At 38.3% G+C, this 120,269-nt stretch overlaps 1 pseudogene; it reads left to right on the top strand.

The window, feature by feature from the left end:
* Positions 1-46,819: 46,819 nt before the first annotated feature.
* Positions 46,820-97,897, top strand: LOC102599537 (hypersensitive-induced response protein 1-like; annotated as a pseudogene).
* Positions 97,898-120,269: the final 22,372 nt, after the last annotated feature.

Here is a 120,269-nt window from a genome sequence, read left to right as displayed (position 1 = left end):
TCATTCATTAGAGTACAATTGAGAATAGCCTTTCAATATGTACTTCATCATTAATATAATCATAAAACTTCATTCATTATTCATTCATGAGTGTGTGTGAGCATGTGAGAATAGCCTTTCACATAAACATCATCATTCATAAGGTTAATTGAGAATATACTTTCAATTACCACATACTACATTCTAAACATGATCATTATACATTCATTGAAATTTCACACACATACTTTACATCACGATCACACATAGATCCTTCATATATAGAGGTACAAGGAAGATATCCATAAATTCAATACCACAATATACATAGTAAGTAAACACCTCCACCTTTCAAGTGGATCAATAGCTCAAGCACAATTCTACTTCAACAAGTAATTAGGTCATAGCTTGCCTTTCAAGGCCATGAACCAACATCAACCCATAAATCCGAACTACTACAATAGAATAGGAAATTGACATGATTCAATCACTTAATTCAACATAAACATCAATAATTCAACAATCTAAATCAATCTAGGAAATTCCATCAACATTCATTCATGATCAACAAACCCGCTTCATAAAGGCACAATTTAGGAATTGAGAGAAATCATGGGTTCATAGAGTATTTTCATCATAAATAATCAATTAAACACTAATACAATCATAATTTGTCATTAGAAACTATTTGAAAACGTTTGATGAAAGAACCCTTGAGATTGAGTAAAACCCTATATTTTTCATACTTTGAAATCACCTTTGAATGAAAAGTTAGACAAGGATCAAGACTATCATACCTTGCTATTGATTCCCAATGAAAATCCTTTGAAAACCTTGAAGATTTGACCTTGAGAGCTTGAAGTCTTCACCTCCAATGGAGGTTTCTAGAGAGAGAGCTTTTGGAGGGAAGCGGAGGTTTTGATTTTGGATTTTGAAGTAATGAGGTCTAAATATGTTTTAATACTTTTAAAATATCTTAATAAAACTAAAATAACCATCCATACACTTAAACTAATTAATTAGACAATTACCAATTAGGCCTTACTTTGGCCGAGTTCTTACATCAAAGTAGGCAGTGACTCACCCCCTAGACCTACGGACCGTTAGTCCACTAACGGACCGTGCTGTTGGTCCGTGGTCTGGGGCTGCAGCTTGAAATATGGGCCCTTGACCTACAGAGGCCATCCACGGGGCGTGGATGGATCTACGGGGAGTGGACCCCTTCCGTAGGTCACCACATTTTGGCAACAAAACTCATTTTGGGGCAGCCTTGGGGTTAGGCTAAGGGTCCTCCTCAAGGACCCCTAGGGTGGTCCTTGGGGAGTCGTACCTTGAAGTTTAACCCCTAAACCCCTCAACCATAGCTCAGAACAACATCAAACCACCTCAAACCTCATGAAAAACTCACACACTAACTAGTTAGGCTCTAGTTTCATGTATTCGTTTTACGGGTCGTTACAATCTTTGTCCATAACAAGTCTGTGTATTAATCTATAAATGCCCTCACAATCCCATCTAACTCAGTTTGTTGTTACCCTATCTTGTCTGTGATTTGAAATATTCTAGTCATATTCCTCCTTGCCCTAAGGAAACTATGGCAGAACTTTGTATTTGTGTCTCCCTCTTTTAGCCATTGGATCTTACATTTTTGCTTTCAGAATTAATCCCTTGCTTCCTTGCATAATTTTTATTTATTAGTTTCTATCACCTCCTCCACTTGTAGTCTAGGGTCCCTAGGGTCTGTGTGGAGTTTTTCTTGACTCTATAATAGTGCTTCATACGCTTGATCATCCTATTTCTCAACTTCGTTAAATCTATCCTTGTTTAGCATATTGAGAACTCTTTGCAACCTATTTAATTTACAACCCAGTTGGTACATCTTCCTTCTACGTATGTCAATCCTCCAACTCTCAGCTATTCTGGATTGGAATTCCGGTACTAAACTCCACATATTAAAGTATCTGAGTAATGTTTTACTTGGTTGCCATTTTCCAAATGAATGATTGTCGTACAATGATCTAATAATCCTTCTGCCATGTAGTGAGATTTTACAACAGGCATTTGCATTTATCATTCACCATTAATGAGAATTCGATCTATCTTTCTAAAGACTCTATCAGCCTCTGTTCTTTGTTGTTCCATGTATAGAAGGACCCACTTGATCTCATATCTTGTAGGCCACAATGGTCAACACAACTCTTGAAGTCTCTTGTCTCAACTATCATCACTTTACTTCCCACCCTTTCTCCATTATTCAATACACAATTGAAATCACCCATCACTGTCCATTCCCCTTGTATCTTATTATAGATATTTTCAATGTGTCACCATAGATTTGCCCGCATGGCTTGGTTATTAACTCCTTAAACCAGTGTTGCATTAAATTTCTTCCCAGTTCCTCTTTGTATTACCTCACTGTGTATTAGTGTCACATTTACTATGTATATATTGGGCTTCCAGACAAGCGATATCCTCCCCCCTAGGTGAGCTGTTAAGTTTGTTGTAAATGACCATCTGTTTCAAAGGTTTAAGGCTAATTTAATACTTTTTCTCTCTTAACCTTTGTCTCCAAGAGTCCAAATAGACCGACCTTATTAGTATGCATAAATAAATGCACTTCTCTCTGTTTATCAGCCATATTTAGACCTCTTAGTTTCCAAAAACTAATTTTATCCATTGGGGATAGGGTTTCCCCTTTCCCCTGATTGTACAGAACATGTGCTGGTGCTTCCTTTCTTATGAATAATGACATGTTGCCCTTGTTTCCCATTTATTTCCTCTTCATCATCATCCTTCATATTTCCTACTTGTGGATCCTGCTTTAGTCTAGCAAATATATTTCTTGTATTGGTGGTATTCCTTCCCTACTAGGGAATTACACTCTCCTATTTGCCACTTCTTTTGCTCTGATAAACTCATTTGTTGGTGCCTGATTTATCTTGCCCATCTGTTACTCTTTGTTCATTTCAGTATTCCTTGTTTCCTCCTTCAGCTTCCTTCCGCATTCACTTAATTCACGCCTAAAATTCCTACATCTTGAGCATAGAACTGGTTCCATTCATATTCCACTTTTTGCTTCATAATCTTTCCATGCTCATTTTCAAACATCACCTCCGTTGGATACGTATTATTCAACATCATTTCAACCAGTACTTGGGCAAACATCAATCTGTCCCTTTACTTGGTAGCTTTATCATCCCATAGTGGTTGTCCGACGAATCTTGAAATTTTTGTTAGTGCAACTTTTCCCCAATACTTTGCTTCTAATCCTGACATTCTGATCCACTAAGGAACCTTGTCTACTATCTCCTTTGTCACCTCAATATCTAGTTTCCGCTGTTATATCATAATTGGTTTCATGCCGAACATAATGGCTCCCTTTTCTACAACTGCATCTCTTTCCTCACTTTCTAGGAATCTCACCATGAAAACCCCTTATTCACTTGGGTTATTTTTTCAATCCCTCGATTTTCCAGATTCTCTTAAATAACCCCTCCATGACCACTTGTGGTGGGTTTGATCCTAACACATAGCATATCACTGTTGTTCTCCAATACTCAATCTCCCATTGCACGTCTTCCATTGTGATTTTCACGTTTACATTCATTCCTTCTACATTAGACAAGTCAATCCCTATGATTTTGCTAGAGCCCCCACAACTTGACTCCAAGTATTAGGTGTCAAGTTAGGGTGTTTACCTTACATCATACTGCTTGCATCCATTGTTGCCTCCAAGTCCTCCTCCACCTGGTCGGACCATGACCTCCTTGATTTCATCTAAAATAATGGTGAAGTACCTAGGTTTCTCGCTTTTTGAGTTGCCATTGTTCCCTGACTAGGGCTCAGATCTAGTGGTACAATCCCTTGTATTACATTTACATTCTTCATCTTCTTTGCATCCCTTGTGTGGGGCCCATTTTGCTTTTGCGTCTGTACTTCTTGTATTCCACCTTGGTTCATCAGTCCCTTACCCTCATTTTTGAATTTCCTTGTCATTTCAACTATAGCTGAGAGGAGACCATTTTAGAGAGAGAGAGAGAAAGTGTTGATGTTTTTGAAGTGTTTTTTCGAAAAGATTACTCACCAACTCTTGATCTTAGAATTATCAATGAGATCAACTAGCCACGAACGCAGAGAGATGAATCGTCACGCCCTACATTAGTGAAAAAATATAAGCAAACGTATGCATTAGTACATGAAATATACTAAGTATGAGGGAAATGTAATAAAACATGAGACATGATCATATGGGGACATAACCGAAAACATGATATGCATGACCAAGCTAATCATAGTAAAATCATTTAAGAAGAAAAATCATAAATCGTGAATGTGGTCAATGCATAATAAAATCACAAGGAAATCTTTATAAAACATTTGTAAGTAACTTAGTTAATTTTGTGGGATATTAGCTTTAATCGACATTAAACCTGCGAGCTATAACATGGAATCCCATATAACTCACACACCTAGAAGAGAGAGTCTTACTTGCTAAGGTAGAAATCCATATCATATCAAATGCTATATGTGAATAAACTATCTAGGCCAATTAAGGCAAACCTACGGGGGCATGTAGTTAGGAACTAGAGGTTGCTACAAGAGACTACCCTATTTGAGCCTCAACCTCCAAGTTCTCTCGGTGCTAAGTGAAATCCCAACAGAATAGTAATTTCATAAAGTCATCATCATCCAAGGAAAAAGTATAATTCAATTACTAATCCAAGCTAAAATAGCATAGAGTGACTAATTAAATCTTGAATCAAGTCTAAGTTTGAAAACCTTTCAGCAAGACATGATACCTTAACATGTGAGAATAACATTCACAATTCATTGATGCTCATCTTAAATAAACCTAAATCATAAATATTTCCTTTTGATAAATCATGTAGAAGTTTATAAAACATCATTCATTGATTCATTGCTTTTCTTCAAATTCATGAAAATTAGGGTTCACAGTCAAAATCTTGATCAATGTATGAGTTCACATGGAATTGATTTGAAAACATGTAAAAGAATCTAAATAGTCTTAATATGATCAAAATCAAAATATTGAATCAAGACAAATAGAATCCATGAGGAATTGAATGAAAACCTAACCAATTGAATTGAATTTGAATTGGAGAATCTTTGGTGACTCAATGGATGAATGAAACCCATTGATGAACTCCCTACATACCTTTATTTAAGCCCTATAATCAATGGTTAACATACAAATTTGATCTTCAAGAACCATAGCTTCCTCTTCCTTGATCTAGAGAGAAGATATTTGGAGAAAACTTTAAGAAGAGTTAAGGAATTTGATTGAATGAGGGATTTGGGCGGATTTGTAAGGGTAAAGGGTAGTTATAAGGCTTAGATTTAGGGTAAAAATGACGTAGCAAAGGCATTATGTGCATAGAAAAAGACCCTAATACCCTTTGAAATAACTGCCAAATTGACCAAGGGGTCTGACCTACGGTCTGTAGAAATTCCTATGGTTCGTCATGGTTGATCATAAAACCAACTTTGGAAACTCGAATATTCAATAATTTCCCACAAGATTATTCTACGACCCATCGAATCTTCTACATTCCATAGATTCTATTCGTAGAACTGAACATTCACTTCAAAATTTCATCAAGTCTGGTACCTTTCTATGGGACCTTCCTAGGCTTGTAGAAAAAATGACGGCCTGTCAAACCCTTCTGTAGGATTGAGGTCCTGAATCAAATCTCTGAATCAATCACATGGTTTCCGTCTACAGCCCATCAACCATCCTACGATTCGTCTTGTCAAGTCATAGGTCAAAACTTCAAAAATTGAATATTCTAAAACTCGACACAACTTCTACAGTTGCCCTTTTACGACTAGTAGGACATCCTATGGTCAATAGATGAGGCTTGTAGTTCTCTGCTAACAATCAATTTCTGCATTTTTCTTTCCTTGTCGACTTCCAACTTCATGGGTATTACATAAAATCTGATGGAAATAAAATTGATTTGTCGAGAAAAGAAAAATTTGATCTTGTGGTATTTGTTTGAAAACAAACCACTCGGAGAAAAATTATTGGTAGAAGTCAAAGAGTTCTCAATTGACTGTAGATATTGTAAGAAGTATGGGCACACTGAAAAGTATTGTAGTAAAAAACAATATCAAAATGGTCAGTCTGTTGAACGAATGAATTTCACAGATGATAACAGAGTTGGAAAATCAAAAGAGGTGGTTTTAATTGCCTCACACACATTACATGTTAATCGATTTAATTGGTATGTTGATGTGCATGGACAAGTCACTTGGAGATTGATGAAAACTTATTTCTTTACCTTCGACATATCCGATAGAACTAATGTGAAACTCGGAAATGGTGCAAGATCATCTTAGAGTGCGGTAAAATTTCTACTGACGAAGGTATGAAAATTATTAAAGATGTTCATTATGTGCCAAATCTAATTCAAAGCTTGTTAAGTGTTGCTCATTTGCTTCATAAAAGAATATTTTCTTAATTTTTAGGACTAACAATGTGTCATTTATGAGCCTAAATGATGTGAAGTAGCTAATATTAGCATGATTGACGATTTCTTTTCAATTTCATGCTATATTTCTTGTAATTGCTCCTTCAATGTTAAATTGAATCATACTTGGCTTTGGCACAAAAGGTTCGATCATTACAACCTTAGCTCATTAGTGTATATGCAGTCAAAGGGTTTGTTGCTTGATGTACCCAATATTGTCATGTCTAAAGATATTTGTGAGTCATGTCAATTTGGTGAAGTTCATAGGCGATCCTTTCCTAAAGAAAGTCTTTGGAGGGATAAGAAAAAGCTAGAGTTGATTCATACATATTTATGTGGACCAATGAGGATGGATTTTTGAATGGAAAAAAACTTATTTTCTTTGTGGATGATCTAACTCGAATGACATGAGTCTACTTTCTTAGCAACAAATTTCAAGTACTTTTTGTTTCAAAAGAATTTAAGATTATGATAAAAAGGGAGAATGGTTGTCTATTAAAGTATATCAGATTAGATAATGGAACTGAGTATACTTCATATCAGTTCAACAAATATTGTAATGATTTAGTATCCATCAATAATTCACTATTAGCTACACTCGAGAACAAAACGAGTTTTCTAAGAGTAACAACAAAACAATGATTGAGGTGGAGAAACACATGTTCAGAGAATACAAAATGCCTAATATTTTTGGGCCAAAGAAGTCAATACCGCTATCAATTTGTTATATAGATTACCAACTAGAACAGTTCAAGGCATGGTACCATTTAAAGCTTGGAAGGGTATAAAGTCATCTGCAAGACACTTGTTGGTATTTGCTTCGGTGTGCTATGTACATGTTCTTGATGCTAAAAGTGGAAAATGAGATAGCAAGATAGACCTTTGTGTTCTGTTGGACTTTAGCACAATTGCAAAAGGGTACAATATTAGTAGCAAAATGGTGTTTGTGGGTAGAGATCTTGTAGTGGATGAGTCTAGCCACTATGATTGGGATGAATATATTATTGTAAAGATAGAATATGGGAGTACTTCTGTTGCAACTCCAAATTCACAAAAAAGTGATGCCTCCTCTAGTTCTATTGCTGAAAAAAAACCAATAATTCAAATGTTGAATTAACTACATATTCTCCTATTTTGAAGACCAAATCACTATCTGAAGCTTATGAGCAATGCAATTTTGCCCTTGTTGAACCATCCTCATTTGAAGAAGCAAAAAGTCACAAAGTTTGAATTTCACTACTAATTTTACCGAATTTACTGATAGAAATCTGGTTTTGAGAGAAATGTACCATTTTTGCCTTATAAGGCATATGTTGATAAGCTCAAGCAGCCCATAGATTGAATTCTAGGTTTTACTTTTATTGCATCTACTGATAAGCGGAGACGGGTTCCATAATTGTGTTAAAGGTCCACGGGACATCATTGAGACAATTCCGGAACTTTTTACATTAAACATGCTTTGGCAACATGTGCATTGCATCTAATTATGTGATTGGTTGTATGTGTTGTTTGGATTGTGTGGTAGAACTATTATTGCCTTCCTTGTTAGTAGTGTTTGTTTACTTTTAGCCTTATCAGAATCATTTTAGAACTATGTGCTGCTTATTTATATGTATGATCTTGCTGAACTCAGTCAACCATTGATGCCTATTGGGTACCCCATATTTTGGTATTCATACTACACTTCTTCATCTTTTTCTGATGTAGCTCCCAATACAAACCACCTTTAGTGAGCAGAGGATCTTTCTTGGCCATCACAAACTTGGATCATGGTGATCTCCTGGCATTCAGAGACTTCTACCTTCCCTCTTTTGTACTGACTTGTATTTTGTATTTTGATTAGTCAGTTCTCTTGCATATATAGCCTTTTTTTGTACTTATTAGTAACTGTTGTAAGTGTGGCACCAGGTCCTGGGTAAGGTCTTTTGTTAGTTTTCCTTCTCGGTCACCTTTGGGTGTCTTTTGTATATTTTGTATTGAACTACATTTTTATGATATGAGCCATTTTCTATATTTTATTCTTGTATTTCTCTTATTCTTATTATTATCAACTTGTTGTCATCCGCATGTTTTGTGTGGGTTTAGGCTTTCCAACTCGGGGGTTATAGTAGCTGCCATCATGGCCTAATTTTAGGGTGAGACAATGTGGTATTAGAGCTTTAGGTTTACCGATCTTACTAATATAGGAGCAAGTTTCTAGTAGAGTCACACGAATTGGTAGGATGACGTCTGTATCCTATATTTGAGAGGCTATAGGACATTCTTAAGAATACTTCAATATTTCTTGTTTCTTATCGTTTGTTGGTGATTGTAGTAATATCTAAACTTTATTGTTTCATTCTTCTGAAGATGCTTAGGATGAGATCATCCACGGGTGGGTGAGAGCCTCCTCCACCTCTAGATGGAGCCCTAACTTGGGGCAGAGGTTGAGGTCGACCTTGAGGTCGAGGTAGAGCATGGGTGAAACACTAACTCGACATCAGGAGCCGGCACAATCACCAGAGCCTGATATAGAGGTTGAGCATGTTCAATAACAATTGCATGGTGTGGGGCCAGCCCATCTCCATTAGAATTCATGGCCATGCCAATGCTATAGGATACATTAACCAAGATCCTCTAGTGTATGAAGGGTTTGTCACAAGCGAAAATTTTTCCTGGTACTTCAACTAGACCCTATGTTCGAGATTGGGTTTTGATTTCCGCCCAGACAGGGGTACATGCTGTTCAAACTTTAGGAGCACGTCATGCTTTTACAGTTCCTCATTTATTAGTTCAACTGGTTCAAACTTTTTCTCTATCTATGAAATCTAGGCCAACTATGTCTTCTGAAGAGAATAAAATGTTAGGGTTGTTCATCAGATTGGGTCCTCCCAGGTTCTCAGGTGTTGCAGGCAAGGAGGCCCATGCGCTTCTACTTAGTTATTAGGAGAGGTTGTGTATCCTTGGTCTAGTGGATTCTTATGGGGTTGATTATACACCATTTCAGCTCGATAGGTCAGCAAAGTAGTGGTGCAGTACCTATATTGAGTGCAGACATGTTGCATCACCTTTGATGATTTGGACTTAGTTCTCCAAAAATTTCTTTAAGAAGTATATACCTCGCAGCCTGAGGGAGTGCTTGAGGTATGAGTTCACATACATGACTCAGGGATCATTGTCAGTTACAGACTATGAGACGTGGTTCCATGAGTTAGCTAGACATGTGTCTATGCTTATGTCGACTGAGCACAAGAGGGTGAACAAATTTGTTAGAGGGCAGCTATTTCCGCTTTGGTTGGTTACAGAGTAGATGGTGGTACGGGTTGTTCATTTCTCTAGGTAGTTGATCATGCACACACCATTGAGGAAATCTATCATGAGGCATATGGAGGAAGCGACAATAGACCCCGTCTTTAGGGTGGTTTTAGAGGGTTTTTGTACCGTGACAGAGAGTTTCTGGGTAGAGGTTACCCACAATAGTTTCATCCCGCTAGGATGATTCAAGCAACTTTTCAGCTTATAAATGGTTGCACTACTGCAGGTTCTAGTGGTAAGTTGGTTCAGACTTATTGGGGTTCACATTCATAGTATTTAGGCCATAATATCTATACGGTTCCAGAAAAGTCATGTTAGTAGGTCACTTCTGGTTGGGTTTGTTAGGAGAATGATGAGATTGACCACATTCCTATAGAGTGCCATCGGGGTGGACCATTCAGACAACATGGTCAGCAGGTTTAGGCCCATAGGGATCTAGTACCATCGACTAGGGGATGTCCCAAGGGTACTCGAGGTGGTTCTTAGGCAGGCGGGTTGGGCACTCAAGGTGGACGCGGCCATATGTATGCTTTTTCAGGGAGGTTAGAGGAGAAATGTATAGATGATGTTATCACATGTGCGAAATATATCTCTTATCAGTCTGCATATGTTTTAGTTGATTTGGGGTCTACATTTTCATATGTATCTGCTTATTATGCTAGGCTTTTGGAGTCATCTTGTGAGGCGATGATTGTACCTATGCATGCAGTTACCCCCATAGGCGATTCTTTAGTAATGGATCGAATTTACAGTTCTTGTGTTGTGACCATCTTGGGGTATTATACTTAGGTAGACCTTATTGTAAGATAAGGTGAATTCTTACTTGACTCTAGCCATGGATTGGTTATCTCCCTACCATGCGGTCTTGGATTTATTCTCCAAGACTATTACTTTGTGAATGCCTGGTATTCCTATACTTGTAAGGACTGGTATGAAATTCATATGTCAAGAGATGTGGATTTTTTTTTTTTGATTTCATGATGGTTGGTGGGGAATGTCTGTCTAGCCTATCTAGTTTATGTCTGTGATACTAGTGTCGACACTCCTCGTCTTGAGTCAGTTCATGGGTTAGAGAGTTTGTTGATGTGTTTCGTACCGACATACCCACTGGTCCTTCTAACTATGATATTGATGTTGAGCCGGGCAAGTAGCTCCAGGACCTCTTGGGCAAGGGGTTCATTATGTAATGCCCCATAAGTTTGTAACATTTCAAATAACAAGTTTATGTTTGACAAGTCGAATTATCATATTTAACGTCAACCCTCGTTAAGATGAAGGGAGAATAATGGAAAAGTAGGTGGTTACACTAAAGAATAACTATAGTAAATCACTTGAATTCATATATGGAAGTTAGAGGCCAAGGGGAACCTAGAAATAATTTTTTTTAAGTGAGAGATTTATTATAAGAAAGTTTTAACAGGATCTTACTTATGTACAGACTTGAGAGGAGTATATCTCCCAATCTGTATAGAGTTACAAAGACTAGAACATATCAAATCAAAGGTCTACGAGTCTAGTTTCCAATTCACAAAACCGTTTATATATACGACATAAGAGTACAAAGTTATGAACATCTTATCGCAGACTGTCCGGATAAATTGGGTAACAGATTCGGGTTGGGTTTGGCTGACTTTAAAAAGTGCTTTTTGACTTTTAAAAAGATAGCCTTCACATTTTCTCAAAGGAAAAATTTCCAGCATCTATGGAAGAGTCCTCTAAGTTGAATTAATAAAACACCCCCTTATAGCTTGATTTTTCGTTGACTTATGTTCAGAGAAATATTTTCCATGTCGCAAGCTTTATTTTGTGATGTTTCTTATTGTTTTTTGTTGTGGTTGACTTTCGTGTTTAATCTGGGTTGTAAGTTAAGTATATGGTTGAGCTACTTTGAGGTAAGTTTCTACACCTATTTTGCTTAGAATATCATGGTTGAATGTTTGAAATTTACTCCTACGACCTGCTCTTCGATTTGGGGTTTTCTCTTAAGGTTGTGGATTTAGTAGGGTGTTTGACAATTGAGGCAGATTGTTATGCTTGAAAAACATAATCTTTTTGGTTAAGGTAAGTTTCCTCCAATCATCTCCCTCGTGTTTTTACATTTTTGTTGTTTTGTCAATTTTTGAGCCACGATGTTGTTTGAGTGCTATGGCTTCACACAACATTGTTGTTGTGTCATTTTGAGTAATTTAGATGTGTATAGGATGCTATTAAAAATATGGAGGGATGGAATATTTATGCGCCACTTTAGATGCACATACGACAAATTATCAATTGAACGGCGTGACGTGCACCTTGTTATATTTTCATGGGAGCTTGCCGTTCTTGTGAGGTGTTGATAGACATATGTTGTTGTTAGAAGCTGCTGGTTATTTTTGAGATTGTGACTTTGTTTGTTTGGTTGAAAGTGGTCTAGTCGTAATGATGACCTTAACACCTTATTGACTAGTTATGACTCATTTTTGTAGCCTGGTTGATTGTCGTATTATTGCATTACTTTTAGTTGGTCAAGCTTCGTAGATACATATCTTAGGCTTCGGTTGAAAAGTATGTTAAGGATATTATTTCTCTTATGGAATGATACTAATGACCTAACTTGTTATGGCCGATGTATTATCATTATCTGACTTATAGCCTTATCCTATTGAGTTGGCTAGCACCTTATGGTATAATGTCTATTGGCGACAGTCTACTCCTTGCTTAGTGGCCTAGAAAGTCATGTTATAATTATGTTTTGATTAATTATAACTAATTGTTATTGTTGTGATGTTTTATCGTTTTGTTTCTACCTATGCGCTTGTTTTGGCCTCAGCAAATACTAACACAACACGATTCTTGAGAATACATATTGATTTCTATACTAAGCTTATGGGTTGGGTAGACCGAGCCTACAATTTGGGTAGACCGAGCCTACGGGCCAGGTAGACCGAGCTTATAGGTCGGGTAGACCGTGTCTATGGGGTGAGTAAACTATGCCTATGGGTCAGGTAGGCTGTACTTATGGGGCTTCATATAAGTATTATACCACATAGCATCAGATTTGGATGATTCAGGGCACATGCAGGTTTAATTACTCCATATCAAATTATCATTGGACCCAGGTAAGTGGGAAAATATGGGTATTTAGCAGATGTTTGTGCTCATTAGGACCTATAGGGATCCATAATGTGAAAGAGGATGATGTGGGATGCTGAAGAGGACATGAAATCTAGATATCCCCACTCGTTCACTTCTTCAGATGTTCTGCAAGGTAGACGGAGAATAAACCCGCATTTGAGTGTTTGATGTATGTTACTTGATATTATACGAGTTTCTGTGTTGTTTTATATTATTCCATGTACATTATTATCATTCGAGCATGAATGTTCCTAAGGGGGCAGAATGTAATACCCCATAAGTTTGTAACATTTGAAATAACAAGTTTATGTTTAAAAATCCAATTTATCATAATTTACGTCAACCCTCATTGAGATGAAAGGATAATAATGAAAATTAGGTGGTTATACTAAGTAATAACTATATTAAGTCACTTGAATTCATAGATGGAAGTTAGAGGCCAAGGGTTACCTCGAAACCAAAATTTTAAGTGAGGGATCTATTATAAGCAAGTTTTGATATGATCTTAGTTATGTAATGACTTGAGAGGATTATATATCCCAATATGTTTATAGTTCCGAAGACTAAAACATATTAAATCTAAGGTCTATAAGTCTAGTTTCCAATGCACAAAACCGTTCATAAATACAACATAAGAGTAGATATATATGACCATTTTACCACAGACTATCCGAGCAAACCATGTCACCGATCTGGGTCAGGTTTGGTCCGCCTTTAAAAAGTGCTTTTTTTTTTACTTTTAAAAAGATAACCTTCACATTTTCTCAAAGGAAAACGTCCATCAGCCACGCAAGAATCCTCCAAGACTTTTCTAGCTTAATACTTCATTGGCTTATGTTGGGAGAAATGTTCTCTTTGTGGCAAGCTTTGTTTTATGCCATTTCTTATCATTTTTCATTGCGGTTGAAGGATTTTCATGTTTAGTCTGGGTTTTAAGTTAAGGATATGGTTGATCTACTTGAGGTAAGGTTCTACTCCTATTTTTCTTGGAAAATCATGGCTGAATGGTTGAAATTGACACTTACGACCTTGGCTGCAGTTTTGTATTTTTTTGTTGTGGATTTGGTATGGTGTTGGACCCTTGAGACAAATTTTAATGCTTAATGAATAGAATATTTTTTGTTATGGTAAGTTTCTTCCAATTACCTCCCTCGTGTTTTTACATTTTTTGTCGTTTTGTCAGTTTTTGATCCACAAGGGGTGTTTGAGTGCCATGGCTCCACGCAGCCTTGTTGTTGTATTATTTTGAGCTATTTAGATGTGTATATGATGCTACTAGAGTTATGAAGGACGGGATATTTGTGCTCTACTTTTAGATGTCACATACAAAGGATTATCAATTGAACAACATGACATGCACCTTGTTATATTTCCTCGGGTGCTTGTTGTTCTTGTGATATGTGTTGTTGTTAGCAGTTGCTGGTTATTTTTAAATTGTGACTTTGTTTGTTATGTTAAAAGTGGTCTGGTTGTAATGATTACCTTTAACACCTTATTGATTTTTTATGGTTCATTTTTGCATCCTGGATGATTCTTGCATTATTGCAGTACTTTTAGATGGTCAAGCTTCATAGAGACACCTTTTAGGATTTGGTTGAAAGGTATTTTAAGGCTATTATTTCTCTTCTGGAATGATCCTAATGGCCTAAGCTTTTTATTGTCGGTGTATTATATTTATTTGTCCAATAGTCTTGTCCTATTGAGTTGACTACCACATTATGATATAATGTCTATCGATGAAACTTTACTCCCTACATAGTGTCCTAGAGAGGCATGCTATGATTATGTTTTGATTAATTGTGATTACTTGTTATTATTGTGACGTTTAATCAGCTGACTGCCACCTTTGAGCTTGTTTTAGCCTCAATAGACATTGACATTGTAGGGTTCTTGAGCATACACATTGATTCTTATACCGAGCATATTGGCTGGGTAGACCGAACCTATGGGCCGGGTAGACTGAGCCTATGTGCCGGGTAGATCATGCGTACGAGCTAGGTAGACTATTTCTATCGGTCGAATAGGCTGTACCTATGGGAAAACATATATGTATGGCACTACAAATCATCAGATTGGATTGATTCATGGAACATGGACATTCAGACAGTTCAAATTAGATTATCATTAGGATCCAGGTAAGTGGGCTAATATGGGTATTTAACTGTTGTTTGTGCTTATCAGGACCTATTGGGATTGTGTGCTATTTGTACCTGTCGGGTTTATGGGGGCCAGGTTAGGTTATTGCTTGTTATGTGCTTATATTTTCTTGTTATAGGGAGATATGTTATTGTAATTCTATTTCACCCTTGCCCTTTTCGTTCAGTACTTTTACTTAAGTTTTAGCTTTCAGTTTACCTTACATGCTTGGTACATGATTTTTTACTGATGCCCCTTACCCGGGGACACTAGATCCATGCCTGCAGGTTACCTGCCAAGTAGCACAACCGTCTATCCAACAGATTGGTTCACTCCATTCTTTCAGGGGTTGCTAGAGTCCTAGAGGTTTGGTCATTTTGATTTTTAAAGATTTTGGGTAGGTGGGGGGTCTTGTCCCTTCTGAGTGTTATATTTATAGAGGCTTACAGACTAGTGTGTTGGATTGTATAGGAACGTTATTGGCCATGTTGGCCTTGCTTCGTAGTCGGCGGATGTTTGATAACTGCTTGACATATTGTTTAGATATGTACCTATTTTCAACTTCTGTATATAGATCATGGTATCTTCTGTATATAAACTATTGGGAGTAGTTTTTTTCATTATATAACTGTTGACGGAGGCCTTGCCAACCGAGTGCATATTTTGAAGCCGAGATATACTTGTATTTTTCTTGACTATGTGTGGCTGTCCTGTGCCATTAGCAAATAATTCAGCAGGGTCGTCTCAAGCCTAAGTTTTTCGTCACATGCTAGTAGCACCCCTCAAGTTTGGGGTGTGACCCATTAGACAGAGTGTATTTCCTTAGGGTGCTCCTATCTTGTTCATGATGAAAGAGGATGGGACCTTGCGTATGTGCTTTGTCGACATGCAGATAAATAAGGTCACCATAAAAAATATGTATCCCATGCCATAGATAGATGACTTATTTGACCAACTTCAGGGGGCAACAATGTTATCTAAGATATACTTGAGATCGGGCTACCACTTGTTGAGGATTATGGTGGCGGACATCCCTAAGACTGTCTTTAGGACTCGATACAACCACTATGAGGTCTCTTTAAGGTTGACTAATGCCCTATCAGAATTCATGGAGTTGATGAACCGTGTGTTCATGACCTATTTGGACTGATTTTTTATAGTGTTTATCAATGATATCTTGGTTTACTCTAGGAGTAGGAGGCAGCATGAGCAACATCTGGGGATTGTACTCCAGATAGTGCATTTAATGTCCTGGAAGTGGGAAAGTCAAAATTGTAAGAAAAAAGCTGATTTGGGCTGTCACTAGTGGACTACGAGTGCCATCTACGGACCATAGGATTTTCTACGGGTAGTAGAAGGGAAACTGTAGAAGTTGGGTTGAGTTCCTCTTTGGAAAACTAAGTTTCTGATGTTTGGTCTACACCTGAACATGACGAACCGTAGGAGTTATGATAGATCATATAGAGGTCTCGTAGAAAGGTCCCAAACTATGTGAAATTTTAAAGTTAAAGTTGAGTTCTACGATTGGGGTCTAAGGACCGTAGAACGTCCTATGGGATGTAGACATGTCTCATCCAAAGTTGGTCCAACTTTAATGTTTCTAAACTTTTCTAAGGTTGACCAGGGTGGTCTGTAAAAAGTTCCACGAACCGTAGAAATGGGTCAAAAATTATTTTAAGGGGTTTTTTGGTCATTTCCCCAGGTGTTTAATATAAAAACCACGTCATTTTAATCCCTATTTGAACACCTATATAAGTGAATTAAGTCCTAAAACTATCCATTCTAAATAATTCACCTAGTTCCTAAATTTCCCTCCAAGATCAGCCTCAAAATTCTATGCAAAACTAAGGAAGAAGAAGCTAGGGTTTAACTTCAAGATTCTCAAATCACCATAATTTTGGGAATTTATCACTAAGGTATGTTAGTATTAACCTATGGATTCCTTTCCTCCATAGGGTTCCTAAAATCCTCAAGTTTTACAAGTTGGATTTTCAATTCAACGTTAGGGTTTTCTTCAATCTTTGTGGGTTCTTTTCAATAATAATTCAATTGATTGTTTTCTATCTTTTTATGCATGAATTGAAGTAATCACATGATTTTAAGTTGAATTCATATGAACCCATTCATGATCCATGAAAGATGAATATATGAATATATGCATGTTTTTATGAAGTTGATGTAAATGATTTGAGGATGCTTTGAGAGTAAAATATCAATGTTGTTGTGAAAGGTTTTCTCACACATTACTAAGAACATTATTGTGAAAGGATTTCTCACATAAAAGATTCGGAAGGTTGAAAGGTTTTCTCACTTAAGTTGAAACATGTTACGGAGCTAATCTAAACGAACTCTATCTTGGATTGGTGTTTTAATTGGGCCTTTCCATGTATGATAATGTGAATACGATTAATAACTACTCAGTGGAATTTACTTAGCACTGAGTGGACTAGTGGAGATTACCCATGTCCCATATGCTATGGGCCACCATATGATAATTGTCTTAGATAAACATTAGCTAGTGGATCCACTTTAGCTTAGACTCATGGTTCTTACCTTGACAAGTAACGACTTCTCTTTTTGGTGTGGGATAGACACCGTATTCCATGATATAGCTCACATGGTCTATATTGGTTACATGGTAAACTTCCCACCATAATGACTAAGGTTACTTCTAAAGTATCTCACAAGTGCCTTAAAGATGTTTAGCTTGCATGGCCATGATTATGATTTATGTTTTCTAACCCTTTTATCTTATGATTTAGGTTGGTCATTGCCTGTCATGTAAAGTAGCATGATTTCACAACTCTTATGCGTTGCCATCATACTTGGTACATTTCATGTAGTAATGCATACTTGTGCCAACATTGTTTCACTAATGTAGGGTCCAAAGCTCCTACCTCTCACAATTTTGTCTAGTTGATCTTTTGGAACTCAAGCATTGGTGAGTCCTCATGTTCCTAGGACCAAGACACTTATATTGCTTTCTTTATTTCAGTTTTCAGACTTTGTACGTGATGCATGGGTTACAGTTAATGGACTCTACCAAGGGTGGTGTTATGGTCTACAATGGTTCAGAATCGTCTTTGGTCACGAATGTGAAAGCTAAACAATGTCTTGATCTGACCTTAGTAGAATTAAAAGAAACGATACTTAGAAAGTCCGTTGAGGCTTTCTCCCAAGGGTGAGATGGTGTACTCGGATATCAAGATCGTTTGTATGTCCCTAATGTTTGACTTGAGGGAACACATCTTGTCAGAAGCCCATAGTTCTTGGTATTCCATTCACCCGGAAGCCACTAAGATGTACCGTGACTTGTGGGAGATCTATTGGTGGAATGGGATGAAGAAGGATATTGCGGGATTTGTGGCAAAGTGTCCAAATTGACAACAAATGAATGTTGAGCATCAGAAGTCGGGATGTTTATCCCAAGAAATTAGTATTCCTACTTGGAACTGGGAAGATTTGAATATGGACTTCATAGTAGGGTTGCCTCGTACTCGGTGACAATATGATTCGATTTGGGTTATAATAGACCGAATAACGAAATAAGCTCATTTCATTCCCGTCAAAGTTTCTTATTCGGCGGAAGACTATGCTAAGTTGTATTTTAGGGAAATTATAAGGTTGCATGGAGTGCCCTTGTCCATTATCTCTGATAGAGGTACTCAGTTAACTTCTCAGTTTTGGAAGTCTTTCCAAAAGGGTCTTGGCCTTAAAGTTAAGCTTAACACGATTTTTTATCCACCAACCGATAGGCAAGCGAAGTGTACTATCCAAACTTTGGAAGATATGTTGAGAGCGTGTGTCATCAATTTCAAGGGAAATTGGGATGATCACTTACCATTGATTGAGTTTTCTTATAATAAAAGCTATCACTCTAGTATTGGTATGGCTCCATTTGAGGCTCTTTATGGTAGGGGCTGTAGATCTCCTACAGGTTGGTTTGAGGTGGGTGAAGTTGCCTTGATAGGACGCGAGTTAGTTCATGAGGCTATGGAAAAAGTCCAACTTATTAGAGAAAGGTTGAGAACAACCCAAAGACGACAAAAGTCCTATGCCGATGTTAGAAGAAGAGATCTTGAGTTTGATGTTCATGATTGGGTTTACTTGAAAATCTCACCCATGTAGGGTGTAATGAGATTTGGAAAGAAAGGAAAGCTTAGTCCCCGTTATGTAGGCCCATATCAACATTTGAGACGTGTTGGTAAGGTTGCTTATGAGCTTGAATTGTCTAATGATTTGGCATCCGTGCATCCGATTTTCCACGTCTCTATGTTGAAAAAGTGTGTTGGAGATCCGACATCTATAGTTCCCTTAGAAGGTTTGGGAGTTGATGAAAATCTTTCTTATTAGGAAGTTCCAATTGAGATATTAGACCGACAAGTCAAGAAGTTGAGAAACAAGGAAGTTGCTTCTGTGAAAGTATTGTGTAGGAATCAATTAGTTGAGGGTGCTACTTGGAAGGCCGAGGCCGATATGATGTCCCGATATCCTCATCTTTTACCTTCTGCTCCTACTCTAGCTTGAGGTAAAGAGTTCCTCATGGTTTACTCTTTGTTTGGTGTCATGTGTTTTAGATATTCCCATGATTTCCTTATTTTATGAATGTTCATGAAAAACTTATGTTTTGAAAGAAAATGAGTTTACATGATTGATTTTCCTCATGATATTGTTCATTGAGTATGAATTGCCTATAGACTTCATGAGATGATGATGAGCATGCCTTTAGCTTGGAGATGGTAGTTCCTCCTTGAATATGAGTAATCTTGAAATTTCATGCATATTAGGTTGCTAGGTCTAGTTCCTACCTTCCTTATGATGCATTGAGTATGTTTTTCTTAGATTCGATGTTTCCTCCTTGATATGTGCATTTATGAGATTGCATGTATGATGGGCTACTAGTTTTGAGTCTCTTCTTTCATGAGGTGTCTAGAATTCTATTCGAGGACGAATGTTCCTAAGGGAGAGATAATGTAACACCTTGGAATCTAGTAGTCTAAGCAAGGGACTAAGTGAGGGGTCACAAGCCAAGATTTGAGCCTGGGCACCCTTAACAAAGGCCCATACAGACCATGAAGGGTACCACAACTCATGGACCCTCACAACGAGTGGCCAAGAGAGGTTCACCTCCCACGAGCATCATGATGCCCCATGAAGGGAACCACGACCCGTGGTGGTGCCCGTGAAGGACTAGGCAGTAGCTACCAAAAGGCAGTCTCCTCCCACGAGCCACTTGATGGCTAGTGGAGGTGGGTATGTGGGGTGAAAGGTTTTAGGGGTTGTTTTCCAAGCCACTGGTCAAGGACCATGGCTGGCACCACGGCTTATGAGAGACACCACAGCTCGTGAATAGCCTCGTGAAGGTGGTTCGATAGTTTTTAATTCAGGGGATTATAGGTCTTTTCCATATTTAATTAAATGAGAGCTATGCTGTTTTAACTAAGCCTAGGACCCCTATATAAGTGATTATAACCCTAAAACTCACCCATTCAAGTCATTTTTCTAAAAACCCAAAAGAAAACGAAAGTTCTTCCTCTCCAAATATTTCTCTCTCTAGTACTTGAAGAAGAAGAAAGGTTGAAGCTAGGGCTCAAGGTCAAGTCTCCATTCTCCATTGTTGTGGGCTTTGATACCAATGTATGATAGCTTTATTCATCCATGGAATCCTTGATTCCATGGAGCCCTTAAGTTCTCTAATTAAAAAGTAGAAATTCTCCAATTTGAGTTCGGGTTTTCTTGTAAGTTGTGGGTATTTATGAAAGTTGATCCAATTAAGTGAATTATAATTGTTTATCCATGAATTGAGAGGATTACATGTTTTTAGGATGAATTTACATGTATCCATTCTTAACCCATGTTTCTAAGATGAAATTGATGTAAATGGGTTTTAATCCATGAAAGGAGAATTTATGGGTTTAGATGTATTCTTATATAGGATATATAAGGTACATTATGAATTGCTTTAAGATTGAAGCATATGTGATGATTATGATATGAGTTGCTTTGAGATTGAAGCATATATGATGACTATGATAGGTATTGCCTTGAGAGTGAAGCATATGTTATGAATTGTTGATTATTGATGAAATTGTTGTGCAAAGGATAGTTCCCACTTGAATTGCTTATGAATGAATGTGAAAGGCTTTCTCATATTGAATGATTCTAGGTTGAAAGGATTGCTTGCCTAAAATTAATCTAAGCTAAAGACTAGGAAATTGATGAGGCTGGAGGCGATTACCATGACCTCTAAATGAAAAGGATATGAGGCGATTACCCATATTCCTTAGAATAGAATAGGAGGTGATTACCCTTATTCCCTAAATTTGAACAAGAGGCGAATACCCATGTCACATGATGGTGTAATAGAGGAATGTAACCATGATCCTAAAGTATGTTGGACTAGAGTCGAGTACCCATGATCCTAAAGTATGTTGGACAAGAGACGACTACCCATGATCCCATTGCAAGAGGGACTAGAGGCGACTACCCATGATACCAAAGTTAAGAAGGGCTCGAGGCGATTATCCATGTTCCTTTATAGTAAGGCAATAGGCGATTCCCTATGTCTATAAAAGATAAGCTAGAATATGTTAAGATAGGTGATGAGCTTGGATTGTTGCTTGAGTTTGCCTTACATGATGAGTAAGACTATTGGAGGATTACCCATGTCTTGGCGATGTATGAATTAAGGTTACTTCAAGAAGTTTTCCCTATTTGTTGATATGATCTATTATGTGCATTGATTATGCTTTATGACTTGTGTTGTCTAACTCTTATGTTTATGTTATGTTTATGCAAGCTATCATATATAGTACATCTTTATACTAACACAAACTCTTGCCTACATTTCGTATCCAAATGTAGGGTCCAGCGGTGTCGACTCTCATCCTTGTGGCTAAGATCTATAGTAGAGGCAAGGTTGAAGATTGGTGAGTCCTTATAGCATTCGAGGATTTGGCCACCATTTCCTTATGTTCTTTTGATTTTAGTTTTGAACATTGTTGTATGGGCTGTGTCCCAAGATTCTATTGTATTAGATGGTTTTTGAGACAAGTGTATTAGACTTCCGCTTCATTTTATAAAACTTTGATTGTGTTGAAAATGTTTTAAATCTTATCAATTTTCTATTTATCTTGACTATGAATGCTAAGTGGCTTATATAAGGCTTCTCGAGGTATTGTATGCCATGTTACATCTAGGGGGTACCCCTGGGTCGTGACAGAGGTGTCACATTATCTCCCCCTTGGGAGCATTCGTCCTAGAATGGGGTTCTAGACATCAAATGGAGACAAGAATTCTATCCTATCAACCCATCATGCATAAAATCACATAAATGCACATATCCGAGGAGGAAACTTCAACTCCAAGCTAAACCATGTTCAAAACATCATCTCATGAAGTCTATATGAAACTCATACTTAATTCACATCAACGTGAGGAAAATTAATCATGTAAACTCATTTTTCTTTCAAAATTCAAGATTTTCATGAATATGCATAAAATTAGGAATCATGGGAATATCTAAGATACATGACACAAAAACAAAGAGTAAACCATGAGGAACTCATTATCTCAAGCTAAAGTAGGGGTAGAAGGAAAAAGAGGGGGATATTGGGACATCATATCGACCTCAGCTTCCCAAGTAGCACCCTAGCTAACTGATTCCTCCACAACACTTTCACGGAAGCAACTTCATTATTTATCAACTTCTTGTCTTGGCGGTCTAAAATCTCAACCGGAACTTCCTCATAAAAAAATTTATCATCAACTCTCAAACCTTCTAAGGGCACTATAGATGTCGGATCACCAATACACTTCTTCAACATAGAGATGTGGAAAACCAGATGCACCGATGCCAATTCATTAGGCAATTCAAGTTTATAAGCAACCTTACAAACACACCTCAAAATCTGATACGGGCCTACATAACGGGGACTAAGTTTCCCCTTCTTACAAAACCTCATTACACCCTTCATGGGTGAGATTTTCAAGTTGACCCAATCAGGAACATCAAACTCAAGATCTCTTCTTCTCACATCAGCATATGGCTTTTGCCGACTTTGATCCATTTTCAACCTTTCTCTAATAAGTCAAACTTTCTCCATAGCATCATTCACAAACTCGGGACCTATTAGTGCAACTTCACCCACCTCAAACCAGCCTATAGGAGATCTACACCTCCTACCATACAATGCCTCAAATGAAGCCATACCAATACTTGAGTGATAACTATTGTTATATTCAAACTCAATCAAAGGCAAGTGATCATCCCAATTCCTTTGAAATCATTCACTCAAGCTCTCAACGTATCTTCCAAAGTTTAGATAGTACGCTCCGCTTATCCATCAGTTTGGGGGTGAAAGGTCGTACTAAGCTTAACATGAGTACCAATACCATTTTGAAAAGATCTCCAAAATTAAGAAGTAAATCAGGTACCACGATCAGAGATAATAAATAAAGGCACTCCATGCAACTTTACCATTTCTTTCAAATATAACTTAGCATAGACCTCCGCTGAATAAAAAACCTTGACGGGAATAAAATGAGCCGATTTCTTCATTTGATCTACTATGACCCAAATCGAGTCATGTTGTCACCGGGTGCGAGGCAAACCAACAATAAAGTCCATATTCAAATCTTCCCACTTCCAAGTAGGAATGCCATTGTCTTGTGATAAACCTCCTGGTTTCTGATGCTCAACTGTTACTTGTTAACAATTAGGACACTTAACCACAAATTCTGCAATATCCTTCTTCATCTCATTCCACCAATAAGTCTCCCGCAAATCACGTTAGATCTTGGTGACCCCGAGTGAATGTAATATTGAGAACTGTGGGCTTCTGACAAGATTTGATCCCTTAATTCATCAACCTCGGGGACACACAAACGACCTTGCTATCTAAGTATACCATCTCCCCCTTGGGAAAAAGCCTCGACGGACTTTTTAAGCATCGCCTTTTTCAATTCAACCAAAGTCGGATCAAGACATTGCTTAGCTTTTACATCCGCCATAAAAGATGATTCTGAATCATTGTGGACCATAACACCAACCTTGGTGGAGTCCACTAAATGCACACCCAACCGAGCCAATCTATGGACATCTCTAACTAACTCCTTCTTCTCTTCTCTAATATGAGCAATACTACCCATAGATAACCGACTAAGAGCATCTACCACCACATTCTCTTTGCCGGGCTGGTAGAGAACACTCATAACTTAAGTTGATAAGCGTCCAATTCTACCTTTTCAACCGGCGTCACTCCCAGAATAGCCGATACCTTGTAAACCTTATCAATGAACTCTTTAGGATCTTCCTCAACCGTAGAACCATGAAACTCCGAAGGATTCATTCTAGTGAAGTCCCTTACTCCACACACCACCATACCCATATTTGGGTTAACAAGAACCTTAACCTCCCTATTGGTTTGAGCCGTCACGGTTTGGGACAACACTTGAAAAACAGCCATAAAATCCGCATTAGTCACTTGTTCGGCCAAAGGGTTGACCGGAGCTTGAAGAGCTTGAGGAGGAGATTCTTGTTCCACATTCTCCCTCACATTCCTTCTAGCATAATCTCTTTGAGTAGCCATATCCTGTAGAACATCGAATAAGGATTAGGAGAGAGACCTTATAGAGTCAAACTCTATCGCACGACTTTAGAGTAATGAAAAAGTGAAGTCTGTCATCATAAATGTGACGCGCTTCACACTCATGAACAAGACTCTACTTGTTGTGGTTTTGAGACATCCTAGAACATTACTAAACCTTGTGCTCTAATTACCAAGTTTTTCATGACCCAGGGGTACCCCCTAGATGTAACATGATGTACAAGAACTCGAGAGGCCTCATACATGACACTTAGCTTTCATAGTCAAGATAATAGAAATCGATAAGATTTAAAACATTATTTCAACATAACCAAATTTTTCAAAACAAAGCGGAAGTCTAAACACTTGTCTCAAAAACCATCTAATAAAATGAAATCTTAGGATGTAGCCCGTACATCATTGTTCAAAACTCATTATGAAAAGAACATAAGGAAAGTAGTGTCCAAATCCTTGGATGAATGAGGACTCGCCAATCTTCAACTGTTCTTCTACTATGGATCCTAGCCACGAAGGTGAGAATTGGGTCGGCCACTACCTTTGGATAAGAAATGTAGGCAAGAGTATACGTTAGTACAAAAATGTACTAAAGATGATAGCATTCATAAACATAACATAAAAGTTAGAGAACATAAGCATGAAACATAATCAATGAATATAATAGATGATCTCAACCTGTAAGGAGTACTTCTTGAAGTAACCTTGATTCATCCTTCGTCAAGACATGAGTAACTACCTCTAATCTTACTCATCATGAAAGGCAAACTGAAGCAATAATCCAAGCTCATCATCTATCATAGAATATCATAACTTATCTTTCAAGGACATGGGGAATCACATCTAGCCTCTTATAAAGGATCATGGGCAATCGTCTCTTGTCCTTTCACTTTGGGAGCATAGGTAATCGCCTCTAGTCCAACTTGCATTATAGGAACGTGGGTAACCACCTCTAGTCCTACTCCAAGGAATATGGGTAATCGCCTCTTATCTATCTCATTAAGAAGTCATGGGTAATCGCCTCTAGCCTCATCATTTTCATAGTTCCTTAGCTTAGATTCATTTTAGGTGAGAAATCCTTTCAATCTAGAATCATTCAATATGAGAAAACCTTTCACACTCATTCATAAGAACTCATGTGGGAAAAACCCTTCCACAACAATCACATCAATATTTGTCAATTGATAACACATATTTCAATCTCAAAGCAATTCTTATCATAAATCATCACATATGCTTCATTATCAAAGCAATTCATATCGTACCTTATTTATCTTATAAGAATACAGATAAATCATAAATTCCCCTTTCATAGAGTAAAACCCATTTTAAATCAATTTTTTCATAGAAACATGGGTTAAGCATGGGTACATGGAATTTCATCATAAAAGCATATAATCCTTTCAATTCATGCATAATAAATAATATTTCACTCAATTGAATCAACATTTATGAGATCCCATAAGTTGAAAGAAAACCCTAACTCAAATTGGGGAATTTCTACTTTTCAATTTGGACAACTTGGGGGCTCCATGGATGCAAGGGTTCCATGGATAAAAAGCTATCATACCTTGCTATCAAATCCCAAAAGCAATTGAAATATAGAGGCTTGACCTTGAACCCTAGCTTGAATCTTCTTCTTCAAACTTCTGGAGAGAGAAATATCCTTGGAGAGAAAGACCTAACTTCTTTTTGGCAACTTTGAAGAGAATAAAGTGAATGAATTAATTTGGGGTTTAAATCACATATATAGGGGTCCTAGGCATAGGCAAAACAACGTAGTATTGTTTTAAAGAAATCAGGAAAAGACCCAGAAAGCCCCTGAAATTACAGTTGACGAATCCCCTACACAATGCACCTTCACGAGCCGTCAAGGATCACACGGTCTATGGTGGAAGCCGTGGTCCTTGACCAGTGGCCTAGAAAACTTTACCCAAAACCCTACTTACCTCTCGATCTACTCCACGAGCCTTCTTTGCCCTCATGATACATCTAGTGGCTCATGTGAAGGGTCTTCCTTAAAGTGGCTACTGCCTCCCCCTTCACGGGCATCATTATGTGTCGTGGTGCTCATCACGAGCCATCTAGGTGATCATGAGAGGGGAGCCCTCTATGGCTTGATACTGTGAGCCTTCACGAGCAGTACTACGCCTCGTGGTGCCCTTCATGACCCATCTAGGACTTCGTGAAGGGTCTCCAGGCTCAGTCTTTAGCTTGTGACCTCTCACTTGGTCCCTTACTTAGCCTACTAGATTTTGAGGTGTTACACAAGCTGTCACGACCCAGGGGTACATCCTAGATGTAATATGGCGTACTTGACCCCGAAGAGGTCTCATACAAGCCCTTAACATATCACAACATAAGATAATAGAAAAGTATGGAAATTTTAAAACTTTATCCATACAATCAAAGTCTTTCATAAAAGCAAGCAAAAGTCTTTACTACACTTTTTGTATCCAACCATCTAAACTCAACTTGAATTAAAACCTTTGGGACACAGCCCATACAATAGTCTCAATATGAAAATAAAAGACATAAAATAAAATAATGGGTTTTATCGTCGAAGCTATGAGGACTCACCAAATCTTCACTCCGTTGCTCCTTAGAAAACCTAGCTTCTAGATTGGGACTCAAATCTCCGAACCCTACATTTGATGAGAATGTAGGCAAAGTATGCGTTAGTACAAAATGTAAAAAATCTGTTAGCTAGCATAACATCATAAGAGCGTGAGATGAGGGTTAGTCAACATAAGACATAATCCATAATCAAATGAAATACTTCATGAAGCATCAATTATAAGCATAAGAGACAATATCATAATCATAAGTAAAGTCTCCAATATAAGCATTATTAAACTCTTAGTCATTCATATCATAATAAAACCATTCTCAGGTAAACTCAAAGCATACTTGAGCAATGCATGAATAACATTCTATAATACCATCCAAGCTAAGTATCCCTTTTTGGTCATCTTTAACATAGTCAATCTCACTAGTCAAGCCTTAGACTCTCATAAGTAGCTTCAAGTCATACTTGTGCAATGTATGAGTAAGACCCCATAATCCTACTTACACTAAGTACCACCTTAGGCCATCACATTAATCACCTTAGGATCTCATCCTTTAGCTTAACTCTCAAAACTAAGGGAATCTCTCACCTTTAGTCAATACTAACAAGGAAGGCAACTCTAGCACAATCCTATCTAAACATACATCATATAAAAGAACACTTTCTTGAATAACCTTAAGTCATACTTGTGCAATGCATGAATGGCATCCCATACTACCATTCATACTAAGTACCACTTTTAGGTCCTCTTACTCACACTTCTTGATTTGGAAATTAGTTCCTCTCTTTAGACCTTAGAACACTATGAGGTACTCCTTTAAGCACATCTTAGTTCATTAATAGGTTGAACCCTATGAGATACTTCTTCAAGCATGTTTAAGTTCATTATTAACATGGATCACATGCGATACTTCTTTAAGCATGTCTAAGTCAATTTATGCTTTTGAACACTATGCGGTACTTCTTTAAGTAAGTCTTAGTTCATTGGATACGAAGATTGCTATAAGAAACCTTAACTCCACTATGTGAAGGCTTCCATCTCATAAGACCTAACTTTGGGAAAACCCACACTCTACAACGTAAGAATTCCCCCTTTAAATTAGATAGTCCTCACATCAACTAGGTGTGGTTTTCCTTTCAACTTGGAGCCCGGACCCTATCTTGTGTGACACTCCATCTGATTGTCAATATCCACTTGAGGCCTAGCATACACCCTAAGATTAACTATTAAGCCTTGCTTAACATTCATGTCTCATGGAAGGATGTCCTTGACAATCAAACCATGTTCAAGTGATTCCATCACTTTATACATTCAAGCATTTATAATGTAGGTTAAGTGAGTATAGGCCTTTCAACATTATTCTACCAATTAGACTTCTATTCATCACATTAACTTTACTCTCAAATCCCTAGTAATTCAACATTCATGACTACAGGCCTTACTCTCAAAGCTTTACTTCTTACCTTCTTCATTCATACCTAAATTTCAAGTATTCTAAACACATTCTTCACTACTAAGTGATTCTAGTCATAATTCACCATAAAGGTTCAACTTCAAGCTTAAGGACATTTGAAGCTTAGTGTTCTTTAATTTGCTTGGGTAATGCTAAATAGATCATATTGAACTGTGCCTATGAGTTAGATAGTTGAGTTTATGCTCATAATTTCTAAAATTGAATATGTTGGTAAAAATGTGAAATTGAATCCTTGTATATGTCGGGTGTTTGTTAAATTTCATGTGAATGAAGTTTGATTAATCCAATGTTGCTTCGATTGCATAATTTTGCGCCATGATAGATGGAGTGATGACTTTCTTAAGTGCAGATCGTCAATTTGAGTAATACTTTGTGATATTTGGGGGAAGTTGGAGCACCCATGCCATAAAAAATGCACATGGTAAGATTGTGCGGTTAATTGGGAATTGTGTATTATGGCGTATTGTGCTTGATTTAGTTAAAATTGGCACTAGAGTGAACACTACTTGTTCATCGGGCTTGTCTTAGTTTGCTAAGGCAATTAGGTGAATCACTTAATAAGTCCCAGCTCTCCTTTGTCGCTTGAATATGTGACCTAGCTACTGTCCCATTCTACGAGCTTTCTTAGTTTACCAAAACCCACTCAGCATATCACCAAGTGGGAGTGGACATAACCCTTTATGTCAGTTCTTTTTAATTTTGCACTTCACTTTCGGTAGACTTGTCTTATCCCACTGAAATCAACATAAAGAATCACCAAGTTGGAGATCACTCTTCCCATCATGCCTGAGTTCTTTGAAATTGTGCACTGTCAACTTTGTCAAATTCACTAAAGCTCACCTGACATGTTAGGTAGACCTCCTTCTAAGTAGGTGAGTGTAACACCCCAGAAACTAGTAGGCTAAACTAGAGCTTGACGTGAGGGTTAGAGTCATAGCTATAACTCCCTATACTTAAATTGAAGGGTTTCGGGTTAGAACGTCAAGGTTCAACTCCCCAAGGACCAACCAAGGGTCCTTGTGGAGGACCCTAGCAGGTTGCCTAAAACAATCCACATACGCAGGGATCCAAGCCCCGTGGGAGAGGGGTCGTGGGTTAGGGTCCCAAACATAAGAGTGGCAGACCACAACCCACGATTGACCAACACGCCCCGTGGGTTCGCTCACGGCTCATGGCGTGGTCTCGTGGTTAAGTGAGGGGCTTTATGGAACTGTAACAACTCAAAAAATGATAGGATGAACTAGAGCCTTGACGTTTGGGTTAGTATGACTTTGAGTTGGTGTCTAGGCTGCTTTAGAACTTAAATGGGGGTGAGGAAGGAGCCTAGGGTGCTTGCTAGGACCTAGACTAGCAAGATAGGGTGGTGGAAATGTTGTTACTTCATGGAGCCTTTTGGCGATGGGCTGCTTGATCGCCTAAAGGGTTGGGCGAGTCGCTCTTATGCCCTTTTGATCGCCTAAGGAACTGCCCTCTTAGCCTTAGTTCTGGAACAATGGGCTAGCTAACTTGAAGCTTGCCATGCTAGTTAGCGGATCACCCATTGATCCCCCTCTATCGCCTAGTTTAGTTCCCATTTGTCCAAGATGCTGGACCAAAGGGCGAACTAAATGGTTTCTCGCCAACCTGGTTGGTGTGTCGCCCTTTGGCACCTCTCCTTCGCCCAATGACCAGCCCTTTGAGTGAGCTCACTAGAACAAAGGGAGAGCCAAGGGTGCATTTGGTGAGCCCAAAGTTCCAAAGGGTGAGCTTAGATGGGCAAGGGGCAGATTTTTAAGTTACAACTTGTAGGGTCAACTTCAAATGATGATATCTCTTAGCTCAAAACGTAGGTGGGCCATTACCTATCCAATTAAAGGTCTTTGAGTCCTCTTTCCAATGCCACCGAGTTTGCTCAATTCTAATCTCAGAATAAAAAGTTAAGCCCGCAAATAGTGAAGCACTATAAAAATAGGCATGCCAAGGGCCATTAGGCGAGTCGCCTAGCCAAGGGGTGCAAAGGACGAGATTAGACAGGTTTAGTGCAAACTTTTAAGTTTAAACTTTGTGGGTCCTTAATTCTTTTCCTAAGTTGAGTCCCTATTATTCTATCCCTTTTCTAGCAACTATAAAACCCTTTTAGACCTAATTATTTCATTTAAGTCTCTCCAATTAAAATTAAAAAGAAACCCACCTCGTCTCAAATATTTCTCTCTTTAATCCTCCATTGAAGAATGTCAAGAACTTGGAGCTAGGGTTTTGATTCAAGGTGATTTCTTCATCAAATCTCTTGGGGAATCTTAGCAAAGGTATGGTGATCCTTCATCTAGGGATAGCTTCCATCCCTAGAGTCAATTCCAAATAGATTTCAAAGATTTCAAGTTCATGAAAAACTTAGGGTTTTACTCAATCTCATGGGTTCTTTCATCAAATGTTTTCAAAAGGTTTCTAATGACGAACTATGATTATATTGATGATTTAAGATGATTTTACTCTATGAACCCATGATTTCTCTCAACTCCTAAATTGTGTCATTATGAAGTCGGTTTGTTGTTTATGGAAGCTTGTGATTGGAATATGTCTAAATTGCTTTGGGTTATTGGATGGTATTCTTGTTTATGCTTAAGTATGGTAGATTGATGATGAATTGATGACTTGTGAGCATGGCCTTGAAGGGGTAAGTTATGATTTATTTCTTGAAAGGTGAATTAGATGTTAATCCACTTGAATGGTGGAGGTGTTTACTTACTATGTACATTGTGATCATGGCCTTGAAGGCATAATGTGAGGAATTGAAGTATTATCATGTTGTTGTATATATGAATGTGAAGTGAAGCATGTGTGTGATCTAAATGAGTGAATGATGATCATGATTAGAAGGTAATTTGTGTTGGGATTGAAAGTTATCTCTCTATTAACACTTGTAAATGATGGTGATTATGTGAAAGGCTATTCTCACATACACATACACACATGAATGAACGAACTAATGTAAATAATGTAATGTACTCCATGGGGAATAATTCCGAGCACTGAGTGGATATGGATTTGGATGGGTGTTCATCTGAGTTGAGGTGGGGCACCTAGTAGCAATCTCTTGAGATGGATGCTCATCTGAGTAGAGGCAGGGAATCTAGTAGAAATCTCCCTATCCCTTAAACTATGTTCCCAGATAGGTCTAGCTAGTGGATCCACTTAAAGCTAAACAAATGATGGTCAGGCAAGTAGGAATACCTTTATTTGGTGAGGGTGACACCGGGATTCCATGTCAAGCTCACATGGTCTATGTCGATTAAGGCTTACCCCCACAATAATGTTAATGCATTATGGTTTCTTAAGGATATACTACTTAGTGTGGGTGGTGGAATGGGACTCCATCTATGCATTGCACAAGTAGGCATTTGAGAGAGGTCATGGTGTGTTCCTTATAATGTTAATAAATGAATAAGCTCTTATAATTAAGCTAATGAAGAATGTTGTCTCTTATATGCTTTGATATAGATGATGCATTCTATACTTGGATTGTATTATGAGTACTTCGTTGTCTTCACTATTGTAAATGAATGTGCCTTGTCTATGGTGACTTCAAAGGAGTACTTAGTGTAAGTAGTAGTATGGGATGCTACTTGCACATTGCACAAGTATGACTAAGAGTTATTTTAGATGTTGGTCTTAAAGCGGTAATGTGATGTTTATGGTTCTTATATGCTTTATTGTGTAAAAGTGGAGAAGACGAATGGTAAGTTCACTTTTGGTGATCTTAATGTGGTACCTTGGTGTGGATAGTGGTATGGGACACTATCCATACATTACACAAGGTGTAGCATGAAAGTGGAGGCTAAAGGTAAAGGTAAAGGTAGATATGTATATGTGATATTGTTCAAATGTGAAAATGTGACTTGTATGTTGATTGTGACTTATAATATGCCTCTTATATCAATATTCATGGAGTTTTATCAAAATGGCATACTAGCATGACTTTCTAACAAAAATTTCCTTTTAAGCATGTTTTTGCATGGTCATCATACTTAGTACAGTTTCGTGTGCTAACCCATATTCCCTTATTTTTACTACAAGTGTCGGTTGTGGTAATTGAGTATCTCTCTAGTTGGAGCTTGGACTAGACTTCTTCGAAGACATCTTTTGGTATATCCTCATAGATCGAGGACAAAGACTTTTAGTGTTTCTAGTTCCTTTATGTTTTAAGACTATTGTTAAGACTTCGTTTGTAAAAGGGCCGTGACCCTATCTTGTTATGTTTTGTCTTAAGATGGCCATGTGAGACTTTAGTATTCCGCTTCTTTATAAATGTTTTTATTGTTGGTTTTATTAAGAAAAAATTTAATTCCGCACTGTTTTTATTACCTAAGCGATGAATTAATGCTATGAGGCCTATATAAGATGCCTTCGGAGTCGAGCACGCCGTGTTGCATCCGGGGCCTAGACTCGGGTCGTGACAAACATGGTATCAAAGCACAAGGTTTTGGGAATGGTTTTAGGGTTGATTTCTCACAAGCCACGCCTAGTAGAGTCTTGTTCATCGGTGTGAGGCACGATACATCTATGAGCGAGAGGCTATAGGACGATAATAAGTTACCCTTCTTTCATATTCTTGAAGTTGTGCCTTAGAGTGTGGTTCTATAAGTGCCCTTTTCCTAATCCTTCTCTTGTGTTTATAGGATATGAATACAAGAAGCGCTAATGCAAGGAGGGCATAAGAGGATAATATGAATGAGAAGGTTCCTTCTCCAGCTCCTCAAGGACCTTAAGCTCCTAATGAATAATGGGTCATGTCTAATGTGGAGATAAGGGCGGCCTTCCAAACTCTGATCCAACTCATGATGGTTCAAACTCAAGCCGTCACCACTCAAACTCAAGCCTTAACGGCCCAAGCCAACAGAGAAGTTAGGCCCTGGGTAGAGCCCAATGTGAGAACCATGGCCTCACGGTTGAGAGATTTCACTAGGATGAACCCTCTTATCTTCTTGGGTTCCAAAATGAATGAAGACCAACAAGAGTTTTTGGAGAAGGTCTATAAGATAGTGGAGGCTATGGGGTTCACTGCTATTGAAAAAGACGAGTTAGCTGGGTATCAATTGAAAGATTTGGCCCAAGTGTGGTACACGCAATGTAAAGACAATAGGCCTTTAAGGGCGGGTCCCATAAGTTGGGAAGTATTCAAGAAGGCCATCCTTGATAGGTTCTTTCCCCGTGAGAAGAGGGAAGCCAAAGTTGAGGAGTTCATCAACCTTCTCCAAGGAGGTATGAGTGTCCAAGAATACTCCTTGAAATTCACTAAGTTGTCCAAATATTCCCCCTCTTTGCTTTCTGACCTGAGGGATGAGATGAGTCGCTTTGTCACCGGTGTGTCGGATGCTATTGAAGAAGAGTGCTGAGCGGCAATGCTCCATGACAACATGTATATCTCAAGGTTGATGGTACATGCTCAACAAGTTGAGGAGTCAAGGCTTAAGAAGAAGAATAGAGAGGCAAAAAGGGCTACACCCAAGGAACAAAGTCAACCAAGGTCTAAAAAGAGGTTCTACAACCAAGAGTCCCCAATGGTCAACAATGATAGGGTGTCTAATCCTAATTCCCAAGGAGGAAATGGAAGTGGTTTTTATTTTGAGAGGCCTATATGTGACAAGTATGGAAAGCAACATTTGGGTAAGTGCCTTGCCGGCACGGATGGGTGCTTTAGGTGTGGAAAGAAGGGTCATAAGATGAGAGACTGCCCAACAATTTCAGCAAAAGGGAGAGAGGCCAAACAAGCTTCTCTCGAGGGCCTGGATTCTAATGCTCCAAGGAAGAATCGTTTCTATGTTCTTCAAGAAAACAAGGACAAAGGAGCTAATCCGGACGAAGGTACCGGTAAGTTATAGATCCTTGTTGTTGTGATGAGGTCCTTATGTTATTTTCGTGTTAGCCTTAGTTGGGTTTTCTCCTAAGTGGGGGATGGTATTTTGAATAGTAAGGTTGTTGAGAGTGTTGATATCCTTATCTCTTTCCTTCTATTCTTACTCGAGCTTGAAACCAAGAATTCCTTGTAGCTTGTTGCATGTTTTGGAGTCTTTTGTGAAATTGAGTTTCCATGGTCTCCTTATGTTATGCATGTTCTATTTCGAATTCTTGTTAGATGAGAAAATGAGTTTTCATAAATGTGTTCCTCATGTTGATATGCATCTATAATGAGTTGTTTAATTATTTCATGAGTTGACTCATTGAACATGCCTAAATGTGCTTTATTGAAAAGTTGCATAATGTGCATTTATGATAAAATTTCATATTGTGCTTAATGATATTGTGAGGAGCATGATGTGATTTGGAGAAGGAAGTTCCTCCAATGAAAATGAAAAATGTTAATGTTTTGATGGATAATGAGTTTGTAGATGTAGTTCCTACTTTCTTGTTGTGTATTGAGCTTGTAGATATGGAGTTGATATTTACACTTATGATTATGCATTTATATTGATGTTGCATGCATGATTGATGGGATGCTAGTCGTGAGTCATTTTTCCCTTTAAATGTTTTAAGTGTCATTCGAGGATGAATGTTCCTAAGTGGGGGATAATGTAACAACTCGGAAAATGATAGGATGAACTAGAGCCTTGATGTTTGAGTTATTATGACTTTGATTTGGTGTCTAGGCTGCTTTAGAACTTAAATGGGGTGAGGAAGGAGCCTAGGGTGCAAGCTAGGACCTAGACTAGCAAGATAGGGTGGTGGAAACCTTGTTACTTCATGGATCCCTTTGGCGATGGGCAGCTTGATCGCCCAAAGGGTTGGGCGAGTCACCCTTATGCCCTTTTGATCGCCTAAGGAATTGCCCTCTTAGCCTTAGTTATGAAACAATGGGCGAGCTAAGTTGAAACTCGCCAAGCTGGTTGGCGGATCGCCCATTGCTCCCCCTCCATCACCTAGTTTACTTCCCATTTGTCCAAGATGCTGGAACAAAGGGCGAGCTAAATGGTTGCTCGCCAACCTGGTTGGCGTGTCGCCCTTTGGCACCTCTACGTCGCCCAATGACCAACCATTTGAGTGAGCTCATTGGAACAAAGGGCGAGCCAAGGGTGCACTTTGTGAGTAGCCTAGTGCACTTGGCGGGCCCAAGGTTCCAAAGGGTGAGCTTAGACGGGCAAGGGGCAGATTTTTAAGTTACAACTTGTAGGTCAACTTCAAATGATGATATCTCTTAGCTCAAAACGAATTAGGTGGGTCATTACCTATCCAATTAAAGGTCTTTGAGTCCTCTTTCAAACGCCACCGAGTTTGCCCAATTCCCATATCGGAGTAAAAATTTAAGCCCGAAATAGTGAAGCACTGGAAAAATGGGCGAGCTAAGGGCCATTAGGCGAGTCGCGTAGTGCCCTTGGCGAGCCAAGGGGTGCAAAGGGCGAGCTTAGACGGGTTTAGTGCAAACTTTTAAGTTTAAACTTTGTGGGTCCTTAATTCTTTTCCTAAGTTGAGTCCCTATTATTCTATTCCTTTCCTAGCAACTATAAAACCCTTTTAGACCTAAATTATTTCATCTAAGTCTCTCGAATTAAAATTAAAAAGAAACCCACCTCCTCTCAAATATTTCTCTCTCTACAATCCTCCATTGAAGAAGGTCAAAAACTTGGAGCTAGGGTTTTGATTCAGGGTGGTTTCTTCATCAAATCTCTGGGGAATCTTAGCAAAGGTATGGTGATCCTTCATCTAGGGATAGCTTCCATCCCTAGAGTCAATTCCAAATAGATTTCAAAGATTTCTAGTTCATGAAAAACTTAGGGTTTTACTCAATCTCATGGGTTCTTTCATCAAATGTTTTCAAAAGGTTTCTAATGATGAACTATGATTATATTGATGATTTAAGATGATTTTTACTCTATGAACCCATGATTTCTCTCAACTCCTAAATTGTGTCATTATGAAGTCGGTTTATTGTTTATGGAAGCTTATTATTGGAATATGTCTAAATTGCTCTGGGTTATTGCATGGTATTCTTGTTTATGCTTAAGTATGGTAGATTGATGATGAATTGATGACTTGTGAGCATGGCCTTGAAGGGGCAAGTTATGATTTACTTCTTGAATGGTGAATTAGATGTTGATCCACTTGAATGGTGGAGGTGTTTACTTACTATGTACATTCTGATCATGGCCTTGAAGGCATAATGTGAGGAATTGAAGTATTATCATGTTGTTGTATATATGAATGTGAAGTAAAGCATGTGTGTGATGTAAATGAGTGAATGATGATCATGATTAGAAGGTAATTTGTGTTGGGATTGAATGTTATCTCTCTATTAACACTTGTAAATGATGGTGATTATGTGAAAGGCTATTCTCACATACACATACACATATGAATGAACGAACGAAAGAACGAATGAGTTTAATGAAAATATTATGAATGTGGAATCTGTTGAAAGGCTATTTCTCAATTGTACTCTAATGAATGAAAAGACTTGTTGTGAAAGGACTTTCTCACAATAAGGGGATTCATAGGTGAAACGTTATTCTCATCTTTGAATCTATGAGCTTTCCAATGAATGAATGAATGTTGGGTTCGGGATGGATGCTCATTTGAGTTGAGGTGGGGTATCTAGTAGCAATTCCTTATCCCATAACAAACTAATGTAAATAATGTAATGTACTCCATGGGGAATAATTCCGAGCACTGAGTGGATATGGATTGGGATGGGTGTTCATCTGAGTTGAGGTGGGGCACCTAGTAGCAATCTCTTGAGATGGATGCTCATCTGAGTAGAGGCAGGGAATCTAGTAGAAATCTCCCTATCCCTTAAACTATGTTCCCAGATAGGTCTAGCTAGTGGATCCACTTAAAGCTAAACAAATGATGGTCAGGCAAGTAGGAATACCTTTATTTGGTGAGGGTGACACCGGGATTCCATGTCAAGCTCACATGGTCTATGTCGATTAAGGCTTACCCCCACAATAATGTTAATGCATTATGGTTTCTTAAGGATATACTACTTAGTGTGGGTGGTGGAATGGGACTCCATCTATGCATTGCACAAGTAGGCATTTGAGAGAGGTCATGGTGTGTTCCTTTGTGACACTAGGTTTCCATGTCAAGCTCACATGGTGTATGCCGGTTAAGGCTTACCCCCACAATAATGTTAATGAACTATGGTTTCTTAAGGATATACTACTTAGTGTGGGTAGTGGAATGGGACACCATATATGCATTGCACAAGTAGGCATTTGTGAGAGGCCATGGTGTGTTCTTATAATGTTAATAAATGAATGGGCTCTTGTAATGAAGCTACTGAAGAATGTTGTCTCTTATATGCTTTGATGTAGATGATGCATGCTATACTTGGATTGTATTATGAGTTACTTCCTTGTCTTGACTATGGTAAATGAATGTGCCTTATCTATGGTGACTTCAAAGGAGTACTTAGTGTATCTAGTAGTATGGGATGCTACTTGCATATTGCACAAGTATGCCTTAGAGTTGTTTTAGATGTTGGTCTTAAAGCAATAATGTGATGTTTATGGTTCTTATATGCTTTATTGTGAAAAGGTGGATAAGGCGAATGGTAAGTTCACTTTTGGCGATCTTAATGTGGCACCTTGGTGTGGGACGCTATCCATACATTTCACAAGGTGTAGCTTGAAGGTTACTTGAGGTGGAGGCTAAAGGTAAAGGTCAAGGTAGATATGTATATGTGATATTGTTCAAATGTGAAAGTGTGACTTGTATGTTTGTTGTGCCTTATATTATGCCTCTTATATCAATATTTATGAGGTTTTATCAAAATGGCATACTAGCATGACTTTCCAACAAAAATGTCCTTTTAAGCATGTTTTTGCATAGTCATCATACTTAGTACATTTTTGTGTGCTAATCCATATTCTCTTATTTTTACTTCAAGTGTAGGTTGCGGTAATTGAGTATCTCTCTAGTTGGAGCTTGGACTAGACTTCTTTCAAGACATCTTTTGGTATGTCCTCATAGATCGAGAAAAAGGACTTTTAATGTTTCTAGTTCCTTTATGTTTTAAGACTATTTTTAAAATTTCGTTTGTAAAAGGGCCGTGATCCTATCTTGTTAAGTTTTGTCTTAAGATGGCCATGTGAGACTTTAGTATTCTGCTGCTTTATAAATGAATTTTTGATTGTTGGTTTTATTAAGAAAAGTTTTAATTCCGCACTGTTTTTATTACCTAAGCGATGAATGAATGCTATGAGGCTTGTATAAGACCCCTTCGGGGTCAAGTACGCTGTGTTGCATTCGGGGACTAGACTCGGGTCGTGACAGTAACTTTTCGGAATTAATTAGTTATTAAGTGACGTCCTTTTACCCTAGTTTAGACCAACTATTTCAAGACTTTAGACACTTAATTTAGTCATTCCAAATAATTATTTCTAAACCCACCAAAACGAACCCAATTCCCTCTAATAAATCCTCTCTCTAGATATAAGAAGAAGAAGAGGGTAAAGCGAGGTCAAGACTCCATTGTTTCAAGATTGCTAGGCTTTGTAATCAAGGTACTATGGCTTATTAATTCATGGACTCCTTTCATCCACGAAGACCCCATATTTCCCCCAATTGTGAAGATGAACCCCAATTCTTGTTAGGGTTTCTTCCTATATTGTGGGTATTGTTGTATGTTGATCCAATTGAGTGGATAATGGTTTTTTATGATTGTTTATGATGTAATTACATGTTTTTAATATGATTATACATATATATTCTTGATTAACCTAAGATTCTAAGGTGAAATTGATATAGTTTGGTTTTATGTCATGAAAAGGGAAATTGAGGGTTTATATGTGATCTTCTAAGATTGATGAATTACTTTATGAATTGCTTGAGATTAGAGCACCTAGATATGAATTTCTTAAAAGTAAAGCTTGTTGACATGAATTGATTATATTAGGGCTTATATGATGAATCATGGTTAGTAGTGTTGAGATTGAATTTATATGATGATATATGATTAAAATTGCTTAAGAATGAAGCATGTGGTTAGATTGTCTTGAGAATCAGGCATATATGGTGACCATGGGAAGTATTGCTTGAGATTAAGGCTTGTAGTATGAATGTGATTTCTAGGGCCTTGAGAGTAAAAGCTAATATGAATGAACTAGAAATGTTAAGGCCTAGAGAGTGAAGCTATTATGTATGTTGATTTGTATATGGTATCATTTTGGAAGGACTCTACCCACATGTCCTATATTATGAGTATATGAGATTATGCATGTAGTGATTTGATTGCTTGAATTGTGATTATATCCATGTCTAATGTAGTCATTCTAGATGTGTTGGTTTGATATGAGCTTTGACCCTTGAAAGGGAAATATATGATATTATGCATGTTTTATGAAGGTTATGTATATGTTTTAAGACCACTTTGAGGGTAAAGTGATTATGACTATGATGTAATTGTGGTGTTAATTAAAAGGATATTCTCATTTACACACCTCTGTATGAATATGATATGATGTGAAAGGTTTTCTCACAATATGATGATTCTAAGGTTGAAAGTCTATTCTCACCTATTGAATCTATATGATGACATGGGCGGTGAAAGGTTATTCTCGCGCATGATCTATGAGCTATCCTATGAATTATGTTGGATTGAGTCCAAATACATCCTTCCATGAATACGTAAGTCAAGACTTAATATGTATTCCGTGGGAATGAATGCTTAGCACCGAGTGGATATTGAATATGAGATGGAAGCTCTTCCATTAGAAAGGCCGGGTTTCTAGAATCAATCTCTTGAAATGGAAGCTCTTCCGTTAGAAATGTTGGGTTTCTAGTAGCAATCTCCTTATCCCATAAACTACGTTCCCCCCATAGGCTACTTAGCTATTGGATCCACCTAAGCTAAGAGTATGGTTGTACCTTAGGCAGGTAGGACAACACTTTTTGGTGTGGGTAACACCGAATTCCATGTAAGCTCACATGATTTATGTTGGTTAAGGCTAATTCCCACAAGGTCAAGTCTGGTATGAACTATGGTTACTCAAGAAGCTTTACTTAGCATGAGTGAGATTTATGGGGCCTTAATCATGCATTGCACAAGTATGCTTTGAGGGTGTCTATGGTATGTTCCTCTTTTGTTATGATGATCTATGTAATGAATATGCTTAAGGCTATGTATTTGTATGATGTATGCTTAACTTGGATTATTGCCATAAGTTGCTTTCCTTGATATGATTGACTAAAGGTGAATGTTCCCTTGTTTATGAAAAATAAGCTAAGGATGAGATCAAAAGATGATAAAGATGAATGAGGACCTAAAGTGACTTACTTAGCATGAGTGAGATTATGGGATCTTATCCATGTCTTGCACAAGCTTTCCTTGAGGTGGCTTATGAAGTGTTTCTCTTATGTTATGTTGTTCTAAATGCATTGATTATGCCTATTTCTATGATGTTATCTCTTATGCTAACAAGTTATGATTTTTGTCTATCATGTTATAGCCTATGTCTTATGATGATGTCTCTTATACTTATGACTTATGTTATTGTCACTTATGATTATGGTATAGGTCTTGCATTGACTAATGCCTCTTATATGCTTATTTTGATGATTTATGCTAGCCATCATATTTAGTACATTATTGTACTAAGACATACTTTTGCCTACATTCTTATCAAATGTAGGGTTCGACGATATTGACATCCATCCTTGTGGCAAGGTTCATAGTAGATCAAGAAGATAAGTTTTGGTGAGTCCTCATAGAATTGAGGATTTGATCACCCTTTTCTTTTATGTCCTTCTTTTATGATTAGACCTTTGTATGGGATATGTCTCTAACTCTTTTCAAGTATTAGATGGTTTGAGACAAGTGTAATAGACTTCCGCTTCGTTTTATGAGGCTTTCATTGTATTGAAAAAATGTTTTAAATTTCTGTACTTTTCTATTATCTTATGTTATGATATGCTAAGTGGCTTTCATTGAATCGTTCGGGGTTCCATGTGCCATGTTACATCTAGGGGGTACCCCTGGGTCATGACAATGAGGCTCATGACAAAATTTTGAAATGCATTTCCTTTGGGTTTGATTTCAACTAACCTTCACCACATCTATGATTCTATGATTGTGCCTTGCAGGAAAATGGTTAAAGCGAAAGGCAAGCAAGTTATCTCCTCTCATATGGAATCTAACAGAGAATCCTTTCCTCCTCCATCTAAAAGGTATAGGGGGATCTCTATTAATGAGCTGTCTGGGCTTTAAGACAACAAAAAACCAATCCACGCTCGGTGTGAGTGAGAAACCTGAAGGTTGTTGCTAGAAAAATAACACACATCCAGTCCAAGATGTTCCTACCCACTCAAGCTCAGGCACCCGCATCTCATGCTCTTATGATCATTTCTACAAAGGCACTCTACAAGCTCAATGCTGCTGGGGAATGCACAATCCTAGAGGAGAGACAACTCTATATTGATGGTCCCATGAGTGAGTACCTAGCTATCTGGGACATGATTCAATTTCACAAGTTTGAGGGGTTTATAAAGCCTCAAAATCCATATGTTTCTTCTTGGGTGTGAGAGTTTTATATGACCAATGCACAGGCCTTGCCAAAGAAGAGGAAGGACACAATTTGGAAGCTGCGCATTTGAATGATGTTGAGGTGCATTGTATGATGGTACAATTCCATGCAGTTGCATTCAACACTGCCCTAGGCATGCTAGAAAATTAGGCTGGCATGTTTACAATACAGATGCATTATGATCTTGAGAAGCTCAAAGATTGGTTGGCACGACTTATCTCCGATACTTCTCCTCCCTGGAAGGCTGATGATGCAAGAATAAATAAGAAGGATATAAATATTAGGGCTTAATATTGGTTTACTTTTATAAGTAGCGGTATCATGCCTTCACAAAACAAGTCCATCCTTAGGCACCCAAATGTTGTTTTAGCTGGTACAATCATAGATAGAGAAAAGATTAATTTGGGGTCGATCATTGTAGATGAGATGTTGATGAGGGAAAAACATGAATAAACCTCACTCCCATTTTTTGTCTTGATCACACTACTGTGTGGATATGCATGAGTTCCATTTTGGGGGAAAATTGATTTTAGGAGAACTATAGCCTTTTCCATGGTTTCTGGGACCTTGACCCACGACCCCTGACCTACAGGGTGTGGGTCCCTGTCGTGGATGGACTGTATTGGGCAGTCTACTAGGGTCCTCCTCAAGGACCCTTGGTTAGTCCTTGGGGAGTCGTACCTTGACGTTCTAATATGAAACCCTTCATTCTAAGTACGGGAAGCTAAATTCATGACTCTAACCCTAACATCAAGCTCTAGTTTAGCCTACTAGTTTATGGTGTGTTACACTAGGCAATAAGTGCCTTTAGCCCACAAGCCTAAGGCATCTTCACTAGAGGTTCCACGAGCCGTGGTTCTTGCTGCGAGCCATGGTCTTTACCATGAGTCTTGAGGCATTGGCTTGCCACTTCCTTCCACCCTCACACAAACAACTCCCCTCCACGAGCCTTCCCACGAGCCGTGAAGTGGCTTGTGAAGAGGGGCTGATTTTTGGCAGATATGGGGAGGCTATTTCCTAGCCCACCACGAGCCGTTGTGGTGGGTGTGGTAGGTTGTAGGTGGGGCAGTGCCTACACCAATATAGGTTGCCTTAGCCCGCTCCCTTGGCCCTTGTTCTTCTTCCTTGACTTTAACTGTCACGTTTATCTCTAGTTTAGCCTACTAGTTTCCAGCGTGTTACAATTGTGCTCAATGTAGATGTCTTGAATAGTAATCATGATGAGTATTGTGTTAGTGTTTGTATTGAAAGAATAAATCAACGTGGTTGCACTTTTGAATGTTCTTTCTGATTCTTGTGTTGACTAGATGCGTTTTGATATGAGCCTTGCAATGACCATCACATGCAAGCCTTTTATTTTATCAGGTTGTGCTAAATAATTATGTTTGAAGTGCCATGCATGGTAAGGTTGTACTTGGAAGCATGCTTGTAAAATCCTAGAATTTGCCTTGTTAGTCAAATTGTCTAGATTTGGTGAATGTTAGAAATGTTCTTGGGCAGAAATTTTGAGAGGGAACCCAAATGCCATATCCTTTTTGTGACTACCTTGTGAGGGTGTGCAACCATTTTGGCACCATTTGAGCCTAATCTATTTACTGACAACCGTATTGAAACCTCTTGAGAAAAATTACCCTTAACTTCTAACCCAAAATCCTTTACGAAGCATTGATTTGTTTGAATAGCCATCTTAAAAGAAAGGAAAGCCAAGTGAAAGACAAAAAAAGACTCAACTTTGAAGTATGTTACAAAAAGAACAAACCTCTCCATTAAACAAAAGAGATTGTAATGAATAAACTTTTGAAAATTGAAATGAAAAAGATAGTTTAGTGAAATAAAAAGGGGTTTCCAATACAATGATTGACAAGTCAAAGTTTGAGTTCTCAAATGAAAAGAACTTGAGAAGAGGTGAACATGATCGCAACAATGCTTTGAAAAGGTGGAGTCTTTAGGACAAATTGACCATACCTTAACCCTCAACTCCATTACAAGCCTAAAGGCCCTTGAGATCTTGCACTAACTGGGCTGTGTGATGATTGGATGATCTGGGCAAAACCTATGGGATGAAGCTTTGCATGTATTTCTCTTTAGGGGGAGTGAGAGTTGTATTGATTCCTAAATTCTTTATTGATTTGGTTGTGAGAGCATGTAATTGTCCTTCATGTGAAAACACTTGAATGCATTTGTTGAAACTTGCTTTTGCATTAGTAAAGAAGCTATAGTGAGCTTGAGGTTGGTTTGATACCGGCTAGTCAACCTTTAAAGTTATTTGATCATAAATGAGTGTCACATATTATTGAGAGTACTCCTGTAATGGAACTTTCATTCTAGCTCTCACTGAGATCTATTATAGACACCCTTCTTGAACTCATTGTGTTCTTTATTTACTTGACGACAAACAATAGTTTAAGTTAGGGGTGTTGATAAGTGGTAAATTTACACTCATTTGAGACCTATTTAGTTCAACAATTAGTGTCCTCAATGCCTAATTATGTCATATTCTAATGATATTTTGTTGATTTGCATCTTTGAAGGTTAAGGGACAAGACAATGAAGAATGTTTGGAAGAATGGTCGTGTAAACTCCACATTGTTGATCGCCTAACAAGAAGGGTGGATTGACCAACTGAAGTATAGCTAGAATTGATAGAGTTCAACACTTCAATTAACTGAGACCGGTTGACGAACTCAAAGAGGAACGGTGACTCGCCGAACTTGCTGACAATCGTTGATGGCAATAGGACTTGTAGAAAATATTAAAGGATTAAAAGTCAAACAAAGATGGTACTCGATGATTCACAAAATATGAAGGAAGACTAGAACGAGCTTGTTGAATGAGGTTCAATCACCTGAAGCATAAAGCAAGAGAAAGGCGAGCTAATGAATAAATGCCGATCCACCAAATCTGCTTGGTGAATCCGACCAACGTCCCTAAAATGGTCCCACATTGAATTTTTGCATAGATTTTGGGAAACTAAAAATAGCCCAAATAAGAGAGAAAATAGGATACTGAAATCTTTTCTAGGATGTTCTTAACACTTTTCTCTAGAGTTTTTAGACTGAGAAACACTTTACCTTGTGAAGAACATTTTTTAGTTTTGGGGCTTTCAACTTTGCTCTTAATTTGTACAATGTGTAGTTGAATTCAAAGTGGGTGTTTCTTATAATTTCTTAATTTCATATGATCACTTATGGCTTGTTTCATGAAAGTATAATTTATTTACACTTTGTGATGGGTGGCTAAAACCCCAAAGTCTAGGGGTGCAATTCTACGGTTGGGTGTTGATTTAATGTAGTGGGTATGTGTTATGTTTTGTTGTGTTGTTTTTCATCTATGGATTTGTGTTAATTAGTATGGTTTAACTTTTGTGATAGGGTTGCACACTTAATCCTACTTCTGATCATCGATTGATGCTCAAAAGAGATTTATTACAGGGGGTAATTAGTTCGATACTTGCAATTTAGGTTTGATGTCTGTAATTTGCTTGAAAAAAGAGATTATGGGTCAGATCTAATTGAACTATTTATACATCGAAAGAGAGATAATGTTAGGTGTTGGGTTGTTTAGTTATGCACATAGGTGAGACTGAAAGGAGATTCTATGGACTGATGCTATGAGATCGAAAGAAGATTAGTATCATTGAAGATGACCAAGCCTATCCATGATTCGCACTTCCGCTTGGGTCGAGGCTTCCACTCCGTCCTAAGACAGATCAAAGAAGAGTGGGGAACCTCTCGCAGGTTTTTGGAATTCGACATCAGGAAATGTTTTCACACCATCGACCGACATCGACTCATCCCAATCTTTAAGGAAGTGTTCAGCTCTATAGAGCAAGACCACTACCCCTATGTGATATCAATTTTCAGTCCCCGCATCCCTATTACTTGTTACTTATTAGAATTTCTGAAATATTAGTTTAATTGTGAATCTTGATATCAAAATTCTTTTTGTAAATTTTATGGAATCATCCACTTGTTGTTCTAATTGCTACAAATGAATTGATTTACATTCTAACTTTCTTGATAGAATTCTCTGCACTATATAGTCTTTGTGGGATTCAACCCCGACTCTTAGTTGGGTCTTTAAATTGATGACGATCGCTTAATAATTGGATTTGTTTTAGAGAGTATTTTGAGTGTTATGATACAACAAGATGGATATGCCTAAGTCTTTTCAAACTATTCATGTTTGTTACTTTTATTTATTTATTTTCTCTTAACTAATGATAATCAGAAAAAAAGGTCAGAAGTTGAAGTCATCAAGTTATCAAAGATGGAAAAGGCCATTGTTGTCTCTTGGACAGGTAGTAGTAAGCGTATGATTTACCATAACAAAACAAAAAGGTAACATATAATTAAAACTATTTGTGCAAAGATGATGTTATGTTATAAATTTGTCTTGTCTTGACCACTCCCATGTCTTTTCATCTCTGTGTCTTGCATTATGTTTACTGTGCGAAGAAGTGGACAAGAGCACAAACAACTAATTTAGTGAACTTATTTTTGAGCACATTAAGTCAAATAATTGATATAGCCATATAATTGAAAGTGGTTCTTACCGGACTGCTAGTTCACATTTTGTGGCACATGTTTGTTTGTCCTTGTTCACCTTTGTAAACATCTACGTCATGGTTTTAATTAAATAAAAATCATGCAAACTACCATAATAAACTGTTGTTGCTTCCATTCAGTGTCATGCTCTAGCTGATAAAGCAACTGATGCTTTTTACAAGCTTAGTAATACTCAATCTAATATCAAAGCCTATGTATTTGATGGTATGAGAGTTTTAGATATCTTAGATTTTTCTTTCTCATGACACAAAATAAAAAGTGATTATATTTAAAGTTTCTGTATTTGATGCTCTCTTTTTTGAACTTATTATTTCCTCCCAAATAATGAGGGCCTCTCTCGTGATTGTACATTATCTGAGCCATTGTTCCAAAGCTTAATCTGGATGATGTCTTTGAGAAAAAGAATCAAATTGCTAAAGAAGTGGAGGATGGACTTAAAAAGTTAATTCATTCCTATCATATACGGTTGCAATAGAAATGAAAAACAATGATAAGTATTGTGCTTTTTTTTCCTTTATATGATATGTATGCAATGTTTGTTGATGGGTATGAGATTGTTCAGACACTCATAGTGTGCATACAACTAGATGAACACGTTAAGAGATTGTTCAGACACTCATAGTGTGTATAGAGCTAGATGTACATGTTAAGTGAGGTATGAATGAAATCAATATAGGTATCATGCATAACCTTTTTCCTTTTTATGTATGAATGAAATCAATGTCAGTATCATCTAGGTATTGAATGTTGATGGTATTACTGGTGGCTTCAATTTTCAGGTAATGTGAGCTTGATCTGAATCTAGTTTCCCAGTTTTCCCATGATATTTGTGATAACTTTAGTCCTAGTAGACATAAAGCATGATAGAGATTTTTGTTGGGCTCTTTACACCTACAGGTGTGATTCTGCTCCCTTTGTATATGTACCTTTACAATACTTTCTTGTTGCTGGTTATTCAATGAAGTAACATTTAACTATAAATAAAGACATGACATAGAATTTTAAGTTAGTCCTTTAGGAACATAACATACCATATATATTGTATCAGAAGGACATAAATACAGGTAAGTCCAGGATGCCATGTGCTAACCCTCGTCTCTGAACTAAAGCCTCTACTGGCTTGAATCTGAGCGATGGTAACTGGTGCTCGGACTTGCATCACATAACAGATGCAGAATGCAGAAAGACTACCAAAACAATAGGTACTCAATAGACATGATAGGCTGACTGAGCAAGAAATTTAAAGGCAATAAGAAATGCTAGAATCTAAATACAACAGGGGTCAAGGAACGGAAAGCTATCAGCAATTCAAACAAGTGTAATGAGAACTTAAAATAAATAAGTAAAAATAACTAAACCTAACCCGACTCCCATAAACCTAGAAGGTACACTTATGTGCAAAATTAAGTAAAACTTGAACAGACCTCCATAAGCCTGACAGGTGCACAAAGAGCTAAGAACTAAATCGGGAACTTGAAAATAGTACCAAAACTTTCACAGTTTTCCATGGACTACCACCACGGTATAGGCATCCATGAATCTAATAAATTCACCCAGTCGGACATTTAATCAAATCAAATGGGACATAAGGCAGAATCTCCCTAGTTAGAACTCTAATTAGATCAAGGAAAGTATTAAATAGGATCTCCTAGTCAGAACTCTAATTGAATAAGAGGGAAGTACAAATAATGATGCCCCTAGTCAAAACTCTCGCCAGATCAATAGGAAATGCGATTGTAAACTAAACCTTATTGAAAATAGGTGCATATGAGAGCTTCAAATCATGAGTAATAATAGGGTTTACGGGCTCAAACCATAGAAAATGAACTCTAATGAGTCCAAATGCCATTACCAACAAAATATTTGTCCACTCGCAGCACGAGACCACCTCAAACTCATCAGGTAGCCACTCAATCTCCTACTCCACAACTCTATGCCGCATCAATGATATGCCCTAACTACCCACGTACACCACTAGTTGAACGCAAAGACAAGACCAAAGAAGATAAAGGCAAGTTGAGTTGAGTTGTCACCTAACTAAGGAATATGCTACAAGACTCAATTCTGCTACATAAGTCTAGGAGCTAAGTCGTTCGAGACAATGTCAGAGGAAGGATCTAAGGCCTAACGACTCCAACACGTGCAAGTCTATGGCAATCTCTAGTGTAAGCCTAGACTAAGACTGCACATGTTTCCAAAATAATAAATAACAATAATCGAAGCACACCACAAGGTAAAAGTGATTAAAAGTAACACAACTAACATGCTCTTAGTCCTTAAAAGCCCGATAAACAACCTAAAACACGAATTCTGAGTAACTTAACATGAACAACTAGGTACCGACTCCAAATTCACACAAATCAAAATGTTTTTACGTATTCAAGATCAATATAAGGAACGACAAGCCATAGCTTACCTTAAGGCTTATATGACACGCTCCAAATAACTATGCCAAAAATTTTCCCTTTCGAATGCTCTTAGATGTTGTCAAGATATCAAATATAGAATTACAGTATTTATACAATCATTTAGATACCAAAATCACACAAAATGGAGATGGACCTAAATTGAAGTCAAAACGGGAAATTTGAGATCTGCATTGGAAATTTCAAAATAGACCCCATCAAACGGTCCTAATTACCTCCCGGAACTTATGTCCCCAAATGGGACACATTACAGGGATTAAAAATAGCCGAAACAAGCAACATGCACAATTTCACAAATTTAAGATAGAGAAAAAGAGGTTGGGACACCTCTTCAGAGCCAAAATTACCCTAAACAAAGGTTCCCCCATGATTCCTAGTTATACATAGCCCCACACTTTCCGAATAACCTAGGCTTTGAATCACTCAATTTAGAGCTTAAATGGAGGAGAAATTGCTAAAACTCTATTTAGAAAGGTTGTTTATCGCGTCTAGTCTTTATTTAAAGACCACACAAAATACCTCATCAAGATCGCGGAGGTCTCAAATTTTGGCCATCATAAATGTGGCAAAGGCCATGCAAACATTATGACCAGTTATGCAGGGGTCCACTATTGTGGTGAGTGGAGCCTTCAGACTCAAAGGGTTAACAAGCTAACACATCACAAATGCGGTGAGTCCGTGGGATCGTGGAATGTTAGCATTTTGGCCTTCATGAATGATTCCCATGGACCTACGAATGCGAAGGGTTGAATGGGCTGCACTAATTGATACACATCACCTAGTTTTGGCCGTTGCCAAATTCTCCTACGGGGTGCTCGAAATTCGTTTGGAACCTTGTGCGCGAAAATGAGATATGATAACCCATAAAATATGACATTCTAGAGTCAAAGAAATAGTTGAAATTTCTAACCGAGGTCGTCTCGACCAAATGCAGGGCTACACTCATATTAAATTTTAGCCAAAATCCACAGGTGGCTCGGAATCAACTCGGAAGCCTTGAAATCAACAGGAACTTTTGTTATAGACAAAAATCGACGTTTCGAAACTAGAAAAACTGTCAGAACTGCATTGTGAGGCCTTCTTCTTGAACTTTTGACCGAAGTCAACCGTTCATTTTTAAAAGCTTCAAAACACAGGAACTTACGTAAAAACAAAAATGAACGATTGGGTGATCGAGCTGTCAGTCCAAGAAAGTCATAAATGACTTGGGGTTACTATAGGAATGCTCTACATGACAAAAAGTAGGTATTTTAACATAAATGACCTGAAAAAGAAGGTATTTTAACAAAAATGATCTGAAGGGTCAGTAAGACATCTACTACTAAAGAGAACTTTAGTCCATTAAAGTAAGGGTCAAACGTGAAGGCTCGAACAAGCTGGGAAACTGCTCTTGCATCACATGCTCGGTCTTCCACCCCCTCAATAAGACGATCCCTCCAATGGACCTTCACTATAGGAATTTCTCTCTAATGCAACCACATCACATGTCTATCAAAAATAGCAACTAATTCCTCTACAAAAGTCAAATGGTCATTCAACTCAATCGAGTGATACTGGAGCACATGAGACTCATCAAGAACATATCAGTGCAACATGAAAATACAAAAACCTAGGTAAATAGTTGAAAATGCATGAGGTAGGGCCAACTCATAAGCAACATCACCAACTGTCTGAAGGAACTGAAAAGGCATAGTATTACTAGAGGTCATCTTGTGCTGCCTCTCAGATCTCATCACACCCTTCATGGGCAACATATGGAGGCATACCCTATAACAACCTACAAAACTCAACGATTGACACCTATGATTGGCATAACTCTAGTTTTTATTCTAAGTTGTCTAGAGCTTATCCTAATCACTAGAACCTAATGTATGGCCTTCTAAAGAAAATCAATAACATGCGGCCTAAGCTCTGTAGATTCAAACCCACTAACCAGAGAGCGACAATACTTCCTATATAAGGCATCTATCGACACCATCTGAATACTAGAGTTGTAGTTGTTATTGTATGCAAACTCCCCCAAAGAAAAAACTTGTCACAATAACCTACAAACTCCAAAACATATGCCCACAACATATCTCCAAGAACCTGAATAGTATGATCTAACTACTCGTTGGTCTATGGGTGGAAAGTTGTGCTAAGGTTGACATGAGTAAACAAATCCTTCTAAAAGGTCCTCCAAAACCTATAAGTAAACTAGAACCCCGATATGATATAATAGACAGAGGCACACCATGAAGATGGACTACCACTTGAATATAGATATGAGCCGACCTCTCGGCGTTGAACGGGAAATAAGTGTGCTGACTTGGTCAATAAATCAAAGATGACACATATACTGTCAACACCTCTAAAAGTCTAAGGTAGACCCATAACAAAGTCCATTGTGATGCAATCCCACTTCCACTTTGGAATGAGTAATCTGTGAAACTCACCATTAGGCCTCAAATGTCTGGTCTTCACCTTCAGGTAGTACATGCAATGTGACACATAGTCAGCTATATCTCTCCTTATACCACTCCATAATTAGTGTTGCCTTAAATCATGATACATTTTCACAGTGCCCGAATGGATAGAATATCTAGAATAATAGGCATTACCAAGGATCAACTAGACCAAGTCCTCAACTCTCAGAAAAAAGACACAACCATCAATTCTCAACACCATGTCCAAATAAATGGTAGCCTGATCGAAATCACTCTCTATCACTTGATCCTGAAGAGGATCCAAGGTCTCATCCTAGAATTGCCGACCATAAATCTGCTCCAATAACGAAGATTGAACTCCCACATAGGCTAGCACACGCCTAGAATTTGAAATATTCATTTGAATCATCATATTGGCTAAGGATTGGATGTCCAAAGCCAAAGGTCACTCCAATATAGACAAGAATGATAGACTACCCATACTCACTGCCTTTCAGCTTAAGGCGTTCGTCAATATATTCGTCTTGCCGAGATGGTACAGAATAGAGAGGTCATAGTCATTTATGAGGTCAATCTATTGTTGCCACTTCCTTGAATTAAGGTCCTTCTAGCTCATGATGTCCTAAAGGTTCTGTGATCATTGTAAATCTAACAATGAACTCCATATAGGAGTGCCTCCAGATCTTAAGCACAAACAGTACCGTTGCCAACTCCAAGTTATGAGTGGGGTAGTTGCACTTATGCAACATAAGTATCCTCAATGCATAAGTTATAACCCAACCCTGATGCATAAATACACCACCCAAACCCATGATGGATGTGTCACCATACACCATGAATCCCTCGCCCACAACTTGAAGAGACAATACTTGAGTGGTAGTTAACATCTCTTTGATCTCTAAAAGCTCAACTCACAATCCTCAAACCACTTTAATAGAACATCAAGGTGAGTCAACTAGGTCAAAGGTGTTGCAAGGGTGGAGAAACCCTCTACTAAACATCTATAGCAGCCTGCTAATCCGATGATGCTCTGAATCTTAGTAACCGAGATAGGCCTAGCCTAATCATGAATAACCTCAATCTTTACCAAATCTATAATAATGGTATTCTTGGACACCACGTGCCCCAACAATACTATTGACTCAAGCCAAAACTCTCACTTTTTGAACTTGGCATAAAGTCGTTGATCTCTGAAAGTCTGGAGCACAATTCTCAAATATAGCTTATTTTCTCTCTGAATCCATGATTATATCAATATATCATTAGTGAACACTATAATGAAAGAACTAAGAAAAGACTTGAACACATGCGTCATCAAGTCTATAAAGGGGCAGGGGAATTATGCAACGCAAAGGAAATCACAAGGAACTCATATTGACCATAATGAGTCCTAAATATGGTCTTAGGGATGTCTATTGACCTAATCCTCAACTAATGGTAACTGGATCTGAAATTAATCTTAGAATACGTAGAGGCACCCTAAAATTGGTAAGATAAATCATCAATATAAGGCATAGGGTAACAGTTCTTCAGTGCCACCTTATTCAAGTGCTTGGAATCAATGCACATCTTCATGGTTCAATCCTTCTTCTTAACAAACATGATGGTGGCACCCCAAGAGGCACTAGACCAAATGAATCCTTTACCCGATAGATCATGAAGTTGAACAGTGATCACTTTGAGCTCTGTGAGAGCCATCTGATATGATAGAATTAAAATAAGATAAGTCCCCAACTCAAGGTCAATAGCAAAATCAATATAAAGCCTAGAGGTAGGCCAAGTAGGTCAATAGGAAACACATCCACAAACACACAGACAATAGGAACAAACTCAACTGAAGGAACCGCCCTACTCACATCCCATACATAAGTCAAGAAAGAGAGGAAACCTCTAGTGACTAACCTCCGAGCCTGAATAAAAACGATAACCCCAACCAGCGTGCAACTACAACTGTCATGCTTCAAACCAGGAGGCACCCGATGCCTCACATGATTGAGTAAACTGACTAAAAAATAAAGGAAATGATATAATAAGGTATAATAAGGCCGCTACAAGAACTTGATGATATAAGATAACAAGCCCGGTGAGGTCACAACAAAATCTAAGATATATTAATGAAAGGGACGACATGGCAAACTTAAAAGTGATAAAGAACTAGCAAGTAGACAATTTTGCAACCGAAACCATATATATAGCTAGTTGACAAGGCTGCAAACAGAAAGCTGAAAAATACCCAATAGAGTATGTCCACTAGTCTTTACGAATACTACAACTCAAATGGTTGGAAAAAGACCCTAACGATACCAAAAATCATAATCAAAACTCAAGTATGTAAAGCCTATAGACCACCAGCTCAAGCTCTATGAATAATGAAGCTTCCCAATCCTTAGTTGCGACAACACCGATATTGCAAAGGTCAATTAGGACCTCTTTCTGAATTTGTAGCACGAAATGTAGCGTCCCAGGCAATAGGACATCAGTACGAATGAAAATGTACTGGTATGTGATAATGCTCAACTACACTTCATCTAATTTGAAGTGCAGGCGATCACAATCTAGTATAAACCCAACGAAAAGTTGGGGTCGATTCCACAGGGAGTGATACGGTAGAGAAATCAATTACAAAGTGAAAGACGTGTTCTAATCGGTTGTAGGAATATAATTTAGCGAAACAATTAAAGTAAGTTGCAGGGGTTGACAACTAATTTCAAATGCGGGCATTAGATTTGTCAATTAACAACTACAAAAGCAGATGAGTAATCAAGTAGAGAGAGATCCTTGGGGATGTGATCGATTAAAAGCTAATTTCTCTATAGAAGTGATTACTATTTACTAAAATTGTTGAATATTAGTAGGTAGGCTAGACTATAGATGTAATAGACATCTCTCGATCAACTATCATGATTCAACTGAGTTCTCTCGAACCTCGACAAACATAACAATTATGAACAACCCAAAACCTCAATTAATCTACTCTCTCGAGCTAGATTGGTAGGATCGAATTAAGACTCACTTTCTCAAGTTGATTCCACAATAACCCAATCACTATAATAATCAATTGATAACTTTAAGTCTAAAATATCTTTCTCAAGCAAGCATAGAATACTAGACTAGAAATGTGTTGCAACTATAATTCATGAATTAAAACTCAGTTATCAATCGAATCCACTTCAAATAAACAATTAAATCAGTAATTACTAACACTCATAAGCTAATTGAGACTATTAATCACATAATCACACCCTCAAGAATGGGGTTTTTTCCACACATTATAAAAAGTAGGAAAATATTACCAATTATGTTATCCATCAGCTGGGTAACAGATTGCAAGTCTTCACAATGCTTGACATCAACTAAAAATCTAAACCCAACTTAAAATTCTACTCAAAACCTCTAAGAACAGTGTTTGGGATAAAAAACTCAATATAAGAAATCTCAAACACTAAGAACATTCGCTCAAAATCTCCGAACTCCTAGAACTCTATTAAAAATTTGCATTTATACTCTTCTAGCTTTTCAGATTTTGGACCGATCGGCGGAATTAGTTGAGCATCGCCGACCAGGTTGACGATGCGCTAAGTTTCTCTCTTCATCGCCTTCTTGACTTGCCTCTTCGCCATTCAACTTCTGTAACTTTAGGAGATCAGGATCCTTATCGGTGATCCATTCGGTGGTTCGCCAAAGTACCATTTCCATCACTGAGTTGGCTTTTCCCTAGGGCTGGCACACTGTAACTTTTGGCGAGATAAAGGATCACTCGGTGAGTTGCTGAGAGGTCTTGGCAATTGTCAGCTTTTCTTATCTTCAACATTTTTTTGCTTTTTCGCCCCTTTTTTCTCTGTAATGTCCTTGCCTTTCTCTTTTACCTTCATAGCTGCAAATTAGCGCATAAACATCAGTTTAGAGCATAAGATAGGCATTGAGGACAATACAACTATGAATATTAAGCCCTAAATGAGTCGAAATCCCAGACTCATAACCCCTAACTTAAACTTTTGCTTGTCCTCAAGTAAAACACAAGATCAATCAGCTCAACAAGGGTGTCTACAAATATTGCTACTCAAGACTCAACATGAATGCACATAAGATGTTAAAACTACCCATGCAATGTTCAATTGTGCACTCAAAGTTTCAAACTGTGACTAGCCATCATCAAATTGAACTCAACAAAAGTATTCAAATGCCCTCACACCAAGAATGATTCCATACTCACACAAAACTTATCAAATTTCAAGAATTTCAAAATCAAAAGGAACTCTCACACTCTCAAACATAGACATATGCACGACTCTACCCATTGGCTTCTCCATATTTCCAACTAACATGACTTTCAACTCACTCAAGATCACAAAGGTCTTTCAAGGCTTATAATGACGCTTAGGTTAAATGTATGATCATTTTGGCGTAGTACTTCTACCTTCATGAAGTATGGCCTGCATTTCACTTTTTCTCCTTATATTTCACACTTTATTATTTTCTCAATCCACCCTATTCTCTTTTAAGTAGGATCCATTGGGCACCCATGTCTTTTATTCATTGCACAAACTTTGTTTCAACATTCTCTTTCTTTTTCAATCTTTTTCTTCTTTTTTTTTTATATGGAGGGGGTCCATCTTTTTCCACACAATCCATCAAAGGCAGATTTTTACAAACTTCTTGACTTTTCTCCTTTTTCAGCACAACCCCAATTTAGGCTTTTAGTTAGCTATCCAAATGAACCAATGCTTCATGAAGGTTATAGGTGATCGGACAAAGAGGTCAAAGTTGTTCATGTTTCATCCCAAGAAAAAGGTAGGCTCAAAATGGCGCCAAGCTAGGTTCACACTCTCACAAGGTGGTCACAAAGAGGTATAATAACAATTTTGGTTCACTCTTCATAAATTGTGCCTAAGATCATCTCTATTATTCACCTACATTCGTCAATTGGACTAACGGGGAAATTTCTAGGTATTATCAAGCATATATTTCAAGGAAATCTCACCACACATGGCATTCAACACAATTATCAAACAAGACTCTAAGATTTTTAACTTGCGTGCAATGATCATCACAAGAGGTCAACTTAACAACTGGCTAGTCACAATGAGATGCTAAGAGTTCACATATGACTTATGCAACTCCATTTTCCTCCTTGGAGCCACACACACATATTGTTCAATAAAGAGCATTATTCAAGTCATCGGTATTAATCGCAACTGACACTAAAAATTGCAAGAGAACAACCACATTCACAAACATCAAGAGGTAGCAATTTTTAATTTGAGTCAAAAGCCAATACAATTATATTAAACCAATGGATTCAAAACCAACAGTCACAAATAAATTCAAGCATTCATAACAAGCAACAAAATTCATAACAACAACCCAAAAGAGGTAGGTATGCATATACCTCACCCCGCCAAACCAAACAAACAATTATCCTCAAATGAAAACTAAATAAAAAGTCTAAATATAAAACTAAAAATGAGTCAAACCCCCTATTAGGCTATGCAGCTGTGAACTCTACAGATCAGTGACTCCCTCAGTCTAGGCATCAGTGCCCGGCTCAACTCCCTCTTTTGCTCCACTAGATCCCACCATAGATGTATCTCGAAGTGATGCCTCCACAACTATCTGCACCATAGCGCCCTCCAAGTCATCATAAATAGCAGCATCTGATGCACCAAGCTCATCTTCGTCAGTTTCTGGAGCCTCAGACTCAGCATCCTCATCAGCCACAACAGCATCTCCGATCGTAGTAGCCGGAGGGATCTCAGAAATGGCTGACAAATCTATACTTGGGACCTTGGGAAGGGTCATCGTGCCGAAGAACATAAAAAGATCTGTGGATTTCATGTCATCCACATCACGCCTCAACCCAACAATATCAACTTTCAAGGACGTCACATCCTCAAATTAGATCCTACCCTACTCACAGGCCTCCACCCGCACCGTGAGGGAATCCAAATCTAAACTATGTGCATCAATAATCTCTCGGTTCTCTCTCAAATCAGACCGTATAAGAGCAAGGCAACTGCAATGTCCCTCTCAATCATCATGGGGACAACAACCTCAATCCGAGAAGCACAGAAATCAGCAGAATAGGCCAGATGACCCATCTTGAACATCATGTCCTGAGTCAATGGTATCTAATAAGCAACAGCAGTAGAAGGGGGAGTAGTAGCAGAAGTAAATGGGACAAAAGTAGAAGTGCTAGGGTACATGTAGGCTCATCGTCCTGAGTAGGAGAGGCTGTGTCTGGCTCAAGCATCTCAACATCTACAGTCGGGGAAGTGTCCACTGGTACGTCTATCCTCCTCTCGGCCTCATCTCTAGTGTACTCGGCCTCTATCCTCCGGATATAAGTAGAGAAAGTGGGAGTCACTTCCACATCCCTATGCTTAATCAATGGGACCCAAGCACGTCTACACAACGTCGTGATCAACACTGAAAATGAGAGAGAAGTATGACTCTATATAGCCCTCATAGCCATCTACTATTTAATAATCAGATCGAGATTTAGTCTCTCCCGATCCATGATGCAGCCCAATAATGCATCCTTCGGATGCCTAAGAATAAACTCGTTCTGTTATTGCATCAAAATGCTGCTGATGAACCTGAACCAGTATCTGGCAACCACATTCAGATCCTTCTTCTCTATGGGGACACTTGCCTCAATCCACGACGATGTGATATCTGAAATCAATGGTGCTAACTAACCCTTCAAGTCATCGAGGGTCTTCTTCTGTATCTGATCCACCAAGAAGTGGATTACATTCATTGTGAACCCTAGCACCTCATTGATGTCGATATTGATACATTTAACCTTCTTGACCCGCACCACTACATGGTCTACTGGTGTGAATGAGCTAGCCTTCTTCTTCCCCTTAGGCACTAGCTTGCCATACTCCGCATAAAATTCCCGGACCTAGGAAGGAATGTGGAAGCCTCAAGGCTTAGTTAAGATCTCAAATTGGTGGAACTTGATAGTGTTCCACACCTCCATATATATATCTACTACTCCGTCTATAGACAACCTCTTCTACTTAAGAATGTTTGTCAAACTCGCGGCCTTCGGTCTATTTAACGACCTAGGTAGGGGTGCCTGAACTGATGGCACTGGAGGTACCTACTCTACGGCCTGTGTTGGAAGCGGAGGAGGTGTATGAGGCACCAGGATCCTAGCTGGGTCATGGAGTGCTTTAGAGGGCAACTCCCCTCTCCTCCTCTGCAAGGTCTTATCGTCCTCTAGCCTAGAAACAGAAATTGGTAATCTATCTTCCAAGTTGCCCTTACCGTCTGACTCTGAGGTGGTCAGGTGAGTGTCATAGGCACCCCTATTGTCAGAGCTCTCCTCAACCAGACTTGGTTGTACGAGTCCCTTTCCTTTGTCTTTCCCCCTATTGGAGGAAGTTTAGCATGTTTATTCAGGGAGGGTGCAGCACCATCGTTGATTATGATGCCCCTTGCACTCTTTTAGGGTGGTTGATTCCTTCCTGGTACCTTAGGTCTAGCCATACCTGAAACACAACATCGAATAACTCAATACATTAGAACTAGTTCAAAAAATTATCAAAGTTGAAAAATATGTAGGAAAACTCAATAAGTCATTCGGCGAGTCGCCGAACCTATTTAGCAAGCCAAGTCGGGATCGCCGAATAATCCAGACTAAAAATTCTAAGAATTCACCACAAGTGGATGACCTCTAGGGCCTTTTGGCGATTCACCAACACCACTCGATGAACTAAAATTAGCTCACCGAAAGTTACAGAACAATTTGTAAAAATTGAGGAGCAGAAATGTGCTTTAAATGACATTCAGCGAGTCACCGAGTTTGCTTTGTGAGCTCAGACATATCGTTGAATGTTACAGAATCATTCTAGCAAAATTGGAGAATAAAAAGGTGATCTAAGAATCATTGGACGAACCATTCGGTGAGCTCGACTAAGCTCGCCAAAAGGTCATTCATGCAAGATTTTGACCCCGACCTCAAATTTTTAACCCATAGCTCACAGAATTAAATTAAACACCTATTCTGTGCAATTAAACCTAGACCCATAGTATTAATGACTTTAGGGTACTCAAACTTCCCCCTGATTTGTCCAAAATTTCCCAATCGACATATTTGCCCTTAAGAATGATGTCACTCTCTCTATCATTGGGCAAAATTAGTCAATCGGTGCACTTGGGGTTACTAAAAGTTCACCCATACAAGACCCAACACACAATTAACACACACCCACAATATCACTCATTCAACTATTCGACAATTAAAGGCTGCAATATGCATAAACAGAGTATGACAGGGCACAAACAAATGACGATCAATCAAACAATTAATATTACGCAAAAAATTCAACAGGGATACGATTATGCATTCGAAACTACAAAAATTTAAAAGGCGGGGTTCGAATAACCAACCTCAAGAGTAGATAAACAAGTGCTAGGCTAGAGAATCGACAAGCAAAAGTGTACGAAATCCCCCTCGAGCAATTGATCTCCACTCAAAAATAACAAGAACAAACAGCGAAAGTATGGTTGTGAAATTGCAAAATTCAGAAAATATGAAATGGGGAAGTTTTTGAATTTAAAAACGGTTCAGCCTTTATGATCCTTCAGTTCGCACGTTAGTGTGCGACACCCACTTATGGCACCGACCATTCGGCAATGCGCCGAATGGCTCATTTGTCTGCCGAGTTTCACAGAACCTCTAGCTAATTAGTTGGTCTTAACAACGATCCAGATTAGGCTCACCAACCTATTCGGTGAGTCACCGACTAGGCACCTGGGATCGCCTAATTGCTCATCTTCCCAAAACTTCAAATTTTCAACCTGCACATCTAACACCTGTTATTCAAACAATAATAATAAAGGCTAAAAACTTGGTTTGCCTCCCAAGAAGCGCCTTATTTAACATCGTGGCACGACGAATATACATTTTCATGATTTATTCTTTTAGTTGGCCATGCTATCACTCAGTAATTCTCCTTTTGGCCTTGGGTTCAAATGAGTCAAGATTTGACCCATATGTGTTTCCAGCTATTTAATGGACACCGAGTGAAAAATAACCATCTGGTTCAGAGTTGAAACATCCTCTTTCATTCCTTTTAGCACGTTGTCCGACCCTTACACTTTATTGAGAATGAGTGCAAGCATATCTTCAGTGCGGAAATTTTCTGGGTTAACCCTTTGCTGTTTTGGCTTTTGACGCTCATAGGGAGGTACATATCTCTCTTTCTCACCATCTCGCTCCCTCCAGTTTGTACCATAGTCACGCCACTCTCTATCATGATCCTTCCAACCTTCATCACGCTCTCTATTCCAACCTTGGTTCCCGCCTGGCCTTGGATAAGTTTTTCGGAAACCTCCTCCCTGATTTGCTAGAGTGTACTTTTTCATTGTACAAAGCTTCAAAGTGTGCATCATCGGGATTTACTCCGCTAACTCCAACTCCATTCACAACCTTAGAACCACTACCCATGACATGTTTTGACAAAAGATCCATTTGGGTCATCATTTTAGCCATTTTTTCATCCCACTCTTGGTCCTTTTCTATTTGTTCCTTTGTCATCTTGAAGGTCAAAGGAGACAGTTGATCTTCCCTAGTGTACCAAACACGGTTGATCTTCGCCATCCCATCAAGAATGGTAGATGCTATTTTAAAAGGTTGATGCATAATTCCTCCTTGGACAAGCTAGTCAACCATACACATGTTAACTCAATCTAGACTCCGATAGAAATGTTGTAACAACACGTTGTTCAGGAGTCCATGAGTTGGACAATGGAGCAACAACTTTTGAAACCTCAACCATGTCTTGTGGATTGGTTCACCATCCAATCCTTTGAAGACCTGAATATTATCTCTCAATGACATCATCTTAAAAGGAGGGAAAATCTTATATAGAACGCCTCAGTAAGCTTTTCCCAAGACATTATCGAGTCCATTGGTAGTTCAGCTAACCACTTTGTTGCCTCCCCCATCCAATAAAAAGGGAACAACCGAAGTCAGACCGAATCCTATGAGATGTTTTTGAACTAAAATGGACCACACACGTCTAGAAAGTTCTGGATATGGTCATGGGGATCCTCATGAGCCATCCATCCGAATAAACCCTTCATTTGCAATAGCTGCAGCATCATGCTAGTCACATGGAATACCACATTGCCCACAACCGGAGGTAAACGAATAACACCCACACTACCAAAGTGAGCTTCATTGACATAGTTCAAGTTACTGATGTCATCATGATGTCCAAGTTGGATAGTGTTTCTCAAGTTCACACTCACCTCGTCACCTGTTCAAGAGCAGCCAACAAAACACCAAAACAAAGTAAGTCGATTCAACTACAAACAAGATAAGATCACAACTAAACTTCACTAAAAGAATTCTAAACACCACTCTCCGACAGTGGCGCCATTATTGATAACGCTCAACTACATTTCATCCAATTCTAAGTGTAGGCGATCACAATCTAGTATTAACCCAATGAAGAGTTGGGTTAGATCCCACAGGTGGGACACGGTAGAGAATTCAATTGCAAAGTGAAAAACGTGTTCTAGTCAGCTGTAGGAACAAAATTTATTGAAACAATTAAAGTAAGTTGTAGGGGTTGAAAACTAGTGTCAAAGGAGGGGATTAGATTTGTCAACTAACAACTACAAAAATAGGGGAGTAATCAAGCAGAGCGGGATCCTTGGGGATGTGATTGATTAAAAGTCAATTTTGTTGTACGGGTGATTACAATGTACTAAAAACTGTTGAATCTTAGCGGGTAGGCTAGACTATAAATGTAATAGCCATCTCTCGATCAACTATCATGATTCTAACGAGTTCTCTCGAACCTCGACAAACATAACAATTATGAACAGCCCAAAACCTCAATTAATCTACTCTCTCAAGCTAGATTAGTAGGATCGAATTAAGACTCACTTTCTCAAGCTGAATCCACAATAACCTAATCACTACAATAATCAGTTGATAACTTTAATTCTAAAACATCTTTCTCAAGCAAGCATAGAATACAAGACTAGAACTGTATTTGCAACTTCAATTAATAAATTAAAACTCAGTTATCAGTCGAACCCACTTCAAATAAAGAATTAAATAAGTAATTACTAACACCCATAAGCTAATTGAGACTATAGATCACATAATCACACCCCCAAGATCGGGGGTGTAATGACTCAAAAAATGATATGTTGAACTAGAGCCTCATTGTGTGGGTTAGTGTACCGTTAAGTTAATGTCTAGGCTCATTTAGACCTTAATTGAGCAAGGAAGAAGTCTAGGGTGCAAGTAAGGACCTATGCTAGCAAGAAGGAATGAAAGAAACCTTGTTCTTTGAGGGGCCTTTTGGCGATGGGAATTCAGGATCGCCCAAAGGGTTGGGCAAGTCTCCCTTGTGCCTTAGGATCACCTAGTGGGCTGTCCCATTTGTCCTAGATTCTGGAGCAAAGGGCGAGCTAAGTCGCAGCTCGGCAACTAGGTTGGTGGATTGCCCTTTAGCTCCCTAGATCGCCTAGTGGACTGCCCAAATTCCAAGCTCACTGGAATATTGGGCTAGCCAATGGTGCATTTGGCGAGTAACATAGTGCAAAGGGCTAGTCCAAGGGTCCAAAGGGCGAGCTCAAGCGGGCAAGGGGAAAATTTTTAAGTTAAAACGTTTTAGGTCCTTAGTTCTTTGCCAAAGTTGACCCTACATTATTCTATTCCTTTCCTAGGAACTATATAAGCTCATTAGACCTAATTTTACCTCATTTAAATCATTCTCCCTAGAATCAAAAGAAAACACAACTTCATCCTCTCTATAGAAGTTAAAGCTTGAAGTTTGGGTCAAGAACAAGGTCCATTGTAGAGAGCTTGTGCTAGGGCTTTGATTAAAGGTATGTGAATCTTAGTAATCCATGGGTTCTTCCACCCATGGAGACCCCACCTAGTTTCCCCCAAATTGAGAAGAAAACCCCAATCTAAGCTGGGGTTTCTTCCAAAGTGTGGGTAGAGTTTGAGTATGATTCCAAAAGGTTGGATAGTACTCAATTATGATTGATTTATAATTTTTTTTTATGATATTATGATGATTTCTTGTGATTTCTATGGTAACCCTAGTCTAAATTGATGAATGCAATAGTTGTGGGTTTATGCCATTAGAGGCCAAATTGAAGGTTCATGAGTAATCTTCCTAAACCAATGTCTTGAGTAGTAAGTGATCAAAGTTAGGGAATATAATCATGAATTGAAGTAGAACTAATTGAATAGGATTGATCTTGGCTTTTAATGTTGAAATTGAACCTTTAGGATGAATTGTGGCTAGAATCACCTAGTAATGAAGAATGTGGTTGAGTGCCTTGAAATCTAGGTTCATAAGGTGCTTCCATGTTATAGAGTTGTTAAGAGTGAAGACTCCTAGTTATGAATGTTGAAGGCTAGTATGATTGGCTATAGATGTTAAGGCTTTGAGAGTAAAGTCTAAGTGAAAATAGAGTCTAATGGGTACAATTATGGTGAAAGGCCTATACTCACCTAACATACATTATGAATGCTTGATAGATGAAAGTGATAGAATCACTTCAACATGGATGGATTGTCAAGGACATCCTTCCATGAGAGATGAGTGTTGAGCAAGGCTTAAACAAGTAAACCTTGGGTGTATGCTTGGCTCAAGTTGATATTGACAATGAGATGGAGTGTCACACAAGATAGGGTCTGGACTCCAAGAATAAAGGAGAGAAACACCTAGTTGATGTGAGGGCTATCCAAGAAAAGGGGGGAACTCTTACGTAGTAGAGTGTGGGTTTTCCAAAGTTAGGTTTCATGAGATGGGAACCTTCACATAGTTTAGTTAAGGTTCTTAGTAGCAATCTCCATATCATCTGAATTAATACATGCTTGAGAAGTATCTCATAGTGTTGTAAAGTATATATATGCACTAAGATGTGCTTAATGAAGTACCTCATAGTGTTCTAAAGTTAAGAGAGGAACTAGCTTCCAAACCGAGAAGTGTTAGTATGAGAACCTAAAGGTAGTACTTAGCATGTATAGTATTATGGGGTGCTCTGCATGCATTGCACAAGTATGACTTAGGGTCACTAAAGATGAGTCTTGAGATAGGATTGGGCTAGAGTTGCCTTTCCTAGTTATAGTTGACTAAAGGTGAGAGATCTCCTTAGTTATGAGAGTAAGGCTAATAATGAGGCCAAAGTAGGGTGAATATGACTAGGATGACTTCAAGGCTATGCTTAGTGTGAATGGTAGTATGGGATGCCTTTCATACATTGCACAAGTGTGTCTTGGGGTTACTTAGAAGTATGGTACCCTTTATGGCATATAGAAGCTTAATAGTTGACCATGTACATAGATTATAATTAAGATGACATGAAGACCTAAGTCTTGAATGTGAAGGTGGACTATGCCCAAGAATGACCAATGAGAGGTACTTAGCTTGGATGGTAGTATGGGATGCTATCCTTGCATTGCACAAGTATACTTGGAGGTGGCTTGTAAAGTAGTTCTCTTGTAATGTGAAGGACTTAAGGTCGAAGTATGTAACCATGAAAGTCTAAGTAAAGACTATGCCATGAACATGATGTATCTCCTATGCTCATTAAATATATCTTATGTTGAATTATGTTTATATGATGCTTGTGTTGATAAGTATTCTATGGCTATGTTGATTGTGTTATGATCATGTTATTATATCTTATGTTTATGTATTATGTTGACTAACCATTTGAGATGCTCTTATGATGTTGTGTTAGCTTTCATACTTTGGTACATTTTGTACTAACGCATATTGCCTACATTCTAATCAAATGTAGGGTGTTGGAGATTGAGTTGCTTTGGAAGCTAGGTTTCTAAGGCGTTTGAAGACATGAAGAATTGGTGAGTCCTCATAGTTTCGAGGACAAACCCACTATGTTCCTTTATACCATTTCCTATGTTTAAGACTTATTATGGGATGCATCCCAAGACTTTTATTCCCGTTATTCATAGATGGATTGAGACATAGACTTAGTAAAGACTTTCGCTTTTATGAAATGCTTTTCGATTGTTTGTTTAAAGAAAGTTTTTGAATTTCTCAAATTTTCTATGATTTTATGTTATGACTATGCTAAGGTCTTGTATGCGACCCCTTCGGGGTCAAGTACGCCATGTTACATCTAGGGGGTACCCTTGGGTCGTGACAAACTTGGTATCAGAGCCAGGTTTTTGGGATGGTTTTAGGATGTCTCAAATCACGTCTAAGTAGAGTCTTATTCATCGGTGTGAGTTGCGACACATTTATGAATAGGAGGCTATTGGATGGTTAGGAAAAGTCTCACTTCTTCATTCTCTTAGTGGTGCCATAGAGTTTGGCTTTATTAGGCCCTCCTTCTAATCTGTGCCATTGTTTTTCAGGGTATGACCAATACAAGGAGTAATGCTAGGAAAGTTGAGGAAGGTGATGAGGAGCAAGAGGTTCCTATTCAAGTTCCATACCAAGATTCTCCTCAAGTTCCTAATGAAGCAGGTACTATATCTAATGTGGAGATAAGGGCGGCTCTCCAAATATTGACTCAAGCCATGATGGCCCAAGTCATAGGGAAGTAGTTGCTCCGGCTAATAATGTGAATATGACTTCTTTGAGAGTGAGGGAGTTTTTGAGGATGAACCCCCTGGAGTTTTATGGCTCCAAGATGGAGGAAGATCCTCAAGGATTCATAGATGAGGTGTATAAGGTGCTTGCTACCATGGGGTTGACTATGGTAGAAAAAGCGGGACTAGCCGCTTATCAATTGAGGGATATAACTCAAATTTGGTATTGATGTTTGCATAATCAAGACACAACTTCCGATGCAAGTGTCTACGATCGTACAATAGTTTAGTAACCCAACCAAGGGTTGGGATCGTTCCCAAGAGAGTGGTTTTGAGAATTAATAGAAAAATAAAATTTAGTTCTAACTAGTCGTAGCTAAAAGACATTAACGATTAAAAACATTGTAAATTAAAGGGGGGACACAAGAGTGTCAATTAACAATGGGGGGCTTTATGTCACTAGTAAGTAAAAATAGCAAAATAAACAAGGGTTTCTAAGTAATGAGAGGGGATCCTTGGGATGTGACGGGAATACGGGTTAAGCTAGATTATTGGGTACATGCTTTCGATAGAAAATTCATAGAATAATTATGACTAGGCTAAACTTTAAGGGGGATAAGCTCTCTCTCGAGCAACTTACCCCGTTTCAAATGCGTTCCTCTCGGACAACCACTTGCCGCATGAAGACCAGCCTACGCCTTAACCCACTTACTCTCTCGAGCTGAACCTCAAGTCGACCCACTCACACTGGCCATCAATTTAGAGTTCTTAGTTTTACGACCTCTCTCCCGAGCAAGCCGAAAACACATAAATAAACTTGTATTTGCAACTACAAATTCATTAAATTCATCCACAACCACTAAATGAAATCACATTTAAACTACGAATAGACTATCAGCATGCAAGACCCAACAATTATCTTAACCCATATTTGCTAAACCACACCCCAAGAATTGGGGCCACACATGTATAAGAGATAGAAATTTATACCAAATTGAGCTTGCATTCAACTGGGTATGAAGATTTAAGTCTTGATACAGGCCAAAATTGAAGAATCCAAGAGACCCAAATCCAAATCTTGAAGATGAAACCCTTGGAACTTTAAATCTTCAAAACCCTCTCAAACGTAGAGCATAAATATCAAAAAGTACTATTCTATATGAAAATTATAATAATTGTTCGACCCTTAAAACTACAACTCTAACTAACATTTATAGTTTTCACAGATTTATGCTGCAGCGGATCATTCGGCGTCGTTAGTCAGAATTGCCGATCAACTCGGTGAGTCGTCCTTTGGTGTAGTTCATCGCCGTCTTGCACCAGCCTTCAACATCATCGTGCTCTGGGTCATTGGGCGACATGGTACTGCTTCGTGGAACTTCTCGGTGATGCGCTGACTGCTCCTTTTTTTCGCCGACTTGATCCTTTCCTTCAGGGCTCAGCACACTGGAACAAGAGGTGAAGTAAGACCCTTCGTCGACTCACCAAGTGGACTCGGCGATCCTCAGGCCTTCATTTCTTCGTTCTTTTCAGCCTTTTCGTTCCTTTTTGCGACGTAGTGTCCATGCTTTCCTTCTAACTTCAAATACCTAAAATTTAAGGGTTTTCATCACATATTGAGATAAAATAAGCATTTGATGACACAATTTCTATTAAAATAGAGCCCGAAATGAGTCCAATTTGTGGACTCATGACCTTACTCCACTCGATATTAAGCCTACTCCCAACTGATTATGTAAGTAACACAATATAACTGAATTTTGTAATACTGAATAGCTCAAAATACTGACATGCTAAATGAAAATGCAACATTTATAAACTGATGATGAGACATTCTTAACTGAGGATGTATAGCTGAATAAACTGACCTAGAAAGTGTAATTCATGAACTACACAAATCTACACAACTAGGGTTCTGAGTTTCATGCAAGAATATGAGAAAAAATTTCTCAAAAACGTGATAATATGATTAGGATTGATCTAACAGCTAAATCACAACAAAAATCTGACGTTCTAGAAACCCTAGGTCTAAACATGATACAGGGAATCAAGAATCTGACTGAATTCTAAGGACCTAATGGGTGAAAGGAACCCACTAGTGAAATCCCACCTACCTGGTGACGAATTACACGGAGAAATCCTTCAATTTCGGGGCTGGAACTGGAGGAAACCTTGTTGGATTCTTGGAGAGGGCTTTGGTCAACTCTTTCTCCTTTTTGCTCTAAGTTTTTTTGAGTTTTTTGGTGAAGGAAACCCTTAGGGAAAAGTCTGATTAAGTTACTAGGCTAAACCTGGCCAAAACGATGTAGTTTAGGGGTTAAATGACATAGTTTAGATGTCCAACGCATAAGGAAAAGACCAAAACGACCCTAACTTAAAATCTGTCGAGACCAATCGATGGACCTGGTCCACGAACTGTGGTCCCACCTATGGTCCGTCCTGGTTTGCCGTCGTTCGACTTCTGAGGATAGGTTCTGGGGAGTCTGAACCACGGATCGGGGTCCCACCTACGGTCCGTAGGTGGCCTCCGTCGGTGGCACGTGCACTTCTGGAAATCTGCATTTTAGTCCTTTTAGGAAGGAAATAAATATGTATATATACGATGTTATCAAATAATGTGTAGTGTGATAATAGAACTACCAAAGTAAGGCTTGTAACCCTTTATACGAGACAAAGGATAATTATAAACACCCGAGGTGTTACATCTTTCTCCCCTTAGGAACATTCGTCCTCGAATGAAATCAAAGGCATGCAGGTGTAAAGCTAGGAACACTATTGAAATTTCTGTAGGATTTCATCTATATATGAGACTATCCAAACCTAAAAGTCATAGTAAAAATTTTTAAAAAATAAAATAAATATAGGGTGGTATGCACCAAATAAATAAAATAATGTCTGAGAAAAAAACCTTTTCAAATTACCACATAATGCAAAATGTTCCTCAACAAAGGAAACCTTTCGTTATTTATCCATTCCAAGTAGGCACATAGCACGTATATGAACACATATGTCATTTAGAATTGAGATATAAAACACGAAAGGGAACATAACAATATAAAAGATGAACATATGAGTTTAATAAGAAAATTATAGTGTATTTGGCAAGTTACTCCAGCATTCATGTATTACTGCCTTATTATGAGTATAACATTTCACCATATATTATTATGAAGTTATACAAAGAAATGGCAGATATGTCAATAAAGTATAAGCAATTTTTTGTGCTAGGAAAATTAGCATGCATACTGGTGACCACGGGGACAAGTACAAAAATTTCTTAGTTTCTCAAGCTCCATAGCTATAAAATCTTAAGTTATGACCTATAGAATGATATTTAATAAGAAAAACATAAAACCTGCATTTCACTTAAACATTGACCTATTACGAAGTGGTACCTAGATATATGCACATATATTCTATGTCCTTCACACACGTAAGTCACAGATCATATTGTAAGTGAATACATAATTCATAAAGGGTTTAACATCTGGACTAAAGGTCTTTGATACATAACATATAAACAACATGAATCTCATATTGATAACTTAAGACATGCACAATAGTTATATAGAAATAATTTTTGAGGGACCACAACATGTAACTCATAAACAACAAATAAAGTCACTACATGAACAGACTTTCAAACACAAATATTTAAATCTTACAATCCATCAGTTATATATTATATAAGTAATTTAAAATTAACGTTTTAATCTTATAAGTTTTGAAAAGAATATACTATTTAAATACATGAACTATGAGATCTGTATCATATAAATAAATACTTTGTAAGGTGGGTAATATGCAAGCAATTAGCCTACGAAAAGTTGTCATGGTAAAATGTAGTCATGTATTTTGTGAAGTGGGTAACATTTAGGCAAGAAATATGTTGGTCATGCATCGTGTGATATTATTCTTTAAGGTGCATATCATATCGTAGTGTATAAATACATTTATTATAAAACACATAACATTTTAACCAAGACTCACATAGTGTATACCTTTAGCATGGGAGAATTTAATTTCTTATACGTAGGCGTATGATATATAATTGAATATTTTGTGAGATTAATAACATAAGCGCAAATGAACATTGAACTGTATAGCATATGTGCTAACATTTTTCGAGGCATATAGTATATAAACACATCTTCTGTGAAATACATAGATTATAAGCAATTGATCTTGATAAAATAGATTATACGAACATATCATTTGTGAATAACATTTCAATAGATAATTCTGAAGGAACACCTATTATATAACTACAATGTTTTATGAAACAACTAACATATTAGCACATAAATTGTTACTTTGAAACAAATATATTTACGTCTTATAAACGATAAATTATGCATCAATAGAGTGGTTAAACTCTGACATACTAGTTATACATACTTTGGAAATGTATCATACTCAAATAAGGGATCTATAGGGTATGTGGAATATAAACATTTAGTTTATATATATATATAATAATAATGCAAATACATGACATGTCTAGCCAAATGCTAGCAATAGGGGAGCCTCTCGGTAGCTAAACGACATTATATTCGCCAACTTATGGTCATATGTGTCTCTTACGTATAAACATAGGCAATAGTCCCCATACCTCCAAATTATGGCTCAAGAGTAGAATACATAGCATGCCATGTAATAGATTTGTAATGCATATTTTTTACCATAATCATGTTGCCAATCTTGGGCTGTTTGTATTCTTATTCTCATAATCCTGTAATCACTTTTGTATAATATGTCAATGTCTCATGGAACCTCAAAGGATCGTAGAATAAACTTGAACACTTAAATTGACTAAAGAAAGATAACTTAAACCTGAGAATGTCCATAAAGATCTAAAGGTACTTAAAGAGTCACCAGTGTAACTTTATGGAACTTCTATACGACCAATTAGGCTTGCAAAACTCATAATAGATTAGAAGCAGTTTACTCGACTTAAACTTAGACATGTAATCATTTAGGAACCCAGAAAGAGACTGGCAAGCTTGAATCTATTTACGAATGACTCAAATATTTTTAATAATATGATCCTTTCTTAGGAAAAAGGTTACTTCACAAGTATACAATCAAAAGAATAGAGTACAAGATTTAGTATTAATATCCATTTCTCCTGCAGAGAAAGGATGGCTTAGCCACTTCCTTAGATATAACATAATAATTTTCAAATATTTCAGTCTCACTTTACCTTATTAGTGGACATAATGAATAAGAAACTAGACGGAAAATGATTGTTAACAATCAAACACATTTTCCAGCATTACAAGTGCAATAACTGATAACACTCAAATCACTCTTCAAAACTAATTTAAAGAGTGAGTGATAGTAGTCGATTAAAACCCAACAAAGGGTCAGGGTCGAATCTCACAGAGAATGGTATATCGTTGAGAAGTCCTATTAAGAAATATGGACTTTAAAAGAACAATTGGGTGAATGACTTCACTAATTTAATATAAAGTTTTGGTTGTCAATTATTGCAATTAAACAAAAATATCAAAGAAACTAAGACTTAACAAACAATCTAGGGGAGCGGGGATTGAAAATATATATCACATAGGGTTAAATGTGCATCTCTATAGTGATGAACATCCATGAGTTGGCTAAGTCATCTTCATTGACGCTAGTCATCTTTTGATCTCAAATCATCTATGCATAGAATCTCCTTTCGGTCTCATCTAAATGCCAATCTAAACAACCCAATTACCTTAATATATTCTCTCTTTCAAGAATATGGAAAATAGATCTGACCCATAACCTCTATTTTCTAGCAAGTTAGAGATATCAAACTTAAATTGCTAGTATCAGAGTAATTACCTACTCCAATCAATCTATTTCGAGCATCAACCGAAGATTGGAAGTAGGAATTAACTTTGCAACCTTAACCCACAAATTAACCCCATGCTAATTAGACCAAATTCATGTATGAACAACAACATAGCAGAGAATAGCACAATACCCACTACATTAAATTAAAATCCACCCACATATTTGCACCCCTAGATCTTGGAGTTTTAGCCACCCATCACAAAAAGTAAAGAAATTATGCCTTCCAGGAAAGAAGCCATGGGTAACTTGAAATCAAGCAATTAAAAGTAAACCTACTTTGGATTCAACTTCAATTTATCAAATTCAAACAACAAGTTGTAAAACCCCAAAAGTTGGAAAACTATTCTTCAAAGGTAAAATATTCTAAAAATTCTCTCTAAATTTGTATGTATCCTCAAAATTGTATCTCCATTTCTCTATGTTTTCTCTCTTGTTTGGGCTACTAATATTTTTCCAAATTTTTTCCCAATATCCATTACGCGACCAACTCGATGACATTAGTCGGGCTCGCCAAACACATTTGGTGCATCTCCTTTTACTTCTCAGCTGGCCTTTTGATGCTCTTGGCTTCAGGAGTTTTGAACCTTAGTTGGCGAACTCTACTGAGTCAGCCTTCCACATTCGGTGATTTTTTTAGTACCACCTTGGTTCACCTTTCGAGCATTCAATCTTTTCTTCCTATGCTCTCAATTTGTGAAATGGTCATCAAGGCCGCCTTTCTCATTCGGCACATTGCCCTTTCCTTTGGAGTGCACTGACCTGATTTGATGGACACATGTGACATGCACTGTCATTTTAGGCGCGGTCGTGCTCAATTAGCGATCCGCCATTCTTGTTAGATGATCCACAATATATGATTTGCACTTCTTTTTTCATTTTTGGCAATTCTTTCAAACATCAATCCTTGCCTTGTCCAATGTCCTTCATAACTGCAAATCATCAACATTTAATTCGAATAGGATAGTGTAAGGAATTAAGGACACTAATTATTGAGCTAAATGGACCCTAATTAAGTGCAAATCAACCACTTATCAACCCCCCAAACATAAGCTTTTTCTTTTCCTCAAGTAAATCAAGAACACAAAAAGCTCAATAAGGGTATATAAATCAGTACTCAATGAGAGCTAACATGCAAGCGCCAAGCCAACACTATAACATGTTACCCTCAATCATGATAAAAAAAAAGCTTCTAATGATGACTAGCTAGTGTCAACACAAGCTCAAGCTCACTTTATCTTCTTATCTAATACAAGAACATGTTTCAACAAATGCATTCAAGTGCACTCACATCAAGAACGACTCGATGCTCACTCAAAGCAAATCAACAAAGGTATAAGGAATCAATACAAATCTTACTCTTTCAAAAGAGAAACACATGCAAGATTTGTCCCATAGGTTTGCCCATATTTTCCAATAATCACATAACCCAGTTCATGCAAGATCTAAAGTGTCTTTTAGGCTTGTAACGGGGTTAAGGGTTAAGGTATGTTAATTTTGGATTGGTGACTTTACCTTTTCAAAGTATTGTTGCAATCCTCGTCACCTCTTCTCAAGTTCTTTTCCTTCTTTTTCGCCAAAGAAGGTGACTTAGGCTATTGAAAGATTATGATATGAGCGTTCTCTATCACCCTAGAAAAGTGAATGTGCTGGTTGATGCTCTTAGTCGGTTATCTATGGGAAGTGTTGCTCACGTTGAGAAATATAAGAATGAGTTGGTTCGAGATGTTCATAGATTGGCTTGGTTGGATGTTCAGTTAGTGGACTCCACTAAGGGTGGTGTTATGGTCCACAATGGTTCGACTCGTCTTTTGTGGCGGATGTGAAATCCAAGAAAGGTCTTGATGCAATTTTGGTTGACTTGAAGGAAGCGGTGCTTAAAAAGTCTGTAGAGGCTTTCTCCCAAGGGGGAGATGGTGTACATAGATATCAAGGTCGTTTGTGTGTACCTGATGTTGATGACTTGAGGGAAAAGATCTTGCCAGAAGCCTATAGTTCTCGGTATTCCATTCACCCAAGAGTCACCAAGATGTACCATGATTTGCGGGAGATCTATTGGTGGAATGGGATGATGAAGGATATTGCAGGATTTGTAGCTAACTGTCCTAATTGTCAACAAGTGAAAGTTGAGCATCAGAAACCGGGAGGTTTATCCCAAGACATTATCATTCTTTCTTGGAAGTGCGAAGATATGAATATGGACTTCATTGTTGGTTTGCCTCGCACCCGGCAACAACATGACTCATTTGAGTTGTAGTAGATCGAATTACAAAATAAGCTCATTTTATTCCCATCAAGGTTTATTACTCGGCGGAGAATTATGCTAAGTTGTACTTGAGAGAAATGGTAAAGTTTCATGGAGTGCCTTTATCCATTATCTCCAATCGTGGTACACAATTCACTTCTCAGATTTGGAAGTCTTTTCCAAAGGGTCTTAATACTCGTGTAAAGCTTAGTAAGGACTTTCATCCACAAACCGATGGGCAAGCGGATCATACTTTCCAAACCTTGGAAGATAGTTTGATGGCTTGTGTGATTAATTTCAAGGGTAATTGGGATGACCACTTTCCATTGATCGAGTTTGCATATAACAATAGTTATCACTCAAGTATTGGCATGGCTCCATTTGAGGCTCTTTATGGTAGGAGGTGTAGATATCTTATAAGTTGGTTTGAGATGGGTGAAGTTTCCCTAATAGGTCCCGAGTTAGTACATGAGGCCATGGAAAAGTTGAACTTATTGGAGATAGGTTGAAAATATCTAAAAGTCGGCAAAAGTCATACGTCGATGTGAGAAGAAGAGATCTTGAGTTTAATGTTCATGATTGGGTTTACTTGAAGATTTCACCCATGAAGGGTGTAGTGAGGTTTGGTAAGAAAGGGAGGCTTAGTCCCCGATATGTAGGCCCATATCATATTTTGAGGCATGTTTGTAAGGTTTCTTATGACTTGAATTGCCTAATGAATTGGCATCGGATCAGGTTTTCCATGTCTTTATGTTGAAGAAATGTGTTGGTGATCCGACATCTATAGTTCCCTTAGAAAGGTTTGAGGTTTAAGGAGAATTTTTCCTATGAAGAAGTTCCGGTTGAGATTTTAGACCGACAAGTCAAGAAGTTCAGAAATAAAGAAGTTGCTTCCGTGAAAGTGTTGTGGAGGAATCAATTAGTTGAGGGTGCTACTTGGGAGGCCGAGGCCGATATGATGTCCTGATATCCTCATCTTTTTCCTTCTACCCCTACTCTAGCTTGAGATAATGAGTTCCTCATGGTTTACTCTCTTGGTGTCATGTATTTTAGATATTTCCATGATTTCCTCATTTATGCATAATCATGAAAAGAGTATAAGTTTTTTAATAAAATGAGTTTACTTAATTGATTCTACGTGTTTATGTGCATTTGAGTATGAGTTGCATATATACTTCATGATATGATGGTTGAACATGCTTTAGCTTGCATTTAACGATTCCTCCTCGGATATGTGCATTTATGTGATTGTATTCATGTTGGGCTGCTAGGTCTAGTTCCTATTTTCCTTATGATGGTTTGAATATGTTCTAGCTTAGAGTAGAGGTTCCTCCTTTGTTGTGTGCATTTAGATGAAGTTGCATACATGATGGTTTGCTAGTTTAGAGTCTTTTTCTTCTTATGATGTATTGAATCTCATTCAAAGATGAATGATCTCAATGGGGAGATAATGTAACACCTCAGATTCGAGAAAGGGCCAAATAGCATGTTTTATAGGATTTTCTGGTGCCATCCGATAGAGGCAAGCCACAGCTCGTGGACTGAGCCATGAACCGTGGGCCTGGTCCGTGGATTGGCCACCCAACAAGGCCCAGAGCACGAATCATGGCCTGGACAAATGGACCGTCATTGGATCCACGGTCCATGGATTGAGATCCATGGGTCATGGCCTAAAATTCACTTTCTAATGCCCAATGAAGGACGTGCAGGATGGACCGTCGGTCAAACCATGGTCCATCAGTCTGAGGCATCGTTTAGGGTCGACAATTATATCCTAGGGGCAGTTGGGTGTTTTCCTAATTAGTCTAGCCTACTACTATGTCGTTTTACCCTCCATCAAAACCCCTATATAAGTTGTTTAACTCTAAATTTTTCCTATTGAAAATCATTCTCTCAAATATACAAAAGAAGAGCAAGTCTTCCTCCAAATATTTCTCTCTCTAGAAAACTTGAAGAAGAAGGGTCCAAGCTAGGGTTTACAAGTCAATTCTCCAATTCCTCCATTGAAGTTAAGCGATTGGCATCGAGGTATGATAGTTTTCATCCAATGATTCCTTCCATTCATGGAGTTCCCAAATTCTCCTATTTTCAAACTTAGAAATCCCCAATTGAGTTAGGTTTTCTTCTATATTATGAGTTACTTTAATTATTGATTAAATTTGAGTGATCTATGATCTTTGATGCATGAATTGAGTAAATCCCATAATTTTATGATGATTCCCCATGAACATATGTAATCCCTATGTTTACCAAGTTATGAGCATGTAATGTGGGTCTTGCATTATGAAAGAAGAGTTTTATGAAATCAAGCATGAATTGATAGAATTGCATGAATTTGTGATGAATTTCCATGAACCCTTGCTTAACCCGTGTTTTCTAGATGGTAATGATTGAAAGTGGGCTTTGAACCTTGGAAGGTAAATTATGGAATTATGCATGTTCTTATGAAATCTATGAAAATGTTTTAAATGCTTTGAGAGTGAAGTATCAATGATAATGTTGTTGTTGTGTTGTTGAAAGGATTTTCTCATATACACATGAAAGCATGAACTTGAAAGGTTTTCTCACATAGTAAAGGGTTCTAAGGTTGAAAGGTCTTCACACCTAAATGAATCTAAGATAAAGAGCTATCCTAATGAAACCTAACTTGGATTGGTTATTGTATGATACCTTTCCATGGATGACTAATGACTTAGATTGGATTGGCAAGATGACTTGCCCTTCCATGGATAATAAGAACAAGTAAGAAATGACTATTTCGTGGGATTTATGCTTAGCACAAAGAGGATATTGAGATGAAAGTTCTCCCGTTAGTAGAGGTCGGGTTTCTAGAAGCAATCTCCTTATCCCTTACCTATGTGCCCCCATAGGATGATTGTCTAGATAGACATTAGCTAGTGGATCCACCAAAGCAAGAAGTTCATGGTCCTTACCTTGGAAAGTAGGACAACCCTTTTCGGTGTGGGAGACACCAGGGGATCATATTATAGCTCACATGATCTCTATGTCGGTTAAGGCTACTTCCCACAATAATAATGAACCAAGTTTATGTCACGACCCAAGGGTACCCCCTAGATGTAACAAGGCGTACAAAATTCCAAGAGGCCTCATATAAGCCATTTAGCATATCATAACATAAAGTAATAGAAATGAGCGAGAATTAAAACTTTTCAAATACAATCAAAGTCTTTTATAAAAGCAAGCGGAAGTCTAACATGACATTGTCTCTAACCATCTAAACATATGAAATATCAATCTTGGGATGCAGCCTATACAATAGTCTCAAAAGTAAAGGAAAGACATAAAAGTGATAGGGTTATCCAATCCTCGAATACAATGAGGACTCACCAAAGCTTCACTTCACAATCTCCTAGGAACTTATCCACAAGTGTGTGAGTTGGGAACGCCGGACCCTACATTTGATAAGAATGTAGGCAAGAGTATGTGTTAGTACAATCAAGTACTAAATATGATGGCTAGCATGAACAACATAAACATAAGCATTAGTGAACATAAGACATAAGGCGTAAGCATAATCAATATATATAAAGCATCATAATGAAAGAGGAATACTCTCTTAAGCAACCTCACTTAAGCTTAGCCAAGACATAGGACATCCACCTCTAGTCAAGCTTACATCATAGAAGGCATATTTAGCAACACTCCACACAAGTCAATTTCATAACATAATCTCATTAATCATACTTACTTTTTAAGACATGGGGATTAGCCTCAATGCCTAGTTCATAAAGGCTAATGGGTATTCGCCACTTGCTTTACCTACTTTCAGATTGTGGGTACTCGCCTCCACAGCCTCATCATATGATGCAGGTACTCGCCTTCACATCATTTCACAAGGAGCATGGGTACTCGCCTCCATGTCCATTCATCATAGTAAGAATGTGGGGATTGACCTCTTGTTCAAGTCTAAGGAGTAGGGGAATCACCTCTTATACTTTCATATGGAGGTCAAGGGTAATCGTCTCTAGCCTCATCATTCATTAAGAATTTTAGTCTAGATTCATTTTAGGTAAGCAATCCTTTCAACCTAGAATCATTCATGTGAGTAAACCTGTCACATTCATTCAATCATGCTTATCAATTCATTATAGGAAGTATCTCTTCCACATCATATCATTTACAATCAACAATGCATAGTCTAGGCTTTACTCTCAAAGCACTACATCTCATGATCATCATCCATGCTTTACTCTTAAGAAATTAACATCATATTCATCATATATTCTTCAATCTAGAGCAATCCTATTCATAATTCATCAATCCGATAAGGATATATCTAACCCATAGAGTTTCGCTCACATGGAATCAAACCCACTATGTCAATTCAACTCTAACATAGGATAGGCATAAGGACATGTAATTTCATCCTAAATACATGCAATTCAATCATAAACAATCATAATCCCCTCAATTGGATCAACATTCATCATAACCCACAATAATGAAAGAAAACCTAACTAGAATTAGGGAAAATCTTCATCAAATTATGGAATTCTAGGGGACTCCATGGGAGGAAGGATCCCATGGATGAAAATCCATCATACCTTAGTCACAATGCCCACAAAAGCGTGAAGATTGGGAGACTTGATCTTGACCTAGCTTCAATCTCCTTCTTCTTCTTCCACCTTCTATAGAGAGAATATTTGAGAGAGGATTTGGGTTTTCTTTTGGGAATTGAGAGAATGACTTAATTGGGGATTTTGGGGGTTAAAAATACTTATATAGGTGGTCTAGGTCTAGGCAAAACGACACCACTTCAATTTAATTAAAACCGGAAAAGACCTTTAAGTCCCTAAAAATAACTACCAGGCCTGATCCACGAGACCATGATCGACGGATTAGGGTCAGGGGCTACAGACACCAAAGCCACGGACCGTCAACCCATCAACGGGCCGTGGGTCACTGTCCTAGACAGTTCTGATGTTGCCCTATCAATGACACCCACCCATGGGTAATTGGTCCAACCATGTGGTGTGGTTAACCCTCGTGGGTCACACCTGAAGTTTTCCCCAAAAGCTGCAATTTACCTCGTTTCTAATCCAAGGTGTTACAGTTTACTTCAAGAAGTATCTCACATGTGTTCAAAGGTTTTAAAGAAGTTAGTTTGCATTGACCATGTTTTATGACTCGTGTTTTCTAACCCTTTTATATCATGTTTTTTGCTTGGTCATTGCATGTTATAAAAATATCCTATTTTAGCATGATTTAAATGTTTATATGCATGGCTATCATACTTGGTACATATTTTGTACTAAAAACATACTTTTTTGTACATTTCCCCAAATGTAGCATCCGACAGTCAGTGTTCTCAGTTTCGTGGCTAGAGGTTGATTTGAGAGATTCCAAGCTTTGGTGAGTCCTCATGCTTCGAGGACGAATTTTCATTGTTTTCAGTTTTCTTGTTTACTTTCAATTTTGGACATGATGTATGGGTTAAGACCAATTTCATTCTAATGTATTAGTTGGCTATTGAGACAAGTGCTTAGACTTCCGCTTTGCTTTTATAAAACTTTGGACTTGAAATGTTATCTTTATTTCCTTTGTTCTATTTCTTGTGTTATGAATGCTAAGTGGCTTGTATTGTGCCTCTTGAGGTCTTATACACCATGTTACATCTAGGGTGTACCCATGGGTCGTGACACCTGTAGTGAGGCTTAAATAGGCCAACTGGACTAACCCGACTGGAACAACTGGCGGGGCGTGTCATGGGAGTACTTGGGCCTAGAAAAGGACCAATTGTGCTACCCTCATGCCTAGACCTCTTATCGCCATCCCCTTGGGCCTCATGATAGAGCTGCTCAATAGTATGGGCCTGGTCAACTACATCTAGAAAAGAGTGACCTATTGAAACCACAGACTGAGTCTCAATTTGTAGCTGAAGACGCAAACCTTAGATGAAGCACTGAACTTTCTTCTCCTCAGTAGGTAATTTATAGTGGCATGGCAGAAGAGCTCATGGAACCTTGCCTCATACTCAGATGCAGTCATGGAACCCTTCTCCAACCTCAAAAACTAATCGTGTAGTCTATCTTTGACACTGTACGGAATGAACCTGGCCATGAAAGCCATAGAAAACACTGACCATGAAATTGGAGGACACCTTACTGGCATAGTCTCAAGATAAGAACGCAACTACTGTCTAGCTAGCCCATCATGCTAGAACATAGTGAATTTTACTCCTCCTCGACTCCACCAAGCCTAAGATATATATCCACTCTCAACAAGTACTGAGAAACGCATGGGCATCCACTCCAATAGACTAGAAAACCTCGAAGTTGAAAGTCTCAAAAACACTCTGAGCATTTTATGTTCCTATAGTAGCATAGCTCTGGCCACTATCATGTGTTGGGCTCCCCAGGTACTACTTGGACCTAAGGTTCCTCTGTTGTAGGCTAACCATGTGGGGCTAGTTCTATTTCAACAATAGTTGTGACTACAACTTTGGCCTTATGCATACCTCCAAGAATGGTCAGAAGCTGAGTAATGGCATCGTGGTGATCAGGGGCCATAGTAGGTCTGGGTGGTGGCTAGGCTTGTCCTAGCCCCACTACCTAAGGGGGAACCAGAGCTATATGATGCTGCGATGCAGGCTCTAGAGTCCTTGACCTATCAGGGGTTGGTCTTGCAGCCTTAGAACGTTGTGGCGGTCATCCTCTACCCCTAGTTATGGCTCTACTTGCAGTCTTAGGTGGATCATTGTAATGATCATCTAGGTTATTTCATCTATCTTTTTATTATCTTTTTTAGCATTTAGAACTTTCCTGTAGCGACAGTAAGTAATTTATAACTTGTGAGGATCGACAGTCTAATCGTTGGGTCGCTCATTTAGTTTTTTTAGAGTTTCCATGATTTGGAACCTTTGACACTTGAACGGTTGACTTTGGTCAAAAGTTCCAGAAGAGAGCTTCAAATTGTATTTCCAGTAGTTCTATTAGCTCCAGAACATCGTGTTTGGTCTAAACTTCCCTTTCATGCATTCTCTTAGCTTCAAGTCTCATTCTGAGCCCTTTTGTGTAATTTGTCTTTAAATAGAGCTTAAGTGTAGGACCCATATTTATTTGAGACAATCGCGGTTGGAAGTTTTGATGATTTTGTTGTGTCTGGAATATCAAATGTGGTGGGGTAGCATATCTCAATTGCATGGAAGGATTTCTGAATGAATCTCGGGTACCACGTCATAGAATTCCTACTTGACCAAACCAGCTGATCTGCAACAGCTGGTGCAACTCAAAAAGGGCATTTATGTTCATGTGCCTAGGGTCACGTTTCCTAAGGATGGTCAACTAGACCTCCACATTCGCAGAACCCAGTGGCATATTCATGATGCCTTCGCAACCAAGACATGTGTGTTTGCAGGATGCCAACCGCATTTGTGAAGCCCTGAGCCTTTAGCCTCCGCATTCGAGAAGGGATGCCTCGTTCACAATTCCTAAACTCCTAGAGTGCAACATTTGCATGTCTCCTCCACGTTCAAGAATTCCATATCACTAGTCTTTTAATTAAGACAAGTGACGCATTTCAGCTCACTTCCAATTATTCTAAAGGCAATTTCTCAAACTAGGAAGCCCCATTTTTGGTGATTCAAGTTGTGTGGAATCTAGATTGTTCATGGCTATGCATTAGAATTTTTGAGGAAGTGCATTAAATGGATTTTTGAGGGAATTCTCGCCCCGTAGGGGCTGCAATGTCTTCTTTAATGGTGGAATTTAGGCATGTTGTCATTTGGGTTGTTCCAATCATCGAATTGTGTCCCATTTTTTAACACAAGTTTGGTTAATCGATTGGGACCTTTTGATAGAGTCAATTTATGGATTCTTAGTATGGATAACCATTCCCATTTTGACTCAATTTTGGGTCTATTACCATTTATTATAATTTTGATGTCTAAACATAATAACATTGTTATTAATAATTTGTTAGTGTGGTGCTGTTCAGAGGTTCTTCGGATGTGGATATCTCTTGTGTGGCTGATTCAGAGTGCACGTGATCGACTTTGAGGTAGGCTTCGATCTTCTTTCTTGATTGGGATTTTGAGATAATGTTTTATATGAATTGTATGTGATTTAGGACTTTATTGTCTAGTATTAGCCTTCCTTATGTTATTCTACTTTTTTTATTCCTGTAGGACTATTGAGATTATTGCGGGTGGCGAGATCCTTAGTTTAGGTTTAAAGCCTTTCTTTTAGTATGCTTTAGAGTGGCTATCCTTGTTAGGATTGATACTTATGGTCTTAGGCTAGTATTGACCCTTAGATGCCTTATAATTGTTCTTTATTACCCTTGTTGCACTGAGTTGCTCCCTGTAGGGCTTGTACTGGGTGTTTATCTCATGTTAGTGCTTGAGACGCTGGTGGCTCATTGTAGATATCGGTGGATTTTTTTGTGCTCAATTTTAAACCGAAATGGTTTTTTGAGGAATGTCATCATTCCTTGAGTTTCTTTTCTCTCTCTTGTTGATTCAGAAACTCTTGTTGATTAGCTGTAGGATTGTTATAAATTATTGAACTTATAATTAAATTGTTGGGTCTGAGGCTATAATTGAAGGCCAGTCAGATTCCAAGTTAGTTCTCTCTGCCTTTGTAGTTTGGTAGTGTTGGTATTGTGTTCCTTTTTGTTAGTGCCTTGTTTGAATGTTGGTGATGACATGCATTGCATTGGTTGTTCATTCTCACGTGTTTTGTGGTACAATCATAGTTCATGCATTATTGCATCATTACCACTCATGCATAAAGGCTATTTTCACTTGGTTACTATTCTTAATTGATTTTAACGAGAGTTATACAACTTGGACTGATTTGGTAAACTATTTTTTGAGATTTATAAAGCATTGAGGATATGCTCCTTTTCTACTTGAAACTTGAGAGGCGTCTCGAGTGTGTTGTGCTTTTACTTGACTAGTCGGCGCATCGACACCCTTTCTTATGCGGTTTTTACTACTTATTCCCTCGGTACCATAACAGAGATAACTTGTTGTAAGACCTAAATTCAATCCTAGACAATGTAATTGGACTTCTCGCATCTGCCATGGGTCCCTCTGGCCGTGAGTACCATTGTACCAGATGAGAGAGTTGTATGGGTCCTACCTCGCTTATCAGGAGAGGGGTAGATGCATAGAGTAGGTTAGTGATGGCTCTACAACATGTCCAGCATTCATATATATTGCCTATCACTAGTATAATTGATTATTGGTTGTACCCTTCGATTTTATAGGGGAAAGTTAGGTTATGGTTGCTGTTTATACCTTCTGGGCTTATGGGGGTCCAGTTAGGTTAATGTTTGAATATGCTCTGTATTCATGCAATATTGTTCTAGTAGTTGATAGGTTGTGGTCTAGATTTTTGGATATTAGCCTTCCTTTCTCAGGGTAGTTGATTATTGTATCATAGCTTGCTTGTGAGTAGGTTGTTGGCTTGGATTTCCATGTACGCTCTTGACTTTGTTCCTTATCCTTTGTATCTTATTTTTGCTCCTTATTGATTATCTTCATATCATATCTCATGTTTAGTTACATGTGTTGTACTTTCATTATTACTCGTGTTTTATAATTACTTTATCTTTGGAGCTCAGTCGACCAATGTCTATTGAGTACCATTTGTTGGTACTCCTACTACGCTTCTGCAACCTATAGATCATAGTATGAGTTCTCGCCATTGATTTGGAGCTCATGCGGAGAAGCTTTTGGAGTTTCGAGACTAGGGTGTGCTCTTGGTGTTTAAAGTTACCACTTTCTATCTATTTTGTCTGGGACTAGTCTTTGTTTTGCTTTCAGAGATTGTTTATACTTATATTATATTTGTAAAAGCCTTGTACTCTTATTTGATTAGATGCTTTACTATTGAGTGATTCCAGGTCTTAAGAATGGTTCCTTGTATTATATTTAGTGAACTTATCGTTCTTCTCTTTTTTGTCAGCTTCTTGCTTCTATTTGTCATCTTCTGCTTGTTAGCCCGTTGCATTTGGTTTCGAGATAGGTGTTAGGCTTACCTAGTAGAGGGGTGTGGTAAGTGTCATCATGAATATCCAACCTAAAATGCAAATAGAGAAAGGTAAGTCTAGGATGCCATATGCTCACCATCGCGTCTGAACTGAAGACACTACTGCATCAAATCTCAGTTTTGGTAACTGGTGCTCGGACTTGCATCACAAAACAGATACAACATGTAGTATGAGTACCAAAACAAAAGGTACTCAATAGGCATCATAAGTTGACTTAGCAAGAAAACAAAAGGCAATAAGAACTGCTTGAATTTAAACACAACAAGGGTCAAAGAACAGAAAGCTAACATGAATGCACAAGAGTGTACCAAGAACACAAAAGAAATAAGTATAACTAACTAAACCTAACCAGGCCCCCATAAACATAGAAGGTACACTCTTACGCAAGTTTAAGTAAAAACCCGAACTGGCTCCCATAATCCCAACAGATGCACAAAAGAGGTAAGAACTAAACCAAGAACTTGAAGATAGTACCAAAACTACCACATCCTCCCACAGACTACCATTGTGGTACATGCATCCAAGAATCCAATGAAGTCACCCATTTACATCATTAATCTTATAAAAGGGAACATAAGACTAAATATCCCTAGTCAAAACTATAATAAGGTATAAAATAGGATTTTCTAGTCGTAGTTCTAATTTGACCAAAGCGAAATACGAATCACGATCTCCAATCTATAACTCTAATCAGATCAAACTGAAATACCAGTGGAGACTAAACCCAACTGAAAATAGGGCAAATGGGAGCCTAAAATCAAGAGTAATAATAGGTTTTATGGGCTTGAGCCGTAGAAAAAGAACTCCAACGACTCCAAATGCCATTACTAACACAACACTAGTCCAAGCATATCATAGGACCGGCCACCTCAAAATCATCACATACCCACTCCATATCCTACACCACAAGTCGATACCACATAACTAATACGCCAAAAATACCCACGTACATGCCCAGTCTATCGCAAAGATAATATCAAAGAAGATAAGGGCAAGCTGAGATGAGTTGTCACCTAACTATGGACCGTGCTATCAGACTCAAGTTTGCTACATCAGTCTATAAGGAGATAAATTGTCTAACACGTTGTCAGAGGAAAAATCTAAGGCCTACTGACTCTAATACACCCATGTCTATGGCAATCTCTATTCTAAGCCTAGACTAACACATGCTTCCAAAAAACTCAATAACAACAATCAAAGCACACCACAAGGTAAAAATGATCACAAGTAACATAGACAACATGTTGTTAGTCCTGAAAAGCTCAATAAACAACCAAAGACATGAATTCTCTGTAATTTACCATGAATAACAATGTACTCACCCAAATTCACATAAACTAACATGTTTTTACGTATTCAAGTTCAATCTAAGGAACATGAAGTTGTAACCTACCTTAAACTGACCATGCATGCTCCAAATCACTATGCCAGAACTTTTCCCTTCCAAACAACCTATGAATGCTACCACACTATCTAAAGCAGAATCACAACATTAATACGATCGTTTAGATACCAAAACACAAAATAGAGATGAGCCCAAATTGGAGTCAAAATGGGAAATGTGGAATCCACGCTGATAATTCTAAAGTTGACTATGTCAAAAGATCTTAATTACCTCTTCGAACTTCTGTCCAAAAATGGGACACAATTTGGGGCTTGTAACAGCCCAAACAAGCAACATGCACTCTTTCATAAATTGAAGATAGAGAAAAAGGGGCTAGGCAGCCTCTTCAAACCAAAATTTACCTCAAACGGAGATTCCCCAATGATCCACGATCCCGCTAGTACGTAGCTCCTCACTTTTTGAACAATCCTGAATGTGAATCACTGAATTCCGAGCTAATATAGTGGAGAAATCGCCAAAAGTCTATCTATAAAGGTTGTTGATTATGCCTGGTCTTTATTTAAAAGAACAAACAAAATAACTCATCACGATAATGGCCAAGAGGGCCCTCGATCATAGAGGTCCAAGAATTTGGCCTTCGAAGATGCAGAGAATGCCAAAGGAATATGATGAGTCGTCTAGGGCCTTCGATCGCGATGAGTGGAGACCGTGAATGCAAAGGTTAAAGGCCAACCTATCATCCACATGGCGAGGCCAGGCGATCACAGATTCATAAAAACTAGGCTTGCATGAATATGGCTCATGGCCCCGTGAGCGCAAAGGGTTAAATGGGCTTCACCAGCTAATGCACATCAATTGGTTTTGGCCATTCTCAAATTCTCTAATGAATTGCTCAGGATTTGTTCGGAACCTCGTGCTCGCAAACGAGATATGCTTCCCCAAAAAATTTGATATTCCAGAATCAATAGAGTAGTTGAAACTTCCAACCAAGACCATGTTAATAAAATATGGGTCCCACACCCAAGCTTTGTTTTTAGCCAAAATCCATAATGGTCCCCGGAATTAGCCCAAAAGCCTTGAGATCCACATGAAGGGTAATTCTATACCAAACTATACGTTCTAGACCTAACGAAAACATCAAAATTGTATTTTGGGGCCTTCTTCTTGAAATTTTGACAAAAGTCAACCGTTCAAGTTTCAAAAGCTGTAAAACACAAAAACATATATAAAATTCAAATGAATGATCGGGTGATCCAGATCGGAATGTTCTAATCAATGAAAAGAAGGTATTTTCACATAAATGACCTAGAGGTTGATTACACAATTGCATTATTGGTTTATAAATCGATGTTTTCTAGGGCCTGACTAATTCAGAATCGTATAAGAAAGTTTCATTTCAAAGGTAAAGCACTCCTGATCAAAGGCTAACTTTTCTTTTAACCAAAGTTGTTCTTGTGCAATGTTTGAATTATCGAAAACTGTGGTTTATAGTATTCCATCCCTTTGTATTTTTTTAATCTAAATCTGACTGAGCACTTTTTATTGAATAAAACTAAATAAAAACTAACTCGAGCCCAAAAGTGGCCCAAGTCAAGCCCTACAAAACAAAAAGGAAATTGAAAAAAAAGGAAGGAAATAAGCAACAATGGAAAAAATTGGACCAAAATCTAAGAGAAAAGGAAAGATGCAGCGGCATTCTTCTCCATCCGATCGGTCCTTTCTTTTCCTCCACCGACCTCACATCGACTATCATTCCTGATTTACAAGTGCAAAAAATGCCATGAATTCAGTATCTTTGGAGACTTCTTCAGCTAACAAATTGTGCTACTACAGCCATTTTCAAGGTAAGGTCCCAAATCCCAACCAGCTTAGCGTAAAAATTGCTAGATTGAAGTTTAACCTACTGTCGCTTTGATTTCTATAGATTGAGAACCCAAGAAACTGATACCACTACGTGAACCCTCAGATTTATTAGGTTTACACCTCTTTATTCATTTAAATCTTTCAAAGCTCTAGAATAAGATGGTGAACTGAGATCGTAGCACTAATGAAGAGAAAACCCTCCATATGAACATAATGTCCTTTAGCTTGTCCCCTCTCTGTCTAATGAGATCCCGGACACTACTAAGCTTAAAAATACCTTTAGGATTAGGCATCAACCAAGATTTATCTGTCTCTTCTGACAATTGAATACTTTCCAATACCTTATAGACCTTTTAACTCACGTGATTAGTGCACACTTCCACAATCAAATTGAAGTTCCACCATCTGCCTTCTCTAAACCACAACACATCTCCATAGTTTTTTGTAATGGCCCAGCCCACTAGTGATTTTGTCCGCTTTGGGCCTAGGGCCTAGGCATACACGGCTTTAAAACACGTCACTAGTTGGTATGGCCTTCTTATGTAAATACCCAACATCCCTCTTGTGTTTTGCCAATGTGAGACTTTTAATCTTAAGTTGAGGCATCGCATACACCCCCTCTATGGACTCACCATCCTCGCTGAGATTTGCCCCACTAAATGGGAATTGCATACACTCAGCACTGAGGTTTGCCCAGTCTTATAGGGATTTGCCTAAACTTAGTTGAATTTGGCCCACATCGACAAGGCTGAATGAAGAATGGCTCTGATACCAACTTTGGCACGACCCAACTAAGGACAGTGGTCGACTCGAAGGGGGAGAATCCCAAAACAAGCCTTACCAAAATTCTACACAAAATCAAGCAGAGTTTCCTTTATTTTTAGGCCTATCCTGAATTTTTCTTGTCTCAGAAATCCACAACACACTAATAACATCTAAAAGCCAAGAAATAATTTCCATCAATGATCAAGTTGTAACGCAATAATACCATTTTTATCTCCAAATATGAGAAAGAAGTTCAAAACTAGTCACTTGACTACAATGCAAAGGAATAATTATGACTCAATTAAAAAGAATGACAAATGGAGCGACTCTAAAATTAAAAAACATAACAAATCAATAGATCTCTTGCCACGCGAAGCAATGCGGGACTCGCCAGATAATACCAAATCACACTCTCTAGTTAATTAAATCCTCTTCAATACCACCTGAGTTCTTTGTAAAAAAATTAGCGAGGAGTGAGACGCTAGCTTAGTGAGTATTAACACTTAACCACAACAATTTGAGACGAGGGACAAGCCAGAAAACATACTAGTATGATAATCAAATTGATAATATTAATTTCTTTTTCAGAAACGGTAACAATATTCAATCTTATTTTCCTCATATAAGCAAAATAAATATAAACACCTAGTAGTAAACTCATAATAACACTTTCATATCAAATCTTATATCTGGGAGGTTTCCAAGGATGAAGCATGTAATCAGTGTGGCCTTCTCTTTAAGAAGTAACCAATAACGGTGAACTCCTCATAAAGGAGTTAAGTATTCATATCGGTGGATCCCTACTCAAGGGATATCAGTAACGGTATGCTAGTTCTACCTTCCCACTAGCAAGGGCTTTATCGGTAATCAGTAACTACAAGGTGCACCAGGTCTAACAAACCCGTCGTTAGCTACGGGATTTATCAAGGTTTACTTCCATTCATACTTTTCTTATAATCAGTACAATCATTTCAAAATCGAACAAAGCATTTAAGTCTTATAAAATCATATTATTTCAAAGTTTAACAATTACATGTCAAAATACCATTTCTCAAATAAGTGTAAAACCCTTTCAATAAGAGTAATCATATCTTATAAAAATGAGATCATCTCAGATAATTTTTTCAATATCATATCGAGTAAAAGACTTGTCCCACATGCAAGTTCAAAAGATTCGGTAACACATTTACTTTATAAACCATGTAAAAATCATGAAATTTGTGAAATACAAATTGTGGTAAGATTACTACTCACAGTACTCATGTTGAAATACAAATCTTGTCACATCAAGTAATCTGTACGACTTTAATTTGATTAACCTATATTCACATCATATAAATCTCGTGTTAAATCTCCTTGTTAGAGCTATTTCATGAACTAATTTATAATACCCAATCCCGAAGGTTACAGTTCAACTATCACTTGTCAACTCATATTTATTCATTGGTCTGTCATTTGTTCGATTTCTAGCAACAAAGAGTCATAGTTTTAAATATTTCTGTTTGAAACATTCACTAACTTATTCACTATAAAAGTGCATGTTCATTTCAGCCCACCATACTTAAACACCAACTCAATTTAACAAAACCCATAAGGCCATGAAATTTGACAAGTTTGACGATGTGCTTAAGCATGGATGTCATTTCTTGCCATGGTGTATAGGGAGTCAGGTTTCTAGTTACCTAACTTTAAGGCTACAGTAGCTTAATGTACGCTGTGAGACCAAGTCGAAGGTGCGTAAATTAGTATGATTTGGTGTAAATACTAGGTGGCCGTGGTTGAAATTTTACTATCAAAGGTGTTAGCTTGTTTTTGAATGCTAATTATTTTCCAACTAGATCTATGACTTTTTCATTAGTTCATTATCATAAAATGGGGAAGAATTTCTCTACTTTGTCAACCATGGGTGGATTTGACAACTTTATCTGAACCACTAATTCTAATGTAAAATAAAAATTCATAAAAATTACGACAAATAGTAGATATGAATTCATTAATTACTTCATAATATAATGGGTTCAGTTCGAAAAACCTTAAACGTTGAACTCATAATAGCATAGGCTTAGAAAACACTTTCCCCTTAATTGTTAGGGATAAGTAGTTCATGTTACAACATGATGGATATGTTGTGGCTTTTCTAAGTGTTCAATTTTGTGACCTCTTTTGTTTTATTTTCTTTTAAATAATGAGAATCAAGAAAAGACTGCTAAACTAAGAGGTTGGAGGTTCCAGTCACCAAGTGAGCTATGTTTGAAAAGGCCATTGTTGTCTCTTGGGTAAGTTCCAGGTGGTTGTGGGTATTAGATTAACAATAAGAAAAAAGGTAAAAGATTATTGCAACTATTAGTGCAAAGATGATGTTATGTTATAAATTGGTCTTGTCTTGATTACTTCCTTTTTCTGGCTTTTGATATTGTAACTTTTTTTACCCCATCCCTTCCGCAGGGGGTAATGGTTCTACTTTTCTCTTGTTGACCTAAACCCTGCAACCTAGTGGTTGAAGATGGAGGTGTTCTACTACTATAAAAAGTCTTGTGCTTGTCTTGTCAACTCTATCTCCTTCATCATGTTTACTGTGCGAAGAAGTATTCATGAGCACAAGCAACTAATTCACTAAACTTGGATTTTAGTAGATTATGTCCAGATAATTGATATAGCCATAGAATTGAAAATAGTTCTTACTAGACTGCTAGTTCATATTTTGTTGCACATATTTGTTAGTCCTTGTTACCCTTCGTAAACATCTCTTGTTTCAATCAATAGAAAGGACATCATGTGAACCACAATAAGTAATCATGATAATTTAATAGGGGCTATCTCACTATGCTCAATCACAGTAATCTACGGCATAACCTTTTCATTTGTCATGATTTAACTAGTAAAATATTTCATTTGTGGTGCAGGATAATGTATTTGTAACTGTTGTTTGGCTGATAAAGCTACTGATGCTTTTTACAAGCTAAGTAATACTTGATCCTAGATCCAAGCCTATGTGTTTGATGGTATGAATAAACGAGTATCTTAGATTATTTATCTCATGACAAAATAAAAATGATTATATCTAACCTTTATGTGTACTGTAATTGCATGAGCACAATGTTTGACGTTATCTTTTTTGACCTTATTATTTCCTCCTAGATGATTATGGCCTCTCTCATGATTGTACAGTTATCAAAGCGAGTGTTCCAAAGCTAAATCAAGATGATGTCTTTGAGAAAAATAATCAAATTGCTAAACCAGTGGACGGTGTGTGGGGATTCCAACCCCATTTCCCATTGTTAAAAGTCTCACTTTGCAGCAAATTGGTGCAAATCTTTACAACCATAAGATTAAAAAAAATATTGAACCAAGTCTCACTAAGGAACCTAACAAAGTTTGAAATAATGATTCTTTCATGCTGTCAATACTGACATCATAGGTACAATTTTGTTCTATAAATAGAGAACTCTTGCTAATTTGTAAGAACACAACAAGATAGAGAGAAAAGTCATTTAGAGAGAAAACTGAGGTATACCATACACTATACAAGAATATAGTTTGTGAAGAAAAATACAGTGTGAGCAATATTTTAGTAAGGTGGTAAATCAAAAGAGTTATTCCTTTTGAGTGTGTAGCAATCATTTTTTAGTATTGTACTCATGACTTCACAGTAAAAATGTTTCTAGCTATAGTGATATCAGTTGCTCCTCTTGGCCTGTGGTTTTTTCCCTTATTGAAAGAGTTTCAACATAAAAAAATTTGGTGTCATTGTTTTCCCATTTTATTTCCGTTATTTTGACCATATATATTTTGGTGTTAGTTCGCATTTTCCGAACAAACTAGTATTAGAATGTTGGTTTGCAATAGCTATATTTTTTTAATGGAAAATGATGGAAGCCAAAACAAGTAGAATGATTACTTTGAATAAAGTTAATTATGCTATTTTGTAAGGTAAAATGGAATATCTGCTATATGTTAAGATTTTTTATCAACCAGCCTTTACCACTATAAATCTAGAAAATAAAATAGATGAAAAGTGGAATCTATTGCACAGAAAGGTTTATGGATTCATTAAGAAATGTATTGACGATAATGTATTGAACCATATTTTTGGGGAGGCACAAGCTCGAAAACTATGGGAGAATCTTAAAGTTTGTACGCTCGAAAGACCAGGAACAATAAATTGTTCTTAATAAAGTAGATGCTAAGTTTAAAATATCTTGATGGTTCTTTGATGCCAGATTACCTAAACAATTTTCTAGGGATTATGAACAAATTATTTTCTATGGGCATCAAATTTGATGAAAAAATTCAAGGTTTTCTTCTGCTTGGTTCCCTACCACACTCTTGGGAAACACTTAGAACTTCTTTAATCAAATTCTACTACAGATGGTGTGATCTTTATGGATTTTGCCAAGACTAGTGTATTGAACGAAGAAATGAAAAGAAAATCTCAAGGTTTCTCTTTGTCGGATGTCCTGATAAATAGCTTTAGGGGGAGAAAAAATGTGTGGTTCTCAGAATAGAGAACATAACAAGAGAAAATATAGAGGCAGACTTAAGGATATATAATGTTATCATTGTGGCATGAAAGGGCACACAATGAAGTTTTTTCAGAAGTTGAAGAGGGAGAGCAAAAACAAAGAGCAAACTACAGAAGATTGCAATTAAAATTGCCTAGTCACTGCCACTATCGAAGATCTTGTTACCATCCTTGAGCGAATGTGATAGATATTGCTTATCATGAGTCAAGTTGGGTTGTGGACACTAGTACCATATCTCACATGACATAGACGAAGGATTTTTTCTCTTTCTATACTCCTAGTGATTTTTTAACCTTGAGTACGGGTAATGAGAGTATATCTAGGGTGGTTTGTATTGGAATTAATTTTGTGGAAACTAGTGTAGGAACTAAACTAGTTTTGAAAAATGTGAAGCATGCTCCTAATGTTCGGCTGCACCTGATTTATGTTGGAGTTTTGGATGATGAAGGATCTGTTAATATTAACGGTGATGGAAAATAGAAACTCATTAAGGGTTCCTTGGTTGTGGCTCATGGTAACAAATGTTGTGGTCTATACTAGACTATGGCTTCTACTTGTGTTGGTATGGTGAATGTTGTTGAGAGTGATATCACTTCAACGTTATAGCACAAGCGGCGTAGCCACATCAGCAAGAAAGGAATTAATGTTCTGGCCAAGAAGAAATTATTGTCAGATTTCCAAAGTGCTAGATAAGAAAAGTGTGAGCATTGTTTGGTTGGTAAACCCAACAGAGTTTCCTTTAAGTCTAACCTTCCTTCAAGAAAGACAAAGTTGCTTGAGTTGGTGCGCTCTCATTTATGCGGTGTAACGAATAAAAGGACATTGGGTGGTGCACTCTACTTTGTCTCCTTTATTTATGCCTACTCAAGAAAAATTTGGGTCTATGTCTAGAAGATTAAAGACTAAGTGTTAGGTGTCTTCAAGCAGTTTCATGCTTCAATTGAAAGAGGAACTAGCAAGAAACTGAAATGTATGCATAGTGATAATAGTGGTGAATATTGTAGATCATTTGACGAATACTGTAAGCATCAAGGTATTAGACACCAGAAGACTCCTTTGAAAACTTCTCAGCTTAATGGTTTGGCGGAGAGGATGAACATGACCTTGATTCAAAGAGTTAGATATTTGGTTTCTAAAGCAAAGTTGCAAAACTCCTTCTGGGGTGAGGCTTTATTGACCGATGCATGTGTTATTAATCTATTTCATGCTATTGCTTTACAAAGTATGTTAAAAACAGAGTTTTGTATTGAAAGGATGTTTCCTATGACCATTTGAGAGTATTTGGTTTCAAGGCTTTTGTACATGTGTCGAAAAATGACTAGTCAAAGTTAGATGCCAAGACAAGGCAATGCATCCTCATTGGATATGGCCTTGACAAATTTGGTTACATGTTATATGATCCAATTGAGAAGAAACTTTTGAGAAGCCGTGATATTCTTTTCATGGAGAGTGAAACAATTGAAAATATTAACAAAGTAGAGAAGCTAGAATCTTCAAATTTTGATGCCATAGGTCATCTTGATGAAGTTTCTAACACAAGTGTACATGATGGTGTTGGGCTTGATAATCATGGTGACGCCCAAAATCATGTATCAAATCAACACGCTGATGTTGATAATAACAATGATGTTGTTATTGATGATTCTCCTACTCATGAAGTTGTGGATGAATAAAATATCCCGCTTAGGAGGTCCATAAGACTATAGGTTCCTTCTCTCTATATTCATCTAACGAGTATGTGCTACTCACTAATGGGGGAGAACCCTGAATGTTATGAATAGGTCATGGAAGATGAGCAAAAGGATCAATGGATTGAAGCCATGCAAGATGAGATGAAGTCTCTGCATAAGAACCACATTTATGAGTTGGTGAAATTGCCAAAGTGCATGATAGCTTTGAAGAACAAGTGGATGTTTAAAGTTAAAGTTGAAGAACACAACTTGAAGCCCAGGTAAAAACCTAGATTGGTTGAAAAGGGATTTTGTCAACGAAAGTTTATTGACTTTGACGAATATTTTCTCCTATTGTGAAAATATCTTCCATTCGTAAAGTTCTAGGTTTGGCTCCTAGTTTTAATTTAGAGATTCAGCAAACAGATGTGATGACAGTTTTCCTTCGTGGACCTAGAAGAAGATATTTATATGGAACAACCTGAAGGCTTCAAAGTAGATGGTATAGGAAATTTTGTGTGAAAACTCAGAAAGATTCTCTATGGCCTAAAGCAAGTCCTAGACAGTGCTACAAGAAGATTGAATCTGTTATGGGGGAGCAAGGCTATAAGAAGACTTATTTAGATAATTGTGTATTTGTAATAAAAAATTATAATGATTAATTTATCATCCTCTTGCTGTATGTGGATGATATATTGATTGTGGGCACAAATACTTCCAAAAATGACGAATTGAAGAAAGAGTTGTGTAAGTCTTTTTCTATGAAAGACTTTGGTCATGCCAATAAAATTTTATGCATGAGAATTAATCGTCATAGATATGAAAGGAAGATTCACTTGTTACAGAAGAAGTACATTGAACGTGTACTAGAGAACTTTAATATGAAGAATGATAAGGCTTTTAGCACACCTCTTGCTGGTTATATGAAGTTGAGCAAGAAGATGTGTCCTATAGCTAGGGAGGAAAAGGATAGCATGGACAAAGTTCCAGATTCCTCTGTTGTAGAAACTTTAATGTATGCAATGGTATGTACTAGACCTGATATTGCTCAAGCAGTTGGTGTTGTCGGCAAGTTTCTCGACAATCTTGGAAAAGAGCTTTGGGAAGGTGTAAAGTGGATACTCAGGTATCTTAGAGGAAGCTGAGTCAATGCTTTTTTTTTGGACCATCATATCCAATCTTGAAGGGGTATATAGATGTTGATGAGGCTGGCGACCTTGATAACTAAAAATCTATTACTAGATATTTGTCTACTTTTTCAGGACAAAAGTTATATCATGGCAGTCGAAGTTGCCAAAGCGTGTTGCATTGTCTAAAACAGAAGTTGAATATATTGCGGCTACTGAAGGTGGAAAGGAGATGATAGGCTCAAGCGATTTCTTCAAGAACTTGGATTGCAATAAATGAAGTATGTTCTCTATTGTGAAAGTTAGAGTGCAATAGACTTGAGCAAGAATTCCATGTACCATGCAAGGACAAAACACATCGTTTCCATATGTCATTGGATTCGTGAGGAAGTGGAGAGTGAGTCATTTCACATCAAAAAGATCCACACAAGTGAAAATCCTGTAGATATTCTAACCAAGACGATACTGAAAGACAAGTTCGACTTATGGAAAGAACTTGTGGGTATGAGCTCTCTCTAAAGAAAATGAAGATATCTCTTTCTAGTGAATGGAACTGGATGGGGAGATTTGTGGGGTTCTTGTCCCAATTCCCATTTTTAAAAGCCTCACTTTGTTGCAAATTGGTGGAAATCTCTACAACCAGAAGATCAGCATTTTTACAAACCAAATCTCACCAAGAAACCTACCAAAGTTTGAAATAATGGTTATTTCATTTTCACTGATGACATCATAGGTACAATTTTTTTCAATAAATAGAGCACTCTTGGTGATTTGTAAAAACACACCAAAATAGAGAGAAAAATTCATTTAGATACCAAAGTGAGGTATACCATAGACTATACAATAAATTAGCATGTGAAGAAAAGTAGAGTATGAGCGATATCTTAGTAAGGTGGTAAATCAAAAGAGTGTTATTCCTTTTGAGTGTATAGTAGTCACTTTGAGTACTATACTCATGACTACACAGTGTAAAAATGTCTTGCTATAGTGATATCATTTCTTCCTCATAGCCCATGGTTTTTTCCTTTATTGAAAAGGGTTTCCACGTAAAAATTCTTGGCTTCATTGGTTTCCCTTTTTATTTCCATTATTTTTACTGTATATAATTTTGTGTTAGTCCGTGTTTTCCCAATAGGATGAACTTGAAATGGTAATCTATTCCCATCAAGAAAAAGGACAAGCTGATGATTATAATGTACATTTTCCTTTTTATGATATATAGGCAATGTTTGCTTACGCGTATGAGATTGTTCAGACACTCATAGTTGATATAGAGCCAGAAGAACACGTTAAGCAAGCTATGAATGAAATCAATGCAGGAATCATGTTTAACCTTTCTCTTTAGCTAGTCCAATGCAGATAACACATACTTTTCCCTATCTAATAGCAGTAATTCATGTCTCTGGTACGATTTATAAATGGTTAACTGATAAATTTAGGTGTGATCAAGTTTGTGAACCAACAAAGATAGTTGTTTCAGAATTATGGATGGATGGGGATGTATAAAATATGACGATAAAGAAATGACTTGGGAATGACTAAAATACATATATATGGTGGTCCGTATACACATGACACAACAAAAAAGAATATGGATAATATAGTAGAGGAATGATTTGGTCACTTAAATGTGCAAATTGTACCATGGTAGTATTTTTTCCTTTGGGAGAATCAAATACTTAGCTTATGTATATCTCAAGTTTACTCATATTCTCATGTGAAACATGAGAGCATTAGCTACTTAGTATTTCATTATACGTATGACACTACCTCATAGATTTCAGTAGCCCGTAAAGTGCATCATGACTCCATTTCCAAAAAAGGCCTTCTTTTGTGGTTCTCAAGAAAAGATTTCCTTGAAAGGAGAATAAATTCGATTATTGCTACGTTCTGTTGACTAATTGAACCATATTAAGCAATTCGTTTCAATTTGTCTAGAATCTTTCTGCTTGTGAGTAATTTTTAAAGCTTAAGCCTAATTGTTGGTTTACATCGAACTCTTGTCAGTTGCAAGCTTTAGAGTAGCCGCCAATGAGAAAGCTGAAGCTGAAAAAATTGTCCAGATTAAAAAAGATGAAGGTAATGTTGAGGCCAAGTACCTAGCAGGACTAGGGGTTGCTAGACAACGTCAGACCATTGTAGATAGTTTAAGGGAAAATGTTCTTGGCTTATCGGTTAACGTCCCAAAACTACTGCTAAGGACGTCTTGGAAATTGTCCTCATCACTCAGTATTTTGACACCATGAATGAAATTGGTGCCAACTCCAAATCCTCAACAGTCTTTATCCCACATGGACCTTGTGTTATTAGTGACATTGCAGGGCAGATTCGACAAGGATTACTACAGGGTTCAGCTATCGAGCAACAAAATCTTTTATAAATGTGTTTCAGAGTGTCTCATGTGGTTCTGTTTTGTAAGTAATATTTCTTGATTTGATAATGATGGCCATAATTTTTCTCTACATACCATGTGTGTTGCTAATGTAATTACATGCAGTTCAAGTCAAATATTTGTGGTCTTATAGTCAGGTTCAATGTATTGTTTCATTAACATATTACTACATGCTAGAGAAAACTGTGAAAGCATATATGAAGAGAAAATAAAGCGTCCTGCATGAAATTAATTTCCATCGCATAAGAAGGCTAGAAGCTAATAAACGCATTCATTCTAATATACATGCAAACTCCTAATACCGCTCTGTTCTCCGTATAAATGAATGATACTATTAAACACAACTGCAATGCCTAAAATGGCATCCAGAGAACAAAGATAGAACACATTTTTTCTTGATGCATTACCTCATCTTTTAAGTACGTTATAAAGATCAATGACTCAGTAGAATTGATATCAACATACAACATAGTATGAGCTTTATTTGACCGACCCTGCTATTGTTAGAATACATGCAATTTCTCAAACTAACCACACCATTGATGGGTTCTTACAGATGCATTAGAGAGAAGAAAAGGAAGAAATCTTATTTCAGAAAACAGAGAATTTGTTAATCTACTAATTACAATGTAACAGTGATTTATATACATTGTTTTATTCTTTAACCGACTAACTACTTGCCTAATTCCTTAAGTACCCTTAGCTAACTTTACATATATGATCAAATAATTCCTATCTCAGTACTCCCCCTCAATCTAGTGGGTGCAAACACATTAAACACACCAAACCTGCTCATTCAACATTCATGTTGTGATCTAGGTAGTCCCTTAGTATGTCTGCAAGTTGTTCTTTAGAGCTTACATGTTCTGTCCTCATCATTCCTGCCTATATTTTTTATCTGATAAAATGGCAGTCAATTTCTATGTGTTTTGTCCTCTCATGAAACACAAGATTAGCTGTTATTTGCAAGGTTGTTTTACTATCATTGTATACCACATCAAGCTGTTAAATTTCCCTTCCCAATTCCTTCAAAAAGTCAATTATCCATACAAACTATGAAACTGCATTTGCCATGCTCCTATACTCAGCTTCTGCTAAAGTCTTGGAAACCACATTCTGCTTCTAGTATTTGGGCATGCTGCCCAATCTACATCACAATATACACTCAGTTTGTTAGAGTTGTTGCCTCTTAATAATATGCCAAGTCCTAACTCTCTTTAAGTGTATCTCATCGGTCTTACTGCTGCCTCCCAGTGTGATTTTTTGGTTGCTGTGAAAATTGGTTTAATGTTCGCACTAAATAAGCAATGTATGGCCGAGTGATAAACGCTCAACTACACCTCATCCAATACTAGGTGTAGGAGATCGTAATCTAGTATAAAACTCAACAAATGAGTTGGGGTCGAACCCACAAGGAGCGGTACAAGTTTGAATTTAGTTACGAAGTTATAAACGTGGTCTAATCGGTTATAGGAATAAAAATTATTGAAAACATTTAGATAAATAGAAGGAGTGACACGAATGTCAGATGGGGGGATTGATTTATCAATTAACAACTATAGCAATTACGAAAATAGGGGAATCAATAGGTAAAGATGAATTCTCGGGGATCTGATCGATTATAGGCTAATTTTGATGTATGGGTAATTGGAGTTTACTAACAATTGATAAATCTTAGTGGGTAGTCTAGACTATTGATGCAATAGCTTTCTCTCGAACAACTATTACAGTTCAAGCTAGTTCTCTTGAACCTCGACAAGCTTAACACTATAAACAGTCCAATACCTCAATTTATCGACTCTCTCGAGCTAGATTGGTAGAATCGAGTTTAGGATTCACTCTCTCGAGCAAAACCCACAGCAACCCAACAACTACAATCATTAGTCGAAAGCCTCAACTCTAAACCTCTTTCTCAAGCAAGCCCAGAACACTAAGTTAGAACTGCATTTGCAACTACAATTCATAGATTTATACACAACTATCAATTAAACCCACTTCAATTAAGCATTTAAATCAGTAAACAACAATACCCATAAGCAAATTAAAACCAATAATCACATGATCACACCCCAAGAATTGGGATTTTAGCCACACATCATAAAAGGGAAGAAACAATTACCAATTATGTTAGCCATGAACTGGGTAATGGTTCTCAAACCTGTACAATGCTCAAATCAACTTAATTCAAAAATCCAATTGAAAATTCCTCAAAATCAAGTCTCAAAAGCCCTAAGTTCTACAATGGAAAGCTCAGGAAAAACTGGATTCAAGACTAGATTCCCAACTGCACACGGTCCTCGTCTTTTCAAATTTCAATTTATAGTTTCCCAAATTTTGACCTTCAGGACCATTCAGTGAAGTAAGTCGAGCATCGCCGACCAAGTCGGCAACGCGCCCATTGCTCCATTCCATCGCATGTTTGCCTTGGCTTTTTTTCCTTAGGGTCTTATAACTTTATGCAAGCTGGATCGAAGTCGCCGATCCGGTCGGCGGTGCACTGATTGTCCATTTTCATCGCCAAGTAGGTTCTTCCCTAGGGGTGGCATGTTGGAGCTTTTGGCGAGCTAAGGAGCCACTGGGCGGCTCGCCGAGTGGTCTTGGCGATCATCAGGATTGCCTTTTTTTAACTTCTTCAGCTTTTTCGCTCCTTTTTTCCCGGTGATGTCCTTGCTTTGCTCCTTAGCCTTCATTACTGCAAATCAACATTTTAACATCAGTTTAGAGCATAAATTAGGCATTCGGGACAATAAAACTATGAAAACAAAGCCCTAAATGAGTCGAAATCTCAGACTCATCAACACGCCCAACTTAAACTTTTGCTTGTTCTCAAGTAAAACTCAAGATCAATTAGTTCAACAAGGATGTTTACAAACAGTGCTACTCAAGACTCAACACAAATGCACACAAGAGGTTTAAATTTCGCATGCAATGCTCAATTGTGCACTCTAAGTTTCAAATTGTGACTAACCATCATCAAATAGACTCAAGTTCACAGTTCTTGCTTCAAATGCAAGTTCAAGGTCAACAAAAGCATTCAAATGCCCTCACATCAAGAATGATTCCAGGCTCAAGCAAAATCCATCAAAATTTATAATCTCGGAATCAAATACAACTCTCACACTAACAAAGATGAACACGTGCATGATTCTACCCATAGGCTTCCCCTTATTTTCCAATCAACATTATTTTCAGCTCACTCAAAATCACGAAGGTCTTTCAAGGTTTGTAACGGGGCTGAGTGCAAAGGTATAATCATTTTTGCTTAGTGACTTCTACCTTCATGAAGTATGGCTACAAAACACTTTTTCTCCTTCTGTTTCACAGTATATGATGTTCACAATCCACCTTATTATTCATTTAAGCACAACTCGTTGGATACCCCATTTCTTTTTCTCCTTTCACACACTTTATTTTGCAAACTCTTCTGCTTTTCAGTCACTTTCTTTTCTTTCTCTTCACTTTTTTTTTTATATATGGAGGGGTTCCATCATTTTTTTCATCATGATTTCAAAAGGGGATTTTTCACATTCCTTGATTTTCCTTCTTTCTCACCACACCCCCAACTTAGGATTTTGGCCTTAGTTGGCTATTCAAACAAACCAATACTTCATGAAGCTTATATGTGATGGGACAAAGAGGTCAAAGTTGTTCAAGTTTCTCTCAAAGAAAAGGATAGGCTCAAAAGGTGTCAAGCAAGGTTCACACTTCTAACGGGGTAGCCACAAAGAGGTATATTATCAATTTAGGTTCACTCTTTACAAATTTGTGCCTAAGATCATTTCAATCACTTGCTTCAATCAATCAATTGGACTAACGGGGCAAGTTCTAGGCATCCTCAATCATAATATTCAAAACAACCTCACCACACATGACATTTGATACAATTATCTAACAAGACTCCACACTTTCTAGCTAGCGTGCAATGATCATCACAAGATATTGACTCGACAGCCGGCTAGTCACAACAAGATGCTACAAGTTCACATATGAGCTATGTAACTTAGTTTGCCTCATCGTAGCCGCTCATTCATATCATTCAATTGAGAGCACTATTCAAGTCATCGGTATTTGACCACAATCGACACTCGAAAATGCAAGAGAACAACCACAATCAAACACAAAAAAGGTGGCAATTTTTTTTAAATCAGTTCAAAACCATTTGCAATCCAAACAACGGGCAAGCACAATAGCTCAAAACCATATATATATATATATACATATATATACAAACATTCACAAAACAACAAAACAACCCAAAAGAGGTAGGTATAGAAATACCTCACAACACCAAACTAATCTAGCAGTTTTCCTGAACTGAAAAGAAATAATAAAAACAAAATAGTCTAAAAACAGAAATGGACTAAAGAGAGTATTCCTTCAAGGCTAAGCGTGGGGTAAAGTCTGCATTGCCGTGACTCCATCTGTCTGTGTATCAGTGCCTGACTCAATAACATCCTTGGATCCACTAGAGCCCACCATCGACGTCTCTATGAGTGATACCTGCACACCTGTCTCAACCATGGCACCCCCAAATCTACTAGATAATCATATGCGTTTGTGTCTCTAACACCGAGCTTATCTTCATCCATCTCAGCCTCAGACTCCATAGTTGTGTCCTCTCTATCAACATCTCCGATAGTAGTAGTCGAAGGAATCTCTGAGCTAGTAGGGACATCTGCACTCGGGATGTCGGGGATCTTAATTGTGCCGAAAAACATTGAAAAAAATGTGGGCTTCTTCTCATCCAAATCTTTCCTCAACCCAACAACATCGGCCTTCAAGGCTGTCAAAGCAGCAAAATCACCTTGGCCCTGCTCTCAATCCTCAATCCCCAAAGTAAGGGCATCTACTGCAAGTTGGTGAGCATTAATCAACTATCGATGCTCTCTCATCTCAGCACCTAATCGAGGCCAAAGCAGTAGTGATAGCCTATTCTATCATTCAAGGCACAACAACCTCTACCCTGGAGGCACGCACATCAATAGAATGAGCCAGATGACCCATTTATACAACATAGCCTGGGTAATAGGGGTCAGGAGGCAGGAACTGTAGAAGAAGTAGTGGAAGGGGGTGCAACAGTCGAACTAGGAGTAGCAGAAAAAAAAAGATGTACGTGTAGGCTCACTAACCTGAAGAGAAAGTATCGCTTCCGCCGGCAACATGTCAACATCAACAACTGGAGACGTATCTATCGGTGAAGCTCTCCTCCTATCGGCCTCATCCCGCGTGTACTCAGCCTCTATCTGTCGGATGTCATAAAACAATCCAACATTCACAAAACAACAAAACAGCCCAAAAGAGGTAAGTATAGAAATACCTCACCCGACCAAACTAATCTAGCAGTTGTCCTCAAATGAAAAGAAATAGTAAAATAGTCTAAAAAGTAACAGAAATGGAGTAAAGAGAATCATCCTGTCATGCTAAGACTGGGTGAAGTTTGCACGTCTGTAACTCCATCTGTTGGGGCATCAGTGCCCAGCTCAGCAACATCCTTGGCTCCACTAGAGCCCACCATCGACGTCTCTCTGAGTGATGCCTACACATCCGTCTCAACCATGGTGCCCTCCAGATCTGCTAGATCATCATACAATGCACCATCTCTAAGATCGAGCTCATCCTCATCAGTCTCTGCCTGAGACTCAGCATCTGCATCATCAGCCCTAGCAACATCTCCGGTCGTAAGAGCTAGAGAAACCTCAAAACTGGATGGAATATCAGTGCTCAGGACTTTGGGAATCTCCACAGTACCAAAAAGCATCGATAAGTCAGTGGACTTCAGCTCGTCCACATCTCTCCTCAACCCAACAACATCATCTTTTAAGGTCATCACAGTGGCAGAATCACCCCGACCCTACTCGAAATCCTTTACCCTCACACCAAGGGCATCTAGTGCAAGTCGGTGGCCATCAATCGTCTCTCGATGCTCTCTTATCTCAACCCTAATTGGGGCTAAGGCGGCAGCAATCGCCCTCTCTATCATCGCAAGAACAACAACCTCAACCTAGGAGGCGCGCACATCAACAGATTGGGCCAAATGGCCCATCTTGTATAACATGGCCCGGGTGATAGGGGATTGGGAAGCAGTAGCAGCAGCAGCAGAGGGAAGGGGAGTAGCAGATGAATTATAAGGGCCAGATGTAAATGTAGGCTCACTGGCCTGAGGAGGAAGTTTTGCCTCAGTAGACAGCATATCAACATCAACTATCGGGGACGTATCCACCAGTGCAGCTCTCCTTATATTGGCCTCATCCCTCAAGTACTCGGCCTCGATACGTCGGATGTCAGTAGAAGATGTGGGTGTCACCTCCACATCTGTCTTCTCATTCCTAGGGACACGGGCCATCCGACATAGCTCAATAATCAATAAGGGCAAATGAAGAGAGGTCTGGCTCTGCTTGGCCCTCATGGCCATCTCTTGCGCAATAAGCAAACTCAAATTCAACCTCTGTCTATCCATAATCGAGCCTAGACAAGCAGCCTTCGAGTGTCGGAGGATTGATTCATTCTATGAAGGCATGATGGTGCTGCTAATAAATCGGCACCAGTATCTGGCAGCAATGTTTAGGTCCTACTTCTCAATCGGTGCACCTGCCTCGATCCACCTCGGTTTCATGTCAGAGATGAGGGGTGCCATCCAACCCTTAAGATCATCTAGGGTCTTCTTCTTGATGAGGTCTATGTAGTCATGCATTAATCCCATGAACACTCGAGTACCTCATTTATCTTTGTGCTGCTAAACTTAACCTTCTTCCCCCGAACAAACACAAAGTCAACTTGCTTGAAGGCACTTGCCTTCTTCTGCCCCTTCGGCACCAAACTCCCCATATACTGAATAAAACTCCTGGACCCAAGTAGGGATGTAAGGGCCTCGGGGTTTAGTAAAAACTTCAATAACTTCAAGGTGTTCCACACCTCCGGATATCAGTCCACCACACCGTCAGTAGACAACCTCTTTTCTTCCAAGATATTCCTCGAACCTTCGGCCGTTAGTCTGTTGAGTGATCGGGGAAGACGACCCTGAATTGGTGGGGCTTGCACCATTTTTTGAGCTGGAACTTGAGCTGGAGGAGGCTCCAGAATCCTAGACGGATCATTCATAGTCTTGGAGCGCAGCTCCACTCTCCTACCGTGTAGGAGTTGGTCATCTTCCGTCTTAAAAATGGATGCCGGAGAACTGTCCTCAGACTGACCTTCACTGCCGGAGGGAGTGAGGTATGTGGAGTAAATACCCTCACTATCGGAGCTCGCCTCAGCAGGTGTCGATTGCACACGACCCTTTCCCCTGGACTTTCCCTCTCTTGGAGGAAGTTTGATAGTTGGGACCCGAGAGGTAACAGCCTCCTCATTGATTACTATTTCTCGTGCCTGATTCTGGGGCGGTTGATTCCTTCCAGCTACTTTGGTTCTAGCCATTTCTGCAACACAAAACAACACACATAAGATACAATTCGAAGAAAAAGCAAAGTATGAAAACTGCACGGAAAGACTCGCTGAACCATTCGGCGAGTCGCCGAACACCTTTGGTGAACCAGGACTGGCTCACTGAAAGTTTCAGAGTAAAATCACCCAAAAATAAAAGTAGGTTGGCAATGTCCAGGGCCAATCGGTAGATCACTGACACCATTCGACGAACTAAAAGTGGTTCGCCGAAAGTTACAAAACAATTTCAGGGATTTGGGGCACAGAAGGGAGATCAGAAGCTACTTTCAGCGAGTCGCCGAGTGAACTCGGCGAGCACATGCACACAACCAAAAGTTACAGAACTCAAACCCACAAAATAGAGAATTAAAAGGCAATCAAGAGGACCTTAGGAGAACTTCCGAACTACTCGGCGAGCTCAACCCAGCTTGCCAAATAGTCCAACCTGCCAGATTTCAACCCCGACCTTCAAAATAACCCGCAGCCCACGAAAACAAAATTAAACTATCACTTCAGGCAATTCAACTAAGACCCATAATACCCATTCCCATGGGGTACTGAGACATCCCCCGATTTGGCCAAAATTGGCCATTTGACATATTTTGCCCTTACGAATGACGTCAACCGCTCTATCATTGGGAAAAAATCATCAATTAGCACAATTCGGGGTTACTCAAACTTCACTCCACTAGACCCACAACAAATTCAATGCAACCCAATAAATTTAACATGCATAGACACGTGAATACACTATCTAAGGACAAGTAATCACGATTTCAACTAAATACGGGAAAATAAACTACCATATGATAAAAAATTCATCACTGCGCACAAATAACATCCACAAAATGATCATGCATTTGAGTACAACCATATGTAGAGTGAGGTTCGGAAAACCAACCTTGTGTGTCGAATATTTTTAATGCTAGGCAAGCAAAGAATCTAAAAATCCTCCCCGAGTCGTAAATTGCACATAAAAAAGTAAGAAGATTAAATACGGAAGCAAGTACAAGCAGTTGTGACAGTTTGGAAGTCGAAAAGTATGAAAATGAAGAGATTTTGAATTTAAAACGGTTTGGCCTTTAAAGACTCTTCAGTTTGCACGCCAGTCGGCGACCATGACTTACGTCCCTGACCCACTCAGCTATGCGCCGAGTGGTACTTTAGCCCACCTAGTTTTACAGAACTCCTAGCAAGCTAGATGGTTCCAATGGTGGTCCAAGTCGGGCTCACCGACCTATTCGGCGGATCGCCGATCAGACCTTTGTCTCGCCTAGCTGCCATTTTCCCAAAATTTCAACTTTTCAACCTATACATTCAACACCCGTTATTCAAAAAACAATATTAAACGTCGTGGCACGACGTGGATACACTTTTCAAGGTTCATTTTTTGGGTTAGCCAAGGTATCACTTGGTAGACCCCTTTTGGCCTTGGGTTCAAAGGAGATGAGATTTGACCCATTTGCGTTTCCAATTGCTTGATGGACACTGAGTGGTAGGTGACTGTTTGATTCAGTGTGGAGACATCCTCTTTCATTTCTTTAGCATCTTGTCCGACCGTTCCACTTTATTGAGAATGCGTGCAAGCATGTCTTCCATGCGAAAGTTCTCCTGGTCAGCTCTTTGCCCTTTTGGCTTTTGATGCACATGCGGTGGAACATATCTTTCTTTTTCACCATTTTGTTCCTTCCAATTAGTCCCACGGTCACGCCATTCTCTTTCACGGTCTCTCAATCCATCATTATTTTCTCTATTCCAACCTTGATTCCTGCCCGGCCTTGGATAGCTTAGATGGAAACCACTTCCTTGATGTGCAAGAAAACTCACTTATTCATTATATAAAGCCTCGAAGTGTGTATCGTTGGGGTCTTCTCCACTAACACCAACATCATTCACAACTCTAGACCCACTACCCATCATATTTTTTGCTAAAATATCTCACCGGGTCATTATTTTGGCCATGTTTTGGTCTCGCTCTTGATTCTTCTCGATCTGCTCTTTTGTCATCCTAAAAGTCAGAGAAGACACCTGTTCCTCCCAAGTGTACCATGCTCTGTTAATCTTGGTCATCTCATTGAGAAGATTAGATGCGACTTCGAAAGACTATTGCATTATACCCCCTGGGACAAGTTGATAAGCCACACCTTTGTTCACCGAGTATAGACTCCGGTAGAAGTGTTGTAACAACAAGTTGTTTGGAAGTCGATGAGTCGGACATTGAAGTAACAACTTCTGAAATCTCAGCCACGTCTCATGAATTGGTTCATCCTCTAAATGTTTGAAGCCCTGTATATTATCTCTTAATTCCATCATATTTCAAGAAGGAAAGAACCTTACAAAGAATGCCTCGGTAAGTTCATCCCAAGTGGTAATGGAATTCCTCGGTAGACCAGCAAACCATTTGGTAGCTTCCCCCATCGAAGAGAAAGGGAACAACTGGAGACGGATTGATTCTTGAGAGATGTTCTTGAATGAGAAAGGACCACATAAGTCTATAAAATTCTGAATATGATCATGGGGATCCTCATGAGCTTTCCATCCATATAATCCTTTCATTTGCAAGAGTTGCAACATTGTGCTAGTCACGTGGAAGACAAAATTCCCCTCAACAAGAGGTAAACGTATAGCACCAACGCCACCCAATTGAATCGGGTCATTGATATCATTCAGATTACTAATGTCATCTTGGTGGCCAAGTTGGCTTCTGTTACGTCCATTCACACTCATCTCGTCCTCTGTTCAAACACAGCCAACAACAAACATAAAACAGGGCAAGTCGATTCAACTACAACACAATAAGATCACAATCTAAACTTCAATAAGAGATTTCTGAAAACCACTCACCGGTAGTAGCACAATTTCTGATAAACACTCAACTACACCTTGTCCAATACTAGCTATAGGTGATCGTAATCTAGTATGAAACCCAACAAATGAGTTGGGGTCGAACCCACAGGGAGCGGTACAAGTTCGAATTCAGTTACAAAGTTATAAACATGGTCTAATCGGTTATAGGAATAAAAATTATCGAAAACATTTAGATAAATCAACGGTGTGACACGAATGTCAGATGAGGGGACTGATTTGTCAGTTAACAACTATAGAAATTACGAAAACTTGGGAATCAATAAGTAAAGAGGAATTCTCGTGGATGTGATCGATCATAGGCTAATTTCGAAATGTGGGTAATTGGAGTTTAATAACAATTGCTAAATCTCAGTAGGTAGGCAAGACTATAGATGCAATAGCTTTCTCTCGAACAACTATTACGATTCAAGAGAGTTCTCTCGAACCTCGACAAGCTTAACACTATAAATAGCCCAATACCTCAATTTATCTACTCTCTTGAGCTAGATAGGTAGAATCGGACTTAGGATTCACTCTCTCGAGCGAAACCCACATCAACCCAACAACTAGAATCATTAATCGAAAGCCTTAGCTCTAAACCTCTATCTCAAGCAAGCCCAGAACACTAAGTTAGAATTGTATTTGCAACTACAATTCATAGATTAATACACAACTATCAATTAAACCCACTTCAATTAAGCATTTAAATTAGTAAACAACAATACACATAAGCTAATTAAAACCAATAATCACATGATCACATCCCAAGAATTGGGGTTTTAGCCACTTCCCATAAAAGGGAAGAAACAATTACCAATTATGTTAGCGATAAACTAGTAATGGTTCTTAAACCTCTATAATGCTTCAAATCAACTTAATTCAAAAACCCAATTGAAAATTTCTCAAAACCAAGTCTCAAAAGCTCTAAGTTCTACAATGGAAAGCTCAGGAAAAATTGGATTCAAGACTAGATTCCGAATTGCACACGTTCCTCTTCTTTTCAAATTTCAATTTATAGTTTCCCAAATTTGGATCTTCAGGACCATTAGGCAAAGTAAGTCGAGCATCACTGATCAAGTCAGCGACGCGTTATTTAATATGTCAAGCACACCTCATCCAATTCCAGGTGTCAACGATCATAAATCAATATAAAACCCAACAAATGAATTGGAGTCGAATCCCACAGGGAGCGGTACGTATTTCAAATTCAATCAGGAAGTGCAAATGTGGTTTAATCAGTCATAGGAATAGAAATTATCGAAAAAGACATTAATGAAATAAAAAGGGTGACACGAATGTCATATGTGGGGTTTTAGGTTGTAATTATCAACTACACAGTAGTCACAAACACTTAGAACTGACAATAAGGAGTGATATTCTCCGGATGTGATCGATTATAGGAAAATTACTATATATGGGTAATTGAAACGACCAATAAACAACTAAATATCGGTGAGTAGGCTAGACTATAAGGGAGATAGCTTTCTCTCGAACAACTATCTCGAATCAGGTGATTTCTTTCGAACATCAACAAGCATGACAATGAAGAACAACCCACACCTTAATTTGTCCACTCTTTCGAGCTAGATGGGTAGGATTGGGTTTAGGAATTACTCTCTCGAGCTATACCCAGCTCAATACAATACCCACAAATCATTAATCAATAATCTTAGTTCTAAAACCTCTCTCTCGAGCAAGCTAAGAACACAAAATTAGAACTGCATTTGCAACTTCAATTCATAAATTAAATCACAATTAATGATTAAACTCACTTCAAAATAGCATTTAAACTAGTAATTAACAATACCCATAATCACATGATCACACCCCAAGAATTGGGGTTTTAACCAAACATTATAAAAAGGTAAAAAATAATTACCGAATCGATTATCCATCAACTGGGTAATAGTAAATTAGTCTTTACAATGCTTCAATTTTTAGAATATTCGAAACCCACTTCCAAAATTTCCAAATTTAATCACTAAAATTCTTCAAAACTATGAAAAACTACAGAGAAAAATGTTCTGAAACTAATTCAGTCTAAGTTAGCATAATCTAATTTATAGTCGCCAAAAATTAGCTACGAAGTGCCATTTAGCAAAGTAAGCCGAGCTCGCTGAACCACTCGGCGAGCCACCCTTTAACCTCTTTCATCGCCTTTTCGCATTGGCATTCAGCATCCTAGATTTCTTTAACTTTGGGAGTCTATCTTTGCTTCGCATAACTGTTCGATGATTTGCCGACAGCTTCTTTTTGTCGCCGACTTGCTTTCTTCCCTCAGGGATGGCACACTGGAACTTTAGGGGGTCAAGTTAGCCACTCGGTGATTCGCCAAGTCCTCTTGGCGATTACCACGCTTTCCTTTCTTCAATTCTAGAGTTTGTTTTGTTCCTTTTTGCCTGTTAGTGTCCTTGCTTTGTTCCTCAATCCATATACCTGAAAATCAAAGATTTAACATCAGTTTATGGCACAAATTAAGCATTTGAGGACATAAAATCTATATAGACAAAGCCCCAAATGAGTCCAAATCTCGGACACATCAACACCCCCAACTTAAACTTTTGCTTGTCCTCAAGTTGAACTCAAGTTTAGCAGTTCAAAAGGATGTCTCAAACAGTGTTGCATAACACTCAACATGAATGCACACAACAAGATTCAACTTACTCATGCAATGATCAATTGTGCACTCAAAGATTCAACTTGTGACTTACCATTATCAACAAAGCACAAGTTCACAATACTTGCTTCAAATGCAAGTTCAAGCTCAATAAAGGTACTCAAATGCCCTCACAACAAAAATGATTCCCTATTTACACAAAGTTCTTCAACAATTTATAGTTCTGGAATCACATACGAATCTCACACTTACAAAGATGAACACATGCATGATTTCACCCATAGGTTTGCCCTTATTTTTCAATCAACATTCGCTTCAGCTCACTCAAGATCACAAAGGTCTTTACAAGGCTTGTAACGGGGCTGAGTGTAAAGGTATGGCCATTTAGGCTCAGTGGATGCTACACTCATGAAATGTGGTCTGATTTCACTTTCTTCCTTTTCTTCAACATTTTGATCATGCTCATAATTCACCCTCATTATTCACTTTCAAATGGACTACCGGATACCCCATTTCTTTTGCAACTTCATCGACCTTATTTCACAACTTTTTCATTCTTTTTCATTTTATTTTCTTCTTTTCTCTTCTTTTTTTTAACATGGAGGGGTTCCATATTTTCTCAAAACCATTGCTTTAAGGGGAATTTTTCACACTTCTTGATTTACCTTCTCTTTTAACCACACCCCCAACATAGGTTTTTTGCCTAAGTTGGCTATTCAAACAAACCACACTTCATGAGAATTATGGATGAATGGATAAAGTGGGATCACAATTGTTCAATTTTTTTCCAAGAAAAGGATAAGGCTCAATGGGGTTCAAGCAAGGTTCACACATCTCACAAGGTTGGCCACAAAAGAGGTATAATGTCAATTTGTTTCACTCATCAAAATTTTTGCCTAAGATCATTTCAAGAGCTTGCATCACTTAGTTAACCGGACCAACGGGGTAATTTCTAGGTGTCATCACACATAATATTCCACGTAAGCTCATCACACAAGGCATTAACAACAATATCAAATAAGACTCCACACGTTTTAGCTAGTGTGCAATGTTCATCACAAGAGACTCAGTCGATAACCGGCTAGTCACAACGAGATGGAAAAAGTCCACACATTGTTTATGCAACTTCATTTGGCCATATCATAGCCGCTTATTCATTTTGTTCAATTAAGAGCACTATTCAATAAATCAGTATTGATCACAACCGATACTCAAATTCGCACAAGAACAACCACAATCACAAACAATAGAGGTGGCACAAAATTTTAAAACTAGGTCAAAACCATTTCCATTCAAAACTAGGAGCCATAAGCTCAAACATCCACAAGAATAATATCCAAACACAATTAAAACTTAAATATTGATCATAAAACCCAATATATACAAACAAAAATGTAATCACAAGAGGTAGGTATGGAAATACCTCACCCCACCCACAAATGAAAAGCAGTTGTCCTGAAATGAAACTAAAACAACCAAAATTAATAAAATAATAGAGAGGGAGGTAAAGATATCATCCTGCCAGGCTAAGCCTGGGTGAAGTCTGCATCGCAGTCACTCCGTTTGTCGGGGCATCAATGCTCGGGGTCACACTCTGGTCTTGGACATCAGTGCCTGGGTAACATCAATACTGGCCTGCCATGGAAGTCTCTCTCAACAAAGTTTGAATAGCTGAATGTACCATAGCCTCCTCAACCTCAGTCAGGCCCTCATTGGCAGTCTCTTCCTGAACACCGAGCTGTTCATCATCAGTCTTAGCCTTGGACTCTGCAGCCACCTCATCGGTTTTAACCTCATCTCCGGTGACAGCTGGAGGCACATCGAAACAACCCAAAATATCAACGTCCAGGTCATCAGAGATCTCCACGGTCCCAAATATCATCGACATAATAGTGGACTTTAGCTGGTCCACATCTTTTCTCAACTCTACAATTATGGCCTTTAAGACCGTTACCTCATGAGTGGCTCCCTGACCTCTCTCACACACTTATATCCTTGTCGTGAGGGCATAAATAGACTCTCTAAGAGGTGTCAAAGAAGCGGTAAGGGCTCTCTCAATCATCCCAAGAACTTCAACTCTAGCCTTGAGGTACGTACATCAACAAAATGAACTAGGTGCCCCATCCATAACAGCATGGCCTAGGTGAGTGGAGGTCGAAATGCAGCAGAACTAGCAGTATACCTAGAAAGCAGGGGAGCGATAGAAGAACTCGGAGTCTTAGAAGGGGTAGAGCTAGAAATACCTAAAGGTCAATGGCCAGAGTAGGCAGTATTGCCTCTGCAGGTAGTCTCTCAATATCAAAAGTCGGGGATGTATCCACCGGGCCTGCCCTTTTCTTCTTAGCTTCATCCTTCAAGTACTCAGCCTCAATACGTTGGATGTCACTAGAGGAGGTGGGAATCACTTCCACGTCCTTCTTCTCATCACGTAGCACCCGAGCTCGTCTGCACAACTCGGTGATCAACACCAGAAAAGGGAGAGATGTCTATTGCTGCCTAGCTCTCATGGACATCTCCTATTTAATGATGGCACCTAGATTGATTCTCTTCCCTGCAATGATAGAGCCAAGACAGGACACCTTTGTGTGGCGAAGGATAGACTCATTCTGGGATGGCATGATTGTGCTACTGAGGAAGCTGAACCAGTACCTCGCTGCCATATTGAGGTCTTTCTTCTCGATTGGAACTCCGACCTCGATCCACCTAGGAGTGTTGTTAGATAAAAGAGGGGCCAACCAGCTTTTCATGTACTCCAATGAAGTTCTCTTGATCATGCTCTGGTAGTCATCTGCAATGTTATTAGTGCACTCCAATACGACGTTTATATCATCACTATCACACTTTACTTTCCTTCCTCTGACAACTACATAGTCTACTGGCCTGAAGGTAGCAGCCTTCCTGTTTCCCTGTGGTACCAAAGCTCCATAGGTAGTGTAAAACTCCTGGATCCAATTAGGAATGTAAGACCCCGGGTTTAGTAAAGATCTTGAATTTATGGGATTTCAAGGTGCTCCAAATCTCTGGATATCTGTCCACCACACCATATGTGGACAATCTCTTCTCCTCGATAATAGTCCTCAGTCCCTCGACTTTTAGTCTGGTAAGAGACTGGGGAGGAAGACCATGTGCAGGTGGTGCTGGGACAATAGCCTGATCTGGAACTGGAGAAGGAGGAGTGATCTGAGGCACCCGGATCCTAGACGGATCATACATCCTCTTGGAGCGCATTTCAGCTCTTCAGGCCAATAGTTGTTGGTCATCCTCAGGCCCAGGGATTACAACCTGAGGATCATATTGTTCCCCCTCGCTTTCAAATGTGGTGAGGTGAGTCGCGTAGACTCCCTCACTGTCGGAGCTAACCTCCGGTGACTCGGCTATGGGTGCCTTTCCCTTCCCTTTGCCTTTCCCACTCGTGGTTAGAGGTTCAATTGCCTTTGATTTGGATGTCGCTGCATCCTCATTGATGACGATTCCTTTTGCCCGTTTGCGAGGTGGCATGTCTTATCCTGATACTTTGGTTCTAGCCATATCTACAAGACGCATCAAACATTGTTAGAAATCATTAAGGAAAAATGCAGAATTCAAGTTGTAGAAAGACTCGCCGAGCCAGTAGGCGAGTCGCCGAGTCACTTAGGCGAGCCAGATCGGGCTAGCCAAAAGGACCATCTTGAAAATTTTCCATCAATAAGGCATATTGGTGATGCTTGACATGCTCAAATTAGACCTCCCTAACGAAGTATAAGAGATCATAATTAAGTAAAGAACCCAACTTGGAGGTTGGGGTCGATCCCACGAGGAATATGGTTTAGACTTAAACTTAACTTACAACTATATTCTTTTAGTCAACGTACTTCCGAGACAAGTAATTAAAAGGGGAGAGGGGGCGGAATTTGTGAAACAAATTCTAGAAATTATGTGAACAATCAGTGAGTAAGATTCAAACTTTAGTTGTTATCAAGATGAGAGAGAAACTAGGGTGTACGTGTTCCCCATAAGCTCATAACACGGTAATCCTAGTAATAGTAATCCCTTCCTAGTATATTACATGCAAAGTGATAAGTTAGGTGTCTCTAATTCCTTGGTCCGGCAACTAGAGAATTTCACCCTACACCTTGGTCCTGCTACGTGTGTATAATTTACTAACCCTTACCACTACCTCATATTAGAAATCACATCAATGTATGGCTTAGTTTTCACCTTCGCAGCAATCGACATTAGACTATTAGATAGTATCACACTAAATCTATGTTGACTAATTCTTTTCTTATTAACTACCTCCTTGGTCCGGCAAGTAGAAACAAGGCGAGTTCTAACTTTTGCAACCGCTAAAAAGACTTCTAAACGAAAGAATTATCAATGCATGCAATAAAACTATTCAAGAATTAAGTAGTTACTATTCATACTTTGTTAATCGCTCATGGTTCCCACAAACCTAGTTGTGGATTTAGTTACCCATAGTAGTAAGAACACAATTCATATTTTTAGATTAAGAAATCATGAACTTACGTAATGAGAAGAATAAACCTAGAATCTCAACTTGAATTTCAAAGTCAAAATCTTCAAAACAAACTTAGGAAATCAAGAATTGCTAAAATTGCAAGTTAATCTCCAAAGCCAAAAACTAGAACTAAAATAATAAAATTTCACCCTCAAAAATGAGGTTTACATGCCGTATATATAGAAAAACAAGTCCCAACTAGAAAGGAAACGAAATAAGGAAAAATGTTTCAGGATGCTGTTTCGATCTATGACACTGACTTACGGACCGTGGATTGACCTACGGTCCGTAGGTCCCTTCCGTGGTTCAGGACTTAGGCAAATTTTCCAACTTCAAAAATCTTCATCTCTGACGCAATTGACGGATCAACAGTACAGACCGTGGTTCAATCCACGGTCCGTGGATCCTCTTCCGTAGCTTCATACTTAGAATCTTCAAAATCAGGTACTGGAACCCCCTCTCTGAATCATTTGAAGGAACAGCAGGACAGCTCGTAGGTCGATCAACGGTCTATCGATTGCAACAATGGTTCCACACTTGGTCAAGAAATCCCTGATTTTCCTTTAGCCTTACCTGCCCATCTACGTCTACCATCTACGGGGCGTGACTGGACCTGCGGTCCGTAGGTCACGTCCGTAGATGCCCTTTTCTGTACATTGTTCAGCTATGTCTCTCAACTTCCACGTCCGAACTTATATCCTGCAAAAATGATAAAAATCCATTAATACAAATACAAAATGACCCTAGACATACACAACTCTTAAATGAAATGTATTAAAAATACCATAAACTCACGGTATATCAACACCCTCAACTTAAATTTGTTGTTTGTCCTCAAGCAATGCACTAAGATTCTAAACAACAATTGTATAGAAGCAAGCATTCAAGACCAAGCAATCACATAGCTCTCTATCCCGACTCTCTTTTTGAGTGCAAATCTTTTCTCTTAGACTCAACAAGCTAACTCATGCGAATCAAAATATGACACAGATCGACCAATCCACACACAACATACATTGTTTTACTCTCACCAAGGTACCAACTTTTTGACAATGTAACTAGTGCCCTTACTTCAAACGAATTCCCTTTTTCGCACAATGAGTATGATTTTGAACACAAGGATTCATTCAACACTCACGCTCAGAAGTAATTTCAAGTATAGTTAGTGCTCAATACCATAGGCTTGCCCTTATTTTCACTGCTTAGACTCTCCAAACTAGTTGCTAGGATCACTATAGGACTTTTCTTAGCTTGTAACGTAGGCTCGGGGTCAGGTGTGGTACATTTAGGTACTTTATAGTGACTTTCTGCCCTCCTTGACTCTACATTGGCTATTTACCTCTTCCTTGACCTATTTTTGGCATCCTTCCATTTTAAGCTCTTTCCCTTATTTCTTTGCAACATGGATGTGACTTTTGACTTTTTGACTCTTATTTTTTTTCACTTTCTTCTTTTTCTTTAACTTTCTTCTTTTTTTTCTTTTATTTGTTTCAACACTTTTCTTTTGCTTCTTTTGCACAAAGTCACATCCACAGATGGTGAAGGCAAAGCACAAACGGTGATGAACTAGAAGAAGGGCAAATTGCTAAGCCATTCGGCGTTCGTGACTAACCTCGCCGAGCAATCCGCAAGCACTATTTTTTGAAGTCTATAAATATTGAACTCTTTACTAGTTTTTGTGGGGAACATCAGAGTAAAAACATAATTGTAATTTTCACTTTATTTTCTTATTTTTTTCTCTCAAGTTTGGAGAGGGTTTTTTGGGAGACTTGAAGAGAGAGGGAGTTCATCTTCCCTAAATTGGAAGTGGGTCTTCTCCATTCTTCTTCCTTTGCTTATATTAAGGTTTGATTTCTCTATCATTTTAGGTATAATTTCTTATTTCTTGCTGTGTGGCTAAAAAATCCCCATTCTTGGGGTGTAATTTAGCAAATATGTGTTGATATTAATGTTGCATTTTTCTTGTTGATGGGTTAGATGTATTTTAATGGTGATTTCACCTAGTGGTTGTGGTTTAATTTAATGGGTTTCTAGTTGCAAATAAAAAACCACCCATGTGTTTTCGGATTGCACAGGAGAGAGGTTGCGAAACCAAGGAGTGGGTTGACATGAGGTTCAGCCCGAAAGGGTAAGCCCTAGTACCATATCCTAACACTCAGCTCGAGAGAGTGAGTGGGGTAAGGCGTAGGCTGGCCTTCATGCGGCAAATGGGTGTTCGAGAGGAACCCATTTGAAAATGGGGTAAGTTCCTCTAGACGGAACTTATTTCCATCTAAAGCTTAGCCTAGTCACTATTATCTTGCAAATTTCCTATCGAAAGCATGTACCCAACGATTTATATGAATATATATTGCGGTCACACCCCAAGAACTTCTCCCCATACTTGAATTTTCTCTTTATTTTTGTGGTTTTAGTTATACTTGTGACAAACCCCCATTGATATTTGACACTTTGGTGTCAACACTTGAATTTACTTTGTTTTTATTCGATAATTTCTCAAACTACAGCTAACTAGAACAAAATTCTAACCTAACTACTATTTTCACTACCACTCCCTAGGGACACGACCCCAACCCTTGGTTGGATTACTATATTATCGACGATCGTAGACACTCGAACCATAGGTTAGTGTCGTTGGTCACGATAAGCATCGAAATGGCACCGCTGCCGGGGACTGGTGTTACGTGAAGATGTAGTTCTCCTAGAGTTTTTGTTCTTTTTGGTGTAGTTTTTACTAATTTTACTTTTTGTTTTGTTTTTCTCTATTTATTGTTTGTGTATGCAGGTCCTCTGAGCATGACAGAGGGAGTGGGTGTGGCAAGCCAGTTGAGGTAGATCAAGAAGTCAAGGGTGACTTCAAGATAGCTGCACTGATATCTCAACTAAATGACTTGACCACCAAAATATCTAAGGTGGAAAACTAGTGCAAATGCCAAGGGAGGTACATACCTCTTCATGCACGAAAGAAGTCTAGAGAAGAGGAGAAAAGTCGTGTTGAGGACACACTTCAAATTATTTTCCAAAAGATCACCAATCAAGATTGAGTGTTGGACGAAATGAGAGAGAATGTTGAAGCGTTAAATCAATTTATTGGATCTCATTCTAGATCAATCCAGCACATCAGATCACTCCTGATGATTGCAATGCCTCAGCTCCATCCAAACGATATATTGGGGTTACCTAGTGACACTAGGCCTAGCTCCAATAACAGAGAGTGAGGGAGGACCTACGTCAAGCCACGACGTTAAATAAGGCACTTCTCGGGAGGCAACCCAAGGTCGTAAATGTAGGATTTTACTTTTATAAATAATGGTGTGTTAATGTGGCAGGTTAAAAACGAGATAAGTGTTGAAAATTTCAAGTTCGCGAGCAACAGGTCCATTCAGCGATTCGCCTAATAGGTCAGCGAGCTCGACTGAATCTGTCGTTGGGCTTAATGCTAGTGCATTCAAAATCTTGTAAAACTCATCGAACTCGAAAAGTAGCTCGCTGCATCGCCAACTTGTTCGACAATCCTGATGCAGACCGCCAATTTCGCCCCCAGAAAATTGAAGATTTTGAAGAAAGGGCGGAATAAAAGATCGCTCGGCTCTTTGCCGAGTGGTTCAGCGAGTGCAGCTAACGTCGCCGAATGAACAAGAACTAAACGGTTATATAAACGCCACAGGTCAAATTTTTGAATCTCTCACTTTTCCTCGTTTCAAACTCTCCAAAATCACACCAAAGGTATTATTTTCTAGATTTTTGCCTTAAATTAGTATTTTAGTCGGTGATTAGTGCTTGGGGTTGGATTTCTTTGCTACCTAGCATTACAAAAAGCTATTTGATTGGCATCAAAGGTTAGTCTCTAAAACCCCGAGTTTATTTTTGAAAATTTTGCACTCATTTGCAATTATAGTATCCAAATAGAACAGATCCTAAGAAAGCTCTCCTTCTCTTTCAGTTGTGGTCTAATTGCGCTCTGTCGGTGAAAACCTCCTACTTCACAGCGGGATGACGTGTGTTGGGCCTCTCTGATAGAAGCATCTCATGCTGAGATGTCCACAGCGGCCCCTACAGGACCTGACACTGCTGCTCTTGATGTGACTACTCCGGGCACTGATTCCTAATTACAGACTGCAGCTCAAAGTTCTGATGCCCCGACAGGAAGAGAGGCCGCATAGACAAGATTTCTCTATACCTCTCTCATTGTCTTGCTCTGATTTCATTTTTAGATATTATTACTCGCATTTGAGGACAAACACATTTCTTTTGTGGTAGGATGAGGCTCACCTTGTTTGCTTGATTTGAATGATGTTTTCTGTATATATTTGGGTTGTCTGTTTTTAATTGTGTTTTTAAAACTTCTTTGCTATTGTTTGAGCTTATGGCTCTCTTTTGTATTTAATTGAAAAATAATTTTGACCCTTTCGAAAAAATTTCATTTTTCGAAAATTTTTGCCACCTCTTGTGTTGAAAGTAGTTGTTCTTGTACAAATTCAAGTCTCGGTTTTGATCAATACCGATGACTTGAATAGTGCTCTCAATCGAACAAACATGAATGTGCGGCCACAACGAGAACAAATGAAATTGCATAGAGTTGTGATTAGCCATTTCTCAAATTGATTCTCTTGTAATGACCATTGCATACTAGCGAAAGTGTGTAGTCTTGTTTGACTTAAGTGTTGATGCCTTGTGTGATAGGCTTACTTTGAACCTTGCATGAATAAACCTAGATTTGCCCCGTTAGTCTGATTGATTTAGCAAGGTGTGCTCTTGAGATGATTTTAGGCAACTTTTGAAGAGTGTGAGCCAATTTGACATATACCTCTTTTGTGGCCTACCCGTGAGCATGTGAAACTCTCTTGAACACCCTTTGAACCTTTTCTTTCTTTGGAAGAACCTTGATGAACCTTAGACCTTACTTGACCCACTACCTATAATCCTCTTGATTTGTGGTTTAGTGAATAGCCAACTTAGGCCAAAAGCCTAAGTTGGGG

Source organism: Solanum tuberosum, unplaced genomic scaffold, assembly GCF_000226075.1.
Source record: "Solanum tuberosum cultivar DM 1-3 516 R44 unplaced genomic scaffold, SolTub_3.0 scf00011, whole genome shotgun sequence".
Lineage (NCBI taxonomy): Eukaryota > Viridiplantae > Streptophyta > Magnoliopsida > Solanales > Solanaceae > Solanum > Solanum tuberosum.
Note: the sequence above shows the minus strand (reverse complement) of the source record. Positions and strands in the feature narration are given on the sequence as shown.